This window comes from Corylus avellana, chromosome 8 (assembly GCF_965113065.1).
Source record: "Corylus avellana chromosome 8, dhCorAvel1.hap1.2, whole genome shotgun sequence".
Taxonomy (NCBI): Eukaryota; Viridiplantae; Streptophyta; class Magnoliopsida; order Fagales; family Betulaceae; genus Corylus; species Corylus avellana.
Window position 1 is genome coordinate 6,106,553 of NC_142497.1, and position 116,444 is coordinate 6,222,996.

The 116,444-nt window shown below is 35.9% G+C and overlaps 3 protein-coding genes, 1 long non-coding RNA gene and 2 pseudogenes across 4 annotated transcripts; all 6 read left to right on the plus strand.

Annotated features, from left to right (window-relative positions):
• The first annotated feature begins 26,331 nt into the window (after positions 1–26,331).
• LOC148584018 (uncharacterized) lies at positions 26,332–27,569 on the plus strand. The gene is made up of 3 exons (XR_015912954.1): positions 26,332–26,425; positions 27,221–27,296; positions 27,482–27,569. It is a non-coding gene; the product is annotated as an uncharacterized LOC148584018 (long non-coding RNA).
• Positions 27,570–41,272: 13,703 nt separating this feature from the next.
• On the plus strand, positions 41,273–43,490 carry LOC132162814 (GDSL esterase/lipase At5g22810-like). The gene is made up of 5 exons (XM_088519243.1): positions 41,273–41,510; positions 41,779–41,909; positions 42,052–42,285; positions 42,489–42,744; positions 43,297–43,490. Exons 1-5 carry the CDS (start codon positions 41,273–41,275, stop codon positions 43,488–43,490), a joined length of 1,053 nt encoding a protein of 350 aa, XP_088375369.1.
• Positions 43,491–44,888: 1,398 nt separating this feature from the next.
• LOC148584019 (threonine dehydratase 1 biosynthetic, chloroplastic-like) lies at positions 44,889–60,272 on the plus strand (annotated as a pseudogene).
• Positions 60,273–77,715: 17,443 nt separating this feature from the next.
• On the plus strand, positions 77,716–80,521 carry LOC132177121 (DNA mismatch repair protein MSH1, mitochondrial-like). The gene is made up of 6 exons (XM_088518711.1): positions 77,716–77,735; positions 78,007–78,151; positions 78,995–79,092; positions 79,888–79,963; positions 80,149–80,268; positions 80,450–80,521. Exons 1-6 carry the CDS (start codon positions 77,716–77,718, stop codon positions 80,519–80,521), a joined length of 531 nt encoding a protein of 176 aa, XP_088374837.1.
• Positions 80,522–87,599: 7,078 nt separating this feature from the next.
• Positions 87,600–89,773, plus strand: LOC132163331 (GDSL esterase/lipase At5g22810-like). The gene is made up of 5 exons (XM_059573581.2): positions 87,600–87,837; positions 88,106–88,236; positions 88,335–88,568; positions 88,772–89,027; positions 89,580–89,773. The coding sequence occupies exons 1-5, from the start codon at positions 87,600–87,602 to the stop codon at positions 89,771–89,773; spliced, it is 1,053 nt and encodes a 350-aa protein (XP_059429564.2).
• Positions 89,774–91,170: 1,397 nt separating this feature from the next.
• LOC148584020 (threonine dehydratase 1 biosynthetic, chloroplastic-like) lies at positions 91,171–109,602 on the plus strand (annotated as a pseudogene).
• Positions 109,603–116,444: the final 6,842 nt, after the last annotated feature.

The following is a 116,444-nucleotide window of genomic DNA, read 5'->3' on the forward strand; positions in this document are numbered from 1 at the left end:
AAAATTGGCAATATATCCCATCAAAACATCAAATTCCCAATCCGACCCCCATTCGTTAGCAATTTTCATCTAATTTGACGGAAAATTGCTCACATCTTGAGCATGTGCATTTTTTTGTCTAAACTTTTCAAAATTGCCCCTAATTAAATAAACAAATATTAGATTAAAAAATACATTTTGGGGGTGACCAAATGGGCCAAATGGGGATGGCCGAAACCCCCCCAAACCTTTTGGGCAGCGCCGAGCCACCCTCAAATGGCCAAAGGAGGTGGCTCGGCCACCCCCAAATGGCCTAAGGGGGTGGCTACGGTCTCCCCCGATTTTTTTTGCTTTTTAATTTTCAATGTTTAAATTTTTTTTTGTTTTTGTTATTCAAAAATATAGGGACAATTAGGTCTTTTCAATAATTTCCGTAAGAGGAAACGGAAATTATTGATTGATGGGTCACATTGCGAGTTTTTGATACTTTGTTGGAGTACATTGCCAATTTGTAAATATTGGAGACCAAATTGCAAATTGATTGAAATTTTGGGAGGTAAAGTGTATTTTTCCCATTACTTAATTATAACTGTTAGATCATAAATTTTAGTAACGATATGTTAGATCAAACTTAATTTGATCTCACAATTGACTTTGCTAATTGTCCAGTAAATCGGACCGTTGGATTTACGTTAGAAGCATTCTATGGTTAAGATAAACCACTAGATCGAATGATCACGATCGTCCAAAACTGAAATGTCATGAATTGATCATTGCAATCTAAGTTCCAAGTGCGCCATCAAGGAACCCTACAACTCACTACCACGCACGCACTTTGTGCACACAAGCATTGCTTTAAAGCAAATGCTTAATGTGTGTTGGGCCTTATAAATGTTAACTTGACTTTCTATTTTTTCAATGTGAAATTCGCTTCTTTGAAGGCTCTTTAATAGCTTCAATTTATTACATTCCAAACAGCAATATATATATATAGACACACACACACACACACACACACACACAGACACAATTACAATGACCCTATTAATCAAATCTATAAAAACTTGCACATTTTTTTTTGAGAAAAAAATAAAATACACATGCACTTCGTACATGTTTAAGGAACACAATCGAATTTGAGAAAAACATATTCTATTTGTAAATTATTTATTCTTTTTTGAAAATATTTCTCGGTGTTTGGCTTGGACGGAAAATCACAATTTTTTTCAATATATTTTTTTTCATTAAATCATATTAAAATTTAAATTACAATAATGTGCCAACCGGGTCCCGACATTGACCTGGTCAGGTCCTGTAAGTCCCGACCGGGTTCGACGAGGTTTCAATCCGATCTCGATGGTGTCCCGACCAGGTCCCGATGAAGTTCTAATGGTGGCTTGGCCGGATGCTAGAGAATCCCAATCTTGTTCCCATTGGGGTCTCAATCGGGTTCCAACAATGTCCCAACTAGGTCTCGGCAAAGTGCGAGTGGCGACTCGGCTAAATCCCAACAAGTTCCCGGCGGGGTCCTGACGGTGCCCTAGCTTGGTACCAATTGGGTCTCGGCTGTGACCTAGTTCGGTCTCGGCGGGTCCCAACCAAGTTCCAAGGAGTCCCGACGACGTCCTAGCAGGGTCCTTGCAACATTTCGGTTAGGTTTGTCGAAATAAGAATAAAATGCTCAAACTCGAAAAATAATTTACGATTTAAAAAAAAATGAAAATCATTTTACGGAAATTAAAGAGTCTTTTAATATTTTTGATGACTATTAGTTTTGGTCGCACGTAGCACCCTAAAATACATAAAATATTTTTCAAAAATCATTTTTCACCCAAACATACTAAGAGCCTTAAGAAGTTTGTTTCTCTCATTTATAAATCTTTCTCAACTTATGGGGATTAATTAGACCAGTGTATTGTGGATATTGATGCATGTTCGTCAACCATCTGTCCACAATACAAAAAAGACAGAAGAGGGCCGAAGTTAATTGGAATTTTCTAAACAATTATTTATTTTTATTTTTTTCATTTCTTTCCTGAACTCTCTCAAACAAAAGATTGCAATCATTTTGTAATGTGGACACATGAACGATTTGAAAGAAGACATAATCAAATGAATATATAAAACAATAGCAGAATAAAATAAAATAAACATAAAGATTTTACATAATTCCGTCTATAACATAATAAAATTTTAAAAGCTACATTATACTCTTATTTAATTGATAATTTTACAATACCAAAGACTCATATTTATAAGAGAATTGAGATAACTAGTTATCAAACCTAATTTCAATTAATCCTATAAAATATAAGTTGTCCAACAACATTCTCTAGAAAATTGGTCATGTTTCTTGAAATAGTGACTTAATTCCCAACCGACCTTCTTTGTTTGCTTGGTGATTAATGTGTGTTTGAGGAACCTAAGATCAAAGGTTGAAAGGCTGGTGTCCAACCTGTTATTACAACCCTCTTTAAATTCTCACCTCCCTAACACACTAGTGTTGATATATATAAGATTATATATAATTATAATTATAATGGGGATTTCAAGATCTTTCTTGGCTTCCTTTCTTCTTGTGTTTCTTGGGGTATTTGTGGCTAATGGGCGGTATGATCCTGAATTTGGGGACTCTGGCTTTGATGTTGGTAACAATAATCACCTCTTCACCCTTATGAAATCAAACTTCCGCTCCTTATGGAAGAGACTTCACAACTAAATAACCATGACCATGGTTATTTAGTCGGAAAGTCGTTTCCATACGGAGGGAAATTTGATTTTATAAGAGTGAATGAGTTACTATTGTTGTCTGGGAGTTTGATTTTATATGAGTGAATAACTGGGAGGAGAGATTGTTGTCTGTTGCCAATCTCTCTTTATACAATATCCTAGTTAACAGAGTACAACTGCATTGCTTCTTCTCCTCGCAATTCTGTCTCAAACCTCCTATGGCAAACTGTATGTAATTTGTCAGCAAGAATCTACATGTCAGTTCTTGAACCAATGTGTTTCAGCAACAAAATTTTCTATGATCTTCGCTTTTGTTTTATGAATATTTTAAGCTCTGTGTAAAAAAAATAGAACTATTTCTTTATTGTAATGATCATACTAACCATGGTTTGTTTCTTCACCTTCACTGCAGCATCAAACTTGTCGAAATTGACTGCAGACTATGGTCTCTTTGCATGGTTGGGTGTTTTCCTAGCAAGTGCGGGGCTCATTATGTTTTATAGGTGTAGTAGGTATGTTATTGGTAGAAAGTGAAAGACTTGGATCTATGTATACTGGCTGCATCAGGTTGAATTTTATATCGGTGGTCAATACTCGTTTCTTTTTTCCTTTTAGTTCCTAGCTCCCTTCTTCACTCGACATCTATAAGTTCCTATTCTCATTTACGCTTACTTTTAGAACTTGATGCCTCTCTCTATTTATTTTTTTCAAGTTTTATCTTTCAGCCAATTGTGTTTTTTTGGGTCAATGAACATGGCAATCAGTTGTCCATTGTCTCACTTTTTTCTTCTTCTTATGATTGGTATTATCTCTGTGATGGCAGCTATTGTGAAAATTTTAAATACTTACAAGTGCACGAATCGTTTGCAATATTGGGATGCAAGTGCGAGGTCGATCCCACAGGGAGAGAGAGACGTGGAAAGAGAGAACCGAGCGAAAAAAAAAAGAAGAAGAAAAAGTTAAAACGTTATTGTATAATTTGGTAAATGTTAATTCCTGAATATAATTTGATTTGTATTTATTGTATAATTTGATTTTTATTTATTTGTTTCCTTATTTGATTTGAACATTAATAATAGTTGATCTATTAAGGAATTTATATATTGTATATATTTAAACTGGTGCTATGCACTGATTGGTGCAATAAAATTTTAAAAGGACGCTTGTTGCAATTCTAAACTACCTCTAAAGAGTGATTCGGCTATTATACATAGTCATTAAATTTGACCGTCAATTCGTAACAAACACTTAATTATGATTGTTATATTAAAAATATTATCAACGATTATTTAAGAGAAAAAACACACTTTACACCCTCAAAATTTTTCCCGATTTTTAATTTGACCTATAATGTTTAAAAATTGGCAATATACCCCATCAAAGCATCAAATTCCCAATCCGACCCCCATTCGTTAGCAATTTTCATCTAATTTGACGGAAAATTGCTCACATCTTGAGCATGTGAATTTTTTTGTCTAAACTTTTCAAAATTGCCCCTAATTAAATAAATAAATATTAGATTAAAAAATAAATTTTGGGGGTGACCAAATGGGTCAAATGGGGATGGCCGAAACCCCCCCAAACCTTTTGGGCGTGGCCGAGCCACCCTCAAATGGCCAAAGGAGGTGGCTCGGCCACGCTTAAATGGCCCAAGGGGGAGCCTACGGCCTCCCCCGATTTTTTTGCTTTTTAATTTTCAATTTTTAAACTTTTTTTTGTTTTTGTAATTCAAAAATATAGGGACAATTAGGTCTTTTCAATAATTTCCGTAAGAGAAAACGGAAATTATTGATTGATGGGTCACATTGCGAGTTTTTGATTCTTTGTTGGAGTACATTGCCAATTTGTAAACATTGGAAACCAAATTGCAAATTGATTGAAATTTTGGGAGGTAAAGTGTATTTTTCCCATTACTTAATTATAAGTGTTAGATCATAATTTTTAGTAACGATATGTTAGATCAAACTTAATTTGATCTCACAATTGACTTTGCTAATTGTCCAGTAAATCAAACCGTTGGATTTACGTTAGAAGCATTCTATGGTTAAGATAAACCACTAGATCGAATGATCACGATCGTCCAAAACTGAAATGTCATGAATTGATCATTGCAATCTAAGTTACAAGTGCGCCATCAAAGAACCCTACAACTGACTTCCACGCACGCACTTTGTGCACCCAAGCATTGCTTTAAAGCAAATGCTTAATGTGTGTTGGGCCTTATAAATGTTAACTTGACTTTCTATTTTTTCAATGTGAAATTCTCTTCTTTGAAGGCTCTTTAATAGCTTCAATTTATTACATTCCAAACAGCAATATATATATATATAGACACACACACACAATTACAATGACTCTATTAATCATATTTATAAAAACTTGCACATTTTTTTTTTTGAAAAAAAAAATACACATGCACTTCGTACATGTTTAAGGAACACAATCGAATTTGAGAAAAACATATTCTATTTGTAAATAATTTATTCTTTTATGAAAATATTTCTCGGTGTTTGGCTTGGACGGAAAATCACAATTTTTTTTAATATATATATATATATATATATATATATATATATATATATATATATATATATATATATATATATATATATATATATTTCTTTCATCCAATCATATTAAAATTTAAATTACAATAATGTGCCAACCGGGTCCCGACATTGACCTGGTCAGATCCTTCAAGTCCCGACCGGGTTCGACGAGGTTTTAATCCGATCCAGATAGTGTCCCGACCACGTCCCAACGAAGTTCTAATGGTGGTTTGGCCGGATGCTAGAGAATCCCAATCTTGTTCCCATTGGGGTCTCGATCGGGTTTCGACAATGTCCCAACTAGGTCTCGGCAAAGTGCGAGAGGCGACTCGGTTAAATCCCAACAAGTTCCCGGCGGGGTCCTGACGGTGCCCCAGCGAGGTACCAATTGGGTCTCGGCTGTGACCTAGTTAGGTCTCGGTAGGTCCCAACCAAGTTCCGAGGAGTCCCGATGACGTCCTAGCAGGGTCCTTTAGCAACAAAATTTTCTAGGATCTTTGCTTTTGTCTTATGAATATTTTGAGCTCTGTGTAAAAAAAATAGAACTATTTATTTCTTGTAATGATCATACTAACCATGGTTTGTTTCTTCACCTTCACTACTGCATCATCAAACCTGCTGAAATTGACTACAGACTATGGTCTCTTTGCATGGTTGGGTGTTTTCCTAGCAAGTGCGGGGCTCATTATGTTTTATAGGTGTAGCAGGTATGTTATTGGTAGAAAGTGAAAGACTTGGATCTATGTATACTGGCTGCATCAGGTTGAATTTTATATCGGTGGTCAATACTCGTTTCTTTTTTCCTTTTAGTTCCTAGCTCCATTCTTCACTTGACATCTATAAGTTCCTAATCTCATTTATGCTTACATTTAGAACTTGATGCCTCTCTCAATTTATTTTCTTTATGTTATATCTTTCAGCCAATTGTATCTTTTTTGGGTCAATGAACATGGCAATCAGTTGTCCATTGTCTCACTTTTTTCTTCTTCTTATGATTGGTATTATCTCTGTGATGGCAGCTATTGTGAAAATTTTAATTACTTGCAAGTGCATGAATCGCTTGCAATATAGGGATGCAAGTGCGAGGTTGATCCCACAGGAAGAGAGAGGCGTGGAAAGAGAGAACCGAGAGAAAAAAAGAAGAAGTTAAAACGTTATTGTATAATTTGGTAAATATTAATTCCTCAATATAATTTGATTTGTATTTATTGTATAATTTGATTTTTATTTATTTGTTTCCTTATTTGATTTGAACATTAATAATAATTGATCTATTAAGGAATTTATATATTGTATATATTTAAACCGGTGGCTATGCAGTGATTGCTATAATAAATTATTCAAAGGACACTTGTCGCAATTCTAAACTACCTCTAAAGAGTGATTCGGCTAAAAGGACTAGTCAATTTGGAGTTTCCCTAAAATTCATTATAAAGCTCGGTTTCACTTAGTAACTAAACAATGTGAGACTTAGCACCCATAACTATTTTTATAAACTACTCACTCTATGTGGGCTTCTTTTAATCTTCATAATATGGGACCGGGGTTCTACAAACTCCCCCTCTTAAATTCCTAACGTCTTCGGCCATGTCATGTAGTGCTCTAGTATCACATGACCTGGCGTTACTAGATGGCTCTGATACCACTTGTAACGACTCAGAAAAAAGCGCTAGCCACATCTACGCTATTACCCCAAAAGGATTAGTCAATTTAGAGCTTCCATAGAATTCATTATAAAGCCCAGTTTCACCTAGTAGGTAGGAAATGTGAGACTTAGCACCTATGACTATCTTTATAAACTATCGACTATATGTGGGCTTCTTCTAAACTTCATAATATGGGACCAAGGTGTTACAATATATATAGTCATTAAATTTGACCGTCAATTCTTAATAAACACTTAATTATGATCGTTATATTAAAAATATTATCAACGATTATTTAAGAGAAAAAACACACTTTACAACCTCAAAATTTTTCTTGATTTTTAATTTGGCCTATAATGTTTAAAAATTGGCAATGTACCCCATCAAAGTATCAAATTCCCAATCCGACCCCCATCCGTTAGCAATTTCCATCTAATTTGACGGAAAATTACTCACATCTTAAGCATGTGCATTTTTTTTTGTCTAAACTTTTGAAAATCGCCCCTAATTAAATAAACAAATATTAGATTAAAAAATAAATTTTGGGGGTGGCCCAATTTTTTTGCTTTTCAATTTTTAATATTTTACTTTTTTTTTTTTTCAAAAATATAGGGACAATTAGGTCTTTTCAATAATTTCTGTAAGAGAAAACGGAAATTATTGATTGATGGGTCACATTGCGAATTTTTGATACTTTGATGGAGTACATTGCTAATTTTTAAACATTGGAGGCCAAATTGCAAATTGAGTGAAATTTTGGGGGGTAAAGTATATTTTTTCCATTACTTAATTATAACTGTTAGATCGTAATTTTTAGTAACGATATGTTAGATCAAACTTAATTTGATCTCACAATTGACTTCACTAATAGTCCAGTAAATCCGACCGTTCGATTTACGTTAGAAGCATTCTATGGTTAAGATAAACCACTAGATCGAATGGTCATGATTGTCCAAAATTGATCAATGCAATCTAAGTTCCAAGTGTGCTATCAAGGAACCCTACAACTCACTACCACGCACACACTTTGTGCACGCAAGCATTGCTTTAAAGCAAATGCTTAATGTATGTTGGGCCTTACAAATGTTAACTTGACTTTCTATTTTTTCAATGTGAAATTCTCTCTTTTGAAGGCTCTTTAATAGCTTCAATTTATTACATTCCAAACAACAATTTATATATATATATATACACACACACACACACAATTAGAATGACTCTATGAATCATATTTATAAAAACATGCACATTTTTTTTTTTTTTTTTTTAAAAAAAACACATGCACTTCGTACATGTTTAAGGAACACAATCAAATTTGAGAAAAACATATTCTGTTTGTAAATTATTTATTCGTTTTTGAAAATATTTCTCGGTGTTTGGCTTGGACGGAAAATAACAATTTTTTTTAATATATTTTTTCAGTGAATCATATTTAAATTTAAATTACAATAATGATCCAACTGGGTCCCATCATTGACATGGTCAGGTCCTGCAAGTCCCGACCGGGTTCGACAAGGTTTCAATCCGCTCCCGATGGTGTCCAGACTAGGTCCCGATGAAGTTCCAATGGTGGCTTGGCCGGATCCTAGAGAATCCCAATCGTGTTCCCACTGGGGTCTCGATTAGGTTTCGGCAATGTCCCATCTAGGTCTGGGAAAAGTGCCAGAGGCGACTCGGCTAAATCCCATCAAGTTCCCGGCGGGGTCCTGACGATGTCCCAGCGAGGTACCGATTGGGTCTCGGCAGGTCCCAACCAAGTTCCGACAACGTCCTAGCAGTGGCCTTGCGACATTCCGATTAGGTCTGTCGAATTAAGAATAAAATGCTCAAACTCGAAAAATAATTTACGATTTTTTTAAAAATCAAAATCATTTTATGGAAATTAAAGAGTCTTTTAATATTTTTGTTGACTATTATTTTTGGTCCCACCTAACTCCCAAAAGTAAATAAAATATTTTTCAAAAATCATTTTTCACCCAAACATACTAAGAGCCTTAAGAAGTTCTTTCCTCTCATTTATAAAGCTTTCTCAACTTATGGGGATTTATAATTAGACCAGAGTGTCGTGGATATTGGTGCATGTTTGTCAACCATCTGTCCACAATACGAAAAAGACAGAAGAGTGCCGAAGTTAATTGGAATTTTCGAAACAATTAATAGTTTTTTATTTTTTATTTTTTAAATTTAATTTAATTTATTATTATTATTATTTTTTATTTCTTTCCTGAACTCTCTCAAACAAAGGATTGCAATCATTTTGTAATGTGGACACATGAACGATTTGAAAGAAAACATAATCAAATGAATATATAAAACAATAGCGGAATAAAATAAAATAAACATAAAGATTTTACATAATTCCGTCTATAACATAATAAAATTTTAAAAGCTACATTATACTCTTATTTAATTGATAATTTTACAATACAAAAGACTCATATTTATAAGAGAATTGAGATAACTAGTTATCAAACCTAATTTCAATTAATCCTATAAAATATAAGTTGTCCAACAACATTCTCTAGAAAATTGGTCATTTTTCTTGGAACATGCAGTGACGACTTCTCAACCGGATCATCTTTGTTTGGTTGGTAATTAGCGTGTGTTAGAGGAATCCAAGAATGAAGGTTTAAAGGTTGGTGTCCAACCAATTATTACAACCCTCTTTAAATTCCCACCTCCCTAACACACTAGTGTTGATATAAGATTATATATAATTATAATTATAATGGGGATTTCAAGATCTTTCTTGGCTTCCTTTCTTCTTGTGTTTCTTGGAGTATTTGTGGCTGATGCGCAGTATAATCCTGCAATGTTCTTAATTATTTGGGGACTCTGTCTTTGATGTCGGTAACAATAATCACCTCTTCACCCTTATCAAATCAAACTTCCGCTCCTTATGGAAGAGACTTCACGACTAAATAACCATCTTCCATATACAACGAAGTACGCAATGGAAAGCGTGGCGAATCTGTGTGAGCCTCTACTACAACTCCGTTTTGTACGATTGAAAAGCGTGGTTAAACTAGGGTTCAACAAGGTTTCAATCCGGTCTCGATGGTGTCTCGACTAGGTCCAGACGAAGTTCCAATGGTGGCTTGGTCGAATCCTAGAGAATCCCAATCGTGTTCCCACTGGGGTCTTGTTCAGGTTCCGGCAATGTTCCAACTAGGTCTCGGCAAAGTGCGAGAGGCGACTCGGCTAAATCCCAACAAGTTCCCAGCTGGGTCCTAACAGTGTCCTAGCGAGGTACCGATTGGGTCTCGACTGTGTCCTAGTTGGGTCTCGGCAGGTCCCAACCAAGTTCCGAGGAGTCCTGATGACGTCCTAGGAGGGTCCTTGCGACATTCCAGTTAGGTTTGTTGAATTAAGAATAAAATGCTCAAACTTGAAAAATAATTTACGATTTTTTTTTTTTTAAAAAATCATTTTACAGAAATTAACGAGTTGTTTAGTATTTTAGTTGACTATTATTTTTGGTTGCACCTAACAGCCAAAAATAAATAAAATATTTCTCAAAACTCATTTTTCACCCAAACATACTAAGAGCCTTAAGAAGTTCGTTCCTCTCATTTATAAAGCTTTCTCAACTTATGGGGATTAATTAGACCAGAGTAACGTGGATATTGATGCATGTTCATCAACCATCTGTCCACACTACAAAAAAGAAAGAAGAGGGCCAAAGTTAATTGAAATTTTCTAAACAATTAACAGTTTTTTTTTTTTTCCTGAACTCTCTGAAACAAAGGATTGCAATCATTGTGTAATGTGGACACATGAACAATTTAAAAGAAAACATAATCAAATGAATATATAAAACAATAGCAGAGTAAAATAAAATAAACATAAAGATTTTACATAATTCCGTCTATAACATAATAAAATTTTAAAAGCTACATTATACTCTTATTTAATTGATAATTTTACAATATAATAGACTCGTATTTATAAAAGAATTGAGATAATTAGTTATCAAACCTAATTTCAATTAATCCTACAAAATATAAGTTGTCCAACAACATTCTCTAGAAAATTGGTCATGTTTCTTGGAACATGCAGTAACTTCTCAACGAACCATCTTTGTTTGCTTGGTGATTAGTGTGTGTTTGGTGATCTTGGGTTCCTCAAACTCACACTAATCTCCAAGCAAACAAAGATGGTTGGTTGAGAAGTCACTGCATGTTTCAAGAAACATGACAAATTTTCTAGAAAATGTTGTTGGACAACTTATATTTTATAGGATTAATTGAAATTGGGTTTGATAACTATTTGTCTCAATTATTTTATAAATAGGACTCTTTTGTATTGTAAAGTTATCAATTAAATAAGAGTATAATGTAACTTTCAAAGTTTTATTATGTTACAGACGGAATTATGTAAAATCTTTATGTTTATTTTATTTTATTCTGCTATTGTTTTATATATTCATTTGATTATGTTTTCTTTCAAATCGTTCATGGGTACATTAAAAAATGATTGCAATCCTTTGTTTGAGAGAGCTCAGGAAAGAAATGAAAAAAAAAAGATAAAGAAAAAAGAAAAAAAAACCGTTAATTGTTTAGAAAATTCCAATTAACTTCGGCCGTCTTCTTTCTTTTTTTGTAGTGTGGACAGATGGTTGATGAACATGCATCGATATCCACGATACTCTGGGCTAATTAATCCCCATAAGTTGAGAAAGCTTTATAAATGAGAGGAACGAACTTCTTAAGGCTCTTTGAGCCTGTTTGGGTCTGCGTTTGCAGACTCAAAACGCACGTTTGGAGCATCAAAAGCTCGTTTCAGCCAAAATTCAGTCGTTTGGTAAAATGGTAGTAAAAGAGCTTTTGAAGTTTCAAACGTTGAAACTCATGTTTGAGTGTAAGGTAGATCGAATGATCACGACCGTTGGATTTACGTTAGATTGTTGGATTTACGTTAGAAGCATTCTATGGTTAAGATAAACCACTAGATCGAATGATCACGATCGTCCAAAACTGAAAGGTCATGAATTGATCATTGCAATCTAAGTTCCAAGTGCGCCATCAAGGAACCCTACAACTCACTGCCACGCACGCACTTTGTGCACCCAAGCATTGCTTTAAAGCAAATGCGTAATGTGTGTTGGGCCTTATAAATGTTAACTTGACTTTCTATTTTTTCAATGTGACATTCTCTTCTTTGAAGGTTCTTACTCAATTAATCATATTTAAAAAAACATGCACATTTTTTTTGAGAAAAAAAAAAAAAAACACCTGCATTCGTACATGTTTAAGGAACACAATCGAATTTGAGAAAAACATATTCTATTTGTAAATTATTTATTCTTTTTTTAAAATATTTCTCAGTGTTTGGCTTGGACGGAAAATCACAATTTTTTTTAATATATTTTTTTCATTCAATCATATTAAAATTTAGGGTAAAGTCTACATACCCCCCTCAAACTACCACCCAATTGACAATGTCCCCCCCCAAAAAACTTTCAATTGTGACAATGTCCCTTCCAAACTACCTAAACTTTGTCAATGTCCCCCCAAGACTAGCAATATGACAAAAATGCCCCTATAGATTTCTCAATAAGACAAAAATACCCCTATAATTTAAAAAAAAAAAATTAATTTTTTAAAAAAATGAAAAATTTTAATTTAAAGATAATATTTAAAAAAAAAAACAATTTTTTTAAACAAAAATTTTTATTTTTTTTAAAACAGATTTTTTTATTTTTTATTTTTAAAAAACTATTTTTTTATATAGTTTTAAAAAACAAAAAATTTCATTTTATTAAACGAAAATTTTATGTTTTTAAACGTAAATTTTTATTTAAATAAAATTATAAAACAAAATTAAAAAAAAAACCAAAATTTTCAATTTTTATAAACAAAAAAAAATAGAAGTTATTTTAATTTTTTTCTTACAAAATTGATTTAAAAAAAAAAATAAAATTGGCCATCGTTTGGTTTTCTATTTTTTTTTGTTGTTGTTAGTTTTAGGTTTTTTCTAGAAGTTTTAGTTTTAGATTTTTTTTTTTTAAATTTTACTAAGGGTAATTTCGTCATTAGGGGGAACATTGACAATTGTTGGTAGTTTGGGGGGGACATTGTCACAATTGAAAGTTTGGGGGGGACATTGTCAATTGAGTGGTTGTTTGAGGGGGTTATGTGGACTTTCTCCTAAAGTTTAAATTACAATAATGTGCCAACAGGGTCCCGACATTGACCTGGTCGGGTCCTACAAGTCCCGACCGGGTTCGACTAGGTTTTAATCCGATCCCGATGGTGTCCCGACCAGGTCCCGACAAAGTTCTAATGGTGGCTTGGCCGGATGCTAGAGAATCCCAATCTTGTTCCCACTGGTATCTCGATCGGGTTCCGACAATGTCCCAACTAGGTCTCGGCAAAGTGCGAGAGGCGACTCGGCTAAATCCCAACAAGTTCCCGGCGGGGTCCTGACGGTGTCCCAGTGAGGTACCAATTGGGTCTCGGCTGTGACCTAGTTTGGTCTCGGCAGGTCCCAACCAAGTTCCGAGGAGTCCTGACGACGTCCTAGTAGGGTCCTTGTAACATTTCGGTTAGGTTTGTCGAAATAAGAATAAAATGCTCAAACTCGAAAAATAATTTACGATTTAAAATAAAATGAAAATCATTTTACGGAAATTAAAGAGTCTTTTAATATTTTTGATGACTATTATTTTTGGTCGCACCTAACACCCTAAAATACATAAAATATTTTTCAAAAATCATTTTTCACACAAACATACTAAGAGCCTTAAGAAGTTTGTTCCTCTCATTTATAAATCTTTATGAACTTATGGGGATTAATTAGACCAGAGTATTGTGGATATTGATGCATGTTCGTCAACCATCTGTCTACAATACAAAAAAGACAGAAGACGGCCGAAGTTAATTGGAATTTTCTAAACAATTATTATTATTTTTTTTATCTCTTTCCAGAACTCTCTCAAACAAAGGATTGCAATCATTTTGTAATGTGGACACATGAACGATTTGAATGAAAACATAATCAAATGAATATATAAAACAATAGCAGAAAAAAATAAAATAAACATAAAGATTTTACATAATTCCGTCTATAACATAATAAAATTTTAAAAGCTACATTATACTCTTATTTAATTGATAATTTTACAATACAAAAGACTCATATTTATAAGAGAATTGAGATAACTAGTTATCAAACCAAATTTCAATTAATCCTATAAAATATAAGTTGTCCAACAACATTCTCTAGAAAATTGGTCATGTTTCTTGAAACATTAACTTAATTCCCAACCCCTTCTTTGTTTGCTTAGTGATTATTGTGTGTTTGAGGAACCTAAGATCAAAGGTTTAAAGGTTGGTGTCCAACCTGTTATTACAACCCTCTTTAAATTCCCACCTCCCTAACACACTAGTGTTGATATAAGATTATATATAATTATAATTATAATTATAATGGGGATTTCAAGATCTTTCTTGGCTTCCTTTCTTCTTGTGTTTCTTGGGGTATTTGTGGCTTAATGGGCGGTATGATCCTGAATTTGGGGACTCTGGCTTTGATGTTGGTAACAATAATCACCTCTTCACCCTTATGAAATCAAACTTCCGCTCCTTATGGAAGAGACTTCATGACTAAATAACCATGACCATGGTTATTTAGTCGGAAAGTCGCTTCCATATGGGGGGAAATTTGATTTTATAAGAGTGAATGAGTTACTATTGTTGTCTGAGAGTTTGATTTTATAAGAGTGAATAACTGGGAGGAGAGATTGTTGTCTGTTGCCAATCTCTCTTTTGCCAATATCCCAGTTAACAGAGTACAACTGCATTGCTTCTTCTCCTCGCAATTCTGTCTCAAACCCCCTGTGGCAAACTGTATGTAATTTTTCAGCAAGAATCTACATTTCAGTTCTTGAACTAGTGTGTTTCAGCAACAAAATTTTCTATGATCTTCGCTTTTGTTTTATGAACATTTTGAGCTCTGTGTAAAAAAAATAGAACTATTTCTTTATTGTAATAATCATACTAACCATGGTTTGTTTCTTCACCTTCACTGCAGCATCAAACCTGTCGAAATTGACTGCAGACTATGGTCTTTTTGCATGGTTGGGTGTTTTCCTAGCAAGTGCGGGGCTCATTATGTTTTATAGGTGTAGTAGGTATGTTATTGGTAGAAAGTGAAAGACTTGGATCTATGTATACTGGCTGCATCAGGTTGAATTTTATATCGGTGGTCAATACTCGTTTCTTTTTTCCTTTTAGTTCCTTGCTCCATTTTTCACTTGACATCTATAACTTCCTATTCTCATTTATGCATACTTTTAGAACTTGATGCCTCTCTCTATTTATTTTCTTCAAGTTTTATCTTTCAGCTAATTGTGTTTTTTTTGGGTTAATGAACACGGCAATCAGTTGTCCATTGTCTCACCTTTTTCTTCTTATTATGATTGGTTTAATCTCTGTGATGGCAGCATTTGTGAAAATTTTAATTACTTACAAGTGCACAAATCGTTTGCAATATTGGGATGCAAGTGCGAGGTCGATCCCACAGGGAGAGAGAGACATGGAAAGAGAGAACCGAGCGGAAAAAAAGAAGAAAAAGTTTAAACGTTATTGTATAATTTGGTAAATGTTAATTCCTCAATATAATTTGATTTGTATTTATTGTATAATTTGATTTTTATTTATTTGTTTCCTTATTCGATTTGAACATTAATAATAGTTGATCTATTAAGGAATTTATATATTGTATATGTTTAAAGCGGTGGCTATGCACTGATTGGTGCAATAAAATTTTAAAAGGACGCTTGTCGCAATTCTAAACTACCTCTAAAGAGTGATTCGGCTATTATATATATATATATATAGTCATTAAATTTGACCGTCAATTCTTAATAAACACGTAATTATGATCGTTATATTAAAAATATTATCAACGATTATTTAAGAGAAAAAACACACTTTACACCCTTAAAATTTTTCCCAATTTTTTATTTGACCTATAATGTTTAAAAATTGGCAATATACCCTATCAAAGCATCAAATTCCCAATCCAACCCCCATTCGTTAGCAATTTTCATCTAATTTGACAGAAAATTGCTCACATCTTGAGCATGTGCATTTTTTTGTCTAAACTTTTCAAAATTGCCCCTAATTAAATAAACAAATATTAGATTAAAAGATAAATTTTGGGGTGACCAAATGGGCCAAATTGGGATGGCCGAAAACCCCCCAAACCTTTTGGGCGTGGCCGAGCCACCCTCAAATGGCCAAAGGAGGTGGCTCGGCCACCTCCAAATGGCCCTAGTGGGTGGGTACGGCCGCCCCCCCAATTTTTTTGCTTTTTAATTTTCAATTTTTAAACTTTTTTTTGTTTTTGTTTTTCAAAAATATAGGGACAATTAGGCCTTTTCAATAATTTCCGTAAGTGAAAACGGAAATTATTGATTGATGGGTCACTTTGCGAGTTTTTGATACTTTGTTGGAGTATATTGCCAATTTGTAAACATTGGAGACCAAATTGCAAATTGATTGAAATTTTGGGAGGTAAAGTGTATTTTTCCCATTACTTAATTATAACTGTTAGATCATAATTTTTAGTAACGATATGTTAGATCAAACTTAATTTGATCTCACAATTGACTTTGCTAATTGTCCAGTAAATCATACCGTTGGATTTACGTTAGAAGCATTCTATGGTTAAGATAAACAACTAGATCGAATGATCACGATCATCCAAAACTGAAATGTCATGAATTGATCATTGCAATCTAAGTTCCAAGTGCGCCATCAAGGAACCCTACAACTCAATGCCATGCACGCACTTTGTGCACCCAAGCATTGCTTTAAAGCAAATGCTTAATGTGTGTTGGCCTTATAAATGTTAACTTGATTTTCTATTTTTTCAATGTGAAATTCTCTTCTTTGAAGGCTCTTTAATAGCTTCAATTTATTACATTCCAAACAGCAATATATATATATATATATATATAGACACACACACACACACAATTTTTTTTTTTTTGATAAAGGAAGACTTTATTGATAATCACGAATCAGGAATACAAAACACTCCTTCAAGACAAAATCTAATCAGCATTCTAAAACACCATCCTGTTCCAAAACAATCAAATTTCTCCCAGATGGAATGCGGGCCGTGATGTGCGCCACCCGAAGGTTACCCAACACCATGACCCCCATCAGGTTCTTCGAAATCTGAAAGGGAACTGGCGAGTCTGGCATTTGCCTATGAGAAATCTAGGACAACAATATTGGCCTGTTGAATCAGTGCATCCGGATGAAGAAAAAGACCTCCATGGACAAGCTCATTTCTCCTATGCCACACTCTCTGTGCTATCCCTGCAACAAACATAGTTCTTCTTCTCCGCAGCTCTTGAAAAATTCCTCCATCACCCGTGCAAAAGTTGGACCGCCTAGGGAGCTTTTTTGGAATTTTTTCAAGCTAGTACTCCAGACATCCCTCGCCGATGGGCAATCCCACAAGATGTGGAAGTTGGTTTCATCTTCTCGCCCACACACTGGACACAGCGCATCTCCTACGATCTTCCTTCGACATAAATTCACTTTGGTTGGCAGGATCTCATGATAAGCTCTCCAAAGAAAGTTCTTCTCCATGTTCGGGATTTTTAGACCCCATAAGATACCCCACAGCTTCTTGAAAAATGCGGTATGGGAGCTGTTCGCCTGCTCCTGTGTTTCCTTCCGCATCGCCACATGGTAAGCACTTTTTACGCTGAATAGACCATTAGGAGTTTCCCTCCAGATGATTGCATCAGTGCAGTGTAATCTAACGGGAATAGACAGAATGGCTTCAACCTCTCCCGGGAAAAACACCCTCTCGAGCAACCCTTTGTTCCACCCTTGAAGATCTCTATCAATGAGTTCTGCAACCTTTGCTCCCGGCTCAAGAATCCGAGGGGTCGATTGGATAGAGAAGGTGGTTGGACGAGGGACCCATCTATCTCCCCAAATCTTCGTATTTTCTCCATTGCCAATCCGCCAAAAAAGGCCCTCTCTCAACAGATCACATGCACCTAAAATGCTCGTCCAGGCATAGGATGGTTTGTACCCCACTTTTGTCTCAAGAATAGAACTATGAGCATAATATTTTGCCGACAAGATGCGAGCGACTAGACTATCCGGCTCTCGCCATAACCGCGAACAGTGTTTGGCAAGGAAAGCCTTGTTAAAGCATCTAAAATCCCGAAACCCCATCCCGAATTTAGACTTAGGGAAACCCATCTTATACCAACTCATCCAATGTATGCTTGAGGCGCCCCACCAAAACTGTTGCATAAGAGAGTTAAGCTGGGAACATAATGAATCAGGGAGCCTAAATACGCTCATACAGTAGGTTGGAATTGCTTGTATTACTGCCTTGAGTAAAATTTCCTGCCCCGCCTGGGATAAAAGTTTGAGTTTCCAGTCTTGCAATTTTTTCCACACCCTATCGATAATCGCCTTAAATTCTTTAGTCCAGGACTTGCCCACCAAGGCTGGCAAACCTAGATAGGTATCATATTTCTGGGAGCTTGGAATTCCTGCCACCTAAAGAATTTTCTGTCTCATATCTCCAGGAGTATTGTGGCTGAAAAAAATGGCTGTCTTGGAATGATTCAGTTTTTGTCCTGAGGCTCGTTCGTAGCTGTGGAGAAGGCTAGAAATGCGAGTCCAGTGATCCAAATTTGCTTTACAAAATAGTAAACTGTCGTCAGCAAAAAATAAATGATTTAGACGAGGCCCCCTTTTAGAAGTAGGCACCCCTTCTAGACCACCCTCTCTATCCGCCTTTAACAGTAACGAACTTAAAGCCTCAACATAGATCAGAAATAAATAAGGAGATAGAGGGTCGCCTTGTCTGATTCCCCGGGTTGGCAAAATCCTACCCGAAGGTACCCCATTAATCAGAATTGCATAGTTTGCTGAAGAGACGCACATCATGACAAGTTTTATCCACAGGGGTGTGAAACCTATTCTTCCCATAACCGCCTCCAAGAATCCTCATTCCACCCTGTCATAAGCCTTCCTCATATCTATTTTAACTGCCATGTAGCCCTTCTTACCCCGCATTCGGGTTGGCATGGTATGAAGGGTTTCATACGCAGCCAAAATATTGTCTGAGATCAAGTGTCCAGGGATAAAAGCACTCTGATACTGTGAAATAAGACTAGGTAAAATCCCTTTTAACCGATTAGCCAAAACCTTCGTCAAAATCTTGTATAGGACATTACACAAGCTAATCGGTCTAAATTCCTAGACACAAGTGGGGTTTAATGTCTTAGAAATAAGGGCTATATATGTGGCATTTACCGAGCTATCCAAAAAAGCATTATTGAGAGAGAAAAGAAGAGATTTGCAAACCTCAGGGCCCACAATGCCCCAATTCTTCTGATAAAAGCCAGCATTGAAGCCATTAGGACCTGGAGCTTCTAAGGGGGCCATTTGGAAAAGAGCCTCCTTAATCTCGTCCTCCCCAAACGGTTTCATTTGCGACTCGTTCATTGATTCCGTCACCCTCTCCTCTACCGCCTCCAAACATCCGTCATAATGTGCAGTACCCCCCGTGGCAAATAACTTTGCAAAATAATTTTCAAAGGCTCGTATAAGTTCCTCCTAAGTCTTCCATAATTCTCCTCTTTCGTCCTGGATTTGATGGATTTTATTTACCTTCCATCGGTGGTTCGCGCAAGCATGGAAAAATTTGGAGTTGCGATCCCCAAATTTGAGCCAATCCATTTTTGCGTGCTGTTTCCACTTCAAATTCTCTTGCTCCAGCTGGATTTTCAACTCCTTTTGGATTGCAATTGTTTGTCCACCATCCGGATCATTTTCTCCACCTTGAAGGTCAGCCAGTTTTCTGCATTGCTCCCCAAATATTCTGTTCGGCTTGCTTACTTCCTCCCGTTGCCATCTCAACAAGGACCGTTTACAAGCTTCCATCTTTCTCGTCAAAGTGAGCCACGGGTCTATGTGGTTGAGATTCCCTTTCCACGAGTCTTCTATTATTTCACGACAGCGACCATTTAACTCCCAACCTGCTCCAACGAGTCTTCTATTTTTTTGTTTTTGTTTTTCAAAAATATAGGGACAATTAGGTCTTTTCAATAATTTCCGTAAGGAAAACCGGAAATTATTGATTGATAGGTCACATTGCGAGTTTTTGATACTTTGTTGGAGTACATTGCCAATTTGTAAACATTGGAAACCTAATTGCAAATTGATTGAAATTTTGGGAGGTAAAATGTATTTTTCCCATTACTTAATTATAACTATTAGATCATAATTTTTAGTAACGATATGTTGGATCAAACTTAATTTGATCTCACAATTGACTTTGCTAATTGTCCAGTAAATTAGACCGTTGGATTTACGTTAGAAGCATTCTATGGTTAAGATAAACCACTAGATCGAATGATCACGATCGTCCAAAACTGAAATGTCATGAACTGATCATTGCAATCTTAGTAGAAGTGCGCCATCAAGGAACCCTACAATTCACTGCCACGCACGCACTTTGTGCACCCAAGCATTGCTTTAAAGCAAATGCTTAATGTGTGTTGGGCCTTATAAATGTTAACTTGACTTTCTATTTTTTCAATGTGAAATTCTCTTCTTTGAAGGCTTTTTAATAGCTTCAATTTACTACATTTCAAACAACAATATATATATATACACACACACACACACACACAATTACAATGACTCTATTAATCATATTTAAAAAAACATGCACATTTTTTTTGAGAAAGAAAAAGAAAGAAAGAAAACACATGCATTTCGTACATGTTTAAGGAACACAATCGAATTTGAGAAAAACATATTCTGTTTGTAAATTATTTATTCTTTTTTGAAAATATTTCTCGGTGTTTGGCTTGGACGGAAAATCAGAATTTTTTTTAATATTTTTTTTTTTCATTCAATCATATTAAAATTTAAATTACAATAATGTCCCAACCGGGTCCCGACATTGACCTTGTCGGGTCCTGCGAGTCCCGATCGGGTTTGACGAGGTTTCAATCCGATCCCGATGGTGTCCCGACCAAGTCCCGACTAAATTCTAATGGTGGCTTGGCCGGATGCTAGAGAATCCCAATCGTGTTCCCACTGGGGGTCTCGATCGGGTTCCGAGAATGTCCCAACTAGGTCTCGGCAAAGTGCGAGTGGCGACTCGGCTAAATCCCAACAAGTTCCTGGCGGGGTCCTGATGGTGTCCCGGCGAGGTACCAATTGGGTCTCGGCTGTGACCTAGTTGGGTCTCGGCAGGTCCCAACCAAGTTCCGAGGAGTCCCGACGACATCCTATCAGGGTCCTTGCGACATTTCGGTTAGGTTTGTCGAAATAAGAATATAATGCTCAAACTCGAAAAATAATTTACGATTTAAAAAAGAATGAAAATCATTTGACGGAAATTAAAGAGTCTTTTAATATTTTTGATGACTATTATTTTTGGTCACACCTAACACCCTAAAATACATAAAATATTTTTCAAAAATCATTTTTCACCCAAAGATACTAAGAGCCTTAAGAAGTTTGTTCCTCTCATTTATAAAGCTTTCTGAACTTATGGGGATTAATTAGACCAAAGTATCACTACAAGAAATCTAGTCATCAAGGGCGACTCTGAAATTGACGCTAATACTTACCTATTAGCGTTGACTTTTGAAAGTCACCCCTAATAGGTGAGTATTAGCGTCCACATTGAAGTGGACGCTAATAGTCGACCCAAAAGATAACAACTAGCGGGAATTATAACAGAGGTGGGAAAACTGTTAGGGGCGACAAAAATTAGTATTAGCATCCACAATTATCGACGCTGATAGTTTACTATCAGCGTCCACAAAAGGTGGACGCTAAATCTCTTGTACAAAAATAAAAAAATAAAAATAAAAAACAAATTAACAGAAAAGCTCAATAGCGTCCACTCAAAGTGGACGTTGATGATATATTATTCGCGTCCACTTTGAAAGTGGACGCTGATAATTGAGCATTAGAGTGGACGCTAAAGAGCTTGAACAAAAAAAAAAAAAAAATTAAAATAAAAGCTCAATAGCGTCCACTCAAAGTGGACGCTGATGATATATTATAAGCGTCCACTTTGAAAGTGGACGCTGATAATTGAGCATTAGCGTCCACTTTGACTGGACGCTAAAGAGCTTGTACAAAAATAAAAAAATAAAAAACAAATAAAACTAGAAGATTATAGGTTGAATTGAACATCTAAAAATGATAAAATGTCCTTTATACCCTCAAAACTTTTATAAAATTATAAATTTTCTCTTAATTTGAAATTAAAACTTTTATAAAATTAAACTCTAAGCATTCAACTCAACTCGAATAAAAAATAAAAAATTATTTCGATCGAACATTCAATTCAACTCTAAGCATTTTATATTATATTAGTGTATTAGTTATATTGATCATGATACAATTAATAGAATTTGACATGATTGAAAGTTCAATCGAACATCTAATAAGATCAATTCTGATCGATACTAGTACATTAGTCCGATCGATCGTAATGCGATCAAATGATCTATTAAACTCTTTGGATTTTGTATTATCTTTATATGTTAGTTAGATCAATAGTGACAAGTTCAAGAAAATTTCACCATTCGAACATCGAATTTGATGCAATATCCCCTCCATTCGAGTTTGGCGTTAAAATGTTAAATTACTATATATCTTAAAAATTTAAGCTAATAATTAATTATAAGATAAATATCACATTAATGATCTTTTATACTAAAAATTTATTAACTTTTAATTTGTAGTTAATATTTGAATAATAAAAACATATTTAATATTTGACTCATCGAACATATAATTTGATGCAATATCTCCTTCCATTAGGATTTGGCGTTAAAATGTTATTTCCCAAAAATTTACCTCCGATAATATGTCATTATTTATTTTATATAAATTATCGGATATTCGATCGATCGTGATAAGATCAAATGATCTATCAAACTTCAAACAAATTAAAGGTTCAATGGAACATTCGATCGATCCTAGTGAATTAGTTTGATTGATCGTGATATGATCAATTATCGGTCAAACTAGACATAATTGAAATTGAAGGTTCGATCGAATATCCAATCGGTCCTAGTGAATTAGTTCGATTGATCGAAGTGGATTAGTCTAATCAATAGTGATACAATCAAATGATCAAGCGAACTTTATACGATTGTAGGTTCGACCAATCGTCCGATCGATCATAGTGCATTAGTCTGATATATCGTGCTAGGATCAAATAATCAACTGAACTTGACACATTGAAAGTTTGATCGAATGTGCGATCAATTGATCAATTAGTTCAATTGATCGGGTAGGATCAAATCAAATGATCAATCAAATGTTCGATCGAAAATCCGATCGATCAAACATCCAATCGATCCTAGTGAATTAATTTGATTGATCGTGATAAAATCAAACATTTGATCGAAAATCCAATCGATCCTAATGAATTAGTTCGATTGATCGATCAAACAGGATACAATTGAAAGGTTCAATCGAACATTCAATTGAACTAGAAGCTTTTTATATTATCTTAGTGCATTAGTTATATTGATCTTATATTATCTTTAAATTTTGTATTGATCTTATAATTAATTATAAAATAAATATCAACTTACTGATCTTAATCATAAAAATTTATTAAACGGAAATTATTAGTTAATATTATAATAATAAAAACATATTACAAGAGAAAATAAAGAAAAACAAAAATAAATAAAATAAATACAAATTAAAAAATTATAAGTATAATTTTTTTTTTTTTTTTTTTTAAATTACCCTTTGAGGCTCATTAGCCCTATTGAGTGCAAAAAATAAAGCGCCATCCAGTGGCGCGGTATCTGAAATTTTCGAACCAAAAATTTCATAAACCACGTCTTTTTTTTTCCCCAAACCTTCAAAACACCAAAATCCCTAACACCCCTCTCACTCACCTCCCTCATCACTCTCACTCTCAAATCTCTCTACCGCTGCTCTCCCAAACTTTGACCGACGAAAGCTTTCATACAAGGCTTTGCTGAGAAGCACTCCACTCTGCACTATGTACTGGCTTGCAACTAGAAACGTCGTCGTTTCGCTTCCCCGGTGGCGTTCCCTCGCTCTCTTTCTTCGTTCTGCTGCTCCTAGACACAGCTCATTCAGTTCAGGCCTTCACCGACTCTTCGCTCTCTCTCTCTCTCTCTCTCTCTCTATATATATATATATATATATATATATATATATATATATATTTTTTTTTTTAATGCGTGCTATAGTCTGTTGCGTGTCTTTTGGTTGTGTAACTATTAATCTTGTGCTTTTTTATGCCATGGTTCGTCTAACTTTCTGTGAAAATTCTTTCCTTTGTTTCTCATGAGGAATAATTTGTATTGAATATTGGGGGGAGGATATCTTTATTCTCATGTGGGTAAAAAGTGTTACAATGGAGTAGAATCTGTGAAGTTTGATTGATGTAGTAGATGAGTGTGAGAAATGGGTTTTTGGTCTTTGTGTATTTGATGTGTGCGAAGTGCGCTTTAAAATGGCATTTTGTTTCAAAATTTCTACTCCCTTTTGAATTTTTCTTAAGCATGTTGTTTCCCCGTCAAATTACACATTAAAGTATCTGTTATATGTAATACTAAGATTACGTCTGGTATGCGGAATGATTAGTTCATTAAAAAAAAAAGGAAAAAGAATAGCTTTATTGGAAATGAAAGAATGTGGAATAGAATAGCCATTTTCATGGCCCATGAGGGAATGTCTATTCCAAGTGTTAGAGTATATGTATACTTTAACACCAAGGCTATTTATTTCACATTCTTCCATTCTTAATAAATGCTATTTTTTTTCCTAATGGAATATTCATTTCGTGTACCAAACGTATCATAAGGATTTCTGTGTGACAAGTGAGATAATCCATGTATGCTTGACCCATAAGCAAAAAAGGCCCCCTCCAAGGGGTGGGGTAATAAAGCCACTCAAATGCATTGCTGTGCTTGGCATTTTTATAACAATATGAGCTGTATATCTGTGAGGTTTCTGCTTTTGAAATTAGTAAGTGCATGGGAATCATCAATTATGTGTAATGAATTGATTATAATGCTTGATCTGGTGTTTTGGCGGTTAGAAAATGGACAATGAGATTGTCATTGCTCAGTATGTCACTGGAATGTGCCATAGCCAACAATAATGTTGAAGAGTATTCTGGTAAAGAAAACCTTTAAGTGGTGTGGCTGTTGATCGTACTTAATGTTCAATTCTTCCTTCTTTTGTCTGTTTTGATTTACATCTAAATCATGAGACTTTTTTTTTTTTTTTGAAAAAAAAGCTACAGCAGCAGACAGTTGGATGGGATTTGTTGTTTTAAAGGCCAGAAAGTTTTGAAGGGAAGCTCAAAAACCACCAAGAAATCTAAAGCATTAAATGGTGCCCTCAATGATAAGGATCTTTCTCACTTACTATGGTGGAAGGAGGTGTGCTACTTCATGCATTTTTGTTAAGTTGCTTGATAGTCTTGCTTCTTTAATATGTGTGCAATAAACTTCATTTATCTCCCCTATACTTTTGCGCTTTTTGCAGACACCCCCTCAATTGTTCAAAAGCTCTCACTTTGGTGTATTAAATTTTCGTTTCCTTTCAAATACCCCCCTACCGTTAGCTTTTGCAGTTAAATCAAACATTTGATTTAGTAAAAGACCTTTATACTCCTAAATTTTTTTAAAATTTCAAATTTACCTTTATTTATAAATAAAAAATTATAATTATTATATTAAAAAATAATATAAAAAAGTGACCCACCGGGGGTCATCGGTGGTCACTTGTGACCCACCGGGGGGTCACAAGAGACCCCCGGTGGGTCACAAGTGACCCCCGGTCACTATTTTTTTTAAATATATATATATATATATATATATATATATATATATAATAATAATGTCACTATTTTTTTTTTCTTTTATATATATAATAATAATAATAATAATAATGTCACTATTTTTTTTTTCTTTTTTAAAATATAATAATAATAATAATAATAATAATAATGCCACTATTCTTTTTTTCTTTTTAAAATATATAATAATAATAATAATAATAATAATAATAATAATATGACTCGTGGGTCACAATACGAGTGGGTTAGATCCACCGGTAAACCCACGGGTCAGGATTTAAAAAAAAGAAAATTATTTTTTAATAAAAAATAAGGGCAAGATTGGAATTTCACACCCTTCCGTTAGGGTTTCACGAAAAATCCTAATGGAAGGGGCATAGTGAAAGGAAACGAAAGTTTGATATACCAAAGTAAGAGCTTTTGAACAATATGGAGTGTCTGTAAAAAGCGCAAAAGTATAGGGGGTAAGTGAAGTTTCCCCTAAATTTATTGAATACTTTTAAGTAAGATCTTGAATGGTCATGGTTTCTTTGTTGTAGAGAGGTTGGAGAGGTGCAGAAAGCCTTCAACTGTTCAGCTGGTTAAAAGGCTTACATATACCAATTTGCTAGGCTTGGATGTTAACTTGAGAAATGGGAGGTGAGCTCTTATGATGTTGCAATCAGCTTATTGATATTTTGCACGCATGCTTATGATTTAGTGAAACCAAAAAGAAAAAAGAGAGAGGCCTAAATGGGTCCTTTCTTTTTCCTGCTTTTGTTAATTGGTGTGATGATTTGTTGCCATCTAGAATTTTAGTAAATATTCGGTGAAATCATTCTTATTTTACATCTTTAGACAAGGGGCAAAATTGAATTAGCTTAATTGGGAACATTGCTCTTATACAATTTTGATTATTGGAATGGTCAGCAGCTGCATTAGAGCTGAATAGTGGGTTTGTGATAAGCTATCAAAATATTTCTGGTTGTGAAATTGAATCTTGAAAAAGTGACAGGTTTAAGGTTTCTGATTAAAACTTGTGGTGTTTCGTGGGGTCTGACTTGAGATCAATCAGCGGTTTTGATTATTAATTCCGTGCTATATTCCTAAGCCAAGTGAATTGATTGACTATCTTGCCTTAAATTTTCAGGAATTTGTGGTTATAGTAGTGTCCTGGGCACTATGTGCTTCTGGGAAACTGGTTTTGTTACGTTCTGTTTCTGACTTAGTAGAAGAATGTCTGTTACCTTTGGTAAGCTCCAATATAATAATTTCTTACTTTACTTTCCTTTAGTAGAAGAATGTCTGTTTCCAGAGCATTTTTTACATTTCTGAGCCTTATTAATCTGTCTTTAATGGTATTCGCATGATTGCAAATACTATGAGTTCTCTCAAAAGCATCTTAGAGACGGGTTCCTTCTGCATAAAACTAACATAGCATTGTGCTCAAAGTAGTCTAAAAGAAGGAACACTCAACTGGGAGATGTTGCAGTTTAAGTCAAGGTTTCCACGTGAAGTTTTGCTCTGCAGAGTATGCTATTTCCCTTTTTTCTGCACTCCATCCCTTACTTTTCAAGTTTTTCTTATGGAATCTTAGCAGTTATTTTATTTATTTATTTATTTTTTCTATTTTGGGGTCTATAGTATACAGTTTTGTGTCAATGAGTATTTGGTTTTTCATTTCTACATTTCATCTCTGGTTGATTGTGTTTTCAGGTTGGGGAATTTTATGAATCCATTGGAATAGATGCTTGTGTTCTTGTTGAATATGCAGGCTTGAATCCTTTTGGAGGTCTGCGTTCAGATAGCGTTCCAAGAGCTGTTTACCCTGTAATGGTATCATATATTTTCTTTTCCATTGATGTTATACTTGGGTTTTTCTTGTTGCATTAAGGAATATGGAAATGTTAGTCTTCTTATATGTAAATGGATGTTGAATTAACTATCTAGTACACCATTTGCATTGTGTTTTAATAATTTAATCAAGTGTTGAACGGAGTTCTTTGGTTTAGTTCAGGGAAGTCCACAATGTGGTATGGATAAGATTGCTGCCATAGAAAGGAAGGTAGTTAACCTGTGCAGCATTTAGAATAGGGGTTTAACAGTAAACTGGCTGAGGTTGCGTCTTAGTCAGCGGAGTTGGTGATTTATTTCTATTGTTTTATTTGTTTATTTATTTTGTTTTGGTTGATTAGTTGGTTGGTGCTTTGTCATTCTTGGCAAATATGGAAATGCTCAAGGGGCTGCTTTTTGGGTTTTTTGTTTTGCCAAATTCAGGGTTGTTGAGTTGGAAATAATTAAATATTTTTTGTTTGTTCAATAACACAATTACTTTCTCATTTATTGGTTGTAGTAGGTTCTGCTTTGGTTTAGCTGTGGCTGCACTAAAAAAAATGTAAAAACTAATGAAGGCCGGAATCAATTCAAACCTTTGGTACAACCTCCTAGAGACATCAGTAGTAGGTTGGGTAACACCTATTTATATTTTGTGGTAATAGCAGAGGTATATCTACACCATTCGTGAATTCTGGAGATCAATTAGCTGATATATTTACGAAATCCTTGTATCGAAAGAAACTAGAGTTTATTTGTTCCAAGCTTGGCTTATATGATATATTTGCTCCAGCTTGAGGAGGAGTGTTGGAAGAACTTACTAGGTTAATATGTTATGTGGGTATTTTGCTCTTTGTATTCAAGGTTACAATATATCTATATATATATATATATATATATATATATATATATATGAGGGAGGAAGGCTACGGGAAAAAATATGAATGTGCCGTGCATTATGAGGGAGAAAGGCTATGGGAAAAAATATGAATGTGCGTCCTCTGTTTCTCTAGTGCTTTTCATGAAACCTCAATACAGTAATCACATAGAAGCTATGTACTTATCAAAAAAATCACATAGAAGCTAAGTAAAACACCACCTTGGCATAGCACGACCCATAAAAATCATTGGGACAATCCTAACTAAATCTTTTACAAAAATTATTTTCTCTAATTTTATTTCCTTCAAGAGATGTCATAACCTTGCAAGTAATAAGCCACTTGGTTTCCTTCACTATAAAGATGAGAGACGAGAATCTCCATATTTGAAAGAATAATAGTTAGGCTCTTTTTTTTTTTTTTTTTCCATCAAGTTTCTCAAGAAAAAGTAGGTAAAGAAATTTAGATACTGTTAAATTAGAACTAATTTTGCCTAAAATTTTTGCCAGAAGTTAGTTCAGATTTTGCCACTTGAATAAAGCATGTTTATAAATGGATTAATCATAGGGGTGTCAACCCGGTCCGGTTTCCCGGTTTTTGGCCAAAACCGGAAACCGAAACCGGGTACCCCGGTTCCCAATTTTGGGAAACTAGAACCGGAACCGGGACCCCGGTTAACCGGGGTCCCGGTTACCGGCCGGTTCCGGTTTCCACCCGGTTTTCCGGACCGGGTAACCGGTTTTGGCCAAGTCATTTGAGTTTTACTCTTCAAGTAGACATTTTTTTTTCCCAGTATAGAAAGATTTAGTCTTTGTTTTATGAAAAACCGAGTCTTTGAGTAAATGTTAGTGATAATTTCCAGTTTGAAAGGTTATTGAAGCTTTATTTCATTCTGGAAACCAATAGATTGGAAGCATTACAGGTTCTTTTACATACCCTTTTTCGCATTTGTCCTTTTTGGGTGTGTTCTAGCTTGAAATAAGATTTAAGATTCTGATGGGATTGGTGTAGGATGCAAATTTTTTGGGTGTATTTTGTGATAAAGCTTTAGGCCTGTAGGTAGGATTGTTCAGAATGGTGGAAAATGAACAAGAAATGTGATCCGAGAGAAAGAAAACCCTAAAGTAAAAATAAAAACCAATATATATATATATATATATATATATAAAATATTAAAAAAATATTATTATATATATGCACCCGGTTCCGGTATTCCCGGTTAAAACCGGGTGCCAAAAACCGGAACCGGAACCGGGGTCCCCGGTTTTTGGTTTTTCCCAACCGGAACCGGAACCGGTTCCCCGGTTTCCTGGTTCCCGGTTTTCCGGTTTCCCGGTTTTCCGGTTCCGGTTCCGGTTTCCCGGTAATTTTTGACACCCCTAATTAATCATGTAGGCTAGCTTACTTTCACGAGGCACTGTAACCCAAAGTTGTTCACCATGATATAAAAATTGAGTAACATTTCAATTGACAAACTAATTATCCTATGTAAATATTATGTGGCCATGGATTCACCATATGGACTATTGCCTTATTGTATTGCTAACTATATTTGTTCTTTTGCTTATTTCTCTTGCATTTCTTCACTTTTATATGTACTCTTACAACTTTGACATGGTTGATTTGAAAGAGTTATCCTTGATCAGTGGAAAAGCAACTTGGTAATGGCGTTATTGCGTGCATCTTCATATTTATCCTTTACAAATTAGAAAATCTTCCTTTTGGTGTTTTGAGCATGTTCTTTTGGACATTGTGAATTGTAATATTCATATTTCTCTTATCGGCTGACTGAATTTTTGTACTTGTAATCATTTCACTTTAGATTTTTCAATTTGATAAGCAATATGTATGGCTAGAAACTTTTTGTTGCCTTTTTGGTATTCTTTTGTCATGACTTTTTTATTGTTTCTTTTCATTAGGATCATTGATATATCTTTTGAATATGGCCTCATCTTTTAAAATTGCTTTTTTTTTAAAAATAAAAATAATAATAAAACATTATTAGGGTTGAATTAACCCTAATAATGTTTTATTTTTTTTAGAATGTCAGACCCATTAGCGTCCACTTTAGTTTGGACGCTGATGATTATTTTTTTAATCATTAGCATCCATTAAGGTGGACACCAATAGTTAACCATCAGCGTCCACTCTACTTTGGACGCTGATGGTTGTTGTTTTTTTTTTTTAATAGTGGACGCTAATAGTACAACCATCAGCGTCCACTTTAGTTTGGACACTGATGGTTATTTTTTTAATCATTAGTGTCCATTAAGGTGGATGCCAATAGTTAACCATCAGCGTCCACTCTACTTTGGACGCTGATGGTTGTTTTTTTTTTTTTAATAGTGGACGCTAATAGTATAACCATCAACGCCCACTTTAGTTTGGACACTGATGGTTATTGAAAATTCTAAAACGACTCCAAACGACACCTATTCAAATGTCTAGGTGATTCACAAATATTAAGCGGAATAAGATCTGACCTAACAATCAATAATCAACCAAATACAAATATGTAATGAAAATCAAGAACACAGATATTTGGTTACGAAGAGGAAACCATTTAGAGAACTCTCTAAATGTAAAACCTCTCCGGGGCAGCCAAACCCAGGAAATCAATCCACTATAAGAAGAATAAGGAATACAAGAAGAATTACAAAACCTTTGCAATTTACTCTTCCTTGTACACGACAAGCGACCCACTTGACTTCTACCGCAGTAGCCCTTTCCAGAACATCTGGCACAATTCTTCTATAAGATTTCCTTTCACCGGAACTCCGATTGGCTTCACGTATTTAATCCCTTCTCAAATAAGCCAGAACAATATCTCTCTCTAAGCTCTCTGATTTTGCTCTCCAAAAATACGTACGTATAAATGTAGCAAAATCGTGTTTAAATAGAAAATAAAACAGCCATGTCCGGACAGGACTAATCTGGGGTCCGGACATGGCTAGGGTTACATATGCGTAACCTAGCGATGTCCGGACCTCCAACACTTGTGTCCGGACATCTCATAAAGATTGAGGCTTTCTGGAAATGGGGTCCGGACCCAGCTTCTGGCGGTCCGGACCTCTTCATCAAAATGCAGTTTCTAGAAATCAGGTCCGGACCCAGCTTCTGGCGGTCCGGACCTGCCCTTCAAAATAGACTTGCTGGTTTTTGGGTCCGGACCCGGCTTCTGGCGGTCCGGACATGCCCTTCAATAGATATTCTCTGGAAATTGGGTCCGGACCTGGCTTTTGGGGGTCCGGACCTGCCTTCTAGAATCTGCTTCCTGGACATATTGAGGTGCTCATTTTCAACAACTTACATGCAAACCGAATGTGCCAAATCCTAACCTAACAAACTCCCCCTTTTGGCCATTCGGGGACAAAAATAATTTGTACATGAAAATGACACATCAGAAAATCTAAAAAAAATCAACTCCCCCTTTTTGTCACAGAAGGACAAAAGATCTCCATGGTTCCTGAAACACTCACAAAATTCATCAAAGCATATGTGGAACAGGAATAAACAATGACCAATAATATAACAAATTTGAATAGAATATAATCATGAATAGCTCACCAAATCTGTTAGAAAACCAAACAAATATCACTTATAGATGCAACAAGTATATCAAAATCAAAATCATCCGTGGTGTTCTATCTATGGTGCTATGAATGCATAATGAGTGAAATGCAAGATCATGAAGAAAAAAAATTTCTCTCCCTCAAACTGAAACTACAAACAATCAAATTCTAGAATTTGATTTGAAATCAAATCTGAAAAGAATGAAGAAAGAAAACATACCTTGAAGGATTGAATCTTGATCCTTTTAAGTTGAAAAGATGGAATCACAGAAAAAGAAAAAGAAAAAAAATAACACAAAAAAAATTGATCCTCCCCCTTAATATTAAGACAAAATAAACAATAAACCATTTTTTTTTTTTTTTAAAAAAAAAAAAAAAAAAAAAAAAAAAATGAAAACATAACTTGTATAGATATCCAATAAACCATGCATGTCCTTATGAATATCTTAACAATCTGGAGTGATCAACAAAATTACACTCACACCATAAATGTACCATATGCAAGACATAACCTTGTTCTGTGAATTCAGTCAAGTAGGCAATAATCAGAAATCTCATCTAAGGGTGTAGTGTGTGAAAACTCCCATTAAATAAGATTTCATCAGTGAAATGTAAATCTAGGCAGACATTTTGTAAATGAAAGACACCCAGTCTGATTCAAGCCACAGTAAAACCTTATAATGTTAGGACCTAGATTCCCTCATCCGATACATTCCCCCTGAGACTAATCATTCACTTTTTACCATGTCCTTTAGTAATCATCTATTTCCGCAATGATTTGATCACTGATTCTTTCTTTAAGGACATATAGAAGCAACACTAAGTCATCAGAGCTTATTTTATGCCTTTTTTTTTTTTTTTTTTTTTTGGAAAATGTTGGAATTTTTAGGAGCTAGGTTCAACTAACGAGTTGGTCAAGTGGATAGAATTGACACTACCTATCTTCCAAGCAAAATGTTTGCTCCAAATTCCCAAACACATAACAAAAATCTAAACCTAATGGGGGCAAAAAGTGCACAATTTCGAACATGAGAAAAACTGACTCTTACTCCTTTAACAGTCTTCAGAAAAACAAGGTATATCAGAAACATATGGAGCAATAGATGTAAATTGCAGAAATATTGACCCCACTCATATGTAAACTATTCATTTGAGCACAAGACATGAGAAACTAAGTATCTAACAATTAAAACAATCTAAAAGAATAAAAAATAATCAAAGAAAATAAAAACAAAGCAAACAAAAATTAAGAAAAAAATGCCCTAGAACAGCTATAGACAAATATCAATATGCTCAATTTCTAGGCATGGTCTATGTGCCCACCTAATCTAGGTGAGTCCATTACCACTCCCCCTCAATGGGTGAATGGTATTAATCTTCTTGACCCAAACTTTCTTCACATCAGGGACAACTGTGTGACTCTTATCCAAGACATCTAACCGTGTTACTACGTCTCTCATCATGTTGAATAATTTCTCATAACTATTTCTAGAATGGAAATATTCTCTTTTAAGCTCATGACTGTTAAGCTGAAAACACTTAGGACGAATATGTCCAATCTTACCACAGTTATGACACGTAGGAATAAACCTTTGAGAAGGTTGGTTCCTTAACATGTGCATACTTCTCGACTTAGAACTAGACATATAGGAATCAGTTAGAGTTCCCTTACCTTTTCCATCTTTGGAAATTTGAGGAGAAATTACCTTCTTTTCAGCCAAGCTATCTTCTTTGTTCACTGGTTTCACAAAAATCATCTTTGAAGAAGAAGCAACATTAGTAGATAAAATAGCAGATTTATCAAAACCCAATCCAGTTCTATCAAACGAATGTTTCTGATTATGTAGCATTTGATTTAGCTTTTCACTAGAGAATTTTGTTAAATGATTCTTTGATTCATTCAGTTCATTCTCTAAGGATTTCACTTTGGCAATTAGCATTTGATTTTCAGACATCAAAGTATTATGAGTAGCAAGAGAATCAGTTAAGGTGACCGAAAGTTGATCATTTTCAAGATTAACCTCATTGAGTTTCTTCAATTTCTGCTTATTCAGCTTTTTCAGTTTAGTGTATTCCACAAAGAGATTATTATAAGCATTTTGCAAATCATCTTCTTCTTCCGAATCATTATCGGACACACCTTGTTTGTCTTGAGAATTACACTCACTATTCTCATGCTCACTCTCATAACTAACTCCAAATGCTAAGTAATTAACTCCTTGTTCAGCATCGTCCTTGTCTGACTCATCACTTTGAGTCACATTAAATGCCTTGCCATTTGACTTTCTCAAGTTAGCACAGTCAACACGAATGTGCCCATGTCCTCCACATTCGTGACACTTGATACCTTTAGGTGACTTTCCTTTCTTAACATTCTCATTTCTAGATTTCTCAGAAAATTGTGAATTGCTATTTCTAAAATTTCCTTTCTTGGCTCTAAAGAATTTCCTAAACTTCTTAGCAAACATAGCAATTTCTTCCTCATTTCCAGAATCCTCATCAGATGAACCACAAGAGTCAACCTTAACATTTTTTGCCTTAAGAGCAATATTTTTGGTATTCTTGTGTTTAGGAAGAATTAGCTCAAAGGTCTGAAGGGAACCTACAAGTTCTTCTACTCTCATAGTATCTAAGTCCTTGCTCTGTTGTATAGCAGCAATTTGGGGAATAAACCTCTCAGGCAAAGATCTTAAGATTTTTTTCACCACTTTAGCATCATCCATTTTCTTTCCCAAATTAATGGTAGAGTTTCTAATGGCACTAAGCTTTGAATAAAATTCATCAAAAGTTTCATCTTCCTGCATTCTAATCTCCTCAAACTGAGAAACCAACATTTGAATTTTTGAAGTTCTAACAACCTTAGTTCCTTCATGTGTGATTTCTAAAGTTTCCCAGGCTTCCTTAGCTATTTCACATCTAGAAATTCTAGAAAATTCCTCATTTGAAACAGAGATGTAAATAGCATTTATAGCTTTGTCATTTGCAGTAGCATTATTCTTTTCCTCCGTTGTCCATTCAGCAATTGCTTTATCTGGACGTGTCCATCCAGATTCAACAATATGCCAAACATTAATGGATTTAAAATAAGCTCTCATACGAATTTTCCAAAGCGTATAATTTGTTCCGTCAAAGACGGGAAGAGAATTAGGAGCAACCGTAAGAGACATTTGATATGGAGTCTCGGATCACACTCAGGAAATAAATCCTTCACAGAGTGAACCCGCTCTGATACCAATTGAAAATTCTAAAACGACTCCAAACGACACCTATTCAAATGTCTAGGTGATTCACAAATATTAAGCGGAATAAGATCTGACCTAACAATCAATAATCAACCAAATACAAATATGTAATGAAAATCAAGAACACAGATATTTGGTTACGAAGAGGAAACCATTTAGAGAACTCTCTAAATGTAAAACCTCTCCGGGGCAGCCAAACCCAGGAAATCAATCCACTATAAGAAGAATAAGGAATACAAGAAGAATTACAAAACCTTTGCAATTTACTCTTCCTTGTACACGACAAGCGACCCACTTGACTTCTACCGCAGTAGCCCTTTCCAGAACATCTGGCACAATTCTTCTATAAGATTTCCTTTCACCGGAACTCCGATTGGCTTCACGTATTTAATCCCTTCTCAAATAAGCTAGAACAATATCTCTCTCTAAGCTCTCTGATTTTGCTCTCCAAAAATACGTACGTATAAATGTAGCAAAATCGTGTTTAAATAGAAAATAAAACAGCCATGTCCGGACAGGACTAATCTGGGGTCCGGACATGGCTAGGGTTACATATGCGTAACCTAGCGATGTCCGGACCTCCAACACTTGTGTCCGGACATCTCATAAAGATTGAGGCTTTCTGGAAATGGGGTCCGGACCCAGCTTCTGGCGGTCCGGACCTCTTCATCAAAATGCAGTTTCTAGAAATCAGGTCCGGACCCAGCTTCTGGCGGTCCGGACCTGCCCTTCAAAATAGACTTGCTGGTTTTTGGGTCCGGACCCGGCTTCTGGCGGTCCGGACATGCCCTTCAATAGATATTCTCTGGAAATTGGGTCCGGACCTGGCTTTTGGGGGTCCGGACCTGCCTTCTAGAATCTGCTTCCTGGACATATTGAGGTGCTCATTTTCAACAACTTACATGCAAACCGAATGTGCCAAATCCTAACCTAACAGTTATGTTTTTAATCATTAGCGTCCATTAAGGTGGACGCCAATAGTTAACCATCAGCGTCCACTCTACTTTGGACGCTCATGGTTGTTTTTTTTTTTTTAATTTTTTTTTTTTATGACCATTAGCAATAGTTACTTTGTGGACTCTAATGGTTACCTATTAGCGTCCACATGGAGTGGACGCTAATAGTCCACCCTAAATAGTTAACCATCAGCGTCCACTCTACTTTGGACGCTGGTGGTTGTTTTTATTTTTTTATTTTTTTTTTTATAATCATTAGCGTCGACAAAGTGGATGCTAATAGTTAACCATCTGCGTTCACTCTACTTTGGAAGATGATGGTTGTTTGTTTTTTATTTATTTTTTTTTTTTATGAGGACGCTTTTTTGTTTTTGTTTTTGTTTTTGTATGACCATTAGCGTCCACTCCATGTGGACTCTAATAGTCCACCATTAGCGTCCACTTTGAGTGGACGTTGATAGTAGAGCACTAGCGTTGACTTTGCATTTCGTTGACTTCAACTTTAGTTACAAAAATTCACGACTTTTAGCGTCCACGTTGTCGACGCTAAAAGTAATCATTAGCGTCCACTTATAAGTGGACGCTGATAATCACAAAGTTGATCATTAGGGTCGGACGATTAGCGTCCCGTCCAAAAGTCGACGTTGTTGTTAACAGCGTCCACTTTAGGATTTTTAGCGTCCAAATAATGTCACCCCTAAAGACCGAATTTCTTGTAGTGGTGGAAGGGTTGCTAGAGATGGCAATATTATGCAATCCATTATATTTATCAAACACACGCATCTACCCCAACATTATTCTGCCTTTTGTCTTCAACAGATAGATTTTTTTGAGGGTTGTTTGGTTAATTTATATTTCTTGTGCATGTCTTGTTGTTTAATATATGTTCCGACAAAAAAGAAAATTGAAAATAAAGAAAATAAAGACTAGCTTGCTTACATGTTTGATATTGCATTGCATTGAAAAGTAGAACTTTTAAAGTCAAAATGAATTTTTTTTGAAGAAAAAAAAAAATATTTTGAACCAATCGATTATCGAGGAAAAAAAAAACAAACAACCAAAAATTCAGAAAGAAAATAAAAAAGTCTAAATTGTTTTATGTGAACTTTAATTTGGGTTCAACATTCCCAACTCGTCTTAGATGTTAGAAAGAACTTTGCAGGATGCATGTGGGTGGTCCACCGTGTGCAAATTAATCAAAAATAGCAAGAAATTAAAATACAAAAGATTTCACTAATTGTTTTAGAAGTACCTTTGAAACATTATTTGGAGGGTCAAAAATCAATTTTTAAAGATTTATTTTTTAAAAAATACATATATATTTTTAAAAAAATTTATTTGTTTTGGGGGACCACCTTATGCCCTAAGGCCTAAGGTGGTTCCGCCCCTGGCTGTCGTGGATCTTGGAAGATGGATAACTAGTTTGGCTTTATGACTAGATCAATGAAGGTTTAATTATTTTTAGGGTTAAATATAAATTCAATACCTTTGGTTTGCACCAAAATCAAGTAGCCTATGTTTTCAAAAATATCACAAATGGTACCTGTGGTAAGTAAATAAATTCACTTGGTACCTCTATTAAGATTTCGTTAGGTTTTTTAACGAAACGCCATGTCACTCTTACACGTGGGCGCCACATGGCGTTGTACTTGAGTTTTTGGGTGCCATATTATTTTTTTAATTATTATTTTTTTAAAAAAAAAAAGAAAAGAAAGGAGAGTTGGGGTGGCCGAATGGCCTAGGGGGTGGTTCAGCCAACCCCCAAGGTGGCCGTCTGGGGGTGACCGAACCATCCCATGGCCTAAGGGGGTGGTTCGGCCACCCCCTAGGGCCAAACCATTAAACAAAAAAACAAAAAAAATATGGTGTGAAAGCCATGGCCCAACCATTCGATTTTCCTTCCGAGTTGACAGCCAGCCAGAGCACTGTGGGTATCTTGGGTTTAATCTCCATCGTACCGATATATACAAATGATACAGAGGTCAAGCTGCTAATTTCAGTCAAGCTTTTTGTCAAACAGATTGACTACAAATCTCAGGTAATTCAATTATACGATCCAGATCATTGCTTTCCAAGGCAGCTCCAAAGACTCAATTTATCTTCCTTGCCTTTCCAATTCAAAGTAGATTCCCCTTATTACAGCCTTTCGGACTGCGTCTTCTTCAATTGTTCCCAAAGAGAAGTAAACTTGGAGTTTATCCGTTGTCTTAGTAGCCAAAACCACCAGATTTATGCCTTCGATACGGATGATGACCTCATGAACTACCCCCATCAAATGTTTTTTCAAGGTTGGTCCTAGGGGGTGGCATCCTAGGTACCACGCCACGTGGTGCCCACATGTAAGGTTGACATAACATTCTGTTAAAAAATTTAACGGAATCTTAACGGAGGTATCAAGTGGGTTTATTTACTTACCACATGTACCATTTGTGATATTTTTGAAAACTCAGGTAACTATTTGATTTTGGTGCAAACCACAGGTACTGGATTTGTATTTAACCCTTATTTTTATGTGAAATTTACTTAATTCTCTTAAACTTTTACGGTTTTTGCAATCTCTTTTCAAAATTCAAAAACTCTTAATTGAGTGTATTGAACTTTAAAACATTTGCAATCTCACCCCTTCGGTTAAGGTTTGTCAAATGTTGAAATGATAATTATACCCTTGTAAATTTCATGATATTACAAAATTACCCTTAAGTTACAATGATTTTTTTAAAAAAAAAAAGAAAAAGAAAAAGAAAAGAAAAAGTGAATAAAAAACCTTAAAAAAAAAATACAGGGGTATTTTGAACTTTGGGGGGAGATTACGAACGGATGAAGTTTCCCCTTATTTTTATCATGGTAACTTGGGTTGTAACACTCACTTTCAAATTAATTAAATCTTATGTTAGTGAGGGTGACATGTTTTGTCCATTTTCTTATCAATGATTGTAAGCAGCTCCTACGTAAATTAAAGATTGGCTGGGATACCATATATGTTTGTCCACATCTGTCTCGCACATGCCGATGCGGATGTGATTATTGACAATATGTACATCTGTATATAAATAAAGTGATTATCACTTTTAAGTATTCACATCGGCGTCATGTGATTATTATCTGCATCCACACAATACTAATTATTTCGGTTATTAAATGTAGTTATTATCCGTTATCCGCAAATGAGGTAATATTTGGCTATTTGGTCTATATTATGACATATTTTAAACGATTTTGAAAATACTTTGGACCTTTTTTTAGTGTTTTGGGCTTGTTTTAGTGTTTCCTTAAGGCCTAATGTTTTAGATGAAATCCATATCTATTTTACATTTGAACTTAAAAATAACCAAAAAAAAAAAAAAATACAAACGCCCAATGATGAATTTATCCAAGAAAGTAACATATATATCAAATGGTGAAATTATTATGTAGACTAATGTCCCACTTCGTTACAAGCTTGCATTACCAAACTCGACACTACTTGTGCTAAGTGCAATCACTTATAAATAAAAAGATAAATTTACAACTTCTCTCTGGTGGGAGAAGCTTTTCCTTCTCTCTAGGTAGAGAAAACTTGCCTCCTTTTTGAGGCTTTTTACCACCTGTTGTGTGGTTGTTTGGGGAGGAGGGAAAGTTCTTCCTCTTTCCCTCCTCCCCTCCCCCCGTCCCCCCCCCCCCCCCCCCTCCTTTTTTTTTATCTCCGATTAGTGTGCTCGTGGCTTTCTTGTTTCATTTCCACCCTCTAACATAGTGTTTCTTCACCACCTTCTGCTGCCCAAGGCCACTTGCCTCCTTCACCATCCAGCTCCCTGCCACTCGTCGCTTGCTGTCCTCCACCCTACAACCCAAATCTGTCATGGTTCGTAGATGAGTTTTCTATAAAACCCGATAGACTTTCCTATAGTCGACCGAGGTCTTCATGCGCCAATGCACCATCCTCGCCGGCCTCCCAGCTCCCCACTACCACCTTACGCTCCGCCTCCAGCCATTCATGCATTGAAGCGTGAGCTCCATGCACTTGGCGTGGACCTCAGACGTCGATACGTGTTCCCCACGCCTCAGTCAGCGGGCTTCTCTTGCCACTCCTCCACCTTCTCCCCCACCAACACTACTTTTTGTATGGCTTTTTTTGTTGTTTTTTCGATTGTTGTTTTGGTTTTTCCTTTCTTTTCTTTTTTCTCTTTATTTTCCTTGTATTTCCTGTTGTTTTGTTTGAGTTAAATTTTGTGGGTTTTATTCTCTCTTTGTTCTTCATTAAAGTTCTTTATTTTCCACATATTTCCAAATTGATGTGTCAATTTTATATCAAAGCTTGATAAAAGTTAGAGTAACATTATTTAGTAAATAGTTATATGATTACCATATCACTGGAATGACGTGGCAATGAAAATTATCCTTTGATTTTTTTTAATTTTTCACAAGATTGTATGATAATTACATAACAGTCTAAAATATAACATTACTCATCTAAAGGTTAATCTGCATCATGATATAATTGCAAGATAAAAAAGTGATGTGGTGAGAGATAAATAGCAAAGTGGCCCTAGCCCAAAGAAAGTTGAACATGAAAAAAGAAGAAGAGAAGCTTTTCTCGAGTTAAAAAGAAAAAGAAAAAGAATACATTGGTTAATTAAGGTTTCTTTTAGAGAGAATAGCAGTTAACATGGTACGCCACCTATCAATTCAAACAAAACTTATTTTTTTACAACTCAACCATGTATATATATATATATTGACATTTCTTTCCGGAACTTTCTAAAAAAGGATTGCAATCATTTATTAATGTGGACACATGAAAGATTTTTATAGAAAATTGGTCATGTTTCTTGAAACAGTAACTTAATTCCCAACCGACCCCAACCGACCATCTGTGTTTGCTCTCCAACCAGTTACCTATTGCACTTCCAAGCCTCCACCTCCAAGCTATAACTATATATCCATCTTCAAAGCCTCCTCTATCTATATCTCCTAGAAAATAAAGAAAGAAACAAAGTGTTGATATCATATTATATATATATATATATATATATATATATATAATATAATGAGACTTTCAAGATCTTTATTGGCTTCCTTTCTTCTTCTGTTTCTTCGGCTATTTGTGGCTGATGGCCAGCGTGTTCCTGCATTGTTCATATTTGGGGACTCTTTTTTTGATGTCGGTAACAATAACAACCTCGTCACCCTTATAAAAGCTAACTTCCCTCCTTATGGAAGAGACTTTGTCACTAAACAACCAACCGGGAGGTTCTGCAATGGAAAGCTTGCCGCTGACTTCACTGGTTCATCATTCTCAAACTCCCCAATTCTTTTTTATTTTTTATATTTATTTTTTATAACTTGGGTATCCAGGCAAAACGCCCCTTCTACACGGGTTGAACCTTAGACGTAATGTTTCATGAAGCAGAGGGCCAAGTGACTTACCACTCGAATCAACCCTTTCGCGTTAAAGATTCTCTGTTAATAGTAATGCTTTCTACTGGTTCTTTAATGGATTTCTCATTTAAGGGTTTATTTATTTTTTATTTTTTTTGTTTTTTTAAATTACAGCTGAAAGCCTAGGCTTCACTTCTTATCCACAAGCTTATCTTAGCATAGAAGCGAGCGGAAATAACCTCTTGATGGGTGCAAACTTTGCTTCAGCTGCATCTGGTTATTTTGATGCTACAGCCGACCTATATGTAAATACATTAACAAGACTAAAATTCTAGCTTTTTCTTATATATATATATATATATATATATATATATATATATATATATATGACATATGATATGGTATGGTATGATATGATATATGTTGTACATTTTGGTGATATTGTAGCATGCAATCTCATTAAGTCAACAGCTGGAGTACTACAGGGAGTATCGGCGTAGGGTGGTGGAAATTGCAGGGAGATCAAATGCTTCAAGAATAACATCTGGTGCAATCTACTTTCTTAGTGCTGGGAGCAGTGACTTTCTTCAGAACTATTATGTTGATCCTCTTCTTCAATCCACCTATTCGTTTGATCGCTTCTCGGACATTCTCTTGCATTCCTATACAAATTTCATTCGGGTCCCTCTTCTCCTCACATCACTTCTCAAAACTTAGATTATACTTATCTTTCTCCTTTTTTATTTTATTTTTTCTTCGAAATAAGAACATTAACAAACATTCAAGATTACCTTTTATCTTTATGTATATTATTTGTACGAATTAAGAAAAAATAAACAAAATTCGTATGCATTAATTGATAAACTAAGAAACATTTGTGATAGAGCCTATATGCATTGGGAGCGAGGAGAATTGGAGTGACGACACTACCCCCAATGGGATGCCTGCCAGCAGCCATGACATTATATGGGTTGAGTGCGAATGAGTGTGTGGAAAGGTTAAACAATGATGCAGTTTCTTTCAATAAGAAGCTCAATGCCACATCTAAGAGGCTGCAAAATCGCCTTTCTAGTCTCATATTGGTTGTCATTGATATCTACCAACCTCTTTTCAATCTTTCCACAAATCCTACTCCAAATGGTACGTGGATTACTTCTCTATGTTCACGTAAGCATGAATCGAAAGATGTTAATTTATTTATTTTTGGTAGACGCATGCATGTTAGTAAATTGTAAAAGAGTTGTAATCGTACGTAGGGTAGATAAACATTAATTACTCCTAGGCTAGACACCTAAAAGAAAGTGGCTCGTCATATATATAGCTCATCAAGCCTCTAGTACTATGAGACCAAACCCATTGTATATTAATGTAGATCATACGCGGACCACCCATAGTGACCTCAACCCACTTTTTAGGAAGGGAGCTCCTCCTACAAAACAGGGGAAGGGTTGTCAAAAGGTCAGCCCGTCGAAATATTGGGAATACTCTGACGCCCAAGTCAGTAAAAGCCTTTATAAAATAAATGAAGAGTGTGTATATGAGCAAGGTAGTCGCATATGGTAGTGTCAGTGCCTGTTCTTTTCCTCGGCTTCCTTAGGCTTTCGTAGAAGTTGGGTGATATTTATTTTGTAAAATGGTCCTCCATATATAGATCGATTTGTTAATTTTTCATAATAATATGTGTGGTTACAGGGTTTTTTGAGGCAAAGAGGGCTTGCTGTGTATCAGGCGTGCTAGCGACGGCAATGTTATGCAATTCATATTCTTTGGGCACGTGTGTTAATGCATCAGATTACGTCTTCTGGGACGGTTTCCATCCATCGGAGGCTGCAAACAACTTTATAGTCCGAACTTTGATCCCAAGTGGTGTTCAGCTCATCAGCTAATTATCATACACATGCATCTACCTCAACATTATTGTGCTTTTCTCTTCAACAGATCCTTGTTTTTGAGGGTTTATTTGGTTAATTTATATTTCTTGTGGGTTTGTTTGTATAATACGGATGGAAGAAGATAGAGATTTGTATCATTATATATAATTCTACCGATTAAATGAAAAGTAATGATAAATTCATTCCTGTGTTTCGATTTTTAGTTAAAGTTGCTTCCATATATATGTATCTTCTGACAAGAAAGAAAATAAAGACTTGCTTACGGTTGTATTAAGAGGGGCAAAATTTTCTTTCAAATTGGGTGGAGGAACTTCCTTTAACCTAGTCTATAAAAATGACATGTGTTCATTTTTTTAATAGAACATGTTTGGCACTGTATTGAAAAAAAAAAAAAAAAAAATAGAGCTTTTAAAGTTAAATTGAGTTTTTTGATAAAAAAAAAATTAAAAATTAAAAAATTAAAAAAAAAAAACTTTATTTTAAGGTTTTTTTTTTCAAAAGTGTTTTTTGGTCTTTTTTTAGAGTAAAAAAGTTAAAAAATATTTTTTGAGCTTCTTACCAAACGGACCAACTTTTTACTTAGTACAACTTTTTATATATTAAAAATACTTTTTACACTCCTTAACACAATCTCAATTAGGTTCTAACCAGTGGCTTAAGCGTTATCCTTGGGGAGGGGGGTATAGTGTATAGGGTGAGGCTGTTGGGAGTTGCATTCAAGAAATGGTGTATCCGGGTCCTTGCTGGGTCGTTTGGGCCATAATTCTATGGGCCCTTCGGATTCTGATCATAGGTCGCCGGCCTAATAGGCCTTGGCTTGTAGGCCGCCGGTCTTTCAAGTGTTTTCTGGTACGTGGCCTTTCTTGAAGGAGCTATCGGTAGTTTGACCCTCAAGAAGTCTTTTTATTTCTTTGATTTTTTAGTGTGATGATCAAACCAAACGTGATTTTGGTGGATTATCATTTTTAAAGAGATTGTCGTTCACTATTTTTTTCTAAGTGAAATGGAGATGATTCATTATATACATATATATAATATATGTATAAATAAATATATCTAAGAACATTATCATGATAAGAGGTAGCAATCGAATGGGACTCAACTAGAAGAAGAAGATGGGAAAGATAAAGACGACGAGCCATAGTTATGGCTTGCTGAAGATAAATAATGACAACTCTTGAAGATAACAAGTTGTATACGTCAATATAGTTTTTTCGTTGTATTCCTACCTAGATCTTATCTAGTACTCATGATAAACTTTATAATATTGACATTCTTTATAGAAAGTCATCTCTCCAACAAGAACATTTGAGAATATTATATATATAGTAATGTTTGTGAAGGTCTTTTATACTAGTCTGAAAGCACTCGGCTCTCTCTCTCTGTGCAAAAATGGAAGCTCTCTGCTTCATTGCTTCACCCACTCCTCTATTTCGCAGCACACCAGAGCACTCAACCTTCCCACCAATCAGGACGAAGAAGTACTCCAACAAAAGCCAACAATCCATTATTACTGCAACATTGACAAACCCAAATGAGCAGATCTGCTTCCACAAGCTCTCAGGGCTCGATTCTCTTAATAGGACGCCGCCCGAGTCGGCCTCCTCACTTGTTCCCCAGCTGATGAAAGTCTCGTCTGAGTCGTTGGTGTATGAGAGTGGCTTCCTCGGTGCAGCTGTGCCGGAAAAGATGGCTGCGCCGCCATCTGGGATGGGTGGGGACGGGGTTCACAGTTACTTGACGAAGATATTGTCACCTAAGGTTTATGATGTTGCGGTGGAGACGCCACTGGACTATGCTTCGAAGCTCTCTGAGAAGCTTGGTGTTCGTCTTTGGCTCAAGAGGGAGGATCTTCAACCAGGAGTACGTAAGTTTACGAGAAATGTTTGTTTTCATTATTTTGCACATCATATCTATTTTGTTATAAAAGATGTGAAAATCTATCCTTCATTGAATTTGTGAATTTCATGGATTCAATAATGAATTTCTAAAAGAAATTAAATGAAAAAAAAATTACAAAAAAATGACACCAAACACATCTGTAAGAGCATGTTTGAGAAATAAATCGAGCTTTTAAGTCAAAAAGCGTTTTTTAGCAAAAACTTCATTTTTAAGCTTTTGTTAAAAGTGCGTTTCGGTCATTTTTTAGATTTTTTGGATCCTTAAAAGCTTTTTCAATTTTTTTTACTAAACCAGTATTTTTTTTTTTTTTTCAAACAGACTTTTTAATTATTAAACATAATTTTAAGCTTTTCAAATGCACACTCAAACATGCTCTAAATTTATTTTATTTTTTTGTCATGAGTCATTCTAAGTATTTATATTTGTTTTTCAAATTTTGAAAACTAAAAATAAAAATGACATACGGAAAATCCATTTACAACCCACCAAATTGATATGGCAGGTGAAACCATATTGTGCTGTTTTTATTGTTTTTATTGGGACATAGTCACATAATGCAATTACTTGCCTAAATTGTTAGCAATTTAATTGGATATTCCATATGAAAATTAAAAAAAAAAATAATATGAAATTATATAAGATGCAAAAACTTTAAATTCTGTAAATAAAAAAATATATATATATATATGTGAGAAATGGAGAGAGTATCCTTATCCCCCAACATGGGACACTAACCGTCGCCGGGGGTGGGGGGGACATAAATTTTTTTATATTACCTGTTTAAATTATTATTACTTCGAGCAGGCCAGCTCAATGTATTTTGTGGCCTTAGGCAAAACTTTGAAATTATGCCTAATTTTTTTTTTTTAAGTATATATACTTTAAAAATACTAACAAATTAAACAAACACGATTTATCAAAAAAAAATTATGACTATAATAAAATAAATGATAAAAATAGAACAATAAAACCTGATTTGGCAAATGAATTATGAAGTAGTTCTTGGAGATAGGACAGGACACTCGATCACTCAGAGTCGGAGAGGAAGAGAAAATGATGATATAGGCAGAGAAGAAAAACTCAAAAAAGAACAAGCAAAGAAGAGAGATAAAGTGGCAAATAGAGAGACTCTGATATTTAAAATGCATATGGTAAGCTTCCTAGGCTAACAGCAGTTTATATTTTTGGCTATTGGCTTTCCTAGATGGCTAAATAATAAATAGAAAATAAATGGTAATGTTTTATTTGTAACGAATATATTTTTTTACCAAAAACAAAAAAAAAAAAAATTCCATAAAGAGGCTAAGAGCATGACTGCATGATATAGGCGTGTATTGTGGGTGTTAGGCGTGTAGAGCTCTAGGGAATTGGCATGTAATGATGTAAGGCCTTTAATGTTTTGTCCCTTTATTTTATTTATTTTTGAATTATTTTTAGAATTTATAAAGGGCTTATTAATTGGGGCCTTATTAAATTGAGGCCTTAAATTTTGATGAAAATTTTTTTGGGCCCTATTAAAAAAAATTTTGGGCCTTCAATTTTTTTTTTGGTCCAAAATAATTTTTTTTTTTTTTTTCCAAATTTTTTTTAAGTCAAAAATTTTTTTTGTAGGCCTTATTAAATTGGGGGCCCTAAGGGAGGGCCTAACTCACCTAGGGCCTGAGCCGGCCCTGACTTCGAGTTAGAGTATGTTTGAGATTGTGTTTGAGAAATAGAGTTTTTAAGTCTAAAAGCTTCATTTTAAGGTTTTTATCAAAAATGCGTTTTGGCTTAGGTTTTTTAACCATCAAAAGCGCTTTTATTTTTTTTATTTTTTTACCAAACGGATACTTTTTTTTTTTCAAACCAACTTTTTAAGTGTTAAACGCACACCCAAACAGAACCTTAATCCTTATCCATTTTTTTATGGCCCACCGCCACTCAAGTATCTAGAAGTTGTGGCCCAACACGTAGGCCCAAAGGTGCAAGGGCCCAAATCAGTAGTAAGAGCCCGAGGGGTCTGAAATACAATAAGAGTGAGACCATCATGATGTGTCTCTTGGGCCGGAAAACATTATTCCTTAAGCGAGTGGTCATTGGGTGCTGTGGGGCCAGAGGAGAGCAACTGGTCTTCTGTGTAGGAGAGGGAAAGGGCTCAGGTTGCCGAGAAGCCAATTCATATCGAGGCACCAACAATGGCGGAGATGGCGCCGGGAGCTGAATCGACCAAGGAAGATCAACTGATGAGGAATTGGCAACCTGCGAGAACTGAACTGCTGTGTGTATTAAATACTTGCATATTCGTAAGAAATGGAACTTTTTCTTGATGATAATATACTTTGTGCTAACTTGGAAAAATATCTCAAAGAATCGTCATTTTTATGAGACCATGAGATTTTGCTTCTTGAAAATTATCTTTCACGCAGGAATTTGATAACAATTTAATCTCAACAGATCGATTAATGTTCCTGTAAACAAGAAAACCATCATTTTGGGTTTTTTTGTCGAAAGGGTTCATTCTGAGGAAATGCTGTTTGTGCTTGTTTGTCTTCCACGTTTCAAGAACAGAAAGCAGTTTTCCAAACTGTTTATTGATGTCTTCAAACTGCTAGGTATTCTCATTCAAGCTGCGGCGAGCTTATAACATGATGGCCAAGCTTTCAAGGGAACAGTTGGACAGGGGAGTCATTTGTGTATCAGCAGGGGAGTCATTCCGTCAACAACTTCTCAACCGACCATCTTTATTTTCTTGCTCATGATTAATGTGTGTTTGGTCATCCGTCAACAACTTCTCAACCGTCCCTCTTTATTTTCTTGGTCATGATTAGTGTGTGTTTGGTCATGATTAGTGTGTATATCAGCAGGGGAGTCATTCCAAGATTAGTGTGTGTTTAACAGCCCGCCTTAAATTCTCACCTCCCTAACACACTACAACCAGTTATTACAGCCCGCCTTAAATTCCCACCTCCTTAACACACTACAACCAGTTATTACAGCCCGTCTTAAATTCCCACCTCCCTAACACACTACAACTAGTTATTACAGCCTGCTTTAAATTTCCACCTCCCTAACACACTACAACCAGTTATTACAGCCCGTCTTAAATTCTCACCTCCCTAACACATTACAACCAGTTATTACAGCCCTCCTTAAATTCTCACCTTCCTAACACACTTCAACCAGTTATTACAGCCCTCCTTAAATTTTCACCTCCCTAACACACTACTGTTGATATAAGATTATATATATTATAATTATAATGGGGATTTCAAGATTTGTCTTGGCATCCGTTTTTGTTTTTCTTGGGCTATTTGTGGCTGATGGGCAGTATGGTTATTGTTTCCGACATCAAAACCCGAGTCCCTGAATAAGAACATTGCAGTATGGGCCTGTAATGTCCTAAATTTGGGGACTCGGGGTTTGATGTCAGAAACAATTACCATACTGCCCATCACCATATTGCCCATTAGCCACAAATAGCCCAAGAAAAACAAAAACGGATGCCAAGACAAATCTTGAAATCCCCATTATAATTATAATATATATAATCTTATATCAACAGTAGTGTGTTAGGGATGTGGGAATTTAAGGAGGGCTGTAATAACTGGTTGTAGTGTGTTAGGAAAGTGGGAATTTAAGAAGGATTGTAATAACTGATTGTAGTGTATTAGGGAGGTGGGAATTTAAGGAGGGTTGTTAACTGGTTGGAGACCAACCTTTAAACTTCTGATCTTGGGTTCCTCAAACACACATTTTTACTCTTGTCAAATCAAACTTCCCTCCTAGTGGAAGAGACTTTATAAAATAGATTAAGAATGTGTATATGAGCGCGGCAGTCGCATGGTAGCATCAGTGCGTGTACTTTTCCTCGGCTTTCGTAGCAGTCGGGGGATATTTATTATGTAGTATGGTCCTCCATATATAGATTTGTTAATTTTTCATAATTAATAAAATGAGTGGTTATAGGGTTTTTTGAGTCAAAGAGGGCTTGCTGTGTATCAGGCGTGCTAGCGACAGCAATGTTATGCAATTCATATTCTTTGGGCATGTGTGTTAATGCATCAGATTACGTCTTTTGGGACGGTTTTCATCCATCGGAGGCTGCAAACAACTTTATAGTCCAAACTTTGATCCCAAGTGGTGTTCAGCTCATCAGCTAATTATCATACACATGCATCTACCTCAACATTATTCTGTTTTTCTCTTCAACAGATCCATGTTATTGAGGGTTTATTTGGTTAATTTATATTTCTTGTGGGTTTGTTTGTATAATATGGATGGAAGATGATAGAGATTTGTATGATTATGTATAATTCTACAGATTAAATGAAAAGTAATGATAAATTCATTCCTGTATAACAGTGTTTCGATTTTTAGTTAAAGTTGCTTCCATATATATGTATCTTCTGACAAGAAAGAAAATAAAGACTTGTTTAGGTTGTGTTATCTTTTACTTCTTTCCAATTTATGCGACGAGTATATTAAGTGGGGCAGAGTTTTCCTCCAAATTGGGTTGGAGGAACTTCCTTCAACCCAATCTATTAAAATGAGACATGTCACTTTTTTTAATAGAACATGTTTGGTACTGCATTAAAAAAAAATGGAGCCTTTAAAGTTAAATTGAGTTTTTTGATAAAATAAAAAAATAAAAATAAATGTATTTTAAGGTTTTTTTTCAAAAGTGCTTTTTGGTCTTTTTTTAGAGTAAAAAAGTTAAAAAGTATTTTTTGAGCTTCTTACCAAATGGACCAACTTTTTACTTGGTACAACTTTTTATATATTAAAATTACTTTTTACACTTCTTAATGCAATCTCAATTAGGTTCTAACTAGTGGCTTAAACTTTATCTTGGGGCTTCTGGGGTTCGACCCAATTTGAACAGGGAATTGAAAAAACAAAACAAAAAAATTAGAAAGAAAGTAAAAAGTCTAAATGGTTTTATATGATATTCAATTTGGGTTCAACATGCCCAACTCATTTTAGATATTAGAAAGAACTTTGTAGGACATGGTTCTTACTTTTAGGTATTCACATCCGCATATGCATTCGCATCATATGATTATTATTTGCATCGGCGTGGTTATTACGGTTATTATCCGTTATCGCAAATGAGGTAATGGGCATTTTGGTCTCTATTAGGACATATTTTAAACAATTTTAAAAATGGTTTGAACAAGTTTTTAGTGTTTTGAACTTGTTTTAGCGTGTTGTGCACAAACACGTGATCATAATTACGGTTAAATAAGGCGAGAACAATCACACACAAAATAACACCAAGATTTAAGTGGTTCCCTCAATGTGAGGTATGTTAATTGGCAGAGGCGATCACGAAAAAATTTACTACGAAAGATGGAGTAAAAAACTATAGTAGAGAGAATCACCCACTCTTCTATTTCGTAGCACACCCGAGCAGTCAACCTTCCCACCAATCAGGACGAAGTACTCCAACAAAAGTCAACCATCCATTATTACTGCAACATTGACAAACCCAAAGGAGTAGATCTGCTTCCACAAGCTCTCAGGGCTCGATTCTCTTAATACGACGCCACCCGAGTCGGCCTCTTCACATGTTCCCCAGCTGATGAAAGTCTCGTCTTAGTCGTTGGTGTATGAGAGTGGCTTCCTCGGTGTTGTGCCGGAAAAGATGGCGGCGCTGCCATCTGGGATGGGTGGGGACGGGGTTCACAGCGCCACCAGCTACTTGACGAAGATATTGTCATCTAAGGTTTATGATGTTGCGGTGGAGACGCCATTGGACTATGCCTCCAAGTTCTCGGAGAAGCTTGGTGTTCATCTTTGGCTCAAGAGGGAGGATCTTCAACCTCAAGTATGTAAGTTTACGGGAAATGTTTGTTTTCATTAGAAAAAATTACACTTTATCTCCCAAAATTGGTAGCGATTTTTAATTCGAACTCCAAAATTTTAATTTTTGCAATTTATCCTCAAAGTTTTAATTTTTTTCAATTCAACCATTCCGTCAGTCAAAGTTACTTTGACTGATGAAACAGTGATCACGTGTAAGGCGCGTGATCATTTCAGGCGTTTTAGTACCGAAAATACCCCATCTCCTTCAGCGTTCCACAATCCTCGCTACGACTCAGATTGAGACTTTTGAGGGATGGACTTTGTCAAATGATGCCTTTTTGTTGATATTATTGGTAATATATTTTCTTCACTTTCTTTGTTTGTTTTCTTAATTGATATTTATTTGTTGGGTTATTATAATATTAAGTATATATGTTTATATATGAACCCAACCGATCGTCTTAAAGACGAACTATGAAACCCAATCCGATGTGAACTAAGAAACTCAGGAAACGAATTCTTATATATATATATATATACGTAATACATACACTGCCACAAAATCAAAATCAACCACTCTTCTGGGTTGTTTAAAACCTCTACCTCCCTCTTTTTGGGTTGTTTTTCTAATCGATCGTTTTCCTGCTATCAATAATGGCCGCCATGTTGGAACTCACGTAGAACTCAGATAAATTGAAATCAAAGAGAGAAGGATTTGAAGTACTGGTAACGGATTTCATATGAGAAGGTAGAGGGTTCTTTTCGAAATGGGTTTGTGTTTGAGAGATTGAAAACGTCGACTGTGAGCTTGACACTTTGAGATTTGAAGGATAAGAGATTGTGGAAAGCCGAAGGAGATGGGGGCATTTTGGGGAAGAAATCAACAAAAGCGATCACTTGCGACGAACGTGATTACTGTTTCGTCAGTCAAAGCACTTGTGACGCACGTGATCACTGTTCCGTCAGTCAAAGCGGCTTTGACTGACGGAATGACTGAATTGAAAAAAATTAAAATTTTGAGAGGGTGAATTGCAAAAATTAAAACTTTTGAGCTCGAATTGAAAATGGCCCATAACTTTAGAGGTTAAAGTGTAATTTTCCCTTTTCATTATTTTGCAAATCATATCTATTTTGTTATAAAAGATGTAAAAATCTATCCCTCAATGAATTTGAGAATTTCATGGATTCAATAATGAATTTCCAGAAGAAATAATAAAAAATTACAAAAAAAAAATGACACAAAATATATCTCTAAGAGTATGTTTGGAATTGTGTTTGAGAAATAGATCGAGCTTTTAAGTCAAGAAGCGTTTTTTAGCAAAAACTTCATTTTTAAACTTTTGTTAAAAGTGTATTTTTGTCATTTTAAGGTTGTTTTGGAAATTTAAAAGTGCTTTCAATTTTTTTACTAAACCAGTATTTTTTATTTTATTTTATTTTTTTTCAAACGGATTTTTTGAGTATTAAACACAATTTTAGACTTCTCAAACGCACATCCAAACATTTTTTTGTCATGAGTCATTCTTGATCTGTATTTATATTTGTTTTTCAAACTTTGAAAACTAAAAACAAAAATTACATACGGAAAATCCATTTACAACCCACCAAATTGATATGGCAGGTGAAACCATATTGTGCTGTTTTTATTAGGACATAATGCAATTATTTGTCTAAATTGTTAGCAATTGGGATACTCCATATGAAAATTAAAAAAAAGTTTAAATAATTTGAAATTATATAAGATGCACCAACTTTACATTCTGGAAAGAAAATATATATATATATATATATATATATATATATGAGAAATGAAGAGAGGATTTGTATCCCCGAACATGGGACACTAACGGTCGGGTGGCGGCCTAAACTTTATTTAGATAAGTGGGTATTTCATATAAATTTTTTTATATTACCTATCTACATTACTATCAATTCGAGTTAGAGCATGTACGTTTAGGATTGTGTTTAAAAAATGAGGTATGATACACCTAGAACTTAAACCCAACTTTGGCCCAACTTCTAAACTAAATTTCTCTTTCTCTCTCTAGTTTAAGGCTCTCTCTCTCCTCAACATGCATTTTTTTTTTTTTTTTAAAAAAAAAACTTAAGAAAAAAGTTGTGCCAAAGTTGGGTTTAAGTTGTGCCTTTATCATTTTCCTTAAGAAATAGAGCTTTTGAGTCCAAAAGCTTCATTTTTATGTTTTTACCAAAAATGCATTTTGACCATTTTTAGGCTTTTTGAACCCTTAAAAGCGATTTCATTTTTTTTTTTTACGAAACGGATACTTTTTTATTCAAACCAACTTTTTAAGTATTATACGCACTTTTAAGCATTTCAAACGCACATCAAACATAAGGGCTTAATTCTTATCGGTTTTTTCCATGGCCTGCTGCCGCTCAAGTATCTAGAAGATGTGGCCCAATGCATAGGCCCAAAGTTGCAATGGCCCAAATCAGTAGTAAGAGCCCGAGGGGTCTGAAATACAATTGAGAGTGAGACAATCATGATGTGTCTCTTGGGCCGGAAAACATTTTTCCTTAAGCGAGTGGTCATTGGGTGCTGTGGAGCAACTGGGCTTCTGTGTAGGAGAGGGAAAGGGCTCAGGTTGCCGAGAAGCCAATTCAGATCGAGGCACCAACAATGGCGGAGATGGCGCCGGGAGCTGAATCGACCAAGGAAGATCAACTGATGAGGAATTGGCAACCTGCGAGAACTGAACTGCTGTGTGTCTTACATACTTGCATATTCCTATGAAATGGAACTTTTTCTTGATGATAATATACTTTGTGCTAACTTCGAAAAATATCTCAAAGAATCCTCATTTTTACGAGACCATGAGATTTTGCTTCTTGAAAATTGTCTTTCATGCAGGAATTTGATAACAATTTAATCTCAACAGATCGATTAATGTTCCTGTAAACAAGAAAACCATCATTTTGGATTTTTTTGTCGAAAGGGTTCATTCTGAGGAAATGCTGTTTGTGCTTGTTTGTCTTCCACATTTCAAGAACAGAAAACAGTTTTCCAAACTCTTTATTGATGTCTTCAAACTGCTAGGTATTCTCCTTCAAGCTGCGGGAAGCTTATAACATGATGGCCAAGCTTTCAAGGGAACAGTTGGACAGGGGAGTCATTTGTGTATCAGCAGGGAACCATGCCCAAGGAGTTGCGTTATCTGCACAAAAACTAGGCTGTGATGCAGTCGTCGCCATGCCTGTTGCAACTCCTGAAATCAAAGTTGATAGCCTTTTTCCCTACCATCACATTCATTGATTTATGATAAAAAGCTTTTGATTTGTCTCATTATGTTGTCAATTTTAGATATCCCAATTATTTGGTATTACACATTTGTTTAGCTGAAGGCGGTGGAGAGGTTGGGTGCTACAGTTGTGCTTGTTGGCGAGTCTTATGATGAAGCACAAGAGTATTCCAAGAAGCGGGCCAGAGAAGAAGGTCGAACGTTTGTTCCTGGTTTTGATCACCCAGATATCATTGCAGGGCAGGGGACTGTAGGAATGGAGATTGTGCGTCAAATGCCTGCTCCATTGCATGCAATCTTTGTGCCTGTTGGAGGTGGCGGGCTAATAGCTGGAATTTCTGCCTATGTGAAGGCAGTTTACCCTGAGGTATGTGACATGTTTTCCTTCAAAATTCAACTAAGCAAATGCATTTGGCCTACGACTTCAATGGGACTCCAGAAAAAGTATACAAACAACTTATTGTGTTTAAATAATATACAAACTGAAAATATATTACAGCTTCCTGGGTTTAACTGTTTAAGACTTTAAGTCATCAAAATTATTCTTCAAGTTTAGGAGATTTGAGCGCATTGTTTTGAAGTACGGATGTTATTGAAGCTGAATAAGGGTATGCAACATTTTTGAAATAGAAATGTAACTTTATGGAAAAATTTCTTTAAGATGCTTATGGATGCAATGATATCTTAAGTCTGGGAAAAAGAAAGTATTCCCGGAATTCAGCATATGGACTGTCTCAAGTTTTCTGCTATGCTTTAAGAATTTGGTTGTACAGATTAAAAGTTTTTATTCTATGGATGTACTAACATCAAACATGATGACTAAATAAGTACGAGGATGGTAACATATAGTGTGAAATTAATTTGATGATTCATTTATCTGTTTGATAGTGTGATTCAATCGGAGTGCGTGTTAAGTTTAATGAACTGTTTTCTGCTTCAAATCTCATCCAAGTTGGAATGAAATCCCATCTTCCTTTTTCTATAATTCTATTTTTCATTTTATTTGTTGATTAGGTGTACTGAGTTTATGTTGTATCAATGAACAAATTCTCGGAGACCATTTTTTTATTTAGGAAAAATTGTTAAATTGGTCCTGGGATTTGAGGTTGTACAAATAGGTGACAAATAACTTCTTGTGGTGTGCCTATGTAACAAATAACTTCCTTGGTACAGATTTTGACTTTTTTTCTGCTGGGGCCATGATGAAATTACTCATTTACCCTAAAAAAGGTAATAAAAAAAGAAAAAGAAAAATGGGTGCTAACTATGGTGATGGTTTGGCCATCCCTAGACCAGCTAGAGGAGGTGGCCAAACCACCCCCTAAGTGCCCCTTTTTCTATTCTTTTATGTTTTCCCCCCCCCTTCTTTTATTTTAATCTTTTATAATTTGTTTGAGAGTAAATGTATAATTTCAAAATGACACAGACCGAAAAATGACCGGAATTTGTACTGAGAGAGTTATTTATTACACATGCATATCATATGGAGTTATTTGTCAGTTTTGAAACCTTAGAGAGTTATTTGTCATAATCTCAAATCCCGTAGACTAATTTTGCAATTTTCCCTTTTACTTATTCAGTTTTTTGTTCCACTTTCTGTGCTTTGCATCTCACAATGTTTATTTTAGCCAGTGTGTAAATCTTTTGGTTACATTTGCGTAAAACCATAATTAGCACTACCAGTATACATCTATCATGTAGGTCAAGATCATTGGGGTGGAGCCATATGACACAAACTCAATGGCACTATCTTTATATCATCGGCAGAGAATTATGCTAGATAAAATAGGAAAATTTGCAGATGGGGTAGCCGTGGATGTGGTTGGAAATGAAACTCTTCGGTTATGCAGAGAGCTCATTGATGGAGTAGTTCTTGTCAGCCAAGATGCTATCTGTGCATCAATAAAGGTGAGTCTCTCTTCATACTCTTAGCTCGGAACCTTGCATCACAGAGGCCTTTGATTTTACCGTACATGGAATAGTCTTGGCTGTTTCCATTTAATGTTAGAGAAATTCCTATATGTATATATAGGGAACAACATTTACTCCCATCTAATTGGGAGATGACGATCCACTACAATTAAGTTGTCCCAAATGCAGAGAGATTTGGGCAGTCTAAGTGAGCAGGCTGTGGGGCCCAACTGCCCCAGGTAGCCTAGGGTGTTGTGTCAACTTGCTCAAGGTAGATGGGTCCAATAGTCCCTCCCTAGGGTGGTAGTTAGAGGGAGTAAATGTAGTTTCCCCACCCCCCCCCCCTCCCCCCCCACACACACACACACACACATATATATATATATAACGCAGGCCACCATGCTTGATACCTAAACCAAATTCAAGGTTTTAAAAAGTAAGTTGAACATCCAATACTTGCCTAGTACACGATGAGGCCCAAACAATTGTTGAGCGCAGCTCATAAGAATTGCTGTGTGCTTTGTGGCTTGCTTTTGGAACAATATTTTACTGTTCGATGGTTAATACTACTGGACAAGATGACTCATACAACAACCAGGAGTAAGAATTAAGAAGAAAAAGGTTACTTGCTGAGTCTCTACTTATATAGTTTATCAGTGTCCTTTTCCAATTCTATCTGATATTTGGATCCTCTGACTCTCAAATTTCTGTTTCACTAATAGAGTAAACAATTGATTCCCACTGTATGAATCAATTAGTATTCTCATTATTTCTCTTAAAGCCAATGAAACAAAGAAAATTTTCTCTTCAGTTGGATAAAAAATATGAAAAAAATGAAAATTAAATGTGCACACTAAAGTGTTAAGACTACATCTGATTTTTAGGGCTGCAAAAGAGTCCTTGTCAGAAGCCATCTTAAATGGGCATTTTATTAAGAAAATTGCAGACCCTTATAGTTTAGTTAGATTATGGCACTAGAAAGATCATAACCTGAATATTTTGATTTGTATGCTTGCAGTATATCATGCTTCAATTTGTAATTTGACCTGCTTAATCATATAATATGGAGTCATTTCTGGCTTTTGATATCCAGAAAAAGAAAGAAAGAAAAAGAGTGGGTAATTAAGCATGCTAATTCTTTCTATGGAACTTTGGCAAGACACTATAGTAATTTGAGTGCTATAATTGTAATTGGACTTTTTGCTGCAGGACATGTTCGAGGAAAAGCGAGCCGTACTTGAACCGGCAGGGGCCCTTGCCATTGCTGGAGCAGAAGCATATTGCAAATATTATGGACTGAAAGGTGAAAATGTTGTAGCAATAACCAGTGGAGCGAACATGAACTTTGATGGACTAAGGTTGGTATCCCAACTTGCTGATGTTGGTAGCCGGCATGAGTCTGTCCTTGCAACATTTGTTCCAGAGAAGTGCGAAAAGTTCAAAGAGTTTTGTCCATTGGTATGCCAACAAAGTACTTTTTCTACGTGCAGTAAGCCAATTCTATTCTTAGCGTTTCTTCCACTGGATTTTCTGAAACTAAGATCATCATTTTGTTTTTTATGACAATCATCCTCAAAACAAATATTATTGTTGGTTTTATTACGTACCTACGTTGTGCTGGCATGGCACATTCTGTGGACAAAAACACTAATTTAAGTTTAAAAGAGTTATGTCACTTGTTAATGAGGAGTTAATGCATCACTGCAATGACATTGTCTCAAACTTGAATATCTCAACCATTTTTGGGTGGTAAGTGACTTAGATACCTAGTACCTTCGCCTAAGGTGGTTAGTATGGACTACACATAATCTAGGATGATAGAAGTTATGGGGCTATATGAATAATGAAGTTTTTAGCTTAAAAAGATTTTGTTTTCACACTCTATTCATGCGTGTTCGACCGGTACTACTTGGGTTCCAATGTTGAACTCTTTCTTCGAAGCAAGTTCGATAATCGTTTGAACGGTAAACTAAAAATTGCAAAATCGAGAGCATCATTTGAAGCCTGTTTGATACATGATCAAATGGTAAGTTGAAAATGTTTAGACCATAGAGTTTTGCTTGAACCTTGTTTGAAGATAATTCAAACATCAAATTTAAAAATCGTGTACTTTAATCTAACACATTCGAATGCTGCATAAATTAAGATCTTTGCTTTAATACCATAATAAATTGGTTGTTGTTGAAAAAGTTTAAGCTCATAAAAAAATATAAGTTTAATTATTTTTCTAACAATGCTCATATTTCTTTTCACTTTTACTTTTAGCTTACTTGTGAATAAGTTATAGGAGAAGAATAAAATTATTTAGAGTTCTAGAAGATTGACCTCTTATAAGCTTCCATTATTTAATGTTATATGACTTCAATATGTGAAATATTATTGAATGGGAGGTGAATTAAAGATATTGTTTGAACTCAAAATCTCTACTTTGATACCATGATAAATGATAGTGAATTTAATCATTTAATTAATATTCTAACAATTTTTATGTTTCTTTTCACTTCACTTTTAGCTTAGTTGCTAACAAGTTATAAGAGAAGAATTGAATTATTAAGACCTCGATCATGGGACTGCACTGCAATATTGACCTCTCATAAGATTCCATAGCTTTAATTTCATGACTTTCCTTTGTAATGCAATAATGCAAGTGTTAGAAATATACCGAAACAGAAAATTTTATGAAATAATGCATATTCAAAGATTGAGCAGTTAATAGAGAATATTTCTACCTTTTTTCTTTTCCCTTCCCCTTCTTCCTTCAGTTATCTTCAGTTTGTCTTTAAATAGGCACTGGTTATGATTCCACTCTTTTGGGATATTTTTCAGTCGGGTGATCGATCAAGCATTGAGAATGAGATTCTCTGTTGGTTTGTCATCCCCAAGAGGCCAGGTGCTCTGATGAAATTATTAGATGCGTTCAGTGCCCGTTGGAATATTAGCAGGCTCAATTACGGAGGACAGGTTGTGCTCAATTCTCTACTAGCACTTTGAATTCCCAATTATGCAAAAGCCAAATTTATTTTGATAATTTTCTTGAAAATGATCTTTTGATTTTCTGGCCTTTAACTATCGTTGTTTTTTGCTATAATTTATATGGAAGAATAGCCTAAAGAAATTATATTTATTTAGTTTGAGCTTATTGCTAACGGTTACATTGTGTTTTGCCTCTTTACCAGGGTGAGAGTGGTGGAAATGTATTAATGGGTCTCCAAGTTGTAAGCTCCGAGATGGATGAATTCAAGGCTTTGGCCAGTAGTCTAGGATATGCTTATGCATTTGAATCAGGGATGAAGCTTTGCCACTATTGATGCACTAGTAGGTGTCACACCTTCATTTCATGGTCAGAATTTAAAGTTGGTGCATCTAACGGTGTACATGATGTTAATGTTGACTCGTTTTTTATAAAGTTTACAATAATATAGTATCATGTACACCGTTAGATGTACTAATTTTAGATTCTGACCATGATTTATATACTATTCATTTCAAATGAAATGAAGAGGATCATTGTCCTGCTTTAAAAGGGCGCCACTATATGTCTTGCTAATAAATCTGAGTTGCTGTATAAAGAGAAGGCACCAAGGAATGAAATCAGTAGAATAAAATTGTGACAAGAATCAAAAGATGAAGATGGAGCTTCAGATGAGATGAAGCTTGAGATGAGATGAAGACCGAGTTGGTGCTTAGCATATAATATTTGTGCGCTTTATGTAAAATACATGTAATATTTGTGTATACTTCTACTTTTTCATTTCATTGGATCTCCAGAGTTGGTACCTTATTTTTGTCTTTGGAGAAACTCAGATGTGATTGTTGTTCCTATTTTGGTGTCCAGCAAGCTTTTCCTGCTGGGTAACTCCATCACAGGACACCACTAAGGGTATTCGCATCTGCATTCGTATCATACGATTATTATTTATATCAACGTGGTTATTACGGTTATTATCCTTTATCAATTATCGCAAATGAGGTCATAGGCATTTCCAAAGTCGGCATAAGCTATTGCATAAAAAGATAAATTTACGGCTTCTCTATAGTGAGAGAAGCTCCTCCTTCTCTCTATGTAGAGAAAATGTGCCTCCTTTGTGAGGCTTTTTACCACTGGTTGTGTGTTTGTTTGGGAAGGAGGAATGGTTCTTCCTCTTTCCCTCCTCCTCTCTCATTTTTTCTCCCTAGTCGGTGTTCTCGTGACTTTCCTATTTCATTTCTGCCCTTTAACAGTGTTTTTTCACCACCTTCTGCCGTCCACTACTTTGCTGCCCAAGGCCACATGCCTCCTCAGTCTAGCTCCCTGCTACTTGCCACTCACCGTCCTCCACCTTGCAACCTGGATCTGCCATGGTTCATAAATGAGTTTTCCTTAAAACCTGATATACTTTCCTCCAGTCCACCGTCCTCATCGCCTCCCAGCTCCCCACAACTACCTTCCGCTCCTCCTCCAGTTGTTCATGCTTCAGCACATGTTCCCCATGCCTCAATCAGCAGGCTTCTCTTGCCGCTCTTCCACCGCCAACACTATTGTTTATACAATTTTTATTTTTTATTGTTTTTCCACTCGTATTGTTTTTTGTTTTTCCCTTTTTTTCTTCTTCTTTATTTCCATGTGTTTCTTGCTGTTTTGTTTGGGTTTTGTGGATTTTAGTCTCTCTTTGTTCTTAAGGTTCTTTGTTGTGGAGACTAGTACTACCAGAGATAGTACTCCATTCTCTTCGGTTCTTGAGAGTGTCTTTCTTACGTTAACTTCCTTCCTATGGTTAGAGGAGTTATGTGGCGGCGGTGTAGATGGGTTTGGACATCTTAAGGTTCTTTTACCTGTAATTAGGGTTGGTGAACCTCTTAAGGTTCGTAACTCTTCCTATACTCTTTTTTCTTTAGTAATAGTTTTGTGCAGTCCTTTGGAGAGGACCGAGTCATTTGTTTGGCTCATTTCCTACTTTGATCTGTTTTCTTGCAATATTGATTTTTGTTTTTGGGTTTGTTGTAAGGAAGCTCACCCATTTTCAATATTTCGATCAATTGTAGCCCTTTCTCTACTTGATTAGAAAGAAAAAAGAATAAGAGATTTTATTGCATTTTTTGAATGTGGGCGCAGTAACCGTCCAACACTACTTGACCACATGCAGAATAGATTTTTTTTTTTTTTACATGTATTCAAAAACTAATTAGTAACATGAATGCTGCCAATTATTCTGACGCAAGCACTCACCAAAATGTAGCTTGAATTAATTTGGGCTTCGTTCATTTCGACGTAAAATATTTTTTATCAGAAAATATTCTTGAAAATGATTTCATTGAAAATATTTCTTAGTGTTTGGCTTGAACAGAAAATCACAATTTTTTTTAATATATATATATATATATATATATATTTTTTTTTTCAGTCAATCATATTAAAATTTAAATTACAATAATGTCCCAACCAGGTCCCGACATTGACATGGTTGGGTACTGCGAGTCCCGACCGGGTTCGACGAGGTTTCAATCGGGTCCCAATGGTGCCCTGACTAGGTCCCGACGAAGTTCCAATGGCAGCTTGGACGGATCCTAGAGAATCCTTATCATGTTCCCACTGGGGTCCCGATCGGGTTCCGGCAATGTCCCAACCTGGTCTCGGCAAAGTTCGAGCGGCTGCTCGGCTAAATCCCAAAAAGTTTCCAGCAGGGTCCTGACGGTGTCCCAGCGAGGGACCAATTGGGTCTCGGCTGTGTCCTAGTTGGGTCTCAGCAGGTCCCAACCATGTTCCGAGGAGTCCTGATGACGTCCTAGTGGGGTCCTTGCAACATTTTGGTTAGATCTGTCGAATTAAGAATAAAATGCTCAAACTCAAAAAATAATTTATGATTTAAAAAAAAAAATGAAAATCATTTTACAGAAATTAAAGAGTTTTTTAATATTTTTTGTTGACTATTATTTTTGGTCGCACCTAACACCTAAAAATACATAAAATATTTTTCAAAAATCATTTTTCAACCAAACATACTAAGAGCCTTAAGAAGTTCGTTCCTCTCATTTATAAAGCTTTCTCAACTTATGGGGATTTATAATTAGACCAGAGTGTCGTGGATATTGGTGCATGTTTGTCAACCATCTGTCCACAATACGAAAAAGACAGAAGAGTGCCGAAGTTAATTGGAATTTTCGAAACAATTAACAGTTTTTTTATTTTATTTTTTATTTTTATTTTTAATTTAATTTAATTTATTTTTTATTTTTTTATTTCTTTCCTGAACTCTCTCAAACAAAGGATTGCAATCATTTTGTAATGTGGACACATGAACGATTTGAAAGAAAACATAATCAAATGAATATATAAAACAATAGCAGAATAAAATAAAATAAACATAAAGATTTTACATAATTCCGTCTATAAGATAATAAAATTTTTAAAGCTACATTATACTCTTATTTAATTGATAATTTTACAATACAAAAGACTCATATTTATAAGAGAATTGAGATAACTATTTATCAAACCTAATTTCAATTAATCCTATAAAATATAAGTTGTCCAACAACATTCTCTAGAAAATTGGTCATTTTTCTTGGAACATGCAGTGACGACTTCTCAACCGATCATCTTTGTTTGGTTGGTAATTAGTGTGTGTTAGAGGAATCCAAGAATGAAGGTTTAAAGGTTGGTGTCCAACCAATTATTACAGCCCTCTTTAAATTCCCACCTCCCTAACACACTAGTGTTGATATAAGATTATATATAATTATAATTATAATGGGGATTTCAAGATCTTTCTTGGCTTCCTTTCTTCTTGTATTTCTTGGAGTATTTGTGGCTGATGCGCAGTATGATCCTACAATGTTCTTAATTATTTGGGGACTCTGTCTTTGATGTCGGTAACAATAATCACCTCTTCACCCTTATCAAATCAAACTTCCGCTCCTTATGGAAGAGACTTCACGACTAAATAACCATCATGGTTATTTAGTCATGAAGTCTCTTCCATATACAGCGAAGTACGCAATGGAAAGCGTGGCGAATCTGTGTGAGCCTCTACTACAACTCCGTTTGGTACGATTGAAAAGTGTGGTTAAATTGGGGTTCAACAAGGTTTCAATCCGGTCCCGATGGTGTCTTGACCAGGTCCCGACGAAGTTCCAATGGTGGCTTGGTCGAATCCTAGAGAATCCCAATCGTGTTCCCATTGGGGTCTAGTTCAAGTTCCGGCAATGTTCCAACTAGGTCTCGGCAAAGTGCGAGAGGCGACTCGGCTAAATCCCAACAAGTTCCCAGCTGGGTCCTAACGGTGTCCTTGCGAGGTACCGATTGGGTCTCGGCTGTGTCCTAGTTAGGTCTCGGCAGGTCCCAACCAAGTTCCGAGGAGTCCTGATGACGTCCTAGGAGGTTCCTTGCGACATTCCAGGTTTGTCGAATTAAGAATAAAATGCTCAAACTTGAAAAATAATTTACGATTTAAAAAAAAATAAAAATCATTTTACAGAAATTAACGAGTTGTTTAGTATTTTAGTTGACTATTATTTTTGGTCGCACCTAACACCCAAAAATAAATAAAATATTTCTCAAAACTCATTTTTCACCCAAACATACTAAGAGCCTTAAGAAGTTCGTTCCTCTCATTTATAAAGCTTTCTCAACTTATGGGGATTAATTAGACCAGAGTATCGTGGATATTGATGCATGTTCATCAACCATCTGTCCACACTACAAAAAAGAAAGAAGAGGGCCAAAGTTAATTGAAATTTTCTAAACAATTAACAGTTTTTTTTCTTTTTTTTTTTCCTGAACTCTCTGAAACAAAGGATTGCAATCATTGTGTAATGTGGACACATGAACAATTTAAAAGAAAACATAATCAAATGAATATATAAAACAATAGCAGAGTAAAATAAAATAAACATAAAGATTTTACATAATTCCGTCTATAACATAATAAAATTTTAAAAGCTACATTATACTCTTATTAAATTGATAATTTTACAATATAAAAGACTCGTATTTATACAAGAATTGAGATAATTAGTTATCAAACCTAATTTCAATTAATCCTACAAAATATAAGTTGTCCAACAACATGCTCTAGAAAATTGGTCATGTTTCTTGGAACATGCAGTAACTTCTCAACCAACCATCTTTGTTTGCTTGGTGATTAGTGTGTGTTTGGTGATCTTGGGTTCCTCAAACTCACACTAATCACCAAGTAAACAAAGATGGTTGGTTGAGAAGTCACTGCATGTTTCAAGAAACATGACAAATTTTCTAGAAAATGTTGTTGGACAACTTATAATTTATAGGATTAATTGAAATTAGGTTTGATAACTATTTGTCTCAATTATTTTATAAATAGGACTCTTTTGTATTGTAAAATTATCAATTAAATAAGAGTATAATGTAACTTTTAAAATTTTATTATGTTATAGACGGAATTATGTAAAATCTTTATGTTTATTTTATTTTATTCTGCTATTGTTTTATATATTCATTTGATTATGTTTTCTTTCAAATCGTTCATGTGTACATTAAAAAATGATTGCAATCCTTTGTTTGAGAGACTTCAGGAAAGAAATGAAAAAAAAAAAAGATAAAGAAAAAAAGAAAAAAAACTGTTAATTGTTTAGAAAATTCCAATTAACTTCGGCCATCTTCTTTCTTTTTTTGTAGTGTGGATAGATGGTTGATGAACCTGCATCGATATCCACGATACTCTGGTCTAATTAATCCCCATAAGTTGAGAAAGCTTTATAAATGAGAGAAACGAACTTCTTAAGGCTCTTCGAGCCTGTTTGGGTCTGCGGTTGCAGACGCAAAACGCACGTTTGGAGCATCAAAAGCTCGTTTTAGCCAAAATACGGTCGTTTGGTAAAATGGTAGTAAAAGAGCTTTTGAAGTTTCAAACGTTGAAACTCACGTTTGAGTGTAAGGTAGATCGAATGATCATGATCGTTGGATTTACGTTAGATCGTTGGATTTACGTTAGAAGCATTCTATGGTTAAGATAAACCACTAGATCGAATGATCACGATCGTCCAAAACTGAAAGGTCATGAATTGATCATTGCAATCTAAGTTCCAAGTGCGCCATCAAGGAACCCTACAACTCACTGCCACGCACGCACTTTGTGCACCCAAGCATTGCTTTAAAGCAAATGCTTAATGTGTGTTGGGCCTTATAAATGTTAACTTGACTTTCTATTTTTTCAATGTGAAATTCTCTTCTTTGAAGGCTCTTACCCAATTAATCATATTTAAAAAAACATGCACATTTTTTTTGTGAAAAAAAAAACACTTGCATTCGTACATGTTTAAGGAACACAATCGAATTTGAGAAAAACATATTCTATTTGTAAATTATTCATTCTTTTTTGAATATATTTCACAGTGTTTGGCTTGGACGGAAAATCACAATTTTTTTTAATATATTTTTTTTAATAAATCATATTAAAATTTAAATTACAATAATGTGCCAACCGGGTCCCGACATTGACCTGGTCGGGTCCTGTAAGTCCCGACCGGGTTTGACGAGGTTTCAATCCGATCTCGATGGTGTCCCGACCAGGTCCTGATGAAGTTCTAATGGTGGCTTGGCCGGATGCTAGAGAATCCCAATCTTGTTCCCATTGGGGGTCTCAATCGGGTTCCAACAATGTCCCAACTAGGTCTCGGCAAAGTGCGAGTGGCGACTCGGCTAAATCCCAACAAGTTCCCGGCGGGGTCCTGACGGTGCCCCAGCTAGGTACCAATTGGGTGTCGGCTGTGACCTAGTTGGGTCTCGGCAGGTCCCAACCAAGTTTCGAGGAGTCCCGACGACGTCCTAGCAGGGTCCTTGCGACATTTCGGTTAGGTTTGTCGAAATAAGAATAAAATGCTCAAACTCGAAAAATAATTTACAATTTTTAAAAAAATTAAAATCATTTTACGGAAATTAAAGAGTCTTTTAATATTTTTGATGACTATTATTTTTGGTCGCACCTAACACCTTAAAATACATAAAATATTTTTCAAAAATCATTTTTCACCCAAACATACTAAGAGCCTTAAGAAGTTTGTTTCTTTCATTTATAAATCTTTCTCAACTTATGGGGATTAATTAGACCAGAGTATTGTGGATATTGATGCATGTTCGTCAACCATCTGCCCACAATACAAAAAAGACAGAAGAGGGCCGAAGTTAATTGGAATTTTCTAAACAATTATTTATTTTTATTTTTTTCATTTCTTTCCTGAACTCTCTCAAACAAAAGATTGCAATCATTTTGTAATGTGGACACATGAACGATTTGAAAGAAGACATAATCAAATGAATATATAAAACAATAGCAGAATAAAATAAAATAAACATAAAGATTTTACATAATTCCGTCTATAACATAATAAAATTTTAAAAGCTACATTATACTCTTATTTAATTGATAATTTTACAATACAAAAGACTCATATTTATAAGAGAATTGAGATAACTAGTTATCAAACCTAATTTCAATTAATCCTATAAAATATAAGTTGTCCAACAACATTCTCTAGAAAATTGGTCATGTTTCTTGAAATAGTGACTTAATTCCCAACCGACCTTCTTTGTTTGGTTGGTGATTAATGTGTGTTTTAGGAACCTAAGATCAAAGGTTGAAAGGTTGGTGTCCAACCTGTTATTACAACCATCTTTAAATTCTCACCTCCCTAACACACTAGTGTTGATATATATAAGATTATATATAATTATAATTATAATGGGGATTTCAAGATCTTTCTTGGCTTCCTTTCTTCTTGTGTTTCTTGGGGTGTTTGTGGCTAAGGGGCGGTATGATCCTGAATTTGAGGACTCTGGCTTTGATGTTGGTAACAATAATCACCTCTTCACCCTTATGAAATCAAACTTCCGCTCCTTATGGAAGAGACTTCACGACTAAATAACCATGGTCATGGTTATTTAGTCGGAAAGTTGCTTCCATAAGGTGGGAAATTTGATTTTATAAGAGTGAATGAGTTACTATTGTTGTCTGGGAGTTTGATTTTATATGAGTGAATAACTGGGAGGAGAGATTGTTGTCTGTTGCCAATCTCTCTTTTGCCAATATCCCAGTTAACAGAGTACAACTGCATTGCTTCTTCTCCTCGCAATTCTGTCTCAAACCCCCTATGGCAAACTGTATGTAATTTGTCAGCAAGAATCTACATTTCAGTTCTTGAACCAGTGTGTTTCAGCAACAAAATTTTCTATGATCTTTGCTTTTGTTTTATGAATATTTTAAGCTCTGTGTAAAAAAAATAGAACTATTTCTTTATTGTAATGATCATACTAACCATGGTTTGTTTCTTCACCTTCACTGCAGCATCAAACTTGTCGAAATTGACTGCAGACTATGGTCTCTTTGCATGGTTGGGTGTTTTCCTAGCAAGTGCGGGGCTCATTATGTTTTATAGGTGTAGTAGGTATGTTATTGGTAGAAAGTGAAAGACTTGGATCTATGTATACTGGCTGCATCAGGTTGAATTTTATATCGGTGGTCAATACTCGTTTCTTTTTTCCTTTTAGTTCCTAGCTCCCTTCTTCACTCGACATCTATAAGTTCCTATTCTCATTTACGCTTACTTTTAGAACTTGATGCCTCTCTCTATTTATTTTCTTCAAGTTTTATCTTTCAGCCAATTGTGTTTTTTTGGGTCAATGAACATGGCAATCAGTTGTCCATTGTCTCACTTTTTTCTTCTTCTTATGATTGGTATTATCTCTGTGATGGCAACTATTGTGAAAATTTTAAATACTTATAAGTGTATGAATCGTTTGCAATATTGGGATGCAAGTGCGAGGTCGATCCCACAGGGGGAGAGAGACGTGGAAAGAGAGAATCGAGCGAAAAAAAAAAAAAAAAAAGAAGAAGAAAAAGTTAAAACGTTATTGTATAATTTGGTAAATGTTAATTCCTCAATATAATTTGATTTGTATTTATTGTATAATTTGATTTTTATTTATTTGTTTCCTTATTTGATTTGAACATTAATAATAGTTGATCTATTAAGGAATTTATATATTGTATATATTGTATATATTTAAACCGGTGGCTATGCACTGATTGGTGCAATAAAATTTTAAAAGGACGCTTGTCGCAATTCTAAACTACCTCTAAAGAGTGATCGGCTATTATATATATATATAGTCATTAAATTTGACCGTCAATTCTTAATAAACACTTAATTATGATCGTTATATTAAAAATATTATCGACGACTATTTAAGAGAAAAAACAAACTTTACACCCTCAAAATCTTTCCCCATTTTTAATTTGACCTATAATGTTTAAAAATTGGCAATATATCCCATCAAAGCATCAAATTCCCAATCCGACCCCCATTCGTTAGCAATTTTCATCTAATTTGACGGAAAATTGCTCACATCTTGAGCATGTGCATTTTTTTTGTCTAAACTTTTCAAAATTGCCCCTAATTAAATAAACAAATATTAGATTAAAAAATAAATTTTGGGGGTGACCAAATGGGCCAAATGGGGATGGCCGAAACCCCCCCAAACCTTTTGGGCAGCGCCGAGCCACCCTCAAATGGCCAAAGGAGGTGGCTCGGCCACCCCCAAATGGCCTAAGGGGGTGGGTACGGTCTCCCCCGATTTTTTTGCTTTTTAATTTTCAATTTTTAAACTTTTTTTTGTTTTTGTTATTCAAAAATATAGGGACAATTAGGTCTTTTCAATAATTTCCGTAAGAGAAAACGGAAATTATTGATTGATGGGTCACACTGCGAGTTTTTGATACTTTGTTGGAGTACATTGCCAATTTGTAAATATTGGAGACCAAATTGCAAATTGATTGAAATTTTGGGAGGTAAAGTGTATTTTTCCCATTACTTTATTATAACTGTTAGATCATAATTTTTAGTAACGATATGTTAGATCAAACTTAATTTGATCTCACAATTGACTTTGCTAATTGCCCAGTAAATCAAACCGTTGGATTTACGTTAGAAGCATTCTATGGTTAAGATAAACCACTAGATCGAATGATCACGATCGTCCAAAACTGAAATGTCATGAATTGATCATTGCAATCTAAGTTCCAAGTGCGCCATCAAGGAACCCTACAACTCACTACCACGCACGCACTTTGTGCACACAAGCATTGCTTTAAAGCAAATGCTTAATGTGTGTTGGGCCTTATAAATGTTAACTTGACTTTCTATTTTTTCAATGTGAAATTCACTTCTTTGAAGGCTCTTTAATAGCTTCAATTTATTACATTCCAAACAGCAATATATATATATATATATATATATATATATATATATATATATATATATATATATATAGACACACACACACACAACTTTTTTTTTTTTGTTGCTAAAGGAAGACTTTATTGATAATCACGAATCAGGAATACAAAACACTCCTTCAAGACAAAATCTAATCAGCATTCTAAAACACCATCCTATTCCATAACAATCAAATTTCTCCCAGATGGAATGTAGGCCGTGATATGCGCCACCCGAAGGTTACCCAACACCATGACCCCCATCAGGTTCTTCGAAATCTGAAAGGGAACTGGCGAGTCTGGCATTTGCCTATGAGAAATCTAGGACAACAATATTGGCCTGTTGAATCAGTGCATCCGGATGAAGAAAAAGACCTCCATGGACAAGCTCATTTCTCCTATGCCACACTCTCCGTGCTATCCCTGCAACAAACATAGTTCTTCTTCTCCGCAGCTCTTGAATAATTCCTCCATCACCTGTGCAAAAGTTGGACCGCCTAGGGAGCTTTTTTGGAATTTTTTCAAGCTAGCACTCCAGACATCCCTCGCCGATGGGCAATCCCACAAGATGTGGAAGTTGGTCTCATCTTCTCTCCCACACACTGGACACAGCGCATCTCCTACGATCTTCCTTCGACATAAATTCACTTTGGTTGGCAGGATCTCATGATAAGCTCTCCAAAGAAAGTTCTTCTCCATGTTGGGGATTTTTAGACCCTATAAGATACCCCACAGCTTCTTGAAAAATGCGGTATGGGAGCTGCTCGCCTGCTCCTGTGTTTCCTTCCGCATGGCCACATGGTAAGCACTTTTTACGCTGAATAGACCATTAGGACTTTCCCTCCAGATGATTGCATCAGTGCAGTGTAATCTAACGGGAATAGACAGAATGGCCTCAACCTCTCCCGGGAAAAACACCCTCTCAAGCAACCCTTTGTTCCACCCTTGAAGATCTCTATCAATGAGTTCTGCAACCTTTGCTCTCGGCTCAAGAATCTGAGGGGTGGATTGGATAGAGAAGGTGGTTGGACGAGGGAACCATCTATCTCCCCAAATCTTCGTATTTTCTCCATTGCCAATCCGCCAAAAAAGGCCCTCTCTCAACAGGTCACATGCACCTAAAATGCTCGTCCAGGCATAGGATGGTTTGTACCCCACTTTTGTCTCAAGAATAGAACTATGAGCATAATATTTTGCCGACAAGATGCGAGCGACTAGACTATCCGGCTCTCGCCATAACCGCGAACAGTGTTTGGCAAGGAAAGCCTTGTTAAAGCATCTAAAATCCCGAAACCCCATCCCGAATTTAGACTTAGGGAAACCCATCTTATACCAACTCATCCAATGTATGCTTGACGCGCCCCACCAAAACTGTTGCATAAGAGAGTTAAGCTGGGAACATAATGAATCAGGGAGCCTAAATACGCTCATACAGTAGGTTGGAATTGCTTGTATTACTGCCTTGAGTAAAATTTCCCGCCCTGCCTGGGATAAAAGTTTGAGTTTCCAGTCTTGCAATTTTTTCCACACCCTATCGATAATCCCCTTAAATTCTTTAGTCCAGGACTTGCCCACCAAGGCTGGCAAACCTAGATAGGTATCATATTTCTGGGAGCTTGGAATTCCTGCCACCTAAAGAATTTTCTGTCTCATATCTCCAGGAGTATTGTGGCTGAAAAAAATGGCTGTCTTGGAATGATTCAGTTTTTGTCCTGAGGCTCGTTCGTAGCTGTGGAGAAGGCTAGAAATGCGAGTCCAGTGACCCAAATTTGCTTTACAAAATAGTAAACTGTCGTCAGCAAAAAATAAATGATTTAGACGAGGCCCCCTTTTAGAAGTAGGCACCCCTTCTAGACCACCCTCTCTATCCGCCTTTAACAGTAACGAACTTAAAGACTCAGCATAGATCAGAAATAAATAAGGAGATAGAGGGTCGCCTTGTCTGATTCCCCGGGTTGGCAAAATCCTACCCGAAGGTACCCCATTAACCAGAATTGCATAGTTTGCTGAAGAGACGCACATCATGACAAGTTTTATCCACAGGGGTGTGAAACCTATTCTTCCCATAACCGCCTCCAAGAATCCCCATTCCACCCTGTCATAAGCCTTGCTCATATCTATTTTAACTGCCATGTAGCCCTTCTTACCCCGCATTCGGGTTGGCATGGTATGAAGGGTTTTATACGCAGCCAAAATATTGTCTGAGATCAGGCGTCCAGGGATAAAAGCACTCTGATACTGTGAAATAAGACTAGGTAAAATCCCTTTTAACCGATTAGCCAAAACCTTCGTCAAAATCTTGTACAGGACATTACACAAGCTAATCGGTCTAAATTCCTAGACACAAGTGGGGTTTAATGTCTTAGAAATAAGGGCTATATACGTGGCATTTACTGAGCTATCCAAAAAAGCATTATTGAGAGAGAAAAGAAGAGATTTGCAAACCTCAGGGCCCACAATGTCCCAATTCTTTTGATAAAAGCCAGCATTGAAGCCATCAGGACCTGGAGCTTCTAAGGGGGCCATTTGGAAAAGAGCCTCCTTAATCTCGTCCTCCCCAAACGGTTTCATTTGCGACTCGTTCATTGATTCCGTCACCCTCTCCTCTACCGCCTCCAAACATCCGTCATAATGTGCAGTACCCCTCGTGGCAAATAACTTTGCAAAATAATTTTCAAAGGCTCGTTTAAGTTCCTCCTAAGTCTTCCATAATTCTCCTCTTTCGTCCTGGATTTGATGGATTTTATTTACCTTCCGTCGGTGGTTCGCGCAAGCATGGAAAAATTTGGAGTTGCAATCCCCAAATTTGAGCCAATCCATTTTTGCGCGCTGTTTCCACTTCAAATTCTCTTGCTCCAGCTGGATTTTCAACTCCTTTTGGATTGCAATTGTTTGTCCACCATCCGGATCATTTTCTCCACCTTGAAGGTCAGCCAGTTTTCTGCATTGCTCCCCAAATATTTTGTTCGGCTTGCTTACTTCCTCCCGTTGCCATCTCAACAAGGACCATTTTACAAGCTTCCATCTTTCTCGTCAAAGTGAGCCACGCGTCTGTGTGGTTGAGATTCCCTTTCCACGAGTCTTCTATTATTTCACGACAGCGGCCATTTAACTCCCAACCTGCCCCAACGAGTCTTCTATTTTTTTGTTTTTGTTTTTCAAAAATATAGGGACAATTAGGTCTTTTCAATAATTTCCGTAAGGAAAAACGGAAATTATTGATTGATAGGTCACATTGCGAGTTTCTGATACTTTGTTGGAGTACATTGCCAATTTGTAAACATTGGAAACCTAATTGCAAATTGATTGAAATTTTGGGAGGTAAAATGTATTTTTCCCATTACTTAATTATAACTATTAGATCATAATTTTTAGTAACGATATGTTAGATCAAACTTAATTTGATCTCACAATTGACTTTGCTAATTGTCCAGTAAATTAGACCGTTGGATTTACGTTAGAAGCATTATATGGTTAAGATAAACCACTAGATCGAATGATCACGATCGTCCAAAACTGAAATGTCATGAACTGATCATTGCAATCTTAGTAGAAGTGCGCCATCAAGGAACCCTACAATTCACTGCCACGCACGCACTTTGTGCACCCAAGCATTGCTTTAAAGCAAATGCTTAATGTGTGTTGGGCCTTATAAATGTTAACTTGACTTTCTATTTTTTCAATGTGAAATTCTCTTCTTTGAAGGCTTTTTAATAGCTTCAATTTACTACATTCCAAACAACAATATATATATATACACACACACACACACACAATTACAATGACTCTATTAATCATATTTAAAAAAACATGCACATGCTTTTTGAGAAAGAAAAAGAAAGAAAGAAAACACATGCATTTCGTACATGTTTAAGGAACACAATCGAATTTGAGAAAAACATATTCTGTTTGTAAATTATTTATTCTTTTTTGAAAATATTTCTCGGTGTTTGGCTTGGACGGAAAATCAGATTTTTTTTTAATATATATATATTTTTTTCATTCAATCATATTAAAATTTAAATTACAATAATGTCCCAACCGAGTCTCGACATTGACCTTGTCGAGTCCTGCGAGTCCCGATCGGGTTTGACGAGGTTTCAATCCGACCCCGATGGTGTCCCGACCAAGTCCCGACTAAATTCTAATTGTGGCTTGGCCGGATGCTAGAGAATCCCAATCGTGTTCCCACTGGGGGTCTCGATCGGGTTCCGAGAATGTCCCAACTAGGTCTCGGCAAAGTGCGAGTGGCGACTCGGCTAAATCCCAACAAGTTCCCGGCGGGGTCCTGACGGTGTCCCAGCGAGGTACCAATTGGGTCTCGACTGTGACCTAGTTGGGTCTCGGCAGGTCCCACCCAAGTTCCGAGGAGTCCCGACGACGTCCCATCAGGGTCCTTGCGACATTTCGGTTAGGTTTGTCGAAATAAGAATATAATGCTCAAACTCAAAAAATAATTTACGATTTAAAAAAAAATGAAAATCATTTTACGGAAATTAAAGAGTCTTTTAATATTTTTGATGACTATTATTTTTGGTCACACCTAACACCCTAAAATACATAAAATATTTTTCAAAAATCATTTTTCACCCAAAGATACTAAGAGCCTTAAGAAGTTTGTTCCTCTCATTTATAAAGCTTTCTGAACTTATGGGGATTAATTAGACCAAAGTATCACTACAAGAAATCTAGTCATCAAGGGCGACTCTGAAATTGACGCTAATGCTTACCTATTAGCGTTGACTTTTGAAAGTCACCCCTAATAGGTGAGTATTAGCGTCCACATTGAAGTGGACGCTAATAGTCGACCCAAAAGATAACAACTAGCGGGAATTATAATAGAGGTGGGAAAACTGTTAGGGGCGACAAAAATTAGTATTAGCATCCACAATTATCGACGCTGATAGTTTAGTATCAGCGTCCACAAAAGGTGGACGCTAAATCTCTTGTACAAAAAAAAAAAATAAAAAAAAAAAAACAAATTAACATAAAAGCTCAATAGCGTCCACTCAAAGTGGACGCTGATGATATATTATTCGCGTCCACTTTGAAAGTGGACGTTGATAATTGAGCATTAGAGTGGACGTTAAAGAGCTTGAACAAAAAAAAAAAAAAAAATTAAAATAAAAGCTCAATAGCGTCCACTCAAAGTGGACGCTGATGATATATTATAAGCGTCCACTTTCAAAGTGGACGCTGATAATTGAGCATTAGCGTCCACTTTGACTGGACGCTAAAGAGCTTGTACAAAAATAAAAAAATTAAAAACAAATAAAACTAGAAGATTATAGGTTCAATTGAACATCTAAAAATGATAAAATGTCCTTTATACCCTCAAAACTTTTATAAAATTATAAATTTTCTCTTAATTTGAAATTAAAACTTTTATAAAATTAAAATTAATTTTTCATTTTAAAAAATGAAAAATTAAACTCTAAGCATTCAATTCAACTCTAATAAAAAATAAAAAATTATTTCGATCGAACATTCAATTCAACTCTAAGCATTTTATATTATATTAGTGTATTAGTTATATTGATCATGATACAATTAATAGAATTTGACATGATTGAAAGTTCAATCGAACATCTAATAAGATCAATTCTGATCGATACTAGTACATTAGTCCGATCGATCGTAATGCGATCAAATGATCTATTAAACTCTTTGGATTTTGTATTATCTTTATATGTTAGTTAGATCAATAGTGACAAGTTCAAGAAAATTTCACCATTCGAACATCGAATTTGATGCAATATCCCCCTCCATTCGAGTTTGGCGTTAAAATGTTAAATTACTATATATCTTAAAAATTTAAGCTAATAATTAATTATAAGATAAATATCACATTAATGATCTTTTATACTAAAAATTTATAAACTTTTAATTTGTAGTTAATATTTGAATAATAAAAACATATTTAATATTTGACTCATCGAACATATAATTTGATGCAATATCTCCTTCCATTAGGATTTGGCGTTAAAATGTTATTTCCCAAAAATTTACCTCCGATAATATGTCATTATTTATTTTATATAAATTATCGGATATTCGATCGATCGTGATAAGATCAAATGATCGATCAAACTTCAAACAAATTAAAGGTTCGATGGAACATTCGATCGATCCTAGTGAATTAGTTCGATTGATCGTGATAGGATCAATTATCGATCAAACTAGACATAATTGAAATTGAAGGTTCGATCAAATATCCAATCGGTCCTAGTGAATTAATTCGATTGATCGAAGTGGATTAGTCTAATCAATAGTGATACAATCAAATGATCAAGCGAACTTTATACGATTGTAGGTTCGACCAATCGTCCGATCGATCATAGTGCATTAGTCTGATATATCGTGCTAGGATCAAATAATCAACTGAACTTGACACATTGAAAGTTTGATCGAATGTGCGATCAATTGACAAATTAGTTCAATTGATCGTGATAGGATCAAATCAAATGTTCGATCGAAAATCCGATCGATCAAACATCCAATCGAACTAATTCATTAGGATCAAACATCCAATCGATCCTAGTGAATTAATTTGATTGATCGTGATAAGATCAAACATTTGATCGAAAATCCAATTGATCCTAATGAATTAGTTTGATTGATCGATCAAACGGAATACAATTGAAAGGTTCAATCGAACATTCAATTGAACTAGAAACTTTTTATATTATCTTAGTGCATTAGTTATATTGATCTTATATTATCTTTAGATTTTGTATTGATCTTATAATTAATTATAAAATAAATATCAACTTACTGATCTTAATCATAAAAATTTATTAAACGGAAATTATTAGTTAATATTATAATAATAAAAACATATTACAAGAGAAAATAAAGAAAAAAATAAATAAATAAAATAAATACAAATTAAAAAATTATAAGTATAATTTTTTTTTTTTAAAAAAAAAATTACCCTTTGAGGCTCATTAGCCCTATTGAGTGCGAAAAATAAAGCGCCATCTAGTGGCGCAGTATCTGAAATTTTCGGACCAAAAATTTCATAAAGCACGTCTTTTTTTTTTCCCAAACCTTCAAAACACCAAAATCCCTAACACCCCTCTCACTCACCTCCCTCATCACTCTCACTCTCGATTTCTCTACCGCTGCTCTCCCAAACTTTGACCGACGAAAGCTTTCATACAAGGCTTTGCTGAGAAGCACTCCACTCTGCACTATGTACTGGCTTGCAACTAGAAACGTCGTCGTTTCGCTTCCCCAGTGGCGTTCCCTCGCTCTCTTGCTTCGTTCTGCTGCTCCTAGACACAGCTCATTCAGTTCAGGCCTTCACCGACTCTTCGCTCTCTCTCTCTCTCTCTCTCTCTCTCTATATATATATATATATATATATATATATATTTTAATGCGTGCTATAGTCTGTTGCGTGTCTTTTGGTTGTGTAACTATTAATCTTGTGCTTTTTTATGCCATGGTTTGTCTAACTTTGTGTGAAAATTCTTTCCTTTGTTTCTCATGAGGAATAATTTGTATTGAATATTGGGGGGAGGATATCTTTATTCTCATGTGGGTAAAAAGTGTTACAATGGAGTAGAATCTGTGAAGTTTGATTGATGTAGTAGATGAGTGTGAGAAATGGGTTTTTGGTCTTTGTGTATTTGATGTGTGCGAAGTGCGCTTTAAAATGGCATTTTGTTTCAAAATTTCTACTCCCTTTTGAATTTTTCTTAAGCATGTTGTTTCCCCGTCAAATTACACGTTAAAGTATCTGTTATATGTAATACTAAGATTATGTCTGGTATGCGGAATGATTAGTTCATTAAAAAAAAAAGGAAAAAGAATAGCTTTATTGGAAATGAAAGAATGTGGAATAGAATAGCCATTTTCATGGCCCATGAGGGAATGTCTATTCCAAGTGTTAGAGTATATGTATACTTTAACACCAAGGCTATTTATTTCACATTCTTCCATTCTTAATAAATGCTATTTTTTTTCCTAATGGAATATTCATTTCGTGTACCAAACGTATCATAAGGATTTCTGTGTGACAAGTGAGATAATCCATGTATGCTTGACCCATAAGCAAAAAAGGCCCCCTCCAAGGGGTGGGGTAATAAAGCCACTCAAATGCATTGCTGTGCTTGGCATTTTTATAACAATATGAGCTGTATATCTGTGAGGTTTCTGCTTTTGAAATTAGTAAGTGCATTGGGAATCATCAATTATGTGTAATGAATTGATTATAATGCTTGATCTGGTGTTTTGGCGGTTAGAAAATGGACAATGAGACTGTCATTGCCATAGCCAACAATATTGTTGAAGACTATTCTGGTAAAGAAAACCTTTAAGTGGTGTGGCTGTTGATCGTACTTAATGTTCAATTCTTCCTTCTTTTGTCTGTTTTGATTTACATCTAAATCATGAGACTTTTTTTTTTTTTTGAAAAAAAAGCTACAGCAGCAGACAGTTGGATGGGATTTGTTGTTTTAAAGGCCAGAAAGTTTTGAAGGGAAGCTCAAAAACCACCAAGAAATCTAAAGCATTAAATGGTGCCCTCAATGATAAGGATCTTTCTCACTTACTATGGTGGAAGGAGGTGTGCTACTTCATGCATTTTTGTTAAGTTGCTTGATAGTCTTGCTTCTTTAATATGTGTGGAATAAACTTCACTTATCTCTCCTATTCTTTTGCGCTTTTTGCAGACACCCCCCAATTGTTCAAAAGCTCTCACTTTGGTGTATCAAATTTTTGTTTCCTTTCAAATACCCCCTTACCGTTAGCTTTTGCAGTTAAATCAAACATTTGATTTAGTAAAAGACCTTTATACTCCTAAATTTTTTTTAAAATTCCAAATTTACCCTTATTTATAAATAAAAAATTATAATTATTATATTAAAAAATAATATAAAAAAGTGACCCACCGGGGGTCACCGGTGGTCACTTGTGACCCTCCGGAGGTCACTTATGACCCTCCGGTGGGTCACAAGTGACCCCCGGTCACTATTTTTTTTTTTTTTTTATATATATATATATATATATATAATAATAATAATAATAATAATAATAATAATAATGTCACTATTTTTTTTTTCTTTTATATAATAATAATAATAATATGACCCGTGGGTCACAATACGGGTGGGTTAGATCCACCGGTAAACCCATGGGTCAGGATTTAAAAAAAAGAGAATTATTTTTTAATAAAAAATAAGGGCAAGATTGGAATTTCACACCCTTCCGTTAGGGTTTCACGAAAAATCCTAATGGAAGGGGCATAGTGAAAGGAAACGAAAGTTTGATATACCAAAGTAAGAGCTTTTGAACAATAGGAGGTGTCTGCAAAAAGCGCAAAAGTATAGGGGGTAAGTGAAGTTTCCCCTAAATTTATTGAATACTTTTAAGTAAGATCTTGAATGGTCATGGTTTCTTTGTTGTAGAGAGGTTGGAGAGGTGCAGAAAGCCTTCAACTGTTCAGCTGGTTAAAAGGCTTACATATACCAATTTGCTAGGCTTGGATGTTAACTTGAGAAATGGGAGGTGAGCTCTTATGATGTTGCAATCAGCTTATTGATATTTTGCACGCATGCTTATGATTTAGTGAAACCAAAAAGAAAAAAGAGAGAGGCCAAAATGGGTCCTTTCTTTTTCCTGCTTTTGTTAATTGGTGTGATGATTTGTTGCCATCTAGAATTTTAGTAAATATTCGGTGAAATCATTCTTATTTTACATCTTTAGACAAGGGGCAAAATTGAATTAGCTTAATTGGGAACATTGCTCTTATACAATTTTGATTATTGGAATGGTCAGCAGCTGCATTAGAGCTGAATAGTGGGTTTGTGATAAGCTATCAAAATGCTTCTGGTTGTGAAATTGAATCTTGAAAAAGTGACAGGTTTAAGGTTTCTGATTAAAACTTGTGGTGTTTCGTGGGGTCTGACTTGAGATCAATCAGCGGTTTTGATTATTAATTCCGTGCTATATTCCTAAGCCAAGTGAATTGATTGACTATCTTGCCTTAAATTTTCAGGAATTTGTGGTTATAGTAGTGTCCTGGGCACTATGTGCTTCTGGGAAACTGGTTTTGTTATGTTCTGTTTCTGACTTAGTAGAAGAATGTCTGTTACCTTTGGTAAGCTCCAATATAATAATTTCTTACTTTACTTTCCTTTAGTAGAAGAATGTCTGTTTCCAGAGCATTTTTTACATTTCTGAGCCTTATTAATCTGTCTTTAATGGTATTCGCATGATTGCAAATACTATGAGTTCTCTCAAAAGCATCTTAGAGAAGGGTTCCTTCTGCATAAAACTAACATAGCATTGTGCTCAAATTAGTCTAAAAGAAGGAACACTCAACTGGGAGATGTTGCAGTTTAAGTCAAGGTTTCCACGTGAAGTTTTGCTCTGCAGAGTATGCTATTTCCCTTTTTTCTGCACTCCATCCCTTACTTTTCAAGTTTTTCCTATGGGATCTTAGCAGTTATTTTATTTATTTATTTATTTTTTCTATTTTGGGGTCTATAGTATACAGTTTTGTGTCAATGAGTATTTGGTTTTTCATTTCTACATTTCATCTCTGGTTGATTGTGTTTTCAGGTTGGGGAATTTTATGAATCCATTGGAATAGATGCTTGTGTTCTTGTTGAATATGCAGGCTTGAATCCTTTTGGAGGTCTGCGTTCAGATAGCGTTCCAAGAGCTGGTTGCCCTGTAATGGTATCATATATTTTCTTTTCCATTGATGTTATACTTGGGTTTTTCTTGTTGCATTAAGGAATATGGAAATGTTAGTCTTCTTATATGTAAATGGATGTTGAATTAACTATCTAGTACACCATTTGCATTGTGTTTTAATAATTTAATCAAGTGTTGAACGGAGTTCTTTGGTTTAGTTCAGGGAAGTCCACAATGTGGTATGGATAAGATTGCTGCCATAGAAAGGAAGGTAGTTAACCTGTGCAGCATTTAGAATAGGGGTTTAACAGTAAACTGGCTGAGGTTGCGTCTTAGTCAGCGGAGTTGGTGATTTATTTCTATTGTTTTATTTGTTTATTTATTTTGTTTTGGTTGATTAGTTGGTTGGTGCTTTGTCATTCTTGGCAAATATGGAAATGCTCAAGGGGCTCCTTTTTGGGTTTTTTGTTTTGCCAAATTCAGGGTTGTTGAGTTGGAAATAATTAATTATTTTTTGTTTGTTCAATAACACAATTACTTTCTCATTTATTGGTTGTAGTAGGTTCTGCTTTGGTTTAGCTGTGGCTGCACTAAAAAAAATGTAAAAACTAATGAAGGCCGGAATCAATTCAAACCTTTGGTACAACCCCTCCTAGAGACATCAGTAGTAGGTTGGGTAACACCTATTTATATTTTGTGGTAATAGCTGAGGTATATCTACACCATTCGTGAATTCTGCAGATCAATTAGCTGATATATTTACGAAATCCTTGTATCGAAAGAAACTAGAGTTTATTTGTTCCAAGCTTGGCTTATATGATATATCTGCTCCAACTTGAGGAGGAGTGTTGGAAGAGCTTATTAGGTTAATATGTTATGTGGGTATTTTGCTCTTTGTATTCAAGGTTACAATATATATATATATATATATATATATATATATATATATATATATATGAGGGAGGAAGGCTACGGGAAAAAATATGAATGTGCCGTGCATTATGAGGGAGGAAGGCTATGGGAAAAAATATGAATGTGCGTCCTCTGTTTCTCTAGTGCTTTTCATGAAACCTCAATACAGTAATCACATAGAAGCTATGTACTTATCAAAAAAATCACATAGAAGCTAAGTAAAACACCACCTTGGCATAGTACGACCCATAAAAATCATTAGGACAATCCTAACTAAATCTTTTACAAAAATTATTTTCTCTAATTTTATTTCCTTCAAGAGATGTCATAACCTTGCAAGTAATAAGCCACTTGGTTTCCTTCACTATAAAGATGAGAGACGAGAATCTCCATATTTGAAAGAATAATAGTTAGGCTCTTTTTTTTTTTTTTTTTTCATCAAGTTTCTCAAGAAAAAGTAGGTAAAGAAATTTAGATACTGTTAAATTAGAACTAATTTTGCCTAAAATTTTTGCCAGAAGTTAGTTCAGATTTTGCCACTTGAATAAAGCATGTTTATAAATGGACTAATCATGTAGGCTAGCTTACTTTCACGAGGCACTGTAACCCAAAGTTGTTCACCATGATATAAAAATTGAGTAACATTTCAATTGACAAACTAATTATCCTATGTAAATATTATGTGGCCATGGATTCACCATATGGACTATTGCCCTATTGTATTGCTAACTATATTTGTTCTTTTGCTTATTTCTCTTGCATTTCTTCACTTTTATATGTACTCTTACAACTTTGACATGGTTGATTTGAAAGAGTTATCCTTGATCAGTGGAAAAACAACTTGGTAATGGCGTTATTGTGTGCATCTTCATATTTATCCTTTACAAATTAGAAAATCTTCCTTTTGGTGTTTTGAGCATGTTCTTTTGGACATTGTGAATTGTAATGTTCATATTTCTCTTATCGGCAGACTGAATTTTTGTACTTGTAATCAATTCACTTTAGATTTTTCAATTTGATAAGCAATATGTATTGCTAGAAACTTTTTGTTGCCCTTTTGGTATTCTTTTGTCATGACTTTTTTATTGTTTCTTTTCATTAGGATCATTGATATATCTTTTGAATATGACCTCATCTTTTAAAATTGCTTTTTTTTTTAAAAAAAAAAATAATAATAATAAAACATTATTAGGGTTGAATTGACCCTAATAATGTTTTATTTTTTTTAGAATGTTAGACCCATTAGCGTCCACTTTAGTTTGGACGCTGATGATTATTTTTTTAATCATTAGCGTCCATTAAGGTGGACGCCAATAGTTAACCATCAGTGTCCACTCTACTTTGGATGCTGATGGTTGTTTTTTTTTTTTTAATAGTGGACGCTAATAGTACAATCATCAGTGTCCACTTTAGTTTGGACGTTGATGATTATTTTTTTAATCATTAGTGTCCTTTAAGGTGGACGCCAATAGTTAACCATCAGCGTCCACTCTACTTTGGACGCTGATGGTTGTTTTTTTTTTTTTTTAATAGTGGACGCTAATAGTACAACCATCAACGCCCACTTTAGTTTGGACGCTGATGGTTATTTTTTTAATCATTAGCGTCCATTAAGGTGGACGCCAATAGTTAACCATCAGCGTCCACTCTACTTTGGACGCTGATGGTTGTTTTTTTTTTTTTTTTTATAACCATTAGCGTCGACAAAGTGGACGCTAATAGTTAACCATCTGCGTTCACTCTACTTTGGACGATGATGGTTGTTTTTTTTTTAATTTATTATTATTTTTTTTTATGAGTACGTTTTTTTTTTTTAATGACCATTAGCGTCCACTCCATGTGGACGCTAATAGTCCACCATTAGCGTCCACTTTGAGTGGACGCTGATAGTAGAGCACTAGCGTTGACTTTGCCTTTCGTTGACTTCAACTTTAGTTACAAAAATTCACGACTTTTAGCGTCCACATTGTCGACGCTAAAAGTAATCATTAGCGTCCACTTATAAGTGGACGCTGATAATCACAAAGTTGATCATTAGGGTCGGACGATTAGCGTCCAACCCATTAGCGTCCAAAAGTCGACGTTGTTGTCAACAGCGTCCACTTTAGGATTTTTAGCGTCCAAATAATGTCGCCCCTAAAGACCGAATTTCTTGTAGTGGTGGAAGGGTTGCTAGAGATGGCAATATTATGCAATCCATTATATTTATCAAACACACGCATCTACCCCAACATTATTCTGCCTTTTGTCTTCAACAGATAGATTTTTTTTTAGGGTTGTTTGGTTAATTTATATTTCTTGTGCATGTCTTGTTGTTGTAATATATGTTCCGACAAAAAAGAAAATGGAAAATAAAGAAAATAAAGACTAGCTTGCTTACATGTTTGATATTGCATTGCATTGAAAAGTAGAACTTTTAAAGTCAAAATGAATTTTTTTTGAAGAAAAAAAAAAAATTTTGAACCAACCGATTATCGGGAAAAAAAAAAAAAAAACAACCAAAAATTCAGAAAGAAAATAAAAAAGTCTAAATTGTTTTATGTGAACTTTAATTTGGGTTCAACATTCCCAACTCGTCTTAGATGTTAGAAAGAACTTTGCAGGATGCATGTGGGTGGTCCACCGTGTGCAAATTAATCAAAAATAGCAAGAAATTAAAATACAAAAGATTTCACTAATTGTTTTAGAAGTACCTTTGAAACATTATTTGGAGGGTCAAAAATCAATTTTTAAAGATTTATTTTTAAAAAAATACATATATATTTTTTTAAAAATTTATTTGTTTTGGGGGACCACCTTATGCCCTAAGGCCTAAGGTGGTTCCGCCCCTGGCTGTCGTGGATCTTGGAAGATGGATAACTAGTTTGGCTTTATGACTAGATCAATGAAGGTTTAATTATTTTTAGGGTTAAATATAAATTCAATACCTTTGGTTTGCACCAAAATCAAGTAGCCTATGTTTTCAAAAATATCACAAATGGTACCTGTGGTAAGTAAATAAATTCACTTGGTACCTTTATTAAGATTTCGTTAGGTTTTTTAACGAAACGCCATGTCACTCTTACACGTGGGCGCCACATAGCGTTGTACTTGAGTTTTTGGGTGCCATGTTATTTTTTTAATTATTATTTTTTTAAAAAAAAAAAAAAAAAAGAAAAGAAAGGAGAGTTGGGGTGGCCGAATGGCCTAGGGGGTGGTTCAGCCAACCCCCAAGGTGGCCGTCTGGGGGTGACCAAACCATCCCATGGCCTAAGGGGGTGGTTCGGCCACCCCCTAGGGCCAAACCATTAAACAAAAAAACAAAAAAAATATGGTGTGGAAGCCATGGCCCAACCATTCGATTTTCCTTCCGAGTTGACAGCCAGCCAGAGCACTGTGGGTATCTTGGGTTTAATCTCCATCGTACCGATATATACAAATGATACGGAGGTCAAGCTGCTAATTTCAGTCAAGCTTTTCGTCAAACAGATTGACTACAAATCTCAAGTAATTCAATTATACGATCCAGATCATTGCTTTCCAAGGCAGCTCCAAAGACTCAATTTATCTTCCTCGCCTTTCCAATTCAAAGTAGATTCCCCTTATTACAGCCTTTCGGACTGCGTCTTCTTCAATTGTTCCCAAAGAGAAGTAAACTTGGAGTTTATCCGTTGTCTTAGTAGCCAAAACCACCAGATTTATGCCTTCGATACGGATGATGACCTCATGAACTACCCCCATCAAATGTTTTTTCAAGGTTGGTCCTAGGGGGTGGCATCCTAGGTACCACGCCACGTGGTGCCCACATGTAAGGTTGACATAGCATTCTGTTAAAAAATTTAACGGAATCTTAACGGAGGTATCAAGTGGGTTTATTTACTTACCACATGTACCATTTGTGATATTTTTGAAAACTCAGGTGACTATTTGATTTTGGTGCAAACCACAGGTACTGAATTTGTATTTAACCCTTATTTTTATGTGAAATTTACTTAATTCTCTTAAACTTTTACGGTTTTTGCAATCTCTTTTCAAAATTCAAAAACTCTTAATTGAGTGTATTGAACTTTAAAACATTTGCAATCTCACCCCTTCGGTTAAGGTTTGTCAAATGTTGAAATGATAATTATACCCTTGTAAATTTCATGACATTACAAAATTACCCTTAAGTTACAATGATTTTTTAAAAAAAAAAAGAAAAAGAAAAAGAAAAGAAAAAGTGAATAAAAAACCTTAAAAAAAAAAATACAGGGGTATTTTGAACTTTGGGGGGAGATTACGAACGGATGAAGTTTCCCCTTATTTTTATCATGGTAACTTGGGTTGTAACACTCACTTTCAAATTAATTAAATCTTATGTTAGTGAGGGTGACATGTTTTGTCCATTTTCTTATCAATGATTGTAAGCAGCTCCTACGTAAATTAAAGATTGGCTGGGATACCATATATGTTTGTCCACATCTGTCTCGCACATGCCGATGCGGATGTGATTATTGACAATATGTACATCTGTATATAAATAAAGTGATTATCACTTTTAAGTATTCACATCGGCGTCATGTGATTATTACCTGCATCCACACAATACTAATTATTTCGGTTATTAAATGTAGTTATTATCCGTTATCCGCAAATGAGGTAATATTTGGCTATTTGGTCTATATTATGACATTTTTTAAACGATTTTGAAAATACTTTGGACCTTTTTTTAGTGTTTTGGGCTTGTTTTAGTGTTTCCTTAAGGCCTAATGTTTTAGATGAAATCCATATCTATTTTACATTTGAACTTAAAAATAACCAAAAAAAAAAAAAAAAAATACAAACGCCCAATGATGAATTTATCCAAGAAGGTAACATATATATCAAATGGTGAAATTATTATGTAGACTAATGTCCCACTTCGTTACAAGCTTGCATTACCAAACTCGACACTACTTGTGCTAAGTGCAATCACTTATAAATAAAAAGATAAATTTACAACTTCTCTCTGGTGGGAGAAGCTTTTCCTTCTCTCTAGGTAGAGAAAACTTGCCTCCTTTTTGAGGCTTTTTACCACCTGTTGTGTGGTTGTTTGGGGAGGAGGGAAAGTTCTTCCTCTTTCCCTCCTCCCCTACCCCCACCCCCCCCCCCCCCCCCTCCTTTTTTTTTATCTCCGATTAGTGTGCTCGTGGCTTTCTTGTTTCATTTCCACCCTCTAACATAGTGTTTCTTCACCACCTTCTGCTGCCCAAGGCCACTTGCCTCCTTCACCATCCAGCTCCCTGCCACTCGTCGCTTGCTGTCCTCCACCCTACAACCCAAATCTGTCATGGTTCGTAGATGAGTTTTCTATAAAACCCGATAGACTTTCCTATAGTCGACCGAGGTCTTCATGCGCCAATGCACCATCCTCGCCGGCCTCCCAGCTCCCCACTACCACCTTACGCTCCGCCTCCAGCCATTCATGCACTGAAGCGTGAGCTCCATGCACTTGGCGTGGACCTCAGACGTCGATACGTGTTCCCCACGCCTCAGTCAGCGGGCTTCTCTTGCCACTCCTCCACCTTCTCCCCCACCAACACTACTTTTTGTATGGCTTTTTTTGTTGTTTTTTCGATTGTTGTTTTGGTTTTTCCTTTCTTTTCTTTTTTCTCTTTATTTTCCTTGTATTTCCTGTTGTTTTGTTTGAGTTAAATTTTGTGGGTTTTATTCTCTCTTTGTTCTTCATTAAAGTTCTTTATTTTCCACATATTTCCAAATTGATGTGTCAATTTTATATCAAAGCTTGATAAAAGTTAGAGTAACATTATTTAATAAACAGTTATATGATTACCATATCACTGGAATGACGTGGCAATGAAAATTATCCTTTGATTTTTTTTAATTTTTCACAAGATTGTATGATAATTACATAACAGTCTAAAATATAACATTACTCATCTAAAGGTTAATCTGCATCATGATATAATTGCAAGATAAAAAAGTGATGTGGTGAGAGATAAATAGCAAAGTGGCCCTAGCCCAAAGAAAGTTGAACATGAAAAAAGAAGAAGAGAAGCTTTTCTCGAGTTAAAAAGAAAAAGAAAAAGAATACATAGGTTAATTAAGGTTTCTTTTAGAGAGAATAGCAGTTAACATGGTACGCCACCTATCAATTCAAACAAAACTTATTTTTTTACAACTCAACCATGTATGTATATATATATTGACATTTCTTTCCGGAACTTTCTAAAAAAGGATTGCAATCATTTATTAATGTGGACACATGAAAGATTTTTATAGAAAATTGGTCATGTTTCTTGAAACAGTAACTTAATTCCCAACCGACCCCAACCGACCATCTGTGTTTGCTCTCCAACCAGTTACCTATTGCACTTCCAAGCCTCCACCTCCAAGCTATAACTATATATTCATCTTCAAAGCCTCCTCTATCTATATCTCCTAGAAAATAAAGAAAGAAACAAAGTGTTGATATCATATTATATATATATATATATAATATAATGAGACTTTCAAGATCTTTCTTGGCTTCCTTTCTTCTTCTGTTTCTTCGGCTATTTGTGGCTGATGGCCAGCGTGTTCCTGCATTGTTCATATTTGGGGACTCTTTTTTTGATGTCGGTAACAATAACAACCTCGTCACCCTTATAAAAGCTAACTTCCCTCCTTATGGAAGAGACTTTGTCACTAAACAACCAACCGGGAGGTTCTGCAATGGAAAGCTTGCCGCTGACTTCACTGGTTCATCATTCTCAAACTCCCCAATTCTTTTTTATTTTTTATATTTATTTTTTATAACTTGGGTATCCAGGCAAAACGCCCCTTCTACACGGGTTGAACCTTAGACGTAATGTTTCATGAAGCAGAGGGCCAAGTGACTTACCACTCGAATCAACCCTTTCGCGTTAAAGATTCTCTGTTAATAGTAATGCTTTCTACTGGTTCTTTAATGGATTTCTCATTTAAGGGTTTATTTATTTTTTATTTTTTTTGTTTTTTTAAATTACAGCTGAAAGCCTAGGCTTCACTTCTTATCCACAAGATTATCTTAGCATAGAAGCGAGCGGAAATAACCTCTTGATGGGTGCAAACTTTGCTTCAGCTGCATCTGGTTATTTTGATGCTACAGCCGACCTATATGTAAATACATTAACAAGACTAAAATTCTAGCTTTTTCTTATATATATATATGGTATGGTATGATATTATATATGTTGTACATTTTGGTGATATTGTAGCATGCAATCTCATTAAGTCAACAGCTGGAGTACTACAGGGAGTATCGGCGTAGGGTGGTGGAAATTGCAGGGAGATCAAATGCTTCAAGAATAACATCTGGTGCAATCTACTTTCTTAGTGCTGGGAGCAGTGACTTTCTTCAGAACTATTATGTTGATCCTCTTCTTCAATCCACCTATTCGTTTGATCGCTTCTCGGACATTCTCTTGCATTCCTATACAAATTTCATTCGGGTCCCTCTTCTCCTCACATCACTTCTCAAAACTTAGATTATACTTATCTTTCTCCTTTTTTATTTTATTTTTTCTTCGAAATAAGAACATTAACAAACATTCAAGATTACCTTTTATCTTTATGTATATTATTTGTACGAATTAAGAAAAAATAAACAAAATTCGTATGCATTAATTGATAAACTAAGAAACATTTGTGATAGAGCCTATATGCATTGGGAGCGAGGAGAATTGGAGTGACGACACTACCCCCAATGGGATGCCTGCCAGCAGCCATGACATTATATGGGTTGAGTGCGAATGAGTGTGTGGAAAGGTTAAACAATGATGCAGTTTCTTTCAATAAGAAGCTCAATGCCACATCTAAGAGGCTGCAAAATCGCCTTTCTAGTCTCATATTGGTTGTCATTGATATCTACCAACCTCTTTTCAATCTTTCCACAAATCCTACTCCAAATGGTACGTGGATTACTTCTCTATGTTCACGTAAGCATGAATCGAAAGATGTTAATTTATTTATTTTTGGTAGACGCATGCATGTTAGTAAATTGTAAAAGAGTTGTAATCGTACGTAGGGTAGATAAACATTAATTACTCCTAGGCTAGACACCTAAAAGAAAGTGGCTCGTCATATATATAGCTCATCAAGCCTCTAGTACTATGAGACCAAACCCATTGTATATTAATGTAGATCATACGCGGACCACCCATAGTGACCTCAACCCACTTTTTAGGAAGGGAGCTCCTCCTACAAAACAGGGGAAGGGTTGTCAAAAGGTCAGCCCGTCGAAATATTGGGAATACTCTGACGCCCAAGTCAGTAAAAGCCTTTATAAAATAAATGAAGAGTGTGTATATGAGCAAGGTAGTCGCATATGGTAGTGTCAGTGCCTGTTCTTTTCCTCGGCTTCCTTAGGCTTTCGTAGAAGTTGGGTGATATTTATTTTGTAAAATGGTCCTCCATATATAGATCGATTTGTTAATTTTTCATAATAATATGTGTGGTTACAGGGTTTTTTGAGGCAAAGAGGGCTTGCTGTGTATCAGGCGTGCTAGCGACGGCAATGTTATGCAATTCATATTCTTTGGGCACGTGTGTTAATGCATCAGATTACGTCTTCTGGGACGGTTTCCATCCATCGGAGGCTGCAAACAACTTTATAGTCCGAACTTTGATCCCAAGTGGTGTTCAGCTCATCAGCTAATTATCATACACATGCATCTACCTCAACATTATTGTGCTTTTCTCTTCAACAGATCCTTGTTTTTGAGGGTTTATTTGGTTAATTTATATTTCTTGTGGGTTTGTTTGTATAATACGGATGGAAGAAGATAGAGATTTGTATCATTATATATAATTCTACCGATTAAATGAAAAGTAATGATAAATTCATTCCTGTGTTTCGATTTTTAGTTAAAGTTGCTTCCATATATATGTATCTTCTGACAAGAAAAAAAATAAAGACTTGCTTACGGTTGTATTAAGAGGGGCAAAATTTTCTTTCAAATTGGGTGGAGGAACTTCCTTTAACCTAGTCTATAAAAATGACATGTGTTCATTTTTTTAATAGAACATGTTTGGCACTGTATTGAAAAAAAAAAAAAAAAAAAAAAATAGGGCTTTTAAAGTTAAATTGAGTTTTTTGATAAAAAAAAAAAAAATTAAAAAATTAAAAAAAAAACTTTATTTTAAGGTTTTTTTTTTCAAAAGTGTTTTTTTGTCTTTTTTTAGAGTAAAAAAGTTAAAAAATATTTTTTGAGCTTCTTACCAAACGGACCAACTTTTTACTTAGTACAACTTTTTATATATTAAAAATACTTTTTACACTCCTTAACACAATCTCAATTAGGTTCTAACCAGTGGCTTAAGCGTTATCCTTGGGGAGGGGGGTATAGTGTATAGGGTGAGGCTGTTGGGAGTTGCATTCAAGAAATGGTGTATCCGGGTCCTTGCTGGGTCGTTTGGGCCATAATTCTATGGGCCCTTCGGATTCTGATCATAGGTCGCCGGCCTAATAGGCCTTGGCTTGTAGGCCGCCGGTCTTTCAAGTGTTTTCTGGTACGTGGCCTTTCTTGAAGGAGCTATCGGTAGTTTGACCCTCAAGAAGTCTTTTTATTTCTTTGATTTTTTAGTGTGATGATCAAACCAAACGTGATTTTGGTGGATTACCATTTTTAAAGAGATTGTCGTTCACTATTTTTTTCTAAGTGAAATGGAGATGATTCATTATATACATATATATAATATATGTATAAATAAATATATCTAAGAACATTATCATGATAAGAGGTAGCAATCGAATGGGACTCAACTAGAAGAAGAAGATGGGAAAGATAAAGACGACGAGCCATAGTTATGGCTTGCTGAAGATAAATAATGACAACTCTTGAAGATAACAAGTTGTATACGTCAATATAGTTTTTTCGTTGTATTCCTACCTAGATCTTATCTAGTACTCATGATAAACTTTATAATATTGACATTCTTTATAGAAAGTCATCTCTCCAACAAGAACATTTGAGAATATTATATATATAGTAATGTTTGTGAAGGTCTTTTATACTAGTCTGAAAGCACTCGGCTCTCTCTCTCTGTGCAAAAATGGAAGCTCTCTGCTTCATTGCTTCACCCACTCCTCTATTTCACAGCACACCAGAGCACTCAACCTTCCCACCAATCAGGACGAAGAAGTACTCCAACAAAAGCCAACAATCCATTATTACTGCAACATTGACAAACCCAAATGAGCAGATCTGCTTCCACAAGCTCTCAGGGCTTGATTCTCTTAATAGGACGCCGCCCGAGTCGGCCTCCTCACTTGTTCCCCAGCTGATGAAAGTCTCGTCTGAGTCGTTGGTGTATGAGAGTGGCTTCCTCAGTGCAGCTGTGCCGGAAAAGATGGCTGCGCCGCCATCTGGGATGGGTGGGGACGGGGTTCACAGTTACTTGACAAAGATATTGTCACCTAAGGTTTATGATGTTGCGGTGGAGACGCCACTGGACTATGCTTCGTATTGAACCTACATGTGGTCAACAAGAAACCACTCTCTCTAAGGAAACTACAGCAACGGCTAAAACTCAAATCAAGGCAACCACATATCAAGCAACGGCTACCATCAACAAGGAAACCCAAATCAATCAAAAATAAATGCAGCAACGGCTACTTCTAAAATGGAAATCATTTATTTGATTTGTATTTTCTTCCTATTATGTAAATGTAATCTCATGTATATAAACCCATCGTATCAATGAAAATAAGCAAGGCAAAATTATTTCAATCATCTCCTCCTATATGGTATCAGAGCACTAACGAGCAACCCACGTTGTCTCCTTTTTTTTTTTTCTGCTTCTTCTTCCTCTCTCTGAAGTGTTTTATCAAACACTTAAACTGCATACCCAATGGCCTCATCCACCTCCTCTGAAACCAGCCCACAACCCTCTGCCGAGAATGTCACCCACCCCATTTCACCTACCCACAATGAAAACAACCCAAACCCCTCTACCCAGAACGTCACCAATCCCATTCCCCCTACCCAAAATGAAAACAACCCAAACAACTCAAACCCATCACCCGCATCTCTCTCAAATTTTGCCCAATCCATTTCTAAACTCACCCAAAACAATTACCTGGTTTGGCACCATCAACTTAAAACTTTTCTTCAAGGTCACGATCTCTATGTTTTTGTGGATGGAACCAACAAGCCTCCCCATCCTCACACCTCCAACGCCATTGATGGCTCTCTCCACATCTCCAACGATCCAGAGACACTTCGGTGGTTTCGTCAGGACCAGCTTATTTTAAGCATGCTTATGTCCACCATCTCTGAAGAATTGCTGCCCCAAGTCCTTGGGTGCCGCACTGCCCGAGAACTCTGGACTGCTCTAGCACGCACCTTCTCTTCAGCTTCACGAGCTCGTACCATGACGCTTCACTACGAAATTGCTACTGCAAAGAAGGGCAATTCCTCCATCACAGCATATTTTCAACGGCTCAAGCAAACCGCCGCCACCCTTGCTGCCGCCGGTCACAAACTCAGCGATTACGAATTCACCACGTCGCTCCTTGCCGGACTGGGTCCCGAATACGACCCCCTCGTCACGTCCTTGACTACCCGGATTGAACCTCTCACCATGGACGATCTGCTCGGCCATCTGCTAGCTCACGAAACCAGACTCGAACAACACCACCGGAACGACACTTTCCTTGTCGCCGCCAACCTTGCTTCACGGGGCCGGAATCCACATCGTGGAAGAGGACGGCATCTCAATTCCATGAGAACCCATTCCTCACATGGGCAGCACCGTTCTGCCCCAAACTCATTTGGGCAATACAGAACAAGGGGGCGTGGAAATATTCCGCCTCCCTCTCACAATTCCTCATCTTCACATGGGTCCCCCTCTCTTTTAGGCCCAGGCCCTCGGCCCACCTGCCAAGTATGTGGCAAATTGGGCCACACTGCTATGACTTGTTATCACAGATTTGACCAAGCATTTCAAACTACAGGGCCCAATCTCACTGCCTACACTGCTGCTCAGGCCCAAACCCGGGATCTCAACTGGTATCCGGACACCGGCGCCACTCACCATGTCACTTCCGACCTCAACAATTTGAATCTCCACTCGGAAGCGTATGATGGACCCGATGAAATCCAAGTGGGCAATGGTACCCACCTTGCCATCCAACATACGGGCAACTCTAAACTTTCTCCTAATTTTCTTTTACGTCATGTCTTACATGTTCCTAAAATAACCAAAAATTTACTTTCAGTCCAAAAATTCACTTCTGATAATAATGTTTATATGGAATTTCACCCTTCTTGTTTTTTTTGTCAAGGATCGTACGTCCGGGAAAATTCTGCACCACGGCTCGAGTAGACACGGCCTCTACCATTGGTTTTCACCTACAGCTGCACCCCCTAGTATTTTATCTAGTGAACGTGCTAACTTCGTGGATTGGCACGCTCGCCTCGGCCACCCTGCTGATCGCATTGTTCGTCATGTCGTCACTAGATTTCAACTTCCAGTTACCAAAAATAAGCAACCTCCTATTTGCCCGGCCTGTCAGCGAGGCAAAAGTCATCAGCTTCCTTTTAATATTTCTGAAAATAAATCAAGTGTCCCACTTGAACTTGTCTTTTCTGATGTTTGGGGACCTTCCCCTATTTTATCAAATAATGGTGCACGCTTTTATGTTATTTTTGTCGACCATTTTAGTAAATTCACGTGGTTTTACCCCATTGCATGCAAATCTGATGTTTTCTCTATTTTTCCTAAGTTTCAGGCTTATGTTGAACGCCAATTTGATCGTAAAATTAAATCCATCCAAACAGATGGAGGTGGTGAATATCAAAAATTGCGTCACCACTTTGCATCCCATGGCATCCATCATCGACTCACGTGCCCACATACCCATCAACAAAATGGGTCTGTGGAACGCAAACACCGACATATTGTCGAAATGGGCCTCACCCTTTTGGCCCATTGCTCCGCCCCTCTCAAATATTGGGCTGAGGCTTTTCAAACCGCTTGCTATCTCATCAACCGCGTACCCACACCCATCCTCAATAATACATCACCTTTTCAAAAACTTTTCTCTCTCCGACCAAATTACAGTTTTTTACGCGTCTTCGGATGTGCCTGTTGGCCTTATCTTCGCCCTTACAACAAACACAAGCTCGATTTCTGCTCCGACACATGCATCTTCATTGGGTATAGTCCCTCTCACCGTGGCTACAAATGCCTTCATCCATCAACCGGTCGCATCTACATCTCCCGACACGTCAACTTCGATGAATCACTTTTTCCATTCACCTCCCCTCCTAAACTCCCCCAAATTCCATCCCCCATTTCCCAGACCACTATTTTTCCCCCCTTCCCAAACCCTCCTACCCCAACCCTATCATCTACTTCACCCTGCGATGCACCAAGAACAACTGCCATTCCATCCCCTGACCCGCCATCCCCTCCTACATCTCACACACCTGCCCTTACTAATACTAGTTCTTCTTCTGACTCTTTGCAGGTTCCTGTCACCTCTCCAGCCTCTGCACCTCCCATGCCTCAACCAGGACATGCAATGCAAACTCGGTCCAAGAACAACATTTTCAAGCCCAAGTCTCTTCCAGATGGTCTAATTCGCTACCCGCTTCCGAAAGCGCTCCTTGCCACTGCCAACCTCGACGAGATCGAACCCAGCTGCTACTCCCAAGCAGCGAAGCACCCCGCCTGGCGTGATGCTATGAACATCGAGTTTGATGCCCTCCTCCGCAATGACACCTGGACTCTCATTCCTCCCACCTGCACAATGAATATAGTTGGCTGCAAATGGGTTTTTCGTCTCAAACGGAAAGCCGATGGATCCATTGATCGTCACAAAGCTCGCCTAGTTGCTAAAGGATTCCACCAACAACCTGGCATTGACTTTGGAGATACTTATAGCCCTGTGATCAGACCAACAACCATTCGACTTGTTCTGTCCCTCGCCATCTCCTCAGGTTGGCTCATTCGACAAATTGATGTACAAAACGCCTTCCTCCATGGTTGGCTTTCCGAAGATGTCTACATGGCCCAGCCCCCTGGCTTCATCCATCCTCAGTTTCCTCAGCATGTCTGCAAATTACACAAGGCCCTCTATGGCCTCAAACAAGCCCCTCGTGCCTGGTTCTCCCGCCTTAGTGATCGCCTCTTGGAACTTGGTTTTGTCGGATCCCGTTCTGACTCCTCCTTGTTCATCCTCCACACACCTCAATGCACTACGTACGTCCTTATTTATGTTGACGACATTCTCATCACTAGCTCCCGACCTCATGGCACAACTGACCTTCTAAACTCTCTACGTGCTGAATTCGCCATCAAAGACTTAGGGCCTCTCCATTTCTTTCTTGGTATGGAAGCTATAACCACTCCTGATGGTCTCCTTTTATCTCAACAACGCTACATCCTTGACCTCCTCAAAAAGAGCAACATGTCCGAAGCCAAGCCTATCAAGACCCCAATGTCCACCGCACATTCTCTCTCACTCTTCACTGGGGATCCCCTCCCCGACCCCTCCACTTACCGCAGTCTCGTCGGTACCTTACAGTACCTCTCCCTCACTCGACCTGACATTTCCTTTGCCGTCAACAAAGTCTCCCAGTTTATGCACCGGCCTACCTCTCTTCATCTTCAAGCTGTTAAACGGATCTTGCGCTACCTTAAATCTACACTCACCTTTGGTCTCCTTCTTCGCAAGTCACCCTCTCGCACCCTCCAAGCTTATTCTGACGCTGACTGGGCTGGCTGCCCCGATGATAGGAAATCCACCGGTGGGTTTTGTGTTTTCCTTGGCCCTAATCTTATCTCATGGTCCTCACGCAAACAACGGACTGTTGCTCGATCCAGCACCGAATCCGAATATCGTACTCTTGCAACCACCGCTGCCGAGCTCATATGGCTCCAATCCATGCTCCGCGAACTTGGCATTTTTCTTCCCACACCTCCCACCCTTTGGTGTGATAACATTGGCGCCACATACCTCACTGCCAACCCTGCCTTTCATGCCTGCACCAAGCACATTGAAATCGACTTTCACTTTGTTCGTGACAAAGTCGCCTCCAAGACTCTTGACGTCCGATTCATCTCTAGCAAAGATAATATCGCTGACATTTTCACCAAACCCACTGCCTCACCTCATTTTTTCACCATGCGGTCCAAGCTCCACATCGTGTGTACCATGTCTCGCTTGCGGGGGCGTATTGAACCTACATGTGGTCAACAAGAAACCACTCTCTCTAAGGAAACTACAGCAACGGCTAAAACTCAAATCAAGGCAACCACATATCAAGCAACGGCTACCATCAACAAGGAAACCCAAATCAATCAAAAATAAATGCAGCAACGGCTACTTCTAAAATGGAAATCATTTATTTGATTTGTATTTTCTTCCTATTATGTAAATGTAATCTCATGTATATAAACCCATCGTATCAATGAAAATAAGCAAGGCAAAATTATTTCAATCATCTCCTCCTATACTTCGAAGCTCTCTGAGAAGCTTGGTGTTCGTCTTTGGCTCAAGAGGGAGGATCTTCAACCAGGAGTACGTAAGTTTACGAGAAATGTTTGTTTTCATTATTTTGCACATCATATCTATTTTGTTATAAAAGATGTGAAAATCTATCCTTCATTGAATTTGTGAATTTCATGGATTCAATAATGAATTTCTAAAAGAAATTAAATGAAAAAAAAAAATTACAAAAAAATGACACCAAACACATCTGTAAGAGCATGTTTGAGAAATAAATCGAGCTTTTAAGTCAAAAAGCGTTTTTTAGCAAAAACTTCATTTTTAAGCTTTTGTTAAAAGTGCGTTTCGGTCATTTTTTAGATTTTTTGGATCCTTAAAAGCTTTTTCAATTTTTTTTACTAAACCAGTATTTTTTTTTTTTTTTTTTCAAACAGACTTTTTAATTATTAAACATAATTTTAAGCTTTTCAAATGCACACTCAAACATGCTCTAAATTTATTTTATTTTTTTGTCATGAGTCATTCTAAGTATTTATATTTGTTTTTCAAATTTTGAAAACTAAAAATAAAAATGACATACGGAAAATCCATTTACAACCCACCAAATTGATATGGCAGGTGAAACCATATTGTGCTGTTTTTATTGTTTTTATTGGGACATAGTCACATAATGCAATTACTTGCCTAAATTGTTAGCAATTTAATTGGATATTCCATATGAAAATTAAAAAAAAAATAATATGAAATTATATAAGATGCAAAAACTTTAAATTCTGTAAATAAAAAAAATATATATATATATGTGAGAAATGGAGAGAGTATCCTTATCCCCCAACATGGGACACTAACCGTCGCCGGGGGTGGGGGGGACATAAATTTTTTTATATTACCTGTTTAAATTATTATTACTTCGAGCAGGCCAGCTCAATGTATTTTGTGGCCTTAGGCAAAACTTTGAAATTATGCCTAATTTTTTTTTTTTTAAGTATATATACTTTAAAAATACTAACAAATTAAACAAACACGATTTATCAAAAAAAAATTATGACTATAATAAAATAAATGATAAAAATAGAACAATAAAACCTGATTTGGCAAATGAATTATGAAGTAGTTCTTGGAGATAGGACAGGACACTCGATCACTCAGAGTCGGAGAGGAAGAGAAAATGATGATATAGGCAGAGAAGAAAAACTCAGAAAAGAACAAGCAAAGAAGAGAGATAAAGTGGCAAATAGAGAGACTCTGATATTTAAAATGCATATGGTAAGCTTCCTAGGCTAACAGCAGTTTATATTTTTGGCTATTAGCTTTCCTAGATGGCTAAATAATAAATAGAAAATAAATGGTAATGTTTTATTTGTAACGAATATATTTTTTTACCAAAAACAAAAAAAAAAAAAATTCCATAAAGAGGCTAAGAGCATGACTGCATGATATAGGCGTGTATTGTGGGTGTTAGGCGTGTAGAGCTCTAGGGAATTGGTATGTAATGATGTAAGGCCTTTAATGTTTTGTCCCTTTATTTTATTTATTTTTGAATTATTTTTAGAATTTATAAAGGGCTTATTAATTGGGGCCTTATTAAATTGAGGCCTTAAATTTTGATGAAAATTTTTTTGGGCCCTATTAAAAAAAATTTTGGGCCTTGAATTTTTTTTTTTGGTCCAAAATAAATTTTTTTTTTTTTTCCAAATTTTTTTTAAGTCAAAAAATATTTTTGTAGGCCTTATTAAATTGGGGGCCCTAAGGGAGGGCCTAACTCACCTAGGGCCTGAGCCGGCCCTGACTTCGAGTTAGAGTATGTTTGAGATTGTGTTTGAGAAATAGAGTTTTTAAGTCTAAAAGCTTCATTTTAAAGTTTTTATCAAAAATGCGTTTTGGCTTAGGTTTTTTAACCATCAAAAGCGCTTTCATTTTTTTTTTTTTTTACCAAACGGATACTTTTTTTTTTCAAACCAACTTTTTAAGTGTTAAATGCACACCCAAACAGAACCTTAATCCTTATCCGTTTTTTTATGGCCCACCGCCACTCAAGTATCTAGAAGTTGTGGCCCAACACGTAGGCCCAAAGGTGCAAGGGCCCAAATCAGTAGTAAGAGCCCGAGGGGTCTGAAATACAATAAGAGTGAGACCATCATGATGTGTCTCTTGGGCCGGAAAACATTATTCCTTAAGCGAGTGGTCATTGGGTGCTGTGGGGCCAGAGGAGAGCAACTGGTCCTCTGTGTAGGAGAGGGAAAGGGCTCAGGTTGCCGAGAAGCCAATTCATATCGAGGCACCAACAATGGCGGAGATGGCGCCGGGAGCTGAATCGACCAAGGAAGATCAACTGATGAGGAATTGGCAACCTGCGAGAACTGAACTGCTGTGTGTATTAAATACTTGCATATTCCTAAGAAATGGAACTTTTTCTTGATGATAATATACTTTGTGCTAACTTCGAAAAATATCTCAAAGAATCGTCATTTTTATGAGACCATGAGATTTTGCTTCTTGAAAATTATCTTTCACGCAGGAATTTGATAACAATTTAATCTCAACAGATCGATTAATGTTCCTGTAAACAAGAAAACCATCATTTTGGGTTTTTTTGTCGAAAGGGTTCATTCTGAGGAAATGCTGTTTGTGCTTGTTTGTCTTCCACGTTTCAAGAACAGAAAGCAGTTTTCCAAACTCTTTATTGATGTCTTCAAACTGCTAGGTATTCTCATTCAAGCTGCGGCGAGCTTATAACATGATGGCCAAGCTTTCAAGGGAACAGTTGGACAGGGGAGTCATTTGTGTATCAGCAGGGGAGTCATTCCGTCAACAACTTCTCAACCGACCATCTTTATTTTCTTGCTCATGATTAATGTGTGTTTGGTCATCCGTCAACAACTTCTCAACCGTCCCTCTTTATTTTCTTGGTCATGATTAGTGTGTGTTTGGTCATGATTAGTGTGTATATCAGCAGGGGGAGTCATTCCAAGATTAGTGTGTGTTTAACAGCCCGCCTTAAATTCTCACCTCCCTAACACACTGCAACCAGTTATTACAGCCCGCCTTAAATTCCCACCTCCTTAACACACTACAACCAGTTATTACAGCCCGTCTTAAATTCCCACCTCCCTAACACACTACAACTATTTATTACAGCCTGCTTTAAATTTTCACCTCCCTAACACACTACAACCAGTTATTACAGCCCGTCTTAAATTCCCACCTCCCTAACACACTACAACTATTTATTACAGCCTGCTTTAAATTTCCACCTCCCTAACACACTACAACCAGTTATTACAGCCCGTCTTAAATTCTCACCTCCCTAACACATTACAACCAGTTATTACGGCCCTCCTTAAATTCTCACCTTCCTAACACACTTCAACCAGTTATTACAGCCCTCCTTAAATTTTCACCTCCCTAACACACTACTGTTGATATAAGATTATATATATTATAATTATAATGGGGATTTCAAGATTTGTCTTGGCATCCGTTTTTGTTTTTCTTGGGCTATTTGTGGCTGATGGGCAATATGGTGATGGGCAGTATGGTTATTGTTTCCGACATCAAAACCCGAGTCCCTGAATAAGAACATTGCAGTATGGGCCTGTAATGTCCTAAATTTGGGGACTCGGGGTTTGATGTCAGAAACAATTACCATACTGCCCATCACCATATTGCCCATTAGCCACAAATAGCCCAAGAAAAACAAAAACGGATGCCAAGACAAATCTTGAAATCCCCATTATAATTATAATATATATAATCTTATATCAACAGTTGTGTGTTAGGGATGTGGGAATTTAAGGAGGGCTGTAATAACTGGTTGTAGTGTGTTAGGAAAGTGGGAATTTAAGAAGGACTGTAATAACTGATTGTAGTGTGTTAGGGAGGTGGGAATTTAAGGAGGGTTGTTAACTGGTTGGAGACCAACCTTTAAACTTCTGATCTTGGGTTCCTCAAACACACATTTTTACTCTTGTCAAATCAAACTTCCCTCCTAGTGGAAGAGACTTTATAAAATAGATTAAGAATGTGTATATGAGCGCGGCAGTCGCATGGTAGCATCAGTGCGTGTACTTTTCCTCGGCTTTCTTAAGCTTTCGTAGCAGTCGGGGGATATTTATTATGTAGTATGGTCCTCCATATATAGATTTGTTAATTTTTCATAATTAATAAAATGAGTGGTTATAGGGTTTTTTGAGTCAAAGAGGGCTTGCTGTGTATCAGGCGTGCTAGCGACAGCAATGTTATGCAATTCATATTCTTTGGGCATGTGTGTTAATGCATCATATTACGTCTTTTGGGACGGTTTTCATCCATCGGAGGCTGCAAACAACTTTATAGTCCAAACTTTGATCCCAAGTGGTGTTCAGCTCATCAGCTAATTATCATACACATGCATCTACCTCAACATTATTCTGTTTTTCTCTTCAACAGATCCATGTTATTGAGGGTTTATTTGGTTAATTTATATTTCTTGTGGGTTTGTTTGTATAATATGGATGGAAGATGATAGAGATTTGTATGATTATGTATAATTCTACAGATTAAATGAAAAGTAATGATAAATTCATTCCTGTATAACAGTGTTTCGATTTTTAGTTAAAGTTGCTTCCATATATATGTATCTTCTGACAAGAAAGAAAATAAAGACTTGTTTAGGTTGTGTTATCTTTTACTTCTTTCCAATTTATGCGACGAGTATATTAAGTGGGGCAGAGTTTTCCTCCAAATTGGGTTGGAGGAACTTCCTTCAACCCAATCTATTAAAATGAGACATGTCACTTTTTTTAATAGAACATGTTTGGTACTGCATTAAAAAAAAATGGAGCCTTTAAAGTTAAATTGAGTTTTTTGATAAAATAAAAAATAAAAATAAATGTATTTTAAGGTTTTTTTTCAAAAGTGCTTTTTGGTCTTTTTTTAGAGTAAAAAAGTAAAAAAGTATTTTTTGAGCTTCTTACCAAACGGACCAACTTTTTACTTGGTACAACTTTTTATATATTAAAATTACTTTTTACACTTCTTAATGCAATCTCAATTAGGTTCTAACTAGTGGCTTAAGCTTTATCTTGGGGCTTCTGGGGTTCGACCCAATTTGAACAGGGAATTGAAAAAACAAAACAAAAAAATTAGAAAGAAAGTAAAAAGTCTAAATGGTTTTATATGATATTCAATTTGGGTTCAACATGCCCAACTCATTTTAGATATTAGAAAGAACTTTGTAGGACATGGTTCTTACTTTTAGGTATTCACATCCGCATATGCATTCGCATCATATGATTATTATTTGCATCGGCGTGGTTATTACGGTTATTATCCGTTATCGCAAATGAGGTAATGGGCATTTTGGTCTCTATTAGGACATATTTTAAACAATTTTAAAAATGGTTTGAACAAGTTTTTAGTGTTTTGAACTTGTTTTAGCGTGTTGTGCACAAACACGTGATCATAATTACGGTTAAATAAGGCGAGAACAATCACACACAAAATAACACCAAGATTTAAGTGGTTCCCTCAATGTGAGGTATGTTAATTGGCAGAGGCGATCACGAAAAAATTTACTACGAAAGATGGAGTAAAAAACTATAGTAGAGAGAATCACCCACTCTTCTATTTCGTAGCACACCCGAGCAGTCAACCTTCCCACCAATCAGGACGAAGTACTCCAACAAAAGTCAACCATCCATTATTACTGCAACATTGACAAACCCAAAGGAGTAGATCTGCTTCCACAAGCTCTCAGGGCTCGATTCTCTTAATACGACGCCACCCGAGTCGGCCTCTTCACATGTTCCCCAGCTGATGAAAGTCTCGTCTTAGTCGTTGGTGTATGAGAGTGGCTTCCTCGGTGTTGTGCCGGAAAAGATGGCGGCGCTGCCATCTGGGATGGGTGGGGACGGGGTTCACAGCGCCACCAGCTACTTGACGAAGATATTGTCATCTAAGGTTTATGATGTTGCGGTGGAGACGCCATTGGACTATGCCTCCAAGTTCTCGGAGAAGCTTGGTGTTCATCTTTGGCTCAAGAGGGAGGATCTTCAACCTCAAGTATGTAAGTTTACGGGAATTGTTTGTTTTCATTAGAAAAAATTACACTTTATCTCCCAAAATTGGTAGCGATTTTTAATTCGAACTCCAAAATTTTAATTTTTGCAATTTATCCTCAAAGTTTTAATTTTTTTCAATTCAACCATTCCGTCAGTCAAAGTTACTTTGACTGATGAAACAGTGATCACGTGTAAGGCGCGTGATCATTTCAGGCGTTTTAGTACCGAAAATACCCCATCTCCTTCAGCGTTCCACAATCCTCGCTACGACTCAGATTGAGACTTTTGAGGGATGGACTTTGTCAAATGATGCCTTTTTGTTGATATTATTGGTAATATATTTTCGTCACTTTCTTTGTTTGTTTTCTTAATTGATATTTATTTGTTGGGTTATTATAATATTAAGTATATATGTTTATATATGAACCCAACCGATCGTCTTAAAGACGAACTATGAAACCCAATCCGATGTGAACTAAGAAACTCAGGAAACGAATTCTTATATATATATATGTATACGTAATACATACACTGCCACAAAATCAAAATCAACCACTCTTCTGGGTTGTTTAGAAACCTCTACCTCCCTCTTTTTGGGTTGTTTTTCTAATCGATCGTTTTCCTGCTATCAATAATGGCCGCCATGTTGGAACTCACGTAGAACTCAGATAAATTGAAATCAAAGAGAGAAGGATTTGAAGTACTGGTAACGGATTTCATATGAGAAGGTAGAGGGTTCTTTTCGAAATGGGTTTGTGTTTGAGAGATTGAAAACGTCGACTGTGAGCTTGACACTTTGAGATTTGAAGGATAAGAGATTGTGGAAAGCCGAAGGAGATGGGGGCATTTTGGGGAAGAAATCAACAAAAGCGATCACTTGCGACGAACGTGATTACTGTTTCGTCAGTCAAAGCACTTGTGACGCACGTGATCACTGTTCCGTCAGTCAAAGCGGCTTTGACTGACGGAATGGCTGAATTGAAAAAAATTAAAATTTTGAGAGGGTGAATTGCAAAAATTAAAACTTTTGAGCTCGAATTGAAAATGGCCCATAACTTTAGAGGTTAAAGTGTAATTTTCCCTTTTCATTATTTTGCAAATCATATCTATTTTGTTATAAAAGATGTAAAAATCTATCCCTCAATGAATTTGAGAATTTCATGGATTCAATAATGAATTTCCAGAAGAAATAATAAAAAATTACAAAAAAAAAATGACACAAAATATATCTCTAAGAGTATGTTTGGAATTGTGTTTGAGAAATAGATCGAGCTTTTAAGTCAAGAAGCGTTTTTTAGCAAAAACTTCATTTTTAAACTTTTGTTAAAAGTGTATTTTTGTCATTTTAAGGTTGTTTTGGAGATTTAAAAGTGCTTTCAATTTTTTTACTAAACCAGTATTTTTTATTTTATTTTATTTTTTTTCAAACGGATTTTTTGAGTATTAAACACAATTTTAGACTTCTCAAACGCACATCCAAACATGCCCTAGGTTTATTTTATTTTTTGTCATGAGTCATTCTTGATCTGTATTTATATTTGTTTTTCAAACTTTGAAAACTAAAAACAAAAATTACATACGGAAAATCCATTTACAACCCACCAAATTGATATGGCAGGTGAAACCATATTGTGCTGTTTTTATTAGGACATAATGCAATTATTTGTCTCAATTGTTAGCAATTGGGATACTCCATATGAAAATTAAAAAAAAGTTTAAATAATTTGAAATTATATAAGATGCACCAACTTTACATTCTGGAAAGAAAATATATATATATATATATATATATATATATATATATATGAGAAATGAAGAGAGGATTTGTATCCCCGAACATGGGACACTAAATGTCGGGTGGCGGCCTAAACTTTATTTAGATAAGTGGGTATTTCATATAAATTTTTTTATATTACCTATCTACATTACTATCAATTCGAGTTAGAGCATGTTTAGGATTGTGTTTAAAAAATGAGGTATGATACACCTAGAACTTAAACCCAACTTTGGCCCAACTTCTAAACTAAATTTCTCTTTCTTTCTCTAGTTTAAGGCTCTCTCTCTCCTCAACATGCATTTTTTTTTTTTAAAAAAAAAAACTTAAGAAAAAAGTTGTGCCAAAGTTGGGTTTAAGTTGTGCCTTTATCATTTTCCTTAAGAAATAGAGCTTTTGAGTCGAAAAGCTTCATTTTTATGTTTTTACCAAAAATGCGTTTTGACCATTTTTAGGCTTTTTGAACCCTTAAAAGCGATTTCATTTTTTTTTTTTACGAAACGGATATTTTTTTATTCAAACCAACTTTTTAAGTATTATACGCACTTTTAAGCATTTCAAACGCACATCAAACATAAGGGCTTAATTCTTATCGGTTTTTTCCATGGCCTGCTGCCGCTCAAGTATCTAGAAGATGTGGCCCAATGCATAGGCCCAAAGTTGCAATGCATAGGCCCAAAGTTGCAATGGCCCAAATCAGTAGTAAGAGCCCGAGGGGTCTGAAATACAATTGAGAGTGAGACAATCATGATGTGTCTCTTGGGCCGGAAAACATTTTTCCTTAAGCGAGTGGTCATTGGGTGCTGTGGAGCAACTGGGCTTCTGTGTAGGAGAGGGAAAGGGCTCAGGTTGCCGAGAAGCCAATTCAGATCGAGGCACCAACAATGGCGGAGATGGCGCCGGGAGCTGAATCGACCAAGGAAGATCAACTGATGAGGAATTGGCAACCTGCGAGAACTGAACTGCTGTGTGTCTTACATACTTGCATATTCCTATGAAATGGAACTTTTTCTTGATGATAATATACTTTGTGCTAACTTCGAAAAATATCTCAAAGAATCCTCATTTTTACGAGACCATGAGATTTTGCTTCTTGAAAATTGTCTTTCATGCAGGAATTTGATAACAATTTAATCTCAACAGATCGATTAATGTTCCTGTAAACAAGAAAACCATCATTTTGGATTTTTTTGTCGAAAGGGTTCATTCTGAGGAAATGCTGTTTGTGCTTGTTTGTCTTCCACATTTCAAGAACAGAAAACAGTTTTCCAAACTCTTTATTGATGTCTTCAAACTGCTAGGTATTCTCCTTCAAGCTGCGGGGAGCTTATAACATGATGGCCAAGCTTTCAAGGGAACAGTTGGACAGGGGAGTCATTTGTGTATCAGCAGGGAACCATGCCCAAGGAGTTGCGTTATCTGCACAAAAACTAGGCTGTGATGCAGTCGTCGCCATGCCTGTTGCAACTCCTGAAATCAAAGTTGATAGCCTTTTTCCCTACCATCACATTCATTGATTTATGATAAAAAGCTTTTGATTTGTCTCATTATGTTGTCAATTTTAGATATCCCAATTATTTGGTATTACACATTTGTTTAGCTGAAGGCGGTGGAGAGGTTGGGTGCTACAGTTGTGCTTGTTGGCGAGTCTTATGATGAAGCACAAGAGTATTCCAAGAAGCGGGCCAGAGAAGAAGGTCGAACGTTTGTTCCTGGTTTTGATCACCCAGATATCATTGCAGGGCAGGGGACTGTAGGAATGGAGATTGTGCGTCAAATGCCTGCTCCATTGCATGCAATCTTTGTGCCTGTTGGAGGTGGCGGGCTAATAGCTGGAATTTCTGCCTATGTGAAGGCAGTTTACCCTGAGGTATGTGACATGTTTTCCTTCAAAATTCAACTAAGCAAATGCATTTGGCCTACGACTTCAATGGGACTCCAGAAAAAGTATACAAACAACTTATTGTGTTTAAATAATATACAAACTGAAAATATATTACAGCTTCCTGGGTTTAACTGTTTAAGACTTTAAGTCATCAAAATTATTCTTCAAGTTTAGGAGATTTGAGCGCATTGTTTTGAAGTACGGATGTTATTGAAGCTGAATAAGGGTATGCAACATTTTTGAAATAGAAATGTAACTTTATGGAAAAATTTCTTTAAGATGCTTATGGATGCAATGATATCTTAAGTCTGGGAAAAAGAAAGTATTCCCGGAATTCAGCATATGGACTGTCTCAAGTTTTCTGCTATGCTTTAAGAATTTGGTTGTACAGATTAAAAGTTTTTATTCTATGGATGTACTAACATCAAACATGATGACTAAATAAGTACGAGGATGGTAACATATAGTGTGAAATTAATTTGATGATTCATTTATCTGTTTGATAGTGTGATTCAATCGGAGTGCGTGTTAAGTTTAATGAACTGTTTTCTGCTTCAAATCTCATCCAAGTTGGAATGAAATCCCATCTTCCTTTTTCTATAATTCTATTTTTCATTTTATTTGTTGATTAGGTGTACTGAGTTTATGTTGTATCAATGAACAAATTCTCGGAGACCATTTTTTTATTTAGGAAAAATTGTTAAATTGGTCCTGGGATTTGAGGTTGTACAAATAGGTGACAAATAACTTCTTGTGGTGTGCCTATGTAACAAATAACTTCCTTGGTACAGATTTTGACTTTTTTTCTGCTGGGGCCATGATGAAATTACTCATTTACCCTAAAAAAGGTAATAAAAAAAGAAAAAGAAAAATGGGTGCTAACTATGGTGATGGTTTGGCCATCCCTAGACCAGCTAGAGGAGGTGGCCAAACCACCCCCTAAGTGCCCCTTTTTCTATTCTTTTATGTTTTCCCCCCCCCCTTCTTTTATTTTAATCTTTTATAATTTGTTTGAGAGTAAATGTATAATTTCAAAATGACACAGACCGAAAAATGACCGGAATTTGTACTGAGAGAGTTATTTATTACACATGCATATCATATGGAGTTATTTGTCAGTTTTGAAACCTTAGAGAGTTATTTGTCATAATCTCAAATCCCGTAGACTAATTTTGCAATTTTCCCTTTTACTTATTCAGTTTTTTGTTCCACTTTCTGTGCTTTGCATCTCACAATGTTTATTTTAGCCAGTGTGTAAATCTTTTGGTTACATTTGCGTAAAACCATAATTAGCACTACCAGTATACATCTATCATGTAGGTCAAGATCATTGGGGTGGAGCCATATGACGCAAACTCAATGGCACTATCTTTATATCATCGGCAGAGAATTATGCTAGATAAAATAGGAAAATTTGCAGATGGGGTAGCCGTGGATGTGGTTGGAAATGAAACTCTTCGGTTATGCAGAGAGCTCATTGATGGAGTAGTTCTTGTCAGCCAAGATGCTATCTGTGCATCAATAAAGGTGAGTCTCTCTTCATACTCTTAGCTCGGAACCTTGCATCACAGAGGCCTTTGATTTTACCGTACATGGAATAGTCTTGGCTGTTTCCATTTAATGTTAGAGAAATTCCTATATGTATATATAGGGAACAACATTTACTCCCATCTAATTGGGAGATGACGATCCACTACAATTAAGTTGTCCCAAATGCAGAGAGATTTGGGCAGTCTAAGTGAGCAGGCTGTGGGGCCCAACTGCCCCAGGTAGCCTAGGGTGTTGTGTCAACTTGCTCAAGGTAGATGGGTCCTATAGTCCCTCCCTAGGGTGGTAGTTAGAGGGAGTAAATGTAGTTTCCCCACCCCCCCCCCCCCACACACACACACACATATATATATATAACGCAGGCCACCATGCTTGATACCTAAACCAAATTCAAGGTTTTAAAAAGTAAGTTGAACATCCAATACTTGCCTAGTACACGATGAGGCCCAAACAATTGTTGAGCGCAGCTCATAAGAATTGCTGTGTGCTTTGTGGCTTGCTTTTGGAACAATATTTTACTGTTCGATGGTTAATACTACTGGACAAGATGACTCATACAACAACCAGGAGTAAGAATTAAGAAGAAAAAGGTTACTTGCTGAGTCTCTACTTATATAGTTTATCAGTGTCCTTTTCCAATTCTATCTGATATTTGGATCCTCTGACTCTCAAATTTCTGTTTCACTAATAGAGTAAACAATTGATTCCCACTGTATGAATCAATTAGTATTCTCATTATTTCTCTTAAAGCCAATGAAACAAAGAAAATTTTCTCTTCAGTTGGATAAAAAATATGAAAAAAATGAAAATTAAATGTGCACACTAAAGTGTTAAGACTACATCTGATTTTTAGGGCTGCAAAAGAGTCCTTGTCAGAAGCCATCTTAAATGGGCATTTTATTAAGAAAATTGCAGACCCTTATAGTTTAGTTAGATTATGGCACTAGAAAGATCATAACCTGAATATTTTGATTTGTATGCTTGCAGTATATCATGCTTCAATTTGTAATTTGACCTGCTTAATCATATAATATGGAGTCATTTCTGGCTTTTGATATCCAGAAAAAGAAAGAAAGAAAAAGAGTGGGTAATTAAGCATGCTAATTCTTTCTATGGAACTTTGGCAAGACACTATAGTAATTTGAGTGCTATAATTGTAATTGGACTTTTTGCTGCAGGACATGTTCGAGGAAAAGCGAGCCGTACTTGAACCGGCAGGGGCCCTTGCCATTGCTGGAGCAGAAGCATATTGCAAATATTATGGACTGAAAGGTGAAAATGTTGTAGCAATAACCAGTGGAGCGAACATGAACTTTGATGGACTAAGGTTGGTATCCCAACTTGCTGATGTTGGTAGCCGGCATGAGTCTGTCCTTGCAACATTTGTTCCAGAGAAGTGCGAAAAGTTCAAAGAGTTTTGTCCATTGGTATGCCAACAAAGTACTTTTTCTACGTGCAGTAAGCCAATTCTATTCTTAGCGTTTCTTCCACTGGATTTTCTGAAACTAAGATCATCATTTTGTTTTTTATGACAATCATCCTCAAAACAAATATTATTGTTGGTTTTATTACGTACCTACGTTGTGCTGGCATGGCACATTCTGTGGACAAAAACACTAATTTAAGTTTAAAAGAGTTATGTCACTTGTTAATGAGGAGTTAATGCATCACTGCAATGACATTGTCTCAAACTTGAATATCTCAACCATTTTTGGGTGGTAAGTGACTTAGATGCCTAGTACCTTCGCCTAAGGTGGTTAGTATGGACTACACATAATCTAGGATGATAGAAGTTATGGGGCTATATGAATAATGAAGTTTTTAGCTTAAAAAGATTTTGTTTTCACACTCTATTCATGCGTGTTCGACTGGTACTACTTGGGTTCCAATGTTGAACTCTTTCTTCGAAGCAAGTTCGATAATCGTTTGAACGGTAAACTAAAAATTGCAAAATCGAGAGCATCATTTGAAGAGGACCGAGTCATTTGTTTGGCTCATTTCCTACTTTGATCTGTTTTCTTGCAATATTGATTTTTGTTTTTGGGTTTGTTGTAAGGAAGCTCACCCATTTTCAATATTTCGATCAATTGTAGCCCTTTCTCTACTTGATTAGAAAGAAAAAAGAATAAGAGATTTTATTGCATTTTTTCAATGTGGGCGCAGTAACCGTCCAACACTACTTGACCACATGCAGAATAGATTTTTTTTTTTTTTACATGTATTCAAAAACTAATTAGTAACATGAATGCTGCCAATTATTCTGACGCAAGCACTCACCAAAATGTAGCTTGAATTAATTTGGGCTTCGTTCATTTCGACGTAAAATATTTTTTATCAGAAAATATTTTCAGCAGAAAATATTCTTGAAAATGATTTCATTGAAAATATTTCTTAGTGTTTGGCTTGAACAGAAAATCACAATTTTTTTTAATATATATATATATATATATTTTTTCAGTCAATCATATTAAAATTTAAATTACAATAATGTCCCAACCAGGTCCCGACATTGACATGGTTGGGTACTGCGAGTCCCGACCGGGTTCGACGAGGTTTCAATCGGGTCCCAATGGTGCCCTGACTAGGTCCCGACGAAGTTCCAATGGCAGCTTGGACGGATCCTAGAGAATCCTTATCATGTTCCCACTGGGGTCCCGATCGGGTTCCGGCAATGTCCCAACCTGGTCTCGGCAAAGTTCGAGCGGCTGCTCGGCTAAATCCCAAAAAGTTTCCAGCAGGGTCCTGACGGTGTCCCAGCGAGGGACCAATTGGGTCTCGGCTGTGTCCTAGTTGGGTCTCAGCAGGTCCCAACCATGTTCCGAGGAGTCCTGATGACGTCCTAGTGGGGTCCTTGCAACATTTTGGTTAGATCTGTCGAATTAAGAATAAAATGCTCAAACTCAAAAAATAATTTATGATTTAAAAAAAAAAATGAAAATCATTTTACAGAAATTAAAGAGTTTTTTAATATTTTTTGTTGACTATTATTTTTGGTCGCACCTAACACCTAAAAATACATAAAATATTTTTCAAAAATCATTTTTCAACCAAACATACTAAGAGCCTTAAGAAGTTCGTTCCTCTCATTTATAAAGCTTTCTCAACTTATGGGGATTTATAATTAGACCAGAGTGTCGTGGATATTGGTGCATGTTTGTCAACCATCTGTCCACAATACGAAAAAGACAGAAGAGTGCCGAAGTTAATTGGAATTTTCGAAACAATTAACAGTTTTTTTATTTTATTTTATTTTATTTTTTATTTTTATTTTTAATTTAATTTAATTTATTTTTTATTTTTTTATTTCTTTCCTGAACTCTCTCAAACAAAGGATTGCAATCATTTTGTAATGTGGACACATGAACGATTTGAAAGAAAACATAATCAAATGAATATATAAAACAATAGCAGAATAAAATAAAATAAACATAAAGATTTTACATAATTCCGTCTATAAGATAATAAAATTTTTAAAGCTACATTATACTCTTATTTAATTGATAATTTTACAATACAAAAGACTCATATTTATAAGAGAATTGAGATAACTATTTATCAAACCTAATTTCAATTAATCCTATAAAATATAAGTTGTCCAACAACATTCTCTAGAAAATTGGTCATTTTTCTTGGAACATGCAGTGACGACTTCTCAACCGATCATCTTTGTTTGGTTGGTAATTAGTGTGTGTTAGAGGAATCCAAGAATGAAGGTTTAAAGGTTGGTGTCCAACCAATTATTACAGCCCTCTTTAAATTCCCACCTCCCTAACACACTAGTGTTGATATAAGATTATATATAATTATAATTATAATGGGGATTTCAAGATCTTTCTTGGCTTCCTTTCTTCTTGTATTTCTTGGAGTATTTGTGGCTGATGCGCAGTATGATCCTACAATGTTCTTAATTATTTGGGGACTCTGTCTTTGATGTCGGTAACAATAATCACCTCTTCACCCTTATCAAATCAAACTTCCGCTCCTTATGGAAGAGACTTCACGACTAAATAACCATCATGGTTATTTAGTCATGAAGTCTCTTCCATATACAGCGAAGTACGCAATGGAAAGCGTGGCGAATCTGTGTGAGCCTCTACTACAACTCCGTTTGGTACGATTGAAAAGTGTGGTTAAATTGGGGTTCAACAAGGTTTCAATCCGGTCCCGATGGTGTCTTGACCAGGTCCCGACGAAGTTCCAATGGTGGCTTGGTCGAATCCTAGAGAATCCCAATCGTGTTCCCATTGGGGTCTAGTTCAAGTTCCGGCAATGTTCCAACTAGGTCTCGGCAAAGTGCGAGAGGCGACTCGGCTAAATCCCAACAAGTTCCCAGCTGGGTCCTAACGGTGTCCTTGCGAGGTACCGATTGGGTCTCGGCTGTGTCCTAGTTAGGTCTCGGCAGGTCCCAACCAAGTTCCGAGGAGTCCTGATGACGTCCTAGGAGGTTCCTTGCGACATTCCAGGTTTGTCGAATTAAGAATAAAATGCTCAAACTTGAAAAATAATTTACGATTTAAAAAAAAATAAAAATCATTTTACAGAAATTAACGAGTTGTTTAGTATTTTAGTTGACTATTATTTTTGGTCGCACCTAACACCCAAAAATAAATAAAATATTTCTCAAAACTCATTTTTCACCCAAACATACTAAGAGCCTTAAGAAGTTCGTTCCTCTCATTTATAAAGCTTTCTCAACTTATGGGGATTAATTAGACCAGAGTATCGTGGATATTGATGCATGTTCATCAACCATCTGTCCACACTACAAAAAAGAAAGAAGAGGGCCAAAGTTAATTGAAATTTTCTAAACAATTAACAGTTTTTTTTCTTTTTTTTTTTCCTGAACTCTCTGAAACAAAGGATTGCAATCATTGTGTAATGTGGACACATGAACAATTTAAAAGAAAACATAATCAAATGAATATATAAAACAATAGCAGAGTAAAATAAAATAAACATAAAGATTTTACATAATTCCGTCTATAACATAATAAAATTTTAAAAGCTACATTATACTCTTATTAAATTGATAATTTTACAATATAAAAGACTCGTATTTATACAAGAATTGAGATAATTAGTTATCAAACCTAATTTCAATTAATCCTACAAAATATAAGTTGTCCAACAACATGCTCTAGAAAATTGGTCATGTTTCTTGGAACATGCAGTAACTTCTCAACCAACCATCTTTGTTTGCTTGGTGATTAGTGTGTGTTTGGTGATCTTGGGTTCCTCAAACTCACACTAATCACCAAGTAAACAAAGATGGTTGGTTGAGAAGTCACTGCATGTTTCAAGAAACATGACAAATTTTCTAGAAAATGTTGTTGGACAACTTATAATTTATAGGATTAATTGAAATTAGGTTTGATAACTATTTGTCTCAATTATTTTATAAATAGGACTCTTTTGTATTGTAAAATTATCAATTAAATAAGAGTATAATGTAACTTTTAAAATTTTATTATGTTATAGACGGAATTATGTAAAATCTTTATGTTTATTTTATTTTATTCTGCTATTGTTTTATATATTCATTTGATTATGTTTTCTTTCAAATCGTTCATGTGTACATTAAAAAATGATTGCAATCCTTTGTTTGAGAGACTTCAGGAAAGAAATGAAAAAAAAAAAAGATAAAGAAAAAAAGAAAAAAAACTGTTAATTGTTTAGAAAATTCCAATTAACTTCGGCCATCTTCTTTCTTTTTTTGTAGTGTGGATAGATGGTTGATGAACCTGCATCGATATCCACGATACTCTGGTCTAATTAATCCCCATAAGTTGAGAAAGCTTTATAAATGAGAGAAACGAACTTCTTAAGGCTCTTCGAGCCTGTTTGGGTCTGCGGTTGCAGACGCAAAACGCACGTTTGGAGCATCAAAAGCTCGTTTTAGCCAAAATACGGTCGTTTGGTAAAATGGTAGTAAAAGAGCTTTTGAAGTTTCAAACGTTGAAACTCACGTTTGAGTGTAAGGTAGATCGAATGATCATGATCGTTGGATTTACGTTAGATCGTTGGATTTACGTTAGAAGCATTCTATGGTTAAGATAAACCACTAGATCGAATGATCACGATCGTCCAAAACTGAAAGGTCATGAATTGATCATTGCAATCTAAGTTCCAAGTGCGCCATCAAGGAACCCTACAACTCACTGCCACGCACGCACTTTGTGCACCCAAGCATTGCTTTAAAGCAAATGCTTAATGTGTGTTGGGCCTTATAAATGTTAACTTGACTTTCTATTTTTTCAATGTGAAATTCTCTTCTTTGAAGGCTCTTACCCAATTAATCATATTTAAAAAAACATGCACATTTTTTTTGTGAAAAAAAAAACACTTGCATTCGTACATGTTTAAGGAACACAATCGAATTTGAGAAAAACATATTCTATTTGTAAATTATTCATTCTTTTTTGAATATATTTCACAGTGTTTGGCTTGGACGGAAAATCACAATTTTTTTTAATATATTTTTTTTAATAAATCATATTAAAATTTAAATTACAATAATGTGCCAACCGGGTCCCGACATTGACCTGGTCGGGTCCTGTAAGTCCCGACCGGGTTTGACGAGGTTTCAATCCGATCTCGATGGTGTCCCGACCAGGTCCTGATGAAGTTCTAATGGTGGCTTGGCCGGATGCTAGAGAATCCCAATCTTGTTCCCATTGGGGGTCTCAATCGGGTTCCAACAATGTCCCAACTAGGTCTCGGCAAAGTGCGAGTGGCGACTCGGCTAAATCCCAACAAGTTCCCGGCGGGGTCCTGACGGTGCCCCAGCTAGGTACCAATTGGGTGTCGGCTGTGACCTAGTTGGGTCTCGGCAGGTCCCAACCAAGTTTCGAGGAGTCCCGACGACGTCCTAGCAGGGTCCTTGCGACATTTCGGTTAGGTTTGTCGAAATAAGAATAAAATGCTCAAACTCGAAAAATAATTTACAATTTTTAAAAAAATTAAAATCATTTTACGGAAATTAAAGAGTCTTTTAATATTTTTGATGACTATTATTTTTGGTCGCACCTAACACCTTAAAATACATAAAATATTTTTCAAAAATCATTTTTCACCCAAACATACTAAGAGCCTTAAGAAGTTTGTTTCTTTCATTTATAAATCTTTCTCAACTTATGGGGATTAATTAGACCAGAGTATTGTGGATATTGATGCATGTTCGTCAACCATCTGCCCACAATACAAAAAAGACAGAAGAGGGCCGAAGTTAATTGGAATTTTCTAAACAATTATTTATTTTTATTTTTTTCATTTCTTTCCTGAACTCTCTCAAACAAAAGATTGCAATCATTTTGTAATGTGGACACATGAACGATTTGAAAGAAGACATAATCAAATGAATATATAAAACAATAGCAGAATAAAATAAAATAAACATAAAGATTTTACATAATTCCGTCTATAACATAATAAAATTTTAAAAGCTACATTATACTCTTATTTAATTGATAATTTTACAATACAAAAGACTCATATTTATAAGAGAATTGAGATAACTAGTTATCAAACCTAATTTCAATTAATCCTATAAAATATAAGTTGTCCAACAACATTCTCTAGAAAATTGGTCATGTTTCTTGAAATAGTGACTTAATTCCCAACCGACCTTCTTTGTTTGGTTGGTGATTAATGTGTGTTTTAGGAACCTAAGATCAAAGGTTGAAAGGTTGGTGTCCAACCTGTTATTACAACCATCTTTAAATTCTCACCTCCCTAACACACTAGTGTTGATATATATAAGATTATATATAATTATAATTATAATGGGGATTTCAAGATCTTTCTTGGCTTCCTTTCTTCTTGTGTTTCTTGGGGTGTTTGTGGCTAAGGGGCGGTATGATCCTGAATTTGAGGACTCTGGCTTTGATGTTGGTAACAATAATCACCTCTTCACCCTTATGAAATCAAACTTCCGCTCCTTATGGAAGAGACTTCACGACTAAATAACCATGACCATGGTTATGTAGTCGGAAAGTTGCTTCCATAAGGAGGGAAATTTGATTTTATAAGAGTGAATGAGTTACTATTGTTGTCTGGGAGTTTGATTTTATATGAGTGAATAACTGGGAGGAGAGATTGTTGTCTGTTGCTAATCTCTCTTTTGCCAATATCCCAGTTAACAGAGTACAACTGCATTGCTTCTTCTCCTCGCAATTCTGTCTCAAACCCCCTATGGCAAACTGTATGTAATTTGTCAGCAAGAATCTACATTTCAGTTCTTGAACCAGTGTGTTTCAGCAACAAAATTTTCTATGATCTTTGCTTTTGTTTTATGAATATTTTAAGCTCTGTGTAAAAAAAATAGAACTATTTCTTTATTGTAATGATCATACTAACCATGGTTTGTTTCTTCACCTTCACTGCAGCATCAAACTTGTCGAAATTGACTGCAGACTATGGTCTCTTTGCATGGTTGGGTGTTTTCCTAGCAAGTGCGGGGCTCATTATGTTTTATAGGTGTAGTAGGTATGTTATTGGTAGAAAGTGAAAGACTTGGATCTATGTATACTGGCTGCATCAGGTTGAATTTTATATCGGTGGTCAATACTCGTTTCTTTTTTCCTTTTAGTTCCTAGCTCCCTTCTTCACTCGACATCTATAAGT

Excerpts from the sequence above, each read along its gene's own strand:
- LOC132162814 (XM_088519243.1), top strand. The coding sequence starts at position 41,273 with ATGAGACTTTCAAGATCTTTATTGGCTTCCTTTCTTCTTCTGTTTCTT. Across the intron at positions 41,910-42,051 it reads ATGCTACAGCCGACCTATAT|CATGCAATCTCATTAAGTCA; the intron begins GTAAATACATTA and ends GTGATATTGTAG. Across the intron at positions 42,286-42,488 it reads CCTATACAAATTTCATTCGG|AGCCTATATGCATTGGGAGC; the intron begins GTCCCTCTTCTC and ends CATTTGTGATAG.
- LOC132177121 (XM_088518711.1), top strand. The coding sequence starts at position 77,716 with ATGAGCTGTATATCTGTGAG. Across the intron at positions 77,736-78,006 it reads ATGAGCTGTATATCTGTGAG|CTACAGCAGCAGACAGTTGG; the intron begins GTTTCTGCTTTT and ends TTGAAAAAAAAG. Across the intron at positions 79,093-79,887 it reads GTTAACTTGAGAAATGGGAG|TCTAAAAGAAGGAACACTCA; the intron begins GTGAGCTCTTAT and ends TGCTCAAATTAG.
- LOC132163331 (XM_059573581.2), top strand. The coding sequence starts at position 87,600 with ATGAGACTTTCAAGATCTTTCTTGGCTTCCTTTCTTCTTCTGTTTCTT. Across the intron at positions 87,838-88,105 it reads GCTTGCCGCTGACTTCACTG|CTGAAAGCCTAGGCTTCACT; the intron begins GTTCATCATTCT and ends TTTAAATTACAG. Across the intron at positions 89,028-89,579 it reads CACAAATCCTACTCCAAATG|GGTTTTTTGAGGCAAAGAGG; the intron begins GTACGTGGATTA and ends GTGTGGTTACAG.